The sequence below is a fragment of the Trachemys scripta genome, chromosome 2 (assembly GCF_013100865.1).
Source record: "Trachemys scripta elegans isolate TJP31775 chromosome 2, CAS_Tse_1.0, whole genome shotgun sequence".
NCBI lineage: Eukaryota > Metazoa > Chordata > Testudines > Emydidae > Trachemys > Trachemys scripta.
Window position 1 is genome coordinate 208,131,089 of NC_048299.1, and position 144,179 is coordinate 208,275,267.

The window sequence follows — 144,179 nt, forward strand, 5'->3', positions numbered from 1 at the left end:
TTGGTTTTAGTTCTTCCTTTTCCTCTGCTCAAAACTCTTTCCTCCTCTCCTTCCAAATTGTGGAAAGCTTTCAAAGTGGCCCTACAACCACTTGCTGTGCACATGCTCCCCCCTATGTACATTTATGAGGGCAGGATGCTCCTCCATCATTTCTAGAGACTAGGCCAGGAGCCCTCCATTCCTTTGTATTCAGTGGGATGGGATGGAAATGGTTTCCTCTTTCAGGTGTTTTTTAAAAAAAGGAAACTGATCCTTTGTGCATGATCTATCCATCTTCCCAGCTGATGAGGACAAATAGAAGAGCTACTTCAACTGTAAATCCATGTGCTTGGGATATGCTTAATACAGCTGAGAGAAATCTGATTGCAAATGTAGGCATTTGAAAAGTTGACTGGCTTCCTTTTGCTTTCTTAACACTCTCCATACAGGGAGGAGAACCATGCTAGCTACTACCATATAGATATGTCACTTTCTTCCTCAGCTGTTTCCTAAATCCTTTAATACCAGTAGTGTCAGTTTGAGACACTGCCTTTCTTTTAGCTTTTCTGGCAGCTGTTTAGAAAAGGGAGATTTGATTATTTTATAAACTGTATGTTTTCTCTATCAGTGGTTCTCAAACTTATTTGATCGCACCCCCCCTTCTTTGAATATGTAGTAGTTTGCACCCCCTCTGACCAGGACCGGTTCCAGGCCCCAGCGCAGCAAGCAGGTGCTTGGGGTGGCCAACGGAAAGGGGCAGCACATCTGGCTCTTTGGCAGCAATTCGGCGGCCGGTCGCTCAGTTCCTCTCGGAGGGAAGTACCTGCCGCCAAATTGCTGCTAAAGAATGAAGCGGCGGCGGTAGAGCTGCCGCTGAAGTGCCGCTGATCGCAGCTTTTTTTTTTTCTGGCCCGCTTGGGCGGCAAAAACGCTGGAGCCGGCCCTGCCTCTCACTCTGCCACCTAAATACATATACTGATATGTATACCACTTTGCCTTCAGAGCTGGGTGGCTGGAGAGCAGCTGCTGGCCAGGTGCCCAGCTCTGAAAGCAGTACCACCATCACCAACAACGCAGAAGTAACGGTGGCTATACCATACCATGCCACCCTTACTTCTACGCTGCAGCTGGTGACAGCGCTGCCTTTAAAGCTGGGCACTTTGCCAGTAGTTGCCATTCTCCACTCTGCCTTCAGAGCTGGGCAGCTGCTTCTCATGCCCTCCCCCAGAAGACATTCCACACATCCCAGTTTAAGAACTTCTGTTCTACAGAAAGAACCAATAATATTACCAGCAATGGTAGTTCACATCTGTCTTTTAATCTTATTTCAAAACACCCGAATTCCCAGGCTTGACCCCTAACTATATTCAGCATCTCATTTAGTGTTCTTTATTTTTGATTTGAACACTTCTAAACCATCAGAACAATTCAACTACAATTTTTGCCAGCTGCGCCTGCATTAATTTTATGGCAGAAAAGTGTCTCACTTGAAGAAAACAGATGTATTCTCTTCTGGGAAACCCTTTAAATTTTTTAAATCAAGATGAGATGTTTCTCAAGAATGTCAAGCAGGAATTAGTTGAGGGAAGTTCTATGGCCTGTATTATACAAGAGGTCAGAGTAGATGATTCCTTCTGGCCTTAGAATCTATAAATCTATGAAGCCTAGATAATGACAGGTTCTCTGCCCAAACAGCTTTCCACTGACTAATGAAAGATATGCACAATATTACACACAGAACCACAGTTCAGAGGAGTTAGGGTAAAGGGATTATTGATCTGTGTATTCTTAGACTTCATAGGGGACTGCCTGGGGAGCCAATGGGGAAGGTTACTAACTAAATGTGTAATTTTACTGAACAACCAAATGAATCTCAGTGCTTGACAGAAATGTTCTTATGGTTTGTACAAGGTAATTTTGAAATCACCTTGTCAGATTTTCGGTTTCCATGCATGCTACTGCAACAGTCAGAGAAGCGTCCTGGTGGCTAGCCTGGGTTTCTGCTTATCACTTTGTGTGTGTGAAGTACAGAAACTGTTTATCGGTTTCCTAGGTGGCTGCATGTTTTCTTGGGCGTGACTCAATACTCAGTGTGCTGTAAAGCTACACCTCTGAGTTCTCATTGCTTTCATTCGTTTATGCTGTTCACAGAATAATTATATGCACGCTATCATATCCTTGAGAAACTGGCAGCTGGTAACTAACTAAGGCAGTGACAGTTCTTTCTCTTGATTCATCCATTTATGTTTAACAATAAAAAGGACTTTTTGTGTTTTCTAGTCTTTGTTTTTATACCGCTTCATTGTGTACATTATACTCACTGAGTCAAAGGGAGTCTAGGTGAGGGTTTTCTAAATTACCAATAAATTTTGATAATAAAATTTGGGCATTTATCCCTGATGGGTTATTTTCTCTCATATCTCTGTCTGAACTTATCTTGACCTTTCAAAATGTTTGGGTTTGTTTCACACACATGGAGATGAAGATGGAAATTTGGGCTGGTGCCAGTTTTTCTGTTTATTATTAGAAGAAAAGCAACCAACTCATTCTCAAAGTCCAATTTCAATTTTTGACAGCAATGGGAGTTGATTGATGAATATAATTAGGCTGGGAAGGACTAGATTTTTATGGGTAAATGTCGATTTCACGATACAAACACAAACAGACTAAAATATTTCCATCAATAATAATTTAAATTTATTGATAGGCAGAGTTTTTTAAAAATGGCTGTTTGATAACTTTAGAGTTGGATTTTGGAATATTTACTTTGTATATTTTGACTTTTAATGTTAACATTTTGTATGTTAATGGTTATAAAGCTTTAATTTTTTGAATCTCAATGTCTGTCATTAAGTTATTATTGTCTAATCACCTCATAATTTCCCATAACTATGACAATTTTAATAGATAAAAATAGAAAAAAATTTTGTCCAAAATATCATACAAACATAAAGAAAATAATATGAGTAAGTGTTTTCCCAAAGGCAGTTTCCTTAGTTAAACTACATCAAGAACAATAAGCGAGAGCATAATTAATGGAATAATATATACTTTGAATAAAGTGAAAATTATTCTAGATTTTTATACTTGTCATATGTCATGAGAATAAATTACAGAAATAGTATAATCCATAATGTACATTAAATACAGTATATTGTTTTTAGAACATTTTTTCTTGATTAAAATATACAGGACAAGCCACTCATCTGGCATATATTTTTGTAGTTCCATTGACTTCTGTAGAGTTATGACATTTTACACTTGCTGAGGATCTTGCCACAGCATTTAGAACCAGCCTGTTCTGGTAGGGAATGGGCTAGATGCCATAATATGTCTTTTCTATAGCTATCTTTCTTCTGTGATTCAGTGTTACATGGGACAAATGTATTTGCCAACCCATTGCAGAAAAAGACCCATTAATCAAACTGTTATGTTGAAGTGTCTCCACTATACTGGTAATTATATTAGACTCCTGGGATGGAAAAAAGGCAGCAAGAGAGAATACACATGGTTATCTTTCATTTTAAGGACAGGTAATTTTTCAATTAATTAATAAATTAACAATAAATTATATAATTAAATATCAAATATTTTTATCTGAAAGGAATAGTGACAATCATTTTGTGAATAATCAACAGTCTTTGTAAATTGACATCAGGTAATGTCACTAAGGTCTTTATTCCAAAAAGCTCCCAGGTCTCTTGTCCATAAAAACAGTCTTATCTCAAGACCTCTGAAGATGTCCAACCAACTTTAATCCAGATGTAATGATGAAAAGAACTTAAGTCCCTATAAAATATAAATATATTTTAATATTCACAGCAAGGAACAAAGATTTTAAGACAGATGGCAGAAGAAGCTTTAAATAAAATGAATAGTAATAGAAATAGAAACTTTGTAGGGGGAAGATAAGTTTCTCTCCACCACAATCAAGTGCAATTAGAAGATCATTAGAATCTTGAAAATTCAAAGTACAAAGACCCAAACACAAATGGCCTGATTTTCCAAAGGTTAGGCTCATACACAAATAATGTGAACACAATTATGTCCATAATGGTGTGTGCATAATTAATGTATATACAAAATGTATGTTTATAGAAGTGTAATTAAATACCTAACTGGCCATTTGCTTGCACAAATTCTTGGTTTCCATATGTAGTTCCAGTAATTGCTTCCTATTAAATAAGCACCCAACCCAATCTAAGTATTCTCCAAGAGCTTGTCTCTGATGTCTCTTGGCCAGACTGCTTACACAAGTGCACTGGGGTAACACACGGTGAGCATCCTCCCCTGTGTGACCAGTGCAAGGACCTGTCACGTTTGCAGTCCATGCACACGTGGGAACTTACAGTCTGCTTCTGCAGGGCACCACAACAGTGCATCGTGCACCAAGTGGAATGGAGCAGAACAAGGAAGAGGTGAGGCTTCAACCCCATCTTATCTTCATATTGACCCACAGAGGGGTCCTGCTGCAGAAGGGAGGACAGGGTGCATCATTCCAAAAGACCACTGTAACCCCTACTCCAGCCGGCGGTTAAGTGACCGATATTGGCCTGGTACATTTAGGAGTGTGAGAAATCCCCACAGTCAATTATTCAGAGAACAGAACTTCAGCTGCAACAGGAAGTCTGAAAGTCTCTGAGAGGATGACTCCTGCTGGGATGCTGGCAGGATGTTCAGGTAGATCTGAGAAAGCCTAGGAGGGTAGACTAGAAAAAGTACTCATACCCAAGGAAATGGAAAAAGGTCAGATATCCTATGAAGCAGCAGTAATCTCTGCCTCTAGTAGTACTCCATATTTATCCATCATGGAACTGTCCTTCCAGAGGAAGGTGGAGTCTTGGACAAAAGAGATGCACAGTAGTCATCCATACAGACAGCTGCTCCCCAATCTTGCTGTGTAAGTCAGTGAGGAGACACTACCATTCTGTGGGAGGCCAATGTGATCTTCAGCAGCCTGCATTATAGAAGAGACAATTGTGCTTTGTCAGACTTCATCTGTATAAAATATTCTGCTTCATTTTAGTCTCTGACTATTCATTTTACCTCGTCAAATAATACACATGTAAATTGAAATATGAGTATTAACCATCCAATTGAGGGATATAACAATACCTATCACTGACAGAACAAGTGTTAGACAAGCTCAGCTAATTGGCCAGCAGTAGGAAAGTAAATAAAAATATAAATGAAAAGCTTTCTGAGCTCTCTGTTTTTTAGAAACTTTTCATTACAATAATGTTTCTGCCAGCAGGTAATCGGACTGGTCATCTGAGAACTGATAGGCAGGGTTTTGCTGATCCTCCAAAGCATCAGTGTTGGTTTACAGTAGCTTCTGGGGTCTTATCTTGGTGTCTGCTCCCAACACCTCTGTTCAGCATTGATTGTTTCACTTTTCCCTGCAGTAAGTGGGGTCACTGTGCCTTGGTTTCCCCAAGTTTGCAGGGTTCACTTTATGACAGCTCCTCTTGAGTAGAGAATGCTGCTCCTCTTGAGTACGTTTCTACTGACTTTGGATCTCTGAATGCCAGGTACCCTGGCCTGTCTCCTTGTACTTCCTAAGGCTGGGTTATTCAATCCTAGGAGTACGTAAGCAGCAGCTTTTATCCTTGGATCAACAGATAGATACTGATTATAGCTGCATTTAAACAGCATACTGTTCATTTAAAAAAGAGAGCACAGAAACAGACAAAACAAGAGAAAAGCATTTACTCTTCTCTTCCTATAGATGCATATCACAGGAAACCTGCCCATGGCTATTCTCCAGATGCGGGGTGGGGTGTGGGGTATTTGAAAGCAGGCATCCCTGGAGGATTAGCCTATAGTCTACTGGGAACTTAAAGCAAAATGGAGTCCCTGTCACCCACCTACTACCTGAATGTGGGTTTGATATATAAAGAGTGCTAAATATCATAGAGAAATGAAAAGGTGTGTGTGTGTGTGAGAGAGAGAGAGATGGGAAGAGTCTGTCTGAAGATGGTAAAATATGTAGTGCTTTGAAACTAGTTTCACACTCTTTCTTTGTGGCTTCAGGTTGATGGCACAAGTGAAATTAGATTGGGAGAGGCCTTTTGTAAAGACTTAGAATATTTTTGTGGTTTTAGTCCAACAATTCACACAACAGTTACTGAGTGAGCACCGCCAGATTAGGCAAGAAACTGCATGCAGCGCCTTGGTTGCTGTCCAACTACCTGGTAGGCACTATATTTAAAAGAAGGGATTATATTCCCAGTAGTACATGGACATCAGGGCTCATTGCTGCCGCCATGATACTCTACTCTACTCGTGCTCATTGAGCCTCAGTGAGGATAACAGACTAACACAACTGTTTCACTAGTGCTCTAATACATTTGGTCATTGCTATGCAAGGCCAGTGTAGAGGTTTCCCTAACCCACTCCAAGCAATGACATAGATTGAGCCATTGGAGCCATCTTAGTGCTGCAGTACAGTGGATTCAAATGGAATGAGCTGGGTGAATCTTTCTTTCTTTCTTTAATTCTCCCCAAAACAAGAGAGGCAGTTAGGGAACTAGTGACCTTCCCCATCAACTCAGGAGGCATTTGTGGAGACATGTCCTCTTCTGGACTAAACCTGTAGTTAGAGTTCTGCCGAATCCCACAGAGACAGCTAGGAAGAAGGTGTGCCCCTCTCTCACCAGACAGGCAGCGAGAGGTGGGAGGCCAGAGAACCAGTCGGGCTCAGAGAAGGGACTAGGCAGTCTCCTCCAAAACAGATGTACAGGCAGGTGGAGGCGGGGACATGTCATGGAAGCCAGCCTTGCTAAATGCTTACTGGTAATCTCACAAATGGCTCAGTGAACATGTATGAAGTACCATGGTAACACGGACACTCATTATTGATACAGTACCTATGTGCTAATCGGCACAGGGTATTTAAACAGAACCGAATCGCAAAAGTGCCTTGCTTCTTTAAATCATGAACATAAAGAGAGATGACTTCTTCTCTCAGCTATCATCCAAAGCATGGAGTAAGTCATCCATCCTGGCTGCCTAACATCAGTGCCACATCTAGGGTGCAACCCTTCTCAGATCAGATGCCTTCTGCCAATGCAGCTGATTACCATTCCTGCACTGAACACCTGCCCATCCTTGTTCACAGACTACAGGTCAACTGGCTCTCCAACGGCTTTTAACTGCATTCTTTTCAAAAGGAGCAGAAAATGTTTTAAAATAAATGGGGATTTGAGTGCCATGCTCCAAATGCTTACATACATTTTTGCACTGAATTTAATAAGTCTGGCTAACAACTGTGATCACCTACCACACCCGCATATTTAGGCACTGCAATCTTTTCAATTAAAAATCTATAGTCATGCAAATAGGGTGAAGTTGTTCCCTTAAACTTCTGTGAGTTTAGACATGCATTTGCTGGCCACATTTTCCCTTTAAGATCGGTGGAAAGTCCAGCAAGTTAAACGTTTGAGGTTTATTATGGGCTCCCATGTAAAAGAAGTGATCCAATAATATCCTGCTAGTTTCATAAAGTTTTGAATGTTCAGATCTGCAAGATAGATCCTGCCCTAGATCTTGCTGCTTACATGTATAGACCTAGGGCAGCATGTGTGTCTGCTTGTCTTCTGCCCATTGTGGCAGAACTCCAGAGGGGTGTGTGAAGTAGCAAAACCTTAAGACAATCATACGTTACCACTGAAAGAGGTAGAACTTGGCTTGAGCCAGTATAGTAAATTTAAGTTATAATTGATGTTGGAAGGAAAATATATACTCTTTGGTCCACACAGGTTTGTGTTGCTGCCCTAAGCATTGTAGGCTTGAAGCTTTTGGTTTTTTTGTTGAATTTTTTTATTATTATTTATATTTTAAACATAGCTCCAAAGCTTCTACCGCCGCCGCGAAAGTCTGAAGAAAACAGAAAGGTGGTGACCTCTTTCCTGAAGCCTAGAGAGAGTTCTCTTCTCCATTTGCAAAGCTTAGAGAGTGAGTTGAGAGAGGCAGTGGTCTGGAAATAGAAGGGAACTGGATAGTTGGATAGCTTTGCACGTAGCTGGGGTTCCTGCTCGTGGAGAGGGATTGACCATTGTCCCCCATGTTAGGACATTGTTCTGCCTAGACAGTGTAATATACTGGCACTTGTATATGTGTGTGTGTGTTTCTCTTCTATGTGCTAGATGGAAGGAACTTCATTTTAGAGATAGGTCAAAAGACTTTTAAAAGCTTTGGGTAATATATTATCACCCTGCAGCAGGAAAGGAGTTATGGCTCCATGAGACACGGTTCCTACCCTACACTGCCCCTAAGTATGGACTCAGGGCCGGCTCCAGGGTCTTGGCCGCCCCAAGCAGCCAAAACAAAACAAACAAACAAACAAAAAAAAGCCGCGATCGCGATCTGCGGCGGCAATTCGGCGGGAGGTCCTTCACTCCCAGGCGGAGTGAGGGACCGTCCGCCGAATTGCCGCCGAATACCTGGACATGCCGCCCCTCTCCGTAGTGGCCGCCCCAAGCACCTGCTTGAGAAGCTGGTGCCTGGAGCCGGCCCTGTATGGACTAAATCCCTGGGACATAATCATAGAATTGTAGGACTGGAAGGGACCTCGAGTGGTCATCTTGTCCAGTGCCCTGCACTCATGGCAGGACTAAGTATTATTTAGATCAGTGCTTCTCAAAGTCGGGCCGCCGCTTGTTCAAGGAAAGCCCTTGGCGGTCTAGGCCAGTTTGTTTACCTGCCGCATCCGTAGGTTCAGCCGATCGCGGCTCCCACTGGCTGCGGTTCACTGTCCCAGGCCAAGGGGCGCTGCAGGAAGCGGCGTGGGCCAAGAGACGTACTGGCCTCCCTTCCCTTAGCCCCCATTGGCCTGGAGCAGCGAACCGCGGCCAGTGGGAGCCGCGATCGGCCGAACCTGCGGACGCGGCAGGTAAACAAACCAGCCCAGACCGCCAGGGGCTTTCCCTGAACAAGTGGTGGACAGGCTTTGAGAAGCACTGATCTAGATCATCCCTGACAGGTATTTGCCTAACCTGATCTTAAAAATCACCACTGATGGAGATTCCACAACCATAATCTTGACCAAGTAATTGTGGATATGGTTTAGATTATTAATATATCTGTGTACCTGATTTCTAGGCACATAGCAGTACTATCCAGAGATATACAGATGACCTAAAGTGTGTCCACAAATTGTGGGAGCAAAAAGGGAAGACACGTTTGGAAACTCTCATTTGTTTTTTTTTGTTTGTTTGTTTGTTTGTTTGTTTGTTTTTGTTTCTTTGGCTTTATTTTGTATGAAAAAATGTTGACTTTAGATTGTAAAAGCCTTTCTAAAACTGCAAATTCCTTTTCTCCATTGTAAACTCCTCAGGGCAGGGACTGTTCGTTAATACATGGTTTTACAGCACTTAGCGTAATGGGGCCTGATTCTGATGGTGGCCTCCAGGTGCTAATGCAACGTAAATGTGTATGAATAATAATAATAACAATCTCAATTTGCTTTTAATGCTCATTATAATATTCAAATAATAATAATATTTATTTATTATAATACTAAAACAATAGAAGTATTTATTACAAGGCAGCTTTCAGAGCTCCTGATGCTCCCACTGACAATTTTGCCTCTGTAATCCTGGCATTATTAATCTGCACCTTAGTTCTTACTTTTTGGGCATAAACCTTACAAAGACTAACTCTCTGAAAGCCTCTGCTAAAAGCAATTGTTGAATTAATACTGTCAAGGACGACTAGTGCTTCTAATACCATTGTTTTTATTTTCACAAAGACTCCTTTTCATCTTTTCTCAAATTTTAAGGTCTAATCCTATGAGATGCAGAGTTTTCTCAACTCCTGTTGAAGTTAGACAAATGGGAGAGGTCCTTAAACCACAAACCCACTCACTAGTATCCAATACAATGGCTCAACTGCATCCCTGGTATGACTCTGTCTTTTGAGGGGTTTATGGCAGGGATTGATTTGGCCCGTTGTCTCCAGCTATATATAAGAGTGGTAGCCCTGGCTGGATCACAACCAGAAGATTTCAAAGTACTGACAGAGACTGCTGTGGAGATAATACAACATACCTACCTCACCACACCCCAGAGCCGGTCAGGTAAGTTATGACAGTTTATCAAATGTCTTGATCCTTCAGCATAATATTGGAATCGGTGTAGCTGGCGTAACATATATTATCTGAATAAGCAGGGTATACACTGAAAAACCATGAAAAAAACCTGCATTTATTTTGCACTCATATGTCCTCTGTCCACTAGTCTAAATGTACCATGTCTGTTTTTCAGATTCCATCAGAACAGCTACTCTTTTTGTTAATAGAAAGGAAAACCAGTAACATGAGACAGTTGATCTGCTGAAGACAAAAGTTCTTTCAGCCGCTGCAGAAGCAATAGGATCAAAGAGGAGTGCAGACAAATACCAATAGCTCCCAGATAGCTGGGGGTACCCAGGATTAAGATTCCCAAACTCCAAGTTCTTATGAGTGGTTGTGAGTCAGGAATGTCACCTATAACATTCCTGGATACCAACCAACCAGAGTGGAAACAGATAGGCCATTCTGAACTGAGGAGATCTCAGTTCAGATGCCTGGTTTAATAGATAATGACAGTGCCTGTAAAGCGGCCTAGTTTCCCCACCCCCATGCCTCATAAACTGACCAACCACTGACAGTTATTTTGGGGAGTGTGTCTCAACCACCCTTTGCCGTTGGATTTAAGGGGGATGCAACCACTCTTTCTATGTCCATCTCTTGTTATGGAGATCTTGGTTCAAATCCCAGCTTCACCTGCTGTTAGAATTTGAAGCTCCAGCTGTCTCTTCCCTACAGATCTTGCTTCTCTTTGCAGAACTTCAGCATTCAGCAATTGATCTGCCTTCTGATGCCACTCCTCTGCTGCTGCCACCATGGGGGAATTCCAAGGGGCTTGCCCTCATGTGTCAGCAGCAGCTGTTTTGTAGCTATGGATATGGGTGAAGTCCTGGCTATTGAAGTTAATGAGAGCTTTGTCAGTGACTTCAGTAGGGCCAGGGCCAGGATTTCATGCCTGGGCATTATCTACAGTGAGTCATGGCAGGAGCATCTAATATATCTGTACACTATGCTGGAGAAAATCTGAACAGCTGGCTAGACGGTAAAGCCTTGAGTTAGCAAGCGAGGCTTCACCAAAGGGTAAAGTACCTTACCTATATATAATAGGGAAAGGGAAAGTTGTAATGCATGTGGAAAAGGTCAAGGACATTCAGGAGACACTGTCCCAGAGGAAGAAGTAGCAGGCCATAGCTTCCTAGGGACTTGTGGGCTGATATCAAACATATCTTACTTATTTTTCCTCCATCATTGCTTACTTCAGAGATCTGACAGTGAAGTAGGCGTCCTAAAGTGAGTAACTGTGCGATCATATTGCTGTAACCCTTCTAATGCCTCACCCCTCCCTTTTGTTCATCACCTCCCACACATTATGTCATGTTTGATTTCTGCAAGCTCTTTGGGGCGGGGACTGTGCCTTTCACTGTCTACTCAGAAACGCCTAACGCACCTTTAGGAGATGAAAAATTATTATTAATAATAATAATTATAATCAGCTGGAATGGAATGAGGCCTGAAAAGAATGTCTAGAAATTGAAAAACTGCCTGTGTGATGGTCCAGGCTTGAAAAACTCCATCAATAGTAGGATATAGGGTGTTTTTAACCCCAGGGGATATGAAGAAAAAAACGTCCTTTGCTTGAAGCTGTTTTGGTGGGCGGTAAATTGTGCTAAGGTTGAAAAGACTGACAACAAAATGGACACTTGACAGCCTGAACTATTGTCAGTTGGACTAACTGTTCACCCAAGAGAGAGATTATTGGGCACAGCGCAGCTTTATTGAAACAAAAGTGAGATTCACAACAACAAGGCAAAACATACCATGAACCATGTACCTCAAGCACTGCAAACTTTCCATGTGCCATAATGGTTAAATAATACTGAAGAGACCTCTAACTCCAGAGATGTAAAATAATGTGTACCAGAGGCCACTATAATGGCAGATGTGATAGTTGCCATATCCTTAAATGCAACAGAAAACTACAGTGAGGTGGTATGGCCTAGTAGTTAGAGCATGGGATTGGGACTCAAGAGCCTGGATTCTATTCCCTGGCTCTGCCACTGGTTTGCTTGGTGCCCTTAAGCAAGTCACTTCAGCTCCCTGTGCCTCAGTTTCCCCATCTGCAAAGTGGGGATGCAGATGCTGATCTTTGTAAAGTGCTTTGAGAACTACGGATGAAAAGTGCTATATAAGAGCTAGGTGGCATTAGTGTTATTATTAATCTGTCATATAGTTATGGTGTTTGTCATTTACCATATATAGGGTTCCCTCAGACATGGCATTCACCATGGGTAACAGACACTTTCCTCTGAGGCACTCTCATCAAACAGTGATTAAGTTATTTTCATCTGTGTTTCTGAGTACCTCCCTGCTGAAAGGTGATGCTTTAGGAATTTCTAAGGGTGGGATCTTGCACCACTATGCTTTCCCATTGACTTGAGTGAGAGGAGAACCAGGCCCTAAGTGCTGGTATGAGACATTTCCTGTCATCTAGAATGAGACATGAGAGCTGGTATACATCTTTCACAAATGGAAAGCCTGATTTTTATGGTGTCATATAAGACATGTCCTCCAGGGAGGACCCACAATCTGTTTGAAATTCTTCATCAGTACTGTTGGTTTGACCTTTACAATGATAGAACAATACATGAGTAGGCTGTAGATATGGTCAATCAACTTCCTCATGTGTCTACATCCCCTGAGCTCTCTGAGTTAATCCACCTAAAATGAGAAGAATTTGTTTTCAATAAGACCTGGGAGTCATTTTTACAAATTTGGAGACCTTATAATGCATTCATTTTGCATTGAGCTACAGACGCCCCTCTTCATCCATCCCACATGCCCTTCCTAGAGACACATTGGGGGCATTTGGATGTGTTACACAGATTATAGAATTGCCCATCTGGAGACAAAAGTTTATGGAGAAACCATGATTCTGCATTGCAATCACAATAAGTCTGCTGCTTCAATAACACCCACTCAAAAAATTTCTTGCAAGGTGATAGCCATAAGCTGAAGAATTCATAGTATGTCCAGCTGGCCAGAAGAATAAGTCACCACTTCATGGAGTCACAGAGTTAACTACATCTATAGCCTGCTAGAATAATTAAAGATGAGACCATATTTATCCCTGATAGCAATACAAAATACTAACCAAAAATAAATCCTGAAGGTGATATGGTGATATACTGGGCTAGTTTTTCAAACACTGAACTCATATTTCCCCACCTAACATTTTCAGAGTGAGTTAGATCATTTAGATGTAAGTTCTCGTACCCACAAATCTGGTATTTAGATGTCTAAAGAGCCTAAATTGTGGATGCAAAGAATTGTGAGTGCAAAATTGTGCCAGGATGAATCCAGGCTGCACATCTGTCTCTTTAAGTACAAGTATTCAGACTATTTTGTTTTAGAGGGCTGTGAATTGGATCTCATTCTAAAATCCAATTATATTAAACAGATTATATAATGCTGATTTATACTGTGCTAGCAGATAGCCTTTGGTGCTTTCAAAAATGTTATGTCTACACTACAGAGCCTACGCTGGCATAGCTCCTTAGTGTACACACAGCCGGAGATTTTCTGATATGATAGGAACACCACCTTCCCGACTGGTGCCAGCTATGTCAACAGAAGCACTCTTCTGCAGTGGGGGATGAGCTTGGCACGGCTATGTCAATCTGAGGGATGGGTTCTTTCACACCCTTGATCGACGTAGCTATGCCAATATAATTTTAAAACGTAGTCCAAGCCTAAATAATTTAGGAGCTTAAAATCCTATTGGAAGTCAACATGACTTAGGAACATTGAAACATTAACTTTAGTGGTGGGAAAGACCTACAACACTGGTTCTCAAAGTATGGGCCATAAACCACCAGTGCTCTGCATAGCCCTTTCTGGTGATAAACAGAAATGAATATTTTGAGATTCAAGGGTGGGATTTGGAAGAGAGGTGCTCCCTGAGAACTGTACAGCCTTTCCTTATTACATGCTCTGCAAAACAACTAAACAGATAGAGATTCATTGAACCACAGTAGCAGGTTACCCAGTCTGCCAACCTCAACTGGGCTTCCCTACATTTTGTTCTCTAGTGCTTTTTCCAGTCTAGTGTTAAATTTCTCTTGTGTTGGGACTTCCATTACCTTCCTTGGAGCCTCACTGCAGTTTTTAATAGTCCTCATGATTAGGAATTGTCTCCTGATATTCAGCACACATCTTCCTGTTCCTAAATTTAGTCCATTACTTCTGGTTATGCTGTCCCTCTTGGAACACCTTACACAATTCCGCTACCTCCTGGCAGATGGTTTTCATACCCCAGCCCCATCTTCATCATTTATTGATATTTAGTTCCTTTAATTTCTCCTCTTAAACGAGTCTGGCCACAACTGTATTTAGGGGCACAAGAATATTTGGGTAAACCCACAAGCACAAACACCATTACTGAGTCCCCCAGTTACTGCATTGGATGGTGGCTGGCAAATGAGGCAGCCACTACTGTCCTTGCTGAGCAGGTGGCTTTCTCCCCACGTCTATCACATCTGGATGCTACTGAGACATGGGGCTCACCAGGCAGACAGATGAAGGTGTGACTTGAAAAGAGTTGCCATCTTCTTATCTGCGCTCCTGGGCAGAAGCAGGAGTGTCCTGCTTTGAAATGGAAATTTAGCATCTTTCTTCCACCTCATCCTGGCCCTCCTGGCTTCCACTCAGCTTTCTGTTTCTTCCCTGCCCAGTCAATTAGCCTGGGTTGAGGGAGACCTTGGAACCTGCTTATTCCTTTTGCAGCAGCGGGACCTCCCTGTACTCATCAGCCCCCAAGCAAAACAGTGGCTGCTAGGGTAGGATTGCTAGTGGCAATAGTCTAATACTATTCAGTCAGCTCTCCCCAAACAGTAACTGTCTTCCTGGTCTGTGTTGTGATGCCACTGTGTGTTTGAACAAAAATCACACTTCTGCCTTTTTAAAAGTCATATATCCCATTACAGGGTCATTTTTAAGTTTGCTGTCCAATCTGTAAGAAGAAGGACAGGCTTATCACATTTCTGTCACAAAGTACCCTTGTGATTTGGGTCAATTTGCTTAGGATTGCATTTTCAAAGGGCCAACCTCTGTTTTGCAGGTGCAATTGGCCACAAAATTTTGCCTGAATTTGTGCACCTGCTATTGACATGAAGATGCAAATCTAAGTACCTGTGCCTCTAATTACATGATTGATCGTACAAATTGGGTAGTGAGAAGCTCAAGCACTCAGATTTGTGCCTGCAATGTGCTGCTTCAAATATGAAGGCACAAACTTTGTGGATGCCACAAATGGGAAGACCAGTCCTTGCCCATAACTGGCCCCTTAATCTGCGAGATGTGGACAATTAGACTTACCCACTTATAAAGTGCTTTCAGAACATGGGTTGAAAAGAGCCAAATAAGTGCAATGTTTTATTATAATATTATTATTATCAGTCATATGTGTCTTTCAGCATTAATGCTTTCCAAGTGTCTCCCTGTCACTGCATTTCTGTGCCATAGATTCTGCTCCAGTAGAGTTGTACCTCCTTAGGCCAGGGCTGTATTGACCCAATGTTTCAATATTTTCCCCAATATTGAAATGTATTCACTAACTTTTCCATGTTGAATGTAATCTAATTTTGGTATTCCTTGCTCATATTTCTAGCATTTCTGGGTCCCTTTGTAGTACTTTGTTGTCCTACAAGTATGGTACTATACACTGGTATATAACATAGACATCTGAAAAAGAATATATCTCCCCCATGTCTTTAAGTATTATAATAAATCATATTTGGATTTGAAAGAAAATCTGAGTTAATTTCCTCTTCCGTCTACAGAACTGGCTCCTTTAATGCCAAAAAAAATTTAGTAAGCACTAAATTGTCTCTTAGTTGAAACAAGTTCTTTTTTTTTCAAGATTGCTGAACTGTGAAAACTAGCCACTATTAGAGATAAGTTAGTTGTTCATGACATTGGGTACTTCTCCCAACTTCTTGCTGTATGAAATCAGTTGTGATCTTTAAAGTGAGCATAGTAGGTAAAAATTTCAAAAGCATCTAAGTGGCTGAGAACCCTAAATTTCATTTTCAAAAGTCACTTAGGTCAGATTAAGAGGCAGATAGATGCCTATTGGGACTTTCAAAAGCATCTAAGCAGGTTAGGCTTCAAACTCTCCTTGAAATCAATAAGACTTAGGCTGCATAGAATCATAGAATCATAGGACTGGAAGGGACTTCGAGAGGCTTCGAGAGGTTGTCTAGTCCAGTCCCCTGCACTCATGGCAGGACTAAGTATTCTAGACCATCCATGACCAGGTGTTTGACTAACCTGCTCTGAAAAATCTCCAATGAAGCAGATTCCACAGCCTCCATAGGCAATTTATTGTACTGCTTCACCAACCTGACAGTTAGGAAATTTTTCCTAATGTCCAACCTAAACTGCCCTTGCTGCAATTTAAGCCCATTGCTTCTTGTTCTATTCTCAGAGGTCATGTTTTCTCAACCTTTAATCATTTTTGTTGTTCTTCTCTGGATTTTCTCCAATTTGTCCACATCTTTCCTGAAATGTGATGTCCAGAACTGGAGACAGGACTCCAGCTGAGGCCTAATCAATGTGGAGTACAATGGAAGAATTATTTCTCGTGTCTTGCTTACAACACTCCTGCTAATACATCCCAGAATGATGTTTGGGTTTTTTTTGCAACAGTGTTACACTGTTGACTCATATTTAACTTGTGTTCCACTATGACCCCCAGATCCCTCAAGTTTCAGAGTAACAGCCGTGTTAGTCTGTATCCGCAAAAAGAAGAACAGGAGTACTTGTGGCACCTTAGAGACTAACAAATTTATTAGAGCATAAGCTTTCGTGGACTACAGCCCACTTCTTCGGATGCATATAGAATGGAACATATAATGAGGAGATATATATACACACATACAGAGAGCATAAACAGGTGGGAGTTGTCTTACCAACTCTGAGAGGCCAATTAATTAAGAGAAAAAAAACTTTTGAAGTGATAATCAAGCTAGCCGAGTACAGACAGTGTGATAAGAAGTGTGAGAGTACTTACAAGGGGAGATAGAGTCAACGTTTGTAATGGCTCAGCCATTCCCAGTCCTTATTCAAACCGGAGTTGATTGTGTCTAGTTTGCATATTTTTACAGATTCAGACTAACACGACTACCCCTCTGATACCTGAATATCTTTGTAAATCTGGCCCTAAGTCACTTTTAAAAATGAGACTTAGGCTTCTAAAACACTACTAAAATTTGACCCAATGGGCATAATTCACTCATCAGCAAATATTCTGAGTTGCTATTGGTATAAAAATATATATGGCTAGTAAAACAATGGATTGATTACTGTTTTCTCGAATTAGAAATACAGTAACTCCTCACTTAAAGTCATCCCGGTTAACATTGTTTCGTTGTTACGTTGCTGATCAATTAGGGAATGTGCTCGTTTAAAGCTGTGCAATGCTCCCTTCTAACGTCGTTTGGCAGCCGCCTGCTTTGTCTGCTTCCAGGAAGAGCAGCCCATTGCAGCTAGCTGGTGGGGGCTTGTAAGGAGGGTGGACCCCCAGCCCCCCTATCAGCTCCCCACTCCCCTAAGTTCCCTGTGCTGCAGCCGCCCAGCAGGCTATCAATTGCTGGGCAGTTCAGCTGTCCCTCCTCCCACTGCCATGTCCTGCTCCTGCCCTCTGCCTTGGAGCTGCTCCCAGAGACTCCTGCTTGCTGTGCCGGGGGGGATGGGGAGGGGCTACTGTCAGGGTGTCCCCCACCCCCCTGCTCCTGCACCCCGCTTACTCCTTCGCCATATAGATCAAGGAGGGGATACGGATGGAGAGAGACAGAGAGAGCTTGGGGCAGCAGCTGCTGTCTCAATTTCCTGATCCACTTAAAAAGACAATGCACTTAAGAGTGGGTCAGCTTACTTAAAGGGGCAGTGTGCATATCTCTCTCTCTCTCTCTCTCTCTCTCTCTCTCATACACAAGGTGTGTGTCTGTCTCTGTCAGGGCCGGCTCCAGGGTTTTGGCCGCCCCAAGCAGCCAAAAAAAAAAAAAAAAAAGCCGCGATCGCCATCGCGATCTGCGGCGGCAATTCGGCGGGAGGTCCTTCGCTCCCAGCAGGAGTGAGGGACCGTCTGAACAGCTGGACTTGCCACCCCTCTCAGAAGTGGCCGCCCCAAGCACCTGCTTGGTAAGCTGGTGCCTGGAGCTGGCCCTGGTCTCTGCTATGCTGTCTCCCCTCCCTCATGTTTGTGCTGCCTTGTGTGAGAGACTACATTAACAATGATGTGTTAACCCTTGAGGGCTCAGCCGAGTGCTAGTTCATCATTTAGCAGTAAGGCACTCCCTGGGAAATATCCCTCCCTCTTCCACCCTCTAACTTCACCACCTCAATCAAGCTTCACAATCATCATAGCTGTGAACAGTATTAAATTGATTGTTTAAAACGTATACTGTGTGTATATCTATATAATTTATAGTTTTTTGTCTGGAGAAAAAAATTTCCCTGGAACCTAACCCCCCCCCCCATTTACATTAATTCTTATGGGGAAATTGCATTCGCTTAACATCATTTCGCTTAAAGTCGCATTTTTCAGGAACATAACTACAACGTTAAGCGAGGAGTTACTGTAAACCTAACAAGGAATCCCATGCAAGTTTGTCTTCAGTGAAAACACTCCACAAAGAGACAGGAGGGACTTTTTTTTTTTTACAGCATGTTAGTTTATATAAAAGTATTTGTATAGCATTATATTGGGGTCATTCCTATGCTGGTGCACAAAGGACTGAGGCAGAAAGCATATGAAGCCTCTATTCCCTATGCACTGAACAGGATTAAATCCCTTTAAAGTGGTGGGCAATCTGAAGAAAATCTGGGGCCTGCGGGCTGCACATGGCACATCAGGGTAATCTGCTGGCAGGCCGCGAGACCGTATTTACATTGACCGTCCACAGGCATGGCTGCCCGCAGCTCCCAGTGGCCTTGGTTTGTCATTTCCAGCCAATGGGAGCTGTGGGAATCAGCCTGTGGGCCCCAGGTAGCTCACCACTGCTCTATAGCATAAATAAGAGCACTAAGAAATGAGCCTGACTAAATACATCAGCCTGTGCAACATGTCCCGAGGGGGTAATGGTCAGTGAATTACGGGTATGTCTATCCCAGCCCCTATCCCTCAGTGGATAGCAGGTATGTTGCAGTCAATAGCAAATGCTGGTTGACAGCAAGTAGGAGCATAATTTGCTTCTGCTCTCAGGACTTGTTTACATTACCACTTAAGTCGATGTAACTTAAGTTGCTCAGGACAAAGGGACACGGATTGACCCTTTTAGATACGGCCTACGTAGGGGGCAGTGTGGAGCTGCAGAGCCAGCATATAGTCCAAGCTATAGATTATGTAGTAATTATATTGATTACTTAAGAATTCCCAGTTATCACTTTGAGTGTTGATAGGTTCTTGTCCCAAGATTAGGCCCAGTATTATGTGCACAGTTGCAACACTCACACTACAGGAACCCTTCTATATTACTGTAGTTTATTCATACATTTAGCAAAGTCACAAACACTCTAACTCAGTAAGGTAGATAGAGATAATACAGAATGAACATCTGAACATCTATATACTCACATGCAAATGTTAGCCACTGAAACCTGAAATGGTAACCACTGTCTTCCTCATCACCATCACCTTCCTCCTCATCACCAGTGGCCATCATTCTAGCACCTGCCGGGGGCTACATCTCTCTACTCCCACAGCCAGGTTGGGATACAACTTTTATAATGTTACACTGATGCTGCTATGTATAATGCATATTCAGTAGAGGTTTCTCCCCCCACTTCCTTATTTGTATTTCCTCACCCTAATAATGTTGGGTTGCCCTTTTCCTATAGGTTAGTATATGAATTCTCAACTTCTTATCATATACGTCAATTCGTTGCCATGGCACTCTTGTGATCAGATATCTGCAGATGTTAGCTCATGTTCCTGGGGTTGGCTGGTGTCATTATAGTAAATTCCAACAAAAATCCCCCTTATATCCTCTATTCTCAGTTCCCCAAAACTTGAAAGTTTCTGTTGGGCTGTTTGTCTGTGCCAGAGTTCACAGGCTTCAAGCCTTATGCTAGCTGCTGAAGCTAATGTCTTATAGGGTACAGGCCTGTAGGTTCCTTGCATTACTGCTGAATATAATAAAGGCAGAATATAATGAAGGCAAGACAGTGAATATAATAAAGGCAAGCTAGCCCTATGAGCTACAAGCAAGAGCATTCAGTGGCACTGGGAATGACTTCTACTGGTGCTGAGCAATTCCTGAGTGCAGAGTACTCTCAGCTCCCATTGAACTCATCTCAAGAGATTCTTAGCACGTTGCAAATCAGGCCCATTGTGCCTCAGGGAGGCAGACTGCTCCCAGAATTCCCCAATTGCACAGGGGCACACCCATTGTACCTCCATTTAGAAAACTGGCTGGTTTGGAGAGAAGGTGGGGCTATTACCCCACCTTCTTTCTGTTCATTTTGGGGTGGCTTGTGCACCTGGGGGTGAAGTCTCTTCATTTGCTGTATTCTCAAGTGCAATTTTGGCCCACCCTAAATTGGGTGTAAAGAGAGGAAAGCTCCTTGAGACCTTCTTCTCTCATACACTTGTGCAAGGGCCATTCAGAGTCTGGCCCCAACTGAGTTCCACACCACATCTCCTTGGCCTGCCATGAGAGATCTAATCATGGTCAGCAGGATTCCTGTTTCAGAGGATGTACTCTGCAGCATCTCTGCTTCCAGTTGGTAGCACCAAGGAGGAGTTGGCCCATAGCAGGAAAAAAGATAGTGTCAAAGCACAGCAGTTAATAGGATCATAAGGGCTTGGTTTCTTATCCTAGATACTTCTGATGTTTTTATAACCCAAAAAATAAAGCTTTTTTTATCAAAATATTGTATGATCTTCCTTGTGACAAGTTAGTTTATTCTTCCTAATCGCCCACATAGTGTAGATGGGCCTGGGCTACGTTTGGCCCAGAAGACAGATACTGGTTTTACTCTTCTATAGGAAATGGATATGTATTTTCAGATGCACTAGTCAGTTGTTAAAGTTCATACTCTTTACAAAAATATTCCTAAATTTCATTATGTGCCTTTAGTCTACTGGCAGTAAGGAAAAGTCTTCTAACATTTTAATTATTTATCATGCTGTAACTTATAATGCACTCGGAATCTTCCCGGTAAAGCTTGTCTTCTCTCTTTAAAATGGTCTCTTTGGTATCCAGCAAAGGGTTTTGTTGCAATAAGAATTAAGGTGTGTCTCTAAGCTTTTACCTGGGAGCAATAATGATGTTGTCAAGCGTTTCAGTTGAGACCAACCCAGGATTTTTGGGTGGGGAAACAGACTCTGTTATACACCATCTTCAGTGCTTCCTTCAGAGGGAAGCAGAACGCCTCCAGAGCTAGGGTGTAAGAACATCTAGTGAGTGTCTTTTTACACTGACACTAAAGTGAGGGGGGAAAGGGAACAGCAGGGTAACCATAACTCACTTGGACTTGTATCGAAGAGTAATCAGATGCAATGGATTGGCTCCCCTTCAGAACAACTGCTGTTCTATTCATTTTAATGGTAAGTAGAATTTTAAAACAATATTTGTAAGCTCTCTTTTAATGTCTGTCAAAGTACTTTTCTACAGATGATTACATTTACTGCTGCCTCCACTTTTAACTACATTGAAACTCATATTAATCAATAAGGCAATTTTAAACATTGTGCATTAGAAACTAACCATTTCTCGTTTTCAAATGAATCTTTTAAAAAGCTTCTGCAAAAACAGCCCATCTTTAATTTTAATGTTATCAGAATTATTTCTTTTGAGTATAACTGTCCCCATTGTACCATTCTGATTATTAATGCATTACATATTTATAATAATAAATACTTCTTAACAAGCTGCTTTCTTTATTATTATTTTTATTATTTTATTTTTATTATTTAGTTGTATGTTTGTCTTCATTTGTCCAGTGTATCGAGGGGGGGAAATCCAGCATTCTTTAAAAAATAATGGCTAAGATTACTTCACAATAGATCAAACCCTATAGTCTATTCAGGTAACATCCCCACCTCCCATTTCATTGAACTCAGTGGAGGTTTTGATTGAGTAACAATTACAGGATTTGGCCCATTAGTTAATATTGCAAGGAACCATCACTGCTTGGTACATTAACATAGTAGCATTAGTGTATAAAAGTAGAGAATAAACAAATCCTTATCTTGGGGGTGTTATTCTCTTACTGTGTTTGTTTATATTATTGCAAAAAAAGAAAGTGGTGTTTGTTGTAAGGCAGAATAGTTGTGTAAGGTGTAGGCATCAGGAAGCTGAAATTCACTAAAACCAGAGAGATATAAAAGAGGATCCCAGAGGATATTGTGACGATCTGTTCTGGCATCATATTCTGTTTTATTGGGTTTGGATTTGTTTTCCATAGTTTATCTTGCTTTTCTAGAATTAAGGACAATTATAAGGCCCTAAAAACTAAAAAAGAGTAGATTCCCTGTACAATGGTTTGTTTTGTGGCGTTTGTTTCACACAATCTATACAACGAAGTGTACACCTATATTAACTTTTTAAAATAATACTACTGTACTAACAATATCTAAAGGATTATTGACATCGAATAAAAAATACTGGGGCTTATTTTGGAAAGATTAAGCAAACCTTAGCTCTTAGATTTGCATTCAGTAAAGTAGAACTAATCAACATGGGCAGAGGCCAAGTAAATAATTTTAAGGCTTGGCAAAAAAGGTTATGATTCAGATTAGTTTCTGCTTGTTTAAGGCAACATACAGGACTCTTCCAGGTCTGGAATAGTGTGTGACAAAATAACAATTTTAGCCTTTTATTCAACATTATCAGCATTAGGTAAGATGAGATTTATTAAATCACATAGTAATAGGTATTTTTCATGTTTGGAACTTCAGTGAAAATAAACTATAACTGTACTATAAATTACCATCCATTCGAGTGCACATTTTACTGTAGAAAAATAATCTCTTTCAACACTGCAGCACTTTAATTTTTTTAAAAAAATACATAAATGTTACCATAGTTTTGTGACTGAGTCAGGATTTCAGTTTCAACCAGGAGAAGTGAAAGTTTATGTAAACACTAACCACATTTTGGCAGGTGTTAGCTGTATGAATGGTCATTATGCAGAGATATCAAGTAAAGCCATTGGAATATGTCTTTCTCTTGTCACAGAAGGACTGGTCAAATGTTCATAGCTGGAATTTACAGGGATCTTATTTTAATTCAGTCTCAGTCCAAATGGATAAGAAAAAGAGGCTTTTTTGTACATATAGAAGTAGAGAGATTACCGTATATACTTGTTCATAAGCCAAATATTTCTGGTAAAAAAGTGACGCATCAAAGAGCGGGGGTTGGCTTATAAATGGGTCTTCACCAAAATTTGATTATTTTAAACTCTATGGAATCATTTAATTGAATATCTAATACATTGTTGTTTTGTTTACCTGGAGCGTCTGCAGGCACGGAGTCCCTCAGCTCTCAGTGTCCACGGTTTGTCGTTCCCAGCCAATGCGCCACTTCCCGCAGCTCCCATTGGCTGGGAATGGCAAACCACAGACACCGAGAGCTGAGGGGTTCCGTGCTTGTGAACACTCCAGGTAAACAAAACGTCCAGGACTGCTAGTGGCTTACCCTAACAGGCCAGGAGCCAAAGTTTGCCAACCCCTGAAATATAGGGTTGGCTTATGAAAGGGTCATATAGTTTTTGCTATTTTTACTTAACCATCTTGGGGGTTGGCTTATAAACAAATGGGCTAATGAAAGAGTATATACGGTAAATAAATTATGAAAGAATTCAGTTTTAAAAAATGACACGAGGCCTAACCTTGTACTCCCAATTCACCCAAAACTCACATTGATTTAGAGGTTAGGTTTTCCATCTTTTTTTTCTTTTTTTAATGAAAGACACCTATGTGAGTGGTATATTTGATGATGGATTAGCATATTATTAACAAATTAAGCTAAATAAAATTGTTATAGAAATATACACCCTGTAGTATTCTGAATGCATTCTGAAATGAAAACCTTATTTTACCAGAAACAGACTGTGCTCTGCAACTATTAAATTTTTAGTACACATTTCCCTATTCGTGGGCCTGATTCTGCAACCCTTACTCATATGACTTCAAAGGCATTACTTGCATGAGTAGAGGGTGTAGAACTGGATTTTGTTTGTTGTACTTGCCCAGGCATGTTTTGTGGAAATTGTATGTTTGATTCAGTATGACTCATCTCCTTCCAGATACCATGTGATGGTTAGTTTATAGCAATCTTAAATTCACCACCTGTCTTGCTTGGCTGCTTTTCTTCCATATATTTTCTTCACTTTCTCTTCTAATTGCAAAGATATGGGTTGCATTGTCCACTCATAATTTGGATGGATAATTATAGTATGCTGCGGGGGCCAAACCTTCCCTTTGGATATGCCTGTAGAACAATGGAAGCTGCAACATGTATCTAAGGGAAGACTTTGGCTTTAGGAACTTAGGCCAAAGTTTTCAAAGTGTCTAAAGTTAAGTACTTAAATCAATATTTAGTCTCCTAAATAAAAGTGGACTGATTTTCAGAGATGCAGAATGGAAGCTGTGGGTTGTAAGCACCACTGGAAATCTGGAAAATTTTATTTAGGAGCCTAAATATGGATTTAAGTACCTAACTTATGAAATTCAAGTTTGAAAAACAATTGTTCTTAGAGCCTTTACTCGGGTTAGTTCTCCATTCATTTTTTGGATGGTTAATGTTAGTTAAGAAATGGAACCCCACAGAATTTCTATGGGATTTGGCCTGTATTATTTATCAGATAGAGGAGAACAAATCCTGATGACAAACTTGTTAAAGTGTTTAGTTCCCTGAATACAAATGTTTAAAAGTGAATGAAGCTTTGGGCCTTATTCTGCTCTCATTGCAGTGGGGAGTGTAACTTTCATTAATGCCAGTGGGAGCAGGGTTGGGAAAACATAGCATGTAAAAGTGTTGCCTTAAGCTTCCAATATATCACAGAAAGCATCTGGCCATTTTAAAGTTAACATCATCAACAACAACAACCAGAAAAGTCATCGTACAAAGTTTCCCCTTAAAAATGAAACTATTTGTTAATTAGAGGACAACGAGTAAGCTAACGGCAATGGGAAATATGCTTTTCTGTTTTGATTTAGAAGATACTACGTGGGTTGTTTAAATATGTAGGGGGAAAGATCAGTTCTAAGCTTCAGTATTTAGCATACAGTGGTTTGGTTTGGTTTTGGGTTTTTTATGGTTGAGTTACAGACTCTGGAAATAGACATTCATGAAAGGAAGGGTTTGTTCTCATAGGCCTTTACCCAGTGAGAGTTTTGGCTGAGTAAGGAGTGCAGTATATGACCTAAAGTGCTGACACAAACATAACCACAGTGGCACAAGGATGACTAATATATTGAGTGTGAGTGCCCAATACTCCTCCCAACGAGATCAACAAATATTCCCCTTGACTTCAAAGAGAATAGAATCAGGCCCTTTAGGAATAATGTTGGGAAACAGGGCAAAAAAGGAGTTATGGGCATGTTCAGTCATTTGGATGTGAATAGGTGGAGCAGGGAGGATTCCATAATTGCATATTATAATATTGCTTGGCAGTCAGCTAGCAATTAGTTAATGTCTGTACATTGCTTTGAAGATGCAAAGCACTATATAAATGCTAAGGGCCAAATTCTGCTCCCAGTTACGTCAGTATAAATCTGGAGTAGCTCCAGTGACTTTAATGGTGTTATTGCAGATTTTTCTCCAGTGCCAGTGGCACAGGTCTTTCATATTATCCAACTGAATTGCAAAGCTTTGAGACAGACTAAACATAAACATGTTTAAGATTGTCCCAATAAAGATGATTTTTTTCAGCCTCGTATCCCCCACCCCAATCTAGCAAGTACCTCCCTCAAGTGCCTACTTGCTCTTCTATGGACTTCCCTTCAGCAGGAAGTCTCACACAGGCTAATGATCTGTGAAAGGACAAAAATCTTGATGGTACTCTGAAGGGAACCAAGGCTCAACCCCTGAGCCTTCCAGCAAAGCTATCAAGTTTTCCCCTTTAATCAACTTCCCACCTGCTCCAAAATTCCAACAGCGTACCCCACACCTTGTACCCTTTCAGTGGCGTCTGTTGCTGTACATGTAACAAAGCAATGGCTGCATAGATACTACAGCACTTAACTCTGTAGGTGTTTGGTGTAATAGACATACTTAATATTGATATATCACCACAGACTTCCCATGTGACCTTGGATAAGTCATTTAGCCTCTGTGCCTGAGGTCCCCATCTGTAAAATGGTAATAATAGCACTTCCCTACCTCCCAGGATAAATATACTAAAGGATAAATATACTGTGAGGATAAATATACTAAAGACTGTGAAGTACTTTGAGATATACTGATGAAAAGCGCTATATAAGAGAGCATCATTATTATTATACTGTATATAGACTTCACATTCATCAGCTCAATGTGTACTTGTAGCATGAGGACTCTTGACTCAAAAAATAAATGTCTCCTAAGTAGGAGATCCTCCATTACCCACAAGTAGTGTCAGGGCTTTTTTCTTCCGTAGAGCAGCCACTAGAGGACAGTGGTGAAGCTAATCTTCCCATTCACAACCAGTGAAATATGGCGTATAGTTGCATGAAATCCTTCTCTTCCCCCAACAGTTCTGAGCTGCACGTTCAGAACATTCCCAACTAGTGGGGGCCCAAGAGCAAAGGAAAAATCTCAAGTGTAAAACTTATATCTCTCATGGCTTGCCAGCTGTGTTATCTCCAGGTCAGGTGAGGCTGAAAATAAAGATTTTATGAATATTCATAACCTTAAAGATTAGTACTTAAGGTTTCTTTAGTAGCACAATTATTGTGCAGTGGTAATACTGTATCCTTAACACAACCATGCATTTTGAAGAAAGGAATTCTAGTGAATAGCTTAGAGTATGTGAACATATGGAATATAAGTTACAGTGTTGTGTCTTATAATATACACCAATTAATACAGACACTGGACAAGATTCACTAACTCTTGTACACCTTTCTGGGCCAACAAGGTTGCTTGCATGCCCGAGGGGATTTCATCCTAAGGAAGGGGGAGCAGTGAGGCTACCAGAACTGTCTCTTAGGGTTCCATTTTAATTCCCAAAGGGGCTGCACAGGAGCTCTGCCAAAGGAAGCAACTCCTAATAGGCACTGAATCAGTGTAATGTTTGGCAGGGTTTTTCCTCATGCCCTTTTCCTGGTGGTGAGTGTAATTTGCTTCAGACTCTCCCTGATTGGGTCAACTCTGCATTGCCATCAAAGCAGGCTTGTGCCTGTCAAGCAGACTGCAGCCCTTTGGGGGTAGAGTATCCTCTCCTTCTCTCTCTCATTGGGTAATAATTGTGCCTGAACTCAAATCCCATTCCATAGCTGAATGTTTAAATTGTCACCTAGTGTACATTTTTATATTAAAAGCGAGGCTAAAGCTACTAGCCCAACATGCCTATAGCTCTTTCTTTCTAAAGAGCCAATCCACATTTATAGTTATCCTTTCACGAGGAATACTTTTCTAGCCTATTTAGGTCTAGATTCTGCCCCCCAATCTCACAGTGAATAATACCTTATTCTGTGAGTAGTCTTAAATTCAGGTGGCAAAATCTGACCCATAATCAATTATCTTCATCTTGCACTAATAAATTGGGGCCAGACTGTCAAACCTTATTCAGTGGTACGCGGTCACACAGGCAGTCCCACTGATTTCAGTGGGATTACTTGCAGTCCCACTACTTTTGTAACTTGTCCCCAACATGCATAAATGGTTCACAATATGGCCAATTAGAGTCCAGAGGGCAAAATTGCCATTTGTGAACCTCATTGCCATTGGAGATACATGATTTAAAAAAAAAATAGAGCAAGCGGTATTAAGTGATCAGCTTCTGACAATACACTCATTCAGTAAATCGTCGGAGAAAAATGTTTACAGGAAGGATGCATGAGTTGGAATTACCATGGGCTACATAGTAACTTCTGTGACAACTACTGTTTTTTATCTTCCACAACGCTTGACATAAAATCCATTTGTTTAAAATGCAGAGCAAATGAAACTGTGGTGACTTACTGCACATATGTACACTGAGACATGGGCTTGGTAGCAGGGCTTCAGGGAAGAGAAGGCTATAAAAGATAGCCAAGGATGGTGAGAAAACTCCACAACTCCATTGAGCCACTCTCATTGGTGGGCCTTTTCAATGCCGAATGGAAATCAGGCTCTGATCCTGTAACACTCACATTAGAAGTCCTTTTTCATGAAAGAGATGCAGGATCAGGGCCTAAATCCATAGCTGACACTGTGAACTGATAATTTTACTGTACAAATTGCACTTGTATACTATATTTAAGTGTATAGTTAACTAAACTGAGTTGTATTTCAAATTTTATTTTAAAAAATGGCTCTTTCCTCCTGAGCTTTTTGTCATTTTAAAGCAACTTCACATTGGATCTGATCCTGCAATCTTTACTCACATGAGTATTTTCTTACTCGGTTAGGGCTTGATCTAAAGCCCACTAAACTCCAGGGGAATCTTTCCATTTACTTCCCTGGGCTTTCCATCCAGAACTTAATCTCTTTGACTTCAATGGAAACATCCATATAAGTAAGAATTTCTCATATGGTTGGATAGTAGAAAAAACTTTTTCATTAGGAGGGTGGTGAAGCACTGGAATGGGTTACCTAGGGAGGTGGTGGAATCTCCTTCCTTAGAGGTTTTTAAGGTCAGGCTTGACAAAGCCTTGGCTGGGAAGATTTAGTTGGGATTAGGTCCTGCTTTGAGCAGGGGATTGGACTAGATGACCTCCTGAGGTCCCTTCCAACCCTGATATTCTATGATTCTATGATATGCAGAGTGGCACAGAGTATATCCCCCTGTACTTAAACCAAGCCAGTATATTGGTCTAGGTATGAACTTTGGAATGAATCTAGTAAGAACAATTTCAGCCTTTATACCAATACATCTCCCTTATAATGAATTTGGGACCTTGTCTTATAATCCTTTCTTTGAGAAACCCACTCTGATAGAATCAGATCAGGCCAGATAATTTTTATTTAATTTTGTTTATGCACATTTAAAGAAGAGGTTTAAATTTTTAAATTTAAAAATACATTAGGATTCTAAATTATGAACAGACAATTATGAAATATGAATTATATTTTCTAACAAAATGTTTGAAAAATAGTTTATCCTTCACTTACCTGCCAAGGATAAAGCTTAGGATTCTGTGCCACAGCGTCAGGAGTTGAAGACATCAGTAATGCTAAAACAAAACACAATGCTCAGTTTTAGATGTTTGTTTTGTCATCAGTTCTTGCAAGGAAAACACTGATCCCTGAACTCAGGGTCTTAGAAGGTAAGTAGAGGGGGAACAGATTTTCATATTTTTTTCTAAATATAAAATTGTTGGCAGCCTTTAAAGGACTCGCTTTCACTTCCAGTGAAATCAATGGATGTCTCTGACTTCAGTGGAGGTAGGATCTGGCCCTAACAGCCCAGTTTTGTACTACTTGCCCAGCTAACTTCAATAGCAATCAGGCCCAGTATCCTTAGCAGCTCTCATGATGGCTCAGCACTTCTTTCTCACAACCTTAATGTGGACCCAGGCAAGATGGAGCCGTAAGTGACTTGTTCAAAGTCATACAAGACAGTAGTAATGCCAGGACTTAAACACGGGTCGCCATTACTCAGTCCTGCGTTTTTTACAAATACTGTAGTTCACACTGCCCCTGTTATGACAAACATCTAAAACATGATGAATTATTGAGAAAATTAAGATTGTCAGCTCCTTGTTTTATTGTAAACTAAAGTTTATTTATCATATTTCTTAGCAGCCCATTTTACCGAGTCTAGGTCACTAGACTGCTCCATTCGTGCCTATTTATAAGTCAGTTATTACAATGTTGAAAACTTTTTTTTATTTTAGATACTAAAAAGCTGGTATTGTCCTATTTCTAGAAGAAATGTTATGTCTAATCTACACAATGTGTAAAAAAGTATTTTGATATATATTTGACATTTGACAGAACAGTCATTGTTTAGGTTATATAACCCCCAAATTATTTTAATATATAAACATTGGTGACGTAAAGAAATGGAAAAGATTAACCATTGTGTTTTATATGTGTGGTGGATTTAAGGCTGGGGAATGCAAATTGATGCATCAGGAAGAGGGAGGCTTAGTATATCAGGCAAGTCCCATAATGATTTACCCCCTATATGATCCATAGATGTCAATGATGTTATAGAGGGTGTAAATCAGTGAAATGCTTGACCTTTGCTTTCTATTTTATCAGAACATCTTGCATAGTTAAGGGAAGAAAAGGAAGAACTTGTGCATTGCACTATCTTCCTCCTGTTCCCCCCCAAAACCACCATGATTTATTGAAATGATTTATTTCCCATAGAGGAAATAAGCCATACTTGATTCTTAATTTTTTACAGACAGAGCCTTTGCCGAGGAGTTCCCTCTCAAAGGATGGAATAAACTGTCCTTTGCTTTTTCTTATTATTCTCTGATGAGAAATGATGGCACTAGCACTCCTTCTTCAGATCAATTTAATTTCTTTCTTCCTCTTTGCTTTGCGTTCCTTTGATTATTTTTTTCAACAAAAAAACTAAGCCCAGAACATTGTTCGTAGCATTAGGACAAAATTCTGCTCACCTTATCCAGGCAAATAGCCCCACTGAAGTGCCTGTTCCAGCTGAAGTAAATGGCAAATCTCCCATTGACTGAAATGGGAGCAGTGTTGGGCCATTGGTTGTATAGCTTCTGTGGCTACATCACAGTTCTTAACTGGAGTGTTAACATTCTGAAAATATTACTATTTGTGATCAAACCATTTAACACATGCTCATAAATTATCTATTGTGAAATTGCTTCTTTAATCCAAACTTGAAAAGAAATCTGGGTAAAAGTCACACTGATGTGAGGACTAACACAAAGCCCTCCATACCATTTAAGCCCCACATTGAAGCTGTACAGAAAAGGCACAGAAAGCAGTGACGGTAGCAGGCTGGAGAGAGGGCATGTGTCAGGGGAATGCCCAAGCATTGAAAGCAATTCAGCAGCCTCCTCACAAAGTGTCATGGGTGTGCTAGGGAAGCACATGAGGGATGGGGCATTGCTGCAGCTCTGTGCCCTAATGGCATGTAGAGACTGGGTTTTGCTTTCTCAATCCCACATTTTACCCACTTAAAGCCAGATTACTCAGGCTTTTTATAGACAAAAGGAATTTCATTATCTGTGCACAGCTCTTTTCAGGATATATCTACTCATTTCACACACAGAACTCCTTGTGTGGAACACACAGATTGAGTGCCAAATATGGCTCAGTACATTTTTCTTAGATTTGTCAGTGAAAGATACCCAACCTTTGTATTTGACTAACTGTATTACTGTATTTGCAGGTATTCTTGGATTTCAGCATTGGATTTCATGTAGAGGTAATATATTTATAAAAATAGTTATTATTAAAGAGCAGATTTTCTGAGCAATGAAAATGTAACTATCATTAAAAATGAAATAAAGAATTGAAAGGGTTTTATAAGCTAAGATATAAAACCTGAAAAAAATACTTAAATGTTGACCTGCTAAGGAAAGAGATCTGGTCCTGCAAACTCCTAATTTTATTGACGTCAGCGGACTACTCACATGAGCAAGAACTTGCAAGAGTAAGGATGTGCAGGCTTAGGCTCTGGGACTATAAGTTTTATAAACAGATCATTAGTCTATACTAATGTTCATACTATTTACTATCTACTGTCTTCCATATTTTACACTGTTAAAATCCTACCAGTCTATATTGGTTTCAACTGTATTCAGACTGCTTGTCATAGTGACCCTGGAACTTTTTCTACCTAAGGTGAAAGAATGGAATGAAAATGGTGTGGCGCGATGGAAATCCTTCAGAAGACAAAAACGGGAATGGATTAAATTTGCTGCAAATTGTAGGGAAGGAGAAGATAATTCAAGGAAGAATCCAATTGCCAAAGTAAGTGTTGTTGATTGATTAGAAAGTATGTTGCAAAGAAAAACTGATAAAGCTAGAGACCTAACTGAGCTAACTGGTGGAGACCTTGAAATATAAATTTTGCCTAGCATGTCCAAAAGAAAAAAGGCAGAATAGGAGAGGGAAGGAGTTCTAGAGCTGCTGGTTCTACTGCGATTACCATACCCACATAAGATCAGAAAGTTGTGGACTAGATTGTGCTACTGAGTGTTCTTGGGTCAGTACGGAGGCCTCCTAGAGCACAAGTGGAGCATGAATGCTGCTGCATTTTTTGGGAAGTGCAGCATACATTCTGTCTGATAACAGCTACACCACCACTTCATAATGGCACTCTCTTTCCCCACCCACTTTGAGGAATCCCTGAGAGCAAGGATTGGGATGGTGTCTGACTAGTGTGCAGGGAGGTAATGGGGCAGAAGAGCAGGAGGGTCCCAGAGCCCAGGCTCCAGCCCAAGCCCAAACGTCTACACTGCACTTTTGTAGCCCCACAGCCCAAGCCCTGCAAGTCTGAGTCATCTGACACAGGTTAGCCATGGGTGTTTAATTGCAGTTTAGACATATCCTGAAAGAGCAGCACTGGAAAGCTCTCTAAGGGGCTACATCCAGCCCACCATGTTACAGAGAATTCTGGCATAATGCAGTCTCTGGGGCCCATGAGGAGAGTAACTGAGAATTCTGTAAGGCTTTGTGAGGGGAGAAGCCATCACTTGTGATCTCAGTAAACTGTGATAAACATAATATTTTCCATTTGTTTATTGTTGTAGATTCGATCAGATTGTGAAGAAAACCTTCCAATTATATACAGCATCTCTGGAATAGGGATTGATCAGCCACCTTATGGGATCTTTGTTATTAATTCAAAAACTGGAGAAATTAATATAACATCAATAGTTGATCGAGAGGTGACATCAGAATTTGTTGTAAGTATTGTACAATCCATTTATTAGCACAGTATATTCTCCTTTCTTTTTTACTTCATACCTTCTTTTGATGAATGCTGACAGAGAGGGAAGTGAAGTTTCAATTAATAATTATTTTCAAAATTTGAGTTTGTTTCGTCTTCTTTTAAATTATACATATTTGTAACCCTCTTTATCCAGATTCGCTGCTTTGCTAAACATGCACTTACTCATAGAGATTTAGAACCGCCTCTTGACCTTCGAGTCAGAGTTCTGGATATAAATGACAATGCGCCGATATTTTCACAAGCAACGTATATGGGATCTATTGAAGAATGCTCTATGGAGAGTAAGTAACTATTTTGTGCACATATTACAGCAATTGTCAGTAGCCATAGCAATAGTGGAGACTGCAAGACAATTACCACGCTTTTTTTCAGCTGCTCATAATGTTCTCAAACAAATTCTTTTCACATTTAGAAATGTTTAGGAAAATTGTTTTTTTTTTTTTTCTTTTTAAGTTTGGTTACTTGTTTGTGAGGGTAAATATAATTATAAATAATATAATTTTCCCCATGTGTCTTGATCTGAAAATATGTGTTTGTATAACTAAAAATGTGGCTGACGTTGGCAACTGCAAAGTAACATCCTAATACGGCAAACCCTTCCTAGTAAGTACAGGGCTTACTACCAAGAGAATTCGTCTGACCTTACTCATGTGAATAATCTTTGTACACATCAGTAGTATCATTGAACTGAATGGGACTATAAAGATTACTCACATGACTATACATTTGAAGGTTATAGCCTATAGTGTGGCTATATTAGGGGAGGGATAGCTCAGTGGTTTGAGCATTGGCCTGCTAAACCCAGGCTTGTGAGTTCAATCCCTGAGGGGGCCACTTAGGGATCTGGGGCAAAATCAGTACTTAGTCCTCCTAGTGAAGGCAGGGAGCTGGACTCAATGACCTTTTAAGGTCCTTTCCAGTTCTAGGAGATAGGATATCTCCATTAATTTATTTACTGTGACTTAAAACCAGTCTGATGAAAACCACTTACTGCTTTTTAAATTATGGACACTTATATTTGGCAGTGTCCAACTTTTAAATTAGAAGAATTCCAAAACTTTTTTTCTGTTAGACCCTAATCCTGCGTTACTTCACGTGCCCTTAATTTGTAATGCTTTTTTAAGAAAGCATTTTTAAAAAAGTAATTGATTACTGTGACCAGGTTTAGCCATAAGTAGCTGATAAAATGTTAACCACAACTTGTCCTTGTCTATATTGATCCCAATGTTATGGGAAGCATCATTTAGTTAGCTCAACTCTTCACAATTTATATTCTAACACAAGGCAATTTTGAAGTGAAGTCAAGCCCTGGAAGTCAATAAAAGAAAGAGGGAGAGTCTGCTTCTTTCAGCATTCTCTCCCCTCCTATGAAAAAAGGACATATTGCCATATCTGTATCATGCACCAAGCAGGAAACTAGGAGACACCTAATGGCTCTGTCAGTTCCCTTTCCCCTCCTGGCAATCCTTAAGTGGGTGGAGAGGATGGTTGAGAGCAAAGTGGTTGTTCCCCTTCACAGCTTCACACTATGTGCTATAGGCCTGACGTGAATTCCTTTCAAATGCCCCCATTCTTTTCCTCCTGCCTTGTCCCTTTGCACAAAATAATGCAATTTGTTTAACCATATGATATCAACATCCATGATAATATACAGCCACAAAATTAGTGAACTCCCCCTACTTATTGTCATGTATTCATATTTTTAAAGGCCCCAATGAACCATTGTGATCATTTAGTCTGACTTCCTGCATAACTCAGGTCATAGGATTTCAAAGTTCATCTACTTTAACCATTGAGACTAAAGGCAAAATTTTATCCCACGGAAACTTAAAACACAGCTGTCCAGTTTAAAGCCTTGTGAATAAAATTAACTCATTTGATAGATTCACATATGGAAGCATGTTTTGGTGTAATTAATACTGCAAAGTAAAATGAATATACAAAATTCCAGGAAGGCATCAACATAAACTACTGAATATGAAGACGTTCTCCAAAAAACCCCAGCATGAAGTCTGATTTTCATGATTTCATTAAAACAAACTTTGAATTTATTGTTACTATGTTATTCTAAACTTAAATGGATGTTTATGCATCCTACATATATATGTGAGATCAGAATACAATTTTAAAAATATAGTGTGATTATATGTGCAGTATATCATCTTTAACAAACAACACAATAGTTAATTTACTGTGAGATTATTTGCTGGCATTTCAAAATACTAGGGTTGCTAACATATCTCTTCATCTTTAAATAAAAACCACTTAATGTGGGAAAAATCATAAATAGTTACAATCCTGATTTTACATTTTAAAAAATTCACTGATATAGGTTTCCAAACCCCTGCTTATCACATTATGATAACCATTTCCATGGCATGTAAATGATGTTCATGATCACAAAACTACAGATTTCACTTGGAATAAGTACAGCCACCGTTTTACTAAATTAAGTACTTTCTATTATTTTCTTAGTAAATGAAATTAAACATAGCTCCTTATAGGTAATATAATTCTTGTATTTTGATGACTGCTTGTCTTGCTGAGTAGTTTAAATTAACAAAATTGGGCTCTTATGCCAATTTAAGTGATACTGTCTTAATTCCTAGATACTCTGGTGATGAAAATAGTTGCCACGGATGCAGATGAGCCAAATAACTTGAATTCCAAAATTGCCTACAAGATAGAGAGTCAGGAACCTGCAGGTGCATCAATGTTTATTCTAAATAAACATACTGGAGAAGTTCACATAGCAAATTTTCTTGACAGAGAGGTAAAAGCTTCGATATGTTAATATTCAGTCTGAAAGAATGCGTGTGTGTGAGAGAGGGGAAGAGAGAGAGAGTAATGTATTTAGTGTTACAAAAGTGAAATAGAAGATTGAAAAGGCTTTATTTTTTATATACATAGATACAGTAGGGGTTTTTTTATTGTATCATAGCAAATATTTGTATCTATAACAAATTGGTGTATTTGAAAAGAGCAGCAAGAAATTACTATTCATTACATTTTAACTTGTAAATAATGTGTTCATTTTTCTTTCCAATTTAGCAACATAGCAGCTATTCCCTTGTTGTGAAAGCCTCAGACCGCGATGGAGCTGCAGATGGAATCTCCTCCCTTTGTAGTTGTACTATTCAAGTTATTGATGTCAATGATAATTTCCCAGTTCTTTCACAGAGTTCAGTAAGTTTTTTTTCCCAGCAAAAGTAACACCCCTAACATTTCTATGCCCTAACATCACAGACATAACCAGTGGAGCCCTTACTCATTCTCAGGAGAACTTTCTCCTATGAATAGTCCTATCACAAAGGTACTATTCACATGAACAAGTTCTCACCAACATAGGTAAGCAAGCATTCCACAACCTGGCCCATGGTCTACAGCATAGGCACTGACTCTGTGGGTGCTCCGGGGTCAAGCATCCAGAGTAAAAAAATAATGGGTGCTCAGCACCCAGGAGTCAGAGCTTGAGTGTGGAATGTGATGAGTTCTGTGCTGCTAACAACTTCTGCCCTTTTGGCAAGGAGTTTGTTTATAAACAGAGGCAGGGTAAATAAGATAACAAAAGGCTTGTCATTAAATTAAATTAAATTAAGGATCGTTAGATGATCCTGAAAGCATTCCCAGGCACTCCAGTTAAAAAATGGGAAACAAAGGGTAGGAATAAATGGTCCATTTTCAGAATGGAGAGAAGTAAACCAAGGTATCCTTCCTCCCCCATCCCCCCGGGGCTTGTACTGGTCTGGGATCAGTGCTGTTCAACATAGTCATAAATGATCTGCAAAAAGGGGTAAACAGTGAGGTGGCAAAGTTTGCAGATGAATCAAAATTATTCAAGATAGTTAAGTCCAAAGCAGACTGCAAAGAGTTACAAACGAATCTCACAAAACTGGGTGACTTGGCAACAAAATGACAGATGAAATTCAATGATAGATGCAAAGTAATGCACATGGCAAAATATAATCCCAACTATACATACAAAAGGATGTTGCCTAAATTACCTGTTACCCATCAAGAAAGAGATCTTGGAGTCATTTGCAGTACTCTGGAAGCATTGCTTCCAGAGTACTGCAAATTCATAAGAATCCTTCTCACTGTGCCTGTATCATCCTGAACTGTGGAATGCTCATTCTCCTGCTTCAGAAGACTTAAAAATTATCTCCAGTCATCAATGAATCAGACACAACCGAATAATGTAGCTGTCCTTAACGTGTACCAGGGAACCTAGATGTAATTAAGATTGCTGACAGTTTCATCCAGAAAGCTATAGTGAGACATAATGTCTTTAAACTGTTAGTGAAGACAGCTTGTAGGTGATTGCAATGATCTTAATATACTGTAAGTCATGATAATGTAATTATGTAGTTCATAACAGTTGAATCATTATTAACATAGTAAAGATACCAATGATAGACACATTCAATAACTAGAATATGAAAGAAGTGTATAAATATGCTGAAAATAGCCCGCCCCAAAACTTGCAGAGTGCCCTCCCCAAACACACACACCTCTTCTAAAGCATCCACTGGCCAAAACAAAAGTCAGTGCCTCTGGTCTACACACACAATTCTGATTACAAATGCACAGGTTCCTTTTGCATCCCATGAAACCAGCTACAGTGGTTGTTCATGCATATGAAGTGGGGGACAAATTATGTAGTCCATCCGCAGGATTTTTTCAGTCCTTATTCATGGAAAACACCCACTGACTTTACCCAGGATGATTTCACAGACATCTGAGGCAATACACACATTTGAATAGCAATCAGAACCACACCCTATGTGGGGCACATGATATTTTCACAACTAGTATTGATTGTGAAGATAACATATTTCAGAAATGTAAAACCAACATATGCTTCTCTGTAGTGCTTCTTCATTACAAAATATCTTTTCAGTGCTTGTTAACAGAGTGTGCATCTGTCATTCCAGTATTCAGCAACTATTGTGGAAAATTCACTCAGTTCAGAACTGCTACGGATACAAGTTCTGGATGCTGATGAACAGTATTCGGACAATTGGTTGGCAGAATTTTTCTTTATATCTGGCAATGAAGACAACTGCTTTGAATTCGTAACAGATCCAGCAACTAATGAGGGTATTCTGAGGGTTATTAAGGTAAGGATGTATAAGTATTATAATTCACAGATTTTAAAATGACATTTCCATATCATTAAGGGCCAGATTCTGGTGTGTATAAAATGCAAGGGAATCCCAAATCATGCACTCCCCGTGTATAAGGTGTAAGAGAATCCTATGCTGAGAGTGGAGCTGAATACTTTCTTCCACCTAGCTGGGGAAGGGGCTATCACACTGACTGGCAACCCTTGGCAAGGGATGCACATATTATGCCTCCATGAGAGAGCCTCTCATCAGGACACTCCCTATAGTGCCAATGACTATGTTCTTCTTGTCTTTACACTGTGCAGGTAGTTTGCTTTTGATGCCCCTATTCATGTTCCTTACCAGAGCTGTGGTTTACATAGCCACTATATACTATTCATATAGCAATACAATATACATTGGCAAGAACAAAGAAAATAAAAGTTAAGGCTAACATTCCTTCCTGCCGCTGTGGCAAAAACAAAGTAAAAAAGGAATGTCAATTTTAACTTTATATTTCTTGGCTTTTTTCAGCTTACTGTAACTTTGATTAAGCATAGTATTTTGAATATGGATTTTTTTCTTTAGGTTCCCCCATTAATAGTTATGTGTGCTTTGTCTTAAAGCATATGATTTATCTATAGGAGCATAAATATTTTGTTAATTTGTTTTTAGAATTAGAAAACTAAATTTAGAGTGATACATAGAATAATAGTTTTCTGAGCAAAGCCCCATGTACTATGTGATTATGCAAATAGTCACATAATCCTCCCCTTTTGTAAAGCAGCCACATAAATCTCTCTTTTGTGGCACATAAAAGACCCACCAGAGGCTTGGAGGAGTAGGATAGAAGGAACTAGAATAGCGAGGAAGCTAAAGAAAAAATATCAGCTGCAGAAAGAGAGTTGAAGAGGGGTTCCTGCCACTGCCAAGTCTGCTGGATCAGAACCCCCAATCTCATAAAATGTAGGAGCTTTACAGGACAGGTATACTCCAACTCCCTCCTTCACTGTGTAAGAGTTCTACTGTAGTGGAGCTGGGGCAAGCTGGTAGCGATGAGGCAAGCAGCCTGGCTGCTCCTGTTGACAACTTTGGAGTGCTGCAGCTGGGATTGTGTCTACCCTGTTGGGTTCCTAAGCTTTACTATGGGCTGTGTTCTGGTGTAGTTTGAGTTCAGCAGGACAAGCATCTGGTCCTGGGATCCTGCTCAGCTTTAACTTTAATGGCTTCCTAGCTGTAGTCCCTTTCGCAGATCTCCCCCAGACAGCCCTGACTCTCAAAATACCTTCCCAGCTGGAGAGTAAGTGGCTTTCAAAAATCCTGGGCTTGCTTCAATAGACAAAAGATGCCACACAGCTGCCCCTAACCACCTTTGCAGACAACCAAAGGCAGGGGCAGCCCCCATCCCTGTCATGAATGTGTTTTGGACTTCTCTCGTTCCCTGCTGTCCAGTCAAAGGACATCCCTTTCTAACAGCAGTAAGAGAGAATCTACTGGAAATAGAGGGGTGTGTGTGTGTTCATTCATCTAAAATTAATGAATGAACTGAGAGTTTATGGATTTGACTAAGTTCTTATTTCTTTGTTTCTAACATTTTTAGCCGCTGAATTATGAATACTTGCAAAGTTATCCACTGAGTTTTGGTGTTAGAAACAAAGCTGCATTCCACCATTCAGTTGCTTCTCAGTATCAAATTAGTGGAACACCCCTAATGATAAATGTAAAAAATGTGGTCGAACCACCATACTTTAGTCCATCTTCAATGAGCTTTTTTCTGCCAAGAAGCTTATCAACAGCTGCCATGTTAAATTACATTATTGGAGCATATACAGCCACTGATGAGGAAACTAGAAAAATTGCAACAAATGTCAGGTAAGACTGTCTTTACTCTCTGTGAGTAACATCCTCTCCCCAGCATCCAGCCTGAACAATGATGTGAGCACCTGAGTACCCAGGGAGAGGAAGGAATCCTCTATTCCAGACCATGGGACAGAATCAGAGCCTGGGACGGATGCACATTTCAAAACAAGAAAGATTTCAAAAACTAAATAAATAAAGAAATAAATAACCATTTAAATAATTTGAAAATGTTTCATCCCAACAGGTAACAGATACATTTTAAACAAAGCATATAGGAAAGTCAGCAACAGTATTATCTCTTCATTTCTAAAAGACATTACACAGCAATGTATATTCCAAAGAGACAGTATTCATCACATCCCTGTATTGCCAAAGACAATTCAGATTGTTTCATGAGTATGGGACCTTGCCCAGCCAATATCTAGCTGGCTGGTCCTAATGAATATTAGCTGCTAGGAAAGCAATGGTGCTAAATCAGTTTTAGTCACATGAGATTATCTGGATGGTCAGATTGTTTGTCCTTTGAAGATTTATAATATATTACATTAAAAAAACTACATTAAAAGAACATACATTCTGCGAAGTCAAGCACTCGAAAGTTAGAAAATGTCAGTGTTATAGTCAACCAGGAATCCTTAATTCTAGTTCCTTGTGCATCCAGTCTATTCACTGAAGGAGGCTGGAGTCTTGTGGGAAAAAATAGTATGAGACCATGTCTTTAAAAACTATATCATAACACTTATGCACAAAGGGGTCAAAATAAGTTTGTACAGGTAACCATGAATCTGGCATCTCTTAATTTTTGAGTGTTTGATTTTGCAATCTAAATTACTCTCTTTTTAAAAAAGAGGCTTTTTTGTAATTTCCTTTTTAGAAAAATATAAAAACAAATTCTATTATTTGCAATTGCAACTGCCCACATCCCCTCAAGTATCATCAACAGGTGAACCTTGGATATTTATCTCTGCAGCACAGAATTCTACTACTTAAACTACAGAAGGAAAAGACTTTTCCCAAGAATGTACTGTTGATTATATGCCCTGGATCCCAAGGGTGGTAATGGGGAGCCCAGCCCAAATTTTTCTCTCACTTCCTGGAAAGTGAGGGGCACCTTCCCCTTTCTGTGCCACAAGAAGGGCTGCTATGGACCTGGGCTGGGTCTGGAGAATGCAGTGGGGGATTTGGTAGAGGGGAGCCTATGCCAGGTGTTCTCCCTACTTCCCTGTGCTTTGCGGCTGCCAGGCATTCCCAGTGCATGCTTTGGTGGCAGCAAGGGCCCAGATCTTTAGAATGTTCATGTTTAGCTACATGTTATTTTGCTAAGCTGCCCAAATTATCCTTAGACTTAAATGCAAGAGGGGGGAAATGCTAGTGCCTAACAGTTTATAACTGAGCTGAACCTGAATAGAAATTAATTAGACAATGAAAGTCTCTCATCTAGCCTGGGGCCTTTCTCCCTGCCAAATATGAAAGGTCTGCTGCAAACAATGTAGTTGTTAGTATCTCAGTAATAATAATAAGAGGGAAAAAATTTAAATCACAATATTTTTTCATAATGGAAAGTAAGAGTAGTTTAAATATAGAGGTCACTATCAGCTCATCCTATAATGTATTCCTATTGAAATAAGTGATAATTTTGCAATTTATTTCACTTTGTGTCTGTCTGTACATAGAGATTATCAACAGGATAATTTGCAGATGATTTCCATGGGAGCAGGATTAGTTCCTAGTGCATATATATTTACCTAAATACATACAAACTTACATATTTAGGAAGAGAGAGAGTTTGAAAATTTTCCATAGAGCAGACGATAACATAAAAAGGCATATAACTATATGATGTGATATCATACTGTACAAAGGGATTTCAGTGGTACTTACTGGTGTTAGGAAGGGTTTGCAGGATTAGGCCCTACATTATTATTAGAATGGGATGTCATGTTAACCACAGCGTGGATCTGGGGAAATATAGAACCAAATCCTTCAATCCATACTCAGGTATTATTCGGGCAAATCTCCTTTTGAAGCCAATGGTATATTTGCCTGATTAAGGACTATAGAACTCGGACTTTAGCGTACATGGAAGTATCTTAAAGTGACAAATATTATTTTAAAATTAACATGTAGAAGTATATAACAGTGTAATGAGCTTATACTAGGGGATTTTTATGACAAATTGTATGAGGTTTGCTTGCAAGGTTTAAAATGTCACCGGATCTCCTGAATAAAATTACCCTTGTATTACTTGGCTGATTTTCTATCATGCTAATTATACTGAATAGAGGAAAGGTAGTGTGCAGGCTACTGTAAGATATATTTTAAAGCTGTAATGAACATTGTACTCTTACAGGGAGAAGGGATAGCTCAGTAGTTTGAGCATTGGTCTGCTAAATCCAAGGTTGTGAGTTCAGTCCTTAAGGGGGCCATTTAGGGAAGTAGGGTAAAAATCTGTCTGGGGATTGGTCCTGCTTTCAGCAGGGTGTTGGACTAGCTGACCTCTTGAGGTCCCTTCCAACCCTGCTGTTCTATGACTCTATGCAATGTCATAGTTTGTAAAACATGTTAGTATATTTGTATTTCTCCAACACATTAAACTTTATTTCAATATAAATGTTAAATTAATAATTCTCATAAACAAAATTTGAGGCCACATCCTCAGCTGATGGAAATTGCTGTATCTTCATTGAAGCCAATGAAACTATGCTAATTTATACCAGCTGAGTAGTTGGGACTGTCATGTTTGTAATACTTTACATTAAACATAATCCTAAGCAGTTTTTGTAAACCAAAAACAGATATCGGATTGGACATGATCCAGCTGCCTGGTTCAGAGTCAGCCCCACAACTGGTGAAATCTTTTTGAACAAAATTATTGATCGGGAGTCATCCTATGTAGTCAATGGGTTATACAGAGCAAAGTTGCTGGCTATTACAAGAGGTAAGAAAATAGATTTACCCTTTGTCATTTTGTATTTATTTATAGAACTGTCCTGGCCCTATAATACTGGTCTCCTATCCTATTAAAGTGGCTATTTCTCTGAACAAAAAGTTTAAGATGGAGCTGGTCCAAACCCAAGTGTTTTCACATAGAAATCTTCAACAAAAAATGAAAAGAACTGTAATTTTCATCAAAAAGTTTCAAGAAAATTTTTGCTTTTTCAACGGAAACTGGAAAACCAAAATAATTCAGCCAAAAATGGGAGTTGAGATGAGGTTTGTTCCTTATGTCCCTTATTCCCCCTTATGGGCTGGGATCCCCAGCTGTACTACATCTCCCAAAATGCATCATACTTCCCTTGTTGGTGAGAAGCTGTCCATCATGGAGTCTCTGACTGACGCATTATGGGAGATGTCATCCAGCTGGGGATTCCCTCCCATAGAGAAGAATGGGGCATGAGGAGCAAACTACAACTCCTCCAAGGCACTGCAACTCTCATTTTCAGCCAAAAGTTTTCAGGTTTTGGCTGAAATATTTAATGAAAATTGAGATTTTTGCACAGAAAGCAGCCACTCTTTAGCTGAAAACCCAATTAGCCACTGAAAATCAGTTTAGATGGAAAAATTTTGACTAGCCCTAATATAGGTCTTATTCTGCAAACCATTATTCACTGGAGTATCTTCAATGGGATCACACATGAGTAAGATTAGCAAGCGTAGAATGTTCTAAAAATGATGTAACTAGTTTCCTTCCCTCCACTGTTAGTTGAGATCAAATATGACTAACACATATGAATCAATCGCTACCAGCCTTAAGTAATCCTGAGCTCAGGCCTTCTAAACTCAGCTAGTACTGCACCCAAAGGCTAGATTGCTATTTATTCTTATGGCTGCCAGCTTTGAAGACATGGAGGATTTGAGTGTTTTGATAGGTCTGAAATAATAAATGATAATCACCATCATTTAAAGATTTAGAACCAGCAAGGATTCTAATTACAAAACATTGCCATCAAAAATGGGGATGTCTTCCAAATATACTACTGAACAGTCCAAAGCTCTAGCTTCTGGAGCAAATATGTTGCAAAATAAGTTTGATCTGGGATATTAATGTGCCTGTGTTTGTCAGTTGTGAACAATGAGTTGGAAAAATGTTGAAAATTTCCGATAATTAAAAAAATAATTAGAAACAAATGCACATGCATTTTTTCCCCGTTATTCAACCACCTGTAGTTGTGAAGCCAAATTCTGTTTTCACTTACATCCGTGGAAGTCCAAAGTGACGTCTATTCCTGCAAATCTTTACTTATGCATGCAACTAGTCCCACTGATTTCATTGAGACTTTCATGGGCACTAAGTCGATTGAAGTCAATGGTGTTACTTTGGATTTACACCTGTGTAACTGAGAGCAGATTTGGACCCCTTCACTTTAATTAGCACGCCATCAATGTGTGAACAAATAAAGTTAGGCTTGGGTTGAGTTAGAAATTTAATTCTTGAATTGTAAGAAAATTTTAAGAAAATTGCTAGCATTATTTATCTGTATTACTGCATTAGTAATTTTAAGTAAATGCATTTTAGACAGTGATATAAAAGAGAAATAAATGTTGTGCATGTTTTGACAGGCATTTACAACCCCTTGAATACTTCTTTAACACCAATTATTGTTGACAGATGTTCCTGCAAAAACTTCCACTGGTACCATTGTGCTTGTAGTTGATGATTCCAATTATTACTGTCCAACTCTTAGTACTGAAATGAGAAAAGTATGTATGAGTTCTCCAAGAGTTATTATCACAGCAAAAGATCTGGATGGTGATACATATAGTCCTCCCTTTACATTTATCATAGCTAATCAGCCTGCAAGAAGTTCATGGAGTATTAGACCAATAGATGGTGAGTAAAGTTAAATTTTTATAACATAGTAAGTCATAGAAATAAAAACTCATTTAGGGTTTTCTTGCTTGCTTGTTTATGTGTAAGATTGACGACAATGAAAATCAAACATCTAATAGAAATTAAGATGAACAATACAGTTATTGGGCCTCATTGTGATATCACTTGCATAGTTTTTATATAGGTATAGTTCATTGACTAACTGGAGTTGCTCCTGATTTTCAACTGTGTAAGATGAGAAAGAGGCTCATTATTTGCATTTTATCTAAAATGTATTAGTTTTAAAATATAAACCTATATGAAGATTCCACGGGACAGCTATGCTTTTGATTTTATTTTGCTGCACTGTAATTGTGGTGTACAGGGTATATAGCTGAAGAGGGTCTAAAGCTAATCTTGTAATTATTTTGTTTGTTTTGTCAATTGCCCAAAGAGTTCTGAACATGTCATGAAAATCCCAAATGTATTAATTATATGTTATCCATGAATTTCTTGCTCAACAGAATACTTGATTTATGAAATGAGTATATTAGAATTGCAAATACAATTTGTATTACGATCTACAATCCTGAATCCATTGCAGTTTTTTGCCACTGACTTTAATGGAAGGAATGTCCCCTACATTAGTTTAATACATTAGTTACATAAATTACAATGTGCTTTTCAGATTCTATTTTATATTGTAATAGTCACTGATTACTCTTTCAGTTAGCTATGTAAGACATCCAACCAGGGATTGGAAACAATATCACATGACTTAAAGAGTGACTGTTAGCAAGCGGTGTTCCAACCATGCTGTAAATACAAGTCCACATATTTTGTATATGGTCAAATCACCCCCTTTCTGGGGAGCGGGGGAAGGGGCTATAAACAAGTCACTTCAAAATAATCTCCATACCCAACTCCCTAGATTTATCTTTCAGAGGAGTGCCCCTACCTCCTTGTATCCAGGGTGGAGTTAATAAACCACACTGGCAACACAGTCAAGGTTCACTAAGTATCTCCCAGAGTCAAAATCTGCCAAGAAGGTGGGTCCATAGGAGAACCTGCCACCATGTTACACCAAACAACACAGTGTACATTCTGAATTGAATATACATTATTTTATTTATATTACAATAGCACCCAGAACCCCAACTGGGATCTAGGACCCAATGTAATAGGAATTCCACAAATACATAGTAAGAGTAATCATTGTCCCAAAGAACTATTTTCGCTTCTATCCTTTGTCTGTCTTGTCCATTTAAACACAGACAAGTGAAGTGACTTGCCCAATATCACAGAGCAGGTCAGCAGCAGAGGCAGGGCAGAAACAGGTGCGTTCCGCATGAGAATATCATCTTTTATTCTTTTGTTTCCCCAAAGGTTACTCTGCAGAACTGAGCACTCAAAATATCGAGTTTTTCATTTATGAGGTCTATGTCCATATGATAGATAACCAAGGCAGAAGATGTCAACGACCACAGAGAATTCTTTTGCAAGCCTGTCTTTGTGATAGCCGCCTAATATGTACTAATGGTGCTACACAACGAAATGTTACCAATGACATGCCGGATGTGACGATTGATGATGATCTGATCACTGTTGTTAGTAGTACTGTTACACCTGTTGAACCTTATTCTGATTATACTGATGTTTATGGAGATCCTAATTTTGGAGTCCGGCAGGGTGGAATAACTACACTTGGTGGTGCTGCTATTGCTCTGATGTTTCTTGGAGGCTTAATATTTGTGTGTAAGTATTCAATAAGGTATGCTATTTAATGATCTCTCTATGCAAAGAGTACTGTTTTACTCTTCCAAAATATTTTTTTATTTTTTTTATTAAAACACAGAAGCACAGAGTATCTCTGTGGAAAAAAAAGAAGCATCCTTTAAATAATATGAATTTTTGCATGTAGTTTATTCAGAAATTATTTTTTCTGTCCTTTTATATATAGCTTTTTCCTAGAACACTGCCCTTATCAGAATAAGGATCTTACGCTGCTCCTACTGAAGTCAATGGGAGTTTAGGCAGGATCAGAAAGAAGTGTGGAGGTTAGGATCAAGAGTCAATAAAATCTGGGCAAAAGTAGGCTCTAAAACTTTACCACAACTTGCATTTATCTCAGTAACATAAATGAGCCTCCTTATTTCAAAACATTTCTAAAAAGAGCGGTTGATGCTAAACTGAAAATAAACCAAAAAATAATAAATAAGAACCCAATCCTGGTTTCAGTAAAGGCAGAACAAAAAATTTCATGGACTTCAATGATCAAGGCCCTAATGTAGAAGTCATTTCATTATGTTGATGAAAATTAATATTTTCTGTGAGAAAAACTAGAATACATCACTTATTTAAATATGTCCTCATTTTTCAAACAATGGAAGTTGTGGTCTGGGGAGGAAAAGAATGAATCCATCCACACTGTCGTGTTTCAGCAGTAGAAGTGGTATATGAACTTTAGAAATGACCTCCCATAATGCCAGAATCACAAATGGTGACAATTTTCAGCAGTATGACCGCTCTTAACATGCTGGTCATGTTATGAAATGAAGAGTATTCTGAATGTCCTTCTAACAACATTTTGAAATGGCCTGATTCACAAATATTGGCTACATTTACTGTAGGAATTTAATTTGTTTCCCATTTTAGAACTTTATTTTTAAATCTTTGATTACAATTGGTCAAATAAAAATAGGTGCAGATTTTCAAAGATAAAAATAGTTGTTAGGCACCCATTCACTTTCAGTGAAAGTTATGCGCCTAGCAGCCCCATTTTTGCCTTCAAAAACCACCTCCATAATCAATAGCTGTCAGGGTAAACCATGGCCTTAATCTTGTAATGTGATATGTATGGGCAGACTTTCATGCATCACCTGGCTGCATTGGCCCATTGTTGTAAGGCACTTTATATAACCCACTTTGTATAACCCACAGCCCTGCATTTTACTACTCCTCTGAAAGTCAGTAGAAATTACAGGTTATTTATTTGTAGGTCATGGCCAAAGAAATCCCCCATCCCTAACTTGTCTGTTCCTTGGCTTTAAACATTCAATTTTCCAAACAGGAAATGTATTTTCCTTGTTGTGGTTTTCAGTATAATCAATTTATTTATAAAGTGTTCTCTCACCAAGATTCTTGGAGTACAATAATTCAGTAAAGCACAATAAAAACATGTTGAAAACCATCCTATTCAAACATCAGGCCAACAGGACAAATCAATGGGAACCAAAAGTGGAAGAGAAGGTCATAAATGTGAGGCCAAATAGACTACATCTTATGTATCTTGGTCCCCAGGTTTTGAGAGTTTCATGTGTCTTCCCAAATGCCTAAATTTCACATACAAATCACTGATGAGGCTATTTATAATTATAAGAACCACCATAGAAACACCTATAGTTAAGGTAGTCTGACACTTTCCATTTTAAGACCCTGCTTATAATTTTGCCAAACTTAATCTGTTCAGGCTGAAATTTTCCATGCCAGGTTTCTACCTCAGGCTGATTTATTTTTGTTGTCATTGAAAGTTTCAGCTAAAACAATTCAGCTGTTTCTGAGAATTAGGTTAAGGGAAATACACTGTTGTGCAGATATTAAAATATTCTTATAACTATTTGATTGAGAAGCTCTAGCATTTCCATGCTTCGTTGTCCCCATGAAAACCAGACCAAATTTAGCCAAGTAATAAGCCTCTGAAAATCACAGTTCTCACTTGCTCAGTAGAGACTTGTAAGAGTTTGGTGGCTAAATTCTTCAGATTCCATCTCTGCTGGGCATGTTTCAGTCCAGGACTGCAGAGCCCATAGCAGAACTTTTCCTGCAGTTGCACCTCTTGGCAACTGAAGTCCACTATGTTCAGCTTCACGGGAACTCTCCTTTGCTCTCAATCATCCCACGCTAGTGCTCAGGGAACAAAGAGGAAAAGGAAGAAGCAACCTGACTGGAATGAGGCGCAATGAAGGGGAGAAAAGAAGAATAGGAGCAGTGGGAAAGAGAAAAGTGGGGAGGGGGGAAGGAACTGGAGTAGATGGGGGTAGGAGCTATTGGGTGGAGGTGGATATGTTCAGAAAGGGCTGAAGGAAGGAGGCATGGGGGCAGGGATGAACAGAGAGGGAGGGGGCAGGAGCCAGGGAGCTGGAGAGGAACAGAGTAGGAGAATATAGGAGCAGAGATTGACAGACATGTGCCAAATGAATTGGAGCAAGAGGGGGTCAGGTTGGAAGCACAGGGGCAGAAGGGTTTATAACCATTAGAGCACACTCCCCTCCAGAACCTGGAACTGAACCCATTATTCCTGAGTCTCAACATGGTGTCAAGCAAATAGATGTGAAACCCACTGGCAAGTATGTATGTCATCCCCTTCTAGTGGCTGGTCCACATAGAGGATAACCTACCACTGCAACCACTCACTGACTTTGTTATCTCAAGTGGTAGAGGTATGTGCTGTGGTCTGATGTGGTAGAGGTCTCTACCCTATTGGTGTCTCATGTTGGGATCCATATGGTTCCACATGATGGAAATTTTCAGTTTGCTTTTTTAAAAACCTAGGAAATAACATTTTTAAAACTGCATTAAAAGAATGTTAAGGTTGCAAAGTCAAACTCAGACTTTAGGAAATGCCAGAAGTAAATTTGCCTGTGAACATTTAATTTGGTCCTCTTGTTCATATGCATTATGCTACAATCTTTAATTACGTGATCACATACTATTTTATCCACTGGACTTCTGCCTTATTCATTGCACAGGATTGTCAGGGCTGTGTCATGAATGAGTCTCTTATCTGTAGAACTCTTGCCTCATGCATTTTAGAAGTTGGAAGGTATATAGTGAAGGAGGCAGGAGCTTTTAAGAAGAGAAGAGAGGGCCTCATGGTTAAGGCAGTTGAATGCTGCCTTGGAGAAGTGGATTATATCCCGGTCTCTGCCATGGAGTTCCTACAGGTTTCTGGAGTCAATTGGAGCTATACTTTGAACATATAAAATTGTTAAGTACTCTGAAAAATCAGGCCTGAGGGTCTTCAAATTGAGCACCCAAAAGCAGTGGATATTTTGACCTTAATCTCTCTCTCTCTCTCTCTCTCTGCCTTAGTATTTCCAGTTGTAAAGTGGTGATAATACTTCCACCTCCATAATCTTTGTGATGTATTCAGATAAACCCATTCGGTGAATAAGGCAGGGTCCTTTGGAAACTATAGCATGTGATCATGTAATTAACGATGGTCTCATAATGCATATACATAAGAGGGCTGAATTAACGTTGCCAGGGCAACCTTAATTTCTTTTTGCTTAGGCTCTGACAATGACTTCAGAGGAAAATGTCTGCTCATACGTGTAGATTCAAGTTACCCTGAACCTGAGTCTGCTTGGTTTTAAAGTGTTACTGATATAGCTGTATGGACCAAAATCTGTTCCCAGTTATACTGGAGTAAATCTGGATTAGTAACTCCACTCTGCTCCAGATTTACTCCATTGCAAGTGGGAGCAGAAGTTCTCCTGATGACAAAATAATATGTGCATTTTCAAAAAGTCACTAGTGATTCTGAGTGTCCCAGTTTTTGAGTTCTCAACTTGAAACATCTTAAGGGAGTCAGATTTTCAGAAAGTGCTGATCACCAGCCCTCTGAGGAAACAGACATCTGAAGAACTAGATCTAGATGTAGATATATATCAGAGATGGAAATACATTTAAAAAGATAATTGATTTACTTTTTTGTTTTTCTCCATTAGTGTTTCCAATTTTGATGGCAATGAGTGACTGTTGTGGTTATGGAGCCAGACCTGTAGGTGGCGTTGGGGCTGGATTTGAGCCTGTACCCGAATGCACAGAAGGAGCAATTCATTCATGGGGAATAGAAGGAGCACATCCTGAAGACATGGTCAGTCCATAGTTTGTAAAAACACAGTTATTTGTACTTAGAATTAATTCTATTGTAATGCCTAGAGTTGGGACAGTGATTGTGGTGCAGCGTCTTTTTTTAAATAAAGGAATTGATAGTGCAAACTATTACACATGCAAGTTTATTCATTGACTTACATAGGACTTAAGACGCCTGAGTGAATACCTGAGTAAAGTTGCAGGATCAGGCCCAGAATTTGTAAAGTATTACCGCTGACCTTTCCTTCTTGTAAATTACAAATTTAAAAAAATGAGCAAGGTAAAAAAAAGAGAAAAAATGGAAATTCACCCCAAATGGTGATCTTAGTGCATATTTAAATAGCTGAAATATTATTTTCCAGGCTATCACAGGCATCAGTGCATCAAAATCAGTTGCCACTGCAGGTGACTTTGTTGACCCCTCTGGTAAGTAGACACTGAATTTCTCTAAGTTTTGTAATGCAGAGAGCCATCTTTCAGCATGGAATGTCCTTTTGATATAAAAGGCCATTATCTGATTTAAAAGGTTTCCTTTTCCAAGCAAAGGCCCAATCCTGGAACATTTACTCATACAAATAGTCTCACTGAAGTCAGTGGGATTTGTCATGTGAGTAAAAGGCTACTTGCGTGAGTAAGGTTAAGTCTTAGATACAGGTAGATTTGGGCCTTAGCTATGTGTTTAAGAAATAATTGTTTTGAAATATTTGCCAATGCTTTCAAGCCCAAATACATCTTGCTTTAACATTCCAGTTAGCAAATTATTTTTTCCTCATCAAAATTAACTATTTCAGGTACAGCATAAGAAATATAAGCAAAAATCATTTTCAGTATTGGAATAATGTAATTCTCAGTAATAGCTAAAGAGTTCAGTTCTTCCTTGACTTTAAGCAATGTTTAGCACCGAGGAGGGTGGGGACTGCCAGGGAGCTAGTTTCTGTTCCCTGATCCTTTGTCAGCCCAGACACAACATCCGCTAGAGCAGCCATTGTGATGCTCTAATTTACACCTCTGCTATAAGGTCCCTTAGAGATCTTATGCCAGTGGAGAATCAATTTAACCATTGCTCTTCCTTCCCCCAGTACTCTCCCTATGCCAAAGCATGAGGTGAGGATGGCCGACACAGCAGCAACCTCCACTAGGTTGATGCCAGCAAGGAATTCCCTTCCACAAATCGTATTCTATGATGGCCATTTATAGACAAAAAATTTGTTACCCTCAAGATAAATCAAAAGATGAAATCTTATGGTTCTGAGAATGGGAACTTTTATTCATTGATGTCAAGGGGAGCTTTGCCAGAATAATGACTATAGGATTAAGACATTTGCAACTTCATTCCAATCCTTCTCTTCAGTCCTCTTGCAAGAGCCTATGGGCCAAACTCGAACATCAGTTAAGATCAACAAAGGTGACTGGGTATAAATTAGAGCAAAATTTGGCCTTTGGGTATAACTTACCACAGTCATAGTCAAGACAATAGTGACTGAGCAACTAATTGTTTTAGTACAAGTTGACATTTGAGACCAATTCATTGGTTGATCTCATATAAAGACTTCTGGAGAAAAGAAAATTCCACACAACATACAGAATTTTAAAAGGAATTTTTCATTCTGCATTAGGAATACTATATTTATATACTTTAGCTATTGCCTTTTATTTTCCCCCCAGAAACACTGCTTTTGAACAATTATGCACAGCAAAGGCAGAAGGGTCTTTCTATTCTTAACATCCAGTAAACATAGGGACTGATTTTCAGTAAGATTATAGGTGCACACTTATGCATGTCCATATATTAAAGTACAATATCAGACATACTCATGCAAGTCCCTGATATATGCACACACATGACTACATAGTCATCTATCATGTGCATATGCAAATCAAGGATTTTTTCAAGCATATTCTGTATTGTTTATGCAAATACAGGCCCAGAACTTTACAGAAAATCAGGAAGATTGTAAGTGTATATTTGCATGCATTTAATTTTTATTGCAATTCCACTATTTAGCACTATAGCACATGCTTGTGTGAATCTGTGAATGACACTAGCCCAAACTGCCCTTAATTGATGGTTTACTAGTTGTTGTTTTTTTTAATGTTTGTAGTAATCAAACGGTAAGCAATTAATTTCAGTGAAAGTTTTCCTCACAGTGTATTGTAGGATAATATTGTTTTCTATTTTCAGACATTTATACAAATACATATGGAGGAGGAGCAGTGGTAACTTCAGGACTTGAAGAAACTACAGGGCTCGGAACAGCTGTAGGTTATGGAACAACTAACAGCTATGGGGCAGCTACTGCCTATGGAACAATGGGGAAAAAAGAGTCAATTGGAGGGACATTAAGAGAGTATAGAGAAGGAGGAGTGAATATGGCTTTCTTAGACAGCTACTTCTCGGAGGTAATTTTTCTACCTGATTTTTAATATATTTGTCTATATAATGTCAGATTCTAATTGGATTTACACCTGTATAACTGACAAGTAACTTCAATGAAATCAAAAGAGTTACATAGTATAAAATGGTGTAACTGAGAGGACAATCAAGCCCATTGTGCACATTGATAAGAAAAAAAGGGAATGATAAATGAAATTGCTTTATGTGTTATTGATATAATAAATCTGAATGCTCAATAGCATTTTGCATTAAAGTCCCCTTGTTGAGGGATACAGTGAACATTTTCATTAATTGTCAAACTGGTTATTAATATGATTTATCAGTGCCTTGGTTAGGATTAGAGCTGGTAAATAACTCATAGCAACTCATGCATTTGATGAATGTCACCTTTTTTCTGTTTGTGAATTATTTATGAATAGATCATGAAATTCTTGAATATATATTTTATTCAAAATTTCTCATGAATTTCTTCATCAAATAATGCATGGTTAGTGCATAGTTCATGAATTGTGAATATTATCACTTCACACTGTCTTGTTCTTTTCTTATTGTCTCTGTTCCCTGAATGGATGACTAAGGTAACTAACCAACATGGTGTGAAATGCAAATTGTATATTCAAATGTAAAATTCAGTTTGCACCATGTTGATTAGTTACATAAGTCATTTAAATATGGAACAGAAACAATATCATGGGACTATGTTGTTAGCTAACAACATGACTTTTGAGTCTCAAATGTTATAACTAAATATGTTATCAAAATTCATTTCTGGTGGATATTTGAACTTAAATTTCATTCTTCATAAGTACTTGCCTTAGCAAAAGCTTGAGAGGTTAAATGTTCACAGAAAGCAAGCATAAAAGAGTGACAAATACTGATAAGTAGACATTTTATTAAAAATTCACACAAATATTAATGACTACATTTTCTCACTGCTTTTATCCACTTGTAGTTGTAGTCACCAGTATTATCACAGTAGGTCACATTCTGCCTGGGAATTCATGCATGCTAGAAATCTACAATTAGTAGATGAAGACCCACAGGGCACAAATCAGCTACCTCAGTTCTGGCCGACTTGAAACATTGCTCTTCTGCAAGAGGCACAATAGATGGAAGATAATGCACCATGACCAAAGGTTCAGGGGCCTACTTGTTAACAGGCGAATCACAATGATCCCTCCAATCATGCCTCAGATATTCAACATCTCTTCCTTCTGTTTTTGACACTAAACCATTAAATGCCTTGTGAAAATCACCAGTATAAAGATTGCTAATATTTGATCTCATCCGATCTAAAGAAAAAAGTCAGTCTAATTCTGTTTTCCCGTTTTCTCCTTCAGAAAGCATTTGCCTATGCAGATGAAGATGAAGGCCGACCAGCAAATGATTGTCTACTAATATATGATCATGAAGGAATAGGTACTCCTGTTGGTTCCATTGGCTGCTGCAGTTTTATTGGAGAAGATATCGATGACACCTATTTAGATACGTTAGGACCAAAATTTAAGACCTTGGCAGAAATCTGTTTAGGCAAAGTCATCGAACCCATTCCAGGTGTTAGTGCTACCTTTCCCAATATCGAAAGTGATCTAAAGCTGCCACCACCTGGAACTACGATCATCGTTAATGAATCTTCATCTATGCCTCCCCCTGTTGGTAGTACAACAATTGTTACCGAAAACACTTACACATCTGGTTCTACCCTACAGCCTGCAAGGCCTATACCTGATCCTTTGCTCCATGGTAATGTAATGGTGACTGAGACCTACACATCCGGCTCAACTTTTCAACCACCCACACTTAGTGTCGATCCTCTCCGTGCATCAAATGTTGTTGTAACAGAAAGGGTGCTTGCTCCTGCCTCTGATTTGCGTGGCATTCTAGATATTCCTGATCTAACAGATGGGGCAAATGTTGTAGTCACAGAAAGGGTAATTGCACCTGGTTCAAGGCTACCCCCTTCTTTGAGTATTCCTGATCTAGCAGATGCATCAAATGTAGTGGTGACAGAACGGGTGATTAGACCTGCCTCCGGTCTGCCAGGCAATTTAACTATTCCTTCTGAGCTATCAAATGCACATAATGTAGTTGTTACAGAGAGAGTAGTGTCTGGCCCTGGAATGGGGGGAATGGGTGGCATGGGGGGCGTGAGCAGCATGGGGGGCGTGAGCGGCATGGGGGGCATGAGTGGCATGGGGGGCATGAGCAGCATGACTGGTCAAATGCTTAGCGCTGACACTCATCTTAGCCAGACAGTTGGGTCCGTCTCCCCTGGTACATCTCGAAGACGGGTAACAAAATACAGCACAATACAGTATGCTAATCAGTAAGGCTTCTATCAGTACATTTTTCTGCAGAGATCATGATTTACATTGAAATTTTTAACTCTTACTAAATATACCAAAGTATATTTTTATTATTTATAACTAGCAAATAGTACTAAAATTCCTGTGATTCTTGTCTGAGTAAGAATCTCGTAAAGTTATCCAGTTTCAAAGTGAAACACAGAAACATTGTCAATGGGGGAAAGTTCAGGTAAGCAACTTTAAATATTTTCTTTTATTATTACAAATGCAGTGCTAAAAACAGATGGTGATTCCTCTTCCATAACGTGGCTTTTTGCATATTGCCAGTGTTAAGAGTGAGAGCATTGTTCATTCAAAATATTACCCTCCTAATATACATTAGTCAGCTTGCTCTCTGTTTCTCTGCCATATTTCTCAGGCAATATGAAAATGGAACAGCACTGGAGCGGTGTTGAAATATTTAGGATCAATTTGAACAGTTCATTTGGCTCAGGACTAACCGACTTACGCAGAGTCTATCCAGAGCAAAAATTTCATTTTGGAAATCCATTTCCAATACTTACTCTGGTAAGGTAAAATGAGCTTAAAATTGGTCCAGGAGAAAGAGCTTAGTATCAGAATGTGTCAGTGAGAAGGGTTGACTGTATGTGTATAGTATTGAGCTGCATGAATTTCACATGGTGCCCATGCTGAGATATTTTATCCTATTATGACCTGTCGTGATATCGTTGGCCTTTATTTAAATTGGGATTAAAGGCCTTTGACTGATTAACTGTCCCCCTTCCGCTTCCAAATGTGGTGTGGCAATAGTGCAGTGCTGTCTCGGGAAAGGGTCATTGTTATGAGTTGTCAACACAATGTTTAACTAATCACTTTCAAATGCATCGAATTTACATTGCATGTTGTCACTATATGTTTTACAAAAAGTTACTTATCAAAAGTTATTCCCTTGCCACTAACATAATACAATGTATAGAAACAGTTACAAGCATAAAAATACAGTATATTCTCATTACTCACCACACGTCTCAGTAAATGCCAAGGCTTCCATCCCGAAGGGTTTGACTCAAAACACACCACATCTAGTCCATCTGATCTGGTAAGGGTATGAAACTATTAGTCACGTCTGTGGCTCCACTAAACTTACTACCATAGTCTAATCAGCCATGACTGCTATCCTCAGTGACTCGGAGGTTCTTAGTCAGGCTTGTTGCCATCTACTAACCAGAAGATAATCTCCAATTACTGAGTATATTCTGAGTATTATATTATATCTTACTAGTTCTCTGCACTAAACAAATCACAAGAAAATATCATCTTAGCTTCGTGTTCTGTGGGTACAATTGCAGTTTAGTCCAAGTGTTATAATTCTGATCTTGGCCATAGAAGTCTTTCAGGAGAAGAAAAGACTACTTGGGAAAACATAGCTTTGCTAGCACACAGTACAGAGACTAGATATTTCATATCATGTCTGTACTTTGCATTGTATTTCGAAAGTGAATTTGAATATGTTAAATGGGAAAACTACATGGAAGTCCTTATGGATTTTATCATCTAAATTAAATTGGGTGTTTAGTTCCTATTTTTCCACAAGACACCAGCTCAGCCAGAATCTCTATTTGTTTGATTCTAAATAAATACAAACAGTAAAAATCTGGCCCCAAATTTCAGCTGATACTTAACAAAAAGTTGGAAATCTTTTATCCATTGCTTAGTGCCTCTGTGGATAGTTTACTAATTGCATATATACATCATCGAATACATGAAGCTGAATGAACAAAATACTGAAATATAGTAGCTACCTTGTTTCAATTCTGTACCATATGTAAAGTATAGTAACTGTAGTGTACACAACAATACTTTAGTGTAAATACAATAAAATTATTAATGGGGCTTGTTTTGTCACTAAACTACAAAATCTGAATTTCTTTTCCCTCTTGCTTTGCTCCTTCAATGCTGATGGGTAAGTTATTGAGGAGTTTACGAGAGTTGTATTAGAATAATCACTTGATCTCTGACATCACTTCCCATGGGTTAAAAGGGAGGAGACTTAGTCACCTACCTAGATTGATTTATCTCATAAGATCTGGACAAAGAGTTTCTGAGCCTGATGTCATTTAAAGGCTTTTCTAAAATATGCTTTCTGAAATGCAAATTGGCCCATTGTCAAAGACAATGTGCAGTGCCTTCTGCACTGACATTACAGCTACAGATATCAATGGCTTCCTGAAGTTTATCATAAAGCCCAAGGCTGCCTCACAAAACAGTTCTCCCATGGTATTGTATCCAGCTTCAAACCTCTTATAAAGCCACTTGTTATGCTACATATTCTACACATTAATGCTGGTGTAAAGTCTCTTATGGCCTGATTCTGCAATCCTCACTCAAGTTGGGTATCACTTAGATTTTATTGACTTAAATGAATTTTTTCTCAACAGTAAGTCCTACGTAGTGTGAGTAAGGATTGCAGGATTGTTCACTGAAGAAGGAAAACAAGTTACTACTGTACACAGGCTTATGGTTTCATGACTGAGTATTGCAAACTATAAAGTTCAGTACAAAAATCAAATGTTGTCTTTTTCACTAATCAAAAAGCTTTTATTAACAAAAATGATTTTGATGTAAAAAAGGATTTTTTGCAAAATATCAGTGTTGTGTAAGTATTTCTCTAATCATCTTATGCAAATCAAAAATATTCTTCCCCCCATGATATTCACTAGTTGTAAAATTAGGTTTCAGAAACATTTGCTGTATTCTTTCTTTACCCTGTTGAACAGGAATGTTATATGATGTATCAGTTTTTGAACTAGCTATAGTCTCTTGCATGTCTAGGAATAGAAATGGTTTTAAAAAAAGGAAAAAATGTTAAAAAATCTGGATCTATTTTGATTATATGGTAGTTGCCTTTCTTTGTTCTTAATAATTTCTGCCAACTCTTTCTGAAGAACAGTAGTTTGATGTTTAGTGAAGTATCATGAAAGAATATTCTAGTGTACTTTTTTAACACTTGATTTCTCATGGATCAAGTAGCAACAACATTATTCTCTTTCAAACTGGACTACCAATGCATTTCTGAATATTAATTTCTCTTGCTGTGTAATTTCAGCTTTTTAAAAAAGTTTTGTTAGTAAGATATGGAAGTCTTTAGGTTACTACAAATTGTTGAATAAAAATGCATTTGGAAATGTAAGAAATTATTCAGTTTATTAAAAATTCTGTACAAACACTTTTGCTAGACTTATTATTGCTGGAAATGGCATATAGTTTAATCCTCATTAAGAGATATTTAGTTTAATTTTGCTTTCCTTCAATTATTGTATAAAAGTGTGGTTTCTGCCTTGGTTGTTTAATAATGTTGTTTTATATGCAACATAAGTGCTGTTCAAGTTAGAAGGGCAAAACTGAATGCGAATATATAGATTTCAATCCTGCTGCAAGCCTTTCCCACAAAGTATTCCCATTAAAGTGTGAAGGGCTTGGAGAAGCAGGTCCACAGCTTTTATATTTGAGCCTGATCCTGCAATTTTACACAGGATGAGCTAAATCCTCAACTGGTATAAATGGTGTAATGCCATTAAAGTCACTGGAGCTATGCAAATTTACACCAGCAGAGGATCTGGCCTGGTTACTTCAATTGGAGCACTACCTGACTTGGAACTGCAGGATTTAACTCTTTGGTTTCATTCCTGCTTCTTTTGGAATAAATAGAATTTTTAATATTGGGAGTAGGATAGGGCCCATTATTTGTAACTCAAGAAGACTCATGCTTACAGTTTAAAAATGAAGCATATCATTAGAGAGTCTTCCGTTTTGTCTGAGATAGTATAACCATACTCTTGAAATACTTTCTGCTAATGAATTCCCAAACAGCATAATTTCTCTCATATGTTTAAACTAAATTTGATTTGTAATAGCCAACGAATGGCACAGAAATAATAAGATAGAGACAAATATCCATTTGCAATATGTCATGCTTTTTTAAGAAGTGCTGGTCAGGAATTTTCAGTCAAAATGTCTTTTGACAAAAAACGCAGCTTGAGCAAAATTTTCTACAAGAAAATTTCAATTATGCCAAAATGTTTGGATTTTCAGTCAGAAAAATTGAAATGACATATTTTATTTGGGGTCAGGTCAACCTGAATCAAAACATTTTGGTTTGTGTCAGTTCAACATTAATCTGCCTCGCATGCCCTCATTTGCCTTTATGAGCCAAGCTCCCTTTCTGGATGATATTTCCTATGATGCCCCACAGTCTCCCTTCTGGCTGAACCATTAGATTGCATCTTGGGAGATACAGGCCATGTAGACCAGCCCATAAAAAAGAATAGGGGCATGAGGCACTACAACTCCCATGAGCAGCAACTCAGAAAGACACAGTTTAGTGTTGAATCAAGTCAAAATAAAACAATTCAGTTTGACAAGTGAAACAAAACATTCTGACATTTCTGAATCAATCATTTTCTGAAATTTCCATTCTATGAAAAATTTTGATATTTCAACTTTTCAACTCAATTTGTGACAAAAACAAATTTTGAAACATTGGAATTTTCCTTGAGACACAAATTCTGAATTTCAACCAGCACTACTTTTAAAATGTTTTATTTGAAAGTAGTATGGTATTTTTTTTTTGTTAGAAAAGTACATTTTTAATTTTTAAAAATCTAATTTATCACTATATTTTGCTGTTAAATCTTGACATTCTTTCCTTCAGTATTTTATACAACATTGCAAACAATTGATTTAAATATCTGGGCATCAAGTTCTATCTTTTATTCGTCACTAATCATTTTCAACTATATATTGATAATATAGTGACTTCCCTGGGAAGACTGTAATTTAATAAAAAGAGAAGTACTGGCAACATTTCCCCTTAATTTTCAGTGTACTGAGAAGCCTCCCGTTACTTTTCAGTGTAGAAACAAAACAGAGGCAGAATAAAGGATCAGATATGCCCCTTTTCTGCACAAGCAACCCCCATGCAAATCTATGCGAGTTATGTGTACAGGTCAAGGATAGCCTATGGCCCTAAATAATAACACCATATTCCAATTGCACTGAAAACTTATGTAAAAGGAAACAATGACAAAAACATACTTGTGATATTTTCAAAAAACAATCATATGACCATAAAAAAGTCACTTTCTTGTTGCCGTTGATATTTAAAAGGCCATCAGAGGTATTCTTTGGAAGGAATAGGTATTTCAAGATGCAGTTAAATAAAGTATAAAATGAAATAGTTTATCTAAGAAGCTAAATAAGAACTCTGAAGCTGTTTAACTGACATTTACTACGTAGATTGACTTTTGATATTGATTATGCATTAGCAGATTTATTTGCAAGTAAGTTTGTTTAGCTGATTTTATATGTATTGTCTATTGATTGGCTATATTTTTGTACTTTCTCAAAAGCCCTAATAAAGTGATATTAAATACACTGTATTTATTGCAGATTTCTTTTCAGCTTGTTCATTAAAGGTTTATTTAAAGTCATTCAAACCCTAGGTGTAACGGATGATAATTTTACTCCCATAGTTCCCAATCCTACAATGAGTCCATGTGTATGGAGCCCTCTAGGCTTCAATGTAGCTCTGCACCTGTGCATGGATCTGTTTGTGTGGAGTTCATGGCTGGATCAGTGCTTTAGAAAGAAAGGCTGGTCTTGTGACCCTGGCCTGGGACTCAAGAGACTTGGCTATGCAATAGACTTCTTGTGGGACTTTGGCAAATCACTTAATTTCTCAGAACTCTCAGTACCTTGTCTGTAAAATGGGGAGAAAATTAATTCCTGGCCACTTAGGTTATGACTACGCTGCACTAAAAGGCCCGTGGCACTGAGTCTCAGAGCCCAGGGTACTTGATTCAGGCTTGTGATGCTCAGGATGAAGGGCTAAAAATATCATAAAATAATAAATATGCAACAAAGTGCATGTTATCACTGATATTAACCAGAATAGCTTGCACTCTACAGCATACAAAGCTGTGAAATCCTGAGAGTCTAGTGACTATGGTCCATGGTTCTGATCCTATTCCCACTGAAAACACTGAAAGCTTTGCTACTAACTTCAGTGGGAACAGAGTGGAAGCCATTTTGGGTTTTTTGGTTTTGGGTTTTGTTGTTTTCTTTATATTTACCATTTAAACCAGAATTTATTGTGCATTTCCATAAACCAATAAACAGATTGTGAGAGAATGTATCCTGTAATCATTCCACACAGAAAATCTGGCATAAAAATATATGGCATGTAATGTCTGGCAGAACTGTCAGCTTGCGACAGATATTATCTTGCTTCATAACTGTTCCTGGTATGTAAAAGAAAACTAACCATTTTCATCAGTACAGTAATGTGATATTTCAAAAGGAAATGACACTTCTAAGTATACATATGAATTATATATGTTACACATACATAGAATTAATTTGGTATCTTTTAAAATATCATACCTCTGAGAAAAGTATTTGGGGTGAGGGTTTTTTTTTTTTACTGGTTTGATAAAGCCATGTGTAACCAAAAATAGCAGGTTCAGTGTGAGATGGGGGTTGCAGCATTTTATGGTATATAACAGTGGTTCCCAAACTTGTTCCGACGCTTGTGCAGGGATAGCCCCTGGCGGGCCGGGCCAGTTTGTTTACTTGCCGCGTCCACAGGTTCAGCCGATCGCGGCTTCTAGTAGCCGTGGGTCACTGCTCCATGGCCAATGGGAGCTGCTGGAATAGGCGGCCAGTACGTCCCTCAGCCCGTGCCACTTCCAGCAGCTCCCATTGGCATATAGTCTTCCACACGCATGCTTTTCAGCTGTGATATGACACAGGCTATGCCATACCACAGACTAGCAGTATCATGGAAAAGACCCAGTAAATCCTTCAAGCTTGAAAGTCCCCTTGATTTCATTAGGCATTCTATGAAATCAGGGTTGCACCACAGTCAGCATATTCAGCAAAGTGCATGGCTGTTACAGGCCTCTCATTTTCCCGTCATGCATTACATAAAAAAACAATTTTTTTTGCATAATGTTGTAATAATGTTGTAATCTGTAGCAATGTTGATTATTTATGGGGCAAGACTCTTTTTCCCCAACGCATATTGTCTCCAAACCATACAGCTGCTGTTGAGCGTCTCACCAGTTTTCCTTCTCAAACAATTGGGCCTTTTTGGTGAGATAAATTGTAGATGAATCCGACATAATGGATTTCAGGCCCTATACAGAGTGATTTAGGTTTCCTCTTATGTATCCTTAAAAGGATCTATTTGTTCTTGTATTTAATTCCAATCCAACTAAGAATAAGTTCTGCTACATAGGGCACAACACTGACCCCCCCTCCAATACCCTTAAAGGCTTCTGTAGCATCATGGTATTCTCCTTCTACACGATAAGAGTTAAGGCTCTTTTCAGAGTGCTATTTTCGTTCTTCTCAGTTTACTATTTCTCTGATCTAAATCCCTCTTTCTGGAGTGCAGAGTCAGCCACATGAAGCTCCCAACTACTGCTAGCATGAGAAATGTGGAATAAAGCTGAAACCCACCAATCACCAAATCATACTGAAACCCATCAACAATGTGGTAAAGAACTAACAGTGAAGCACAAAGATGTAGGTGACTATTCTTTCTGTGAATATCTGTTTTTTGTTTCAGGTTTTAACTTCATGGAAGGAGAGAGAAACATGGGGCCTGATCCTAAGAAGTACTGAGTACCCTGAGGTCCTCTCGACTGCAGCTCAGCATCCTGTATGGGTAGGCTTAAGCAAAATTTCAGTGCACATAAAGTAATACTTTCTAGGGGTCAGAATGAGTAGCACCTTACTGTATGTGTAGCTCCACTGAAGTAAATGAGATTTCTTAAGGAGAAAGATGCTACTTAAAGAGTAAAGAAATCTGGCCCTAGAGTAACAATAATATTGTGGTTTACCAGTACCTGTAGTTTAAAGTTATTTTGTAGAAAAACCTGAAAAACTTAGCAAGAGAGGAGTCTGGATATTTTATATTTACTTTTAGCTGACCATTAGACATTACAGAACCCAACATCATGATGTCTTTACCTACAATTTCTTTGAAATCTACTGGTAGTCATGAACTCATTGTTCTAATGTTCATTCAGGGTCCATCATGCCACCCTTACTCTCACTGGGTAAGATTTTTCAAAAGCACTCAAGTGATTTAGGAGCATGACTCCCCTTGAAAATTAATGGAACATGTGCTCCAAAGTAACTTGGACTCTCGAAAAGCCCAACCACTGAGTAGGATGTTACTCACATGAGTAATCCCATCAAAGTTCACAGGAATACCCAGGGTGAGAAAGATTACTGAAAAAGACTATGTAACTGTGCATCTGAAGAAGTGAGGTTTTTACCCACGAAAGCTTATGCTTAAAATCTGTTAGTCTTTAAGGTGCCACCAGACTCCTTGTTGTTTGTGTAACTGGGTATTCAATGAATCTTTCACCTAGGAAGTCTTGGCTATTCTATACCATTCTTGCAGTTTTTTCTTCTTAACATATTTTATCTTTCATGTGTTATCTTTTCTAGCTCACTTCCACTCAATATTTGCCCAACTAGAGCAAACAGATCACTTTGTGTTATAAATATGGCGAGAAAGAAAAGCATGTTGGACAGATGACAACAAAGGAATAATGCTGGACTCTCTGGTTTCACACATCACTGGATGTAAGTTAACATTTCATTTCAAAGGCTGCACTGCTGTAAAATGTGAAAAACAATAATGTTTAAAAGTAAAATTCCAACTGTAACAACTGATAGAATGAAATGCTGAGGTTTATGTAGATTTTGATTAGAGAGCATCTCCAGTACACAAAGCTGTCTGATGGCAAATACCCTTTGATCAGTACAGGAATAAGAACCTCCCCACAATAACAGTTTTTCTCTCTCCTATCTAGATAATGACAGTATCTTTTTCCTTCATTCTCTAGTAGGACTCCAAAACTTGAAGCCCTAATTGTGCCTTCATATATGCAGTTCTTATTTTAACTGGTATTTCTAAGCACACAAATTGGTCAAATTGTATTTCTTATTCAAATTGCAGTGTAATCAAGTTCTCTCAGATGAACTAGTGGGCCAAATCATCCCATGGTTAAAAGTGCAGAAGGAAATCTCTTAATGGGTCACATCATGAAGATCCACCATGTCACTCTGTCAGGGTACTGGGAAGAGATCCCACTAGAAAAAGCCATGGAGTCTGCTGGCAAACCTGGCTGATCCCCAAAGATCTGCAAGGATTCTGACCTCCCAGTGGCTTTCATTGAAAACACACTATTAGGGACCCCTTCCAGCCACAGCTGTCCCACTGGGGTGGGGAATGTAGAAAAGATAAAACAAACTTGAGCTGTATCTACTTTCCCTATAAATCTCTACAGGTTTGAAGGGAGGATAATGTGTGTGTTACTCCAGCCCCTCTGTTCTCCCTCACTTTCCCCAAGGGTGGACTCAGACCCACAGAGGACATTCTATATGATCCAGAAAGTGGGTGGAAAGTTGCCCTGGAGATAGATTAATTCCCTCTTTTGCTTGGAAAAAATAGATCCACGTGTGGCGGCAATCCAGGCCATTATGGGGGATTTGGGTAAGAAAAAAGAATAAATTCAGATTACCACAAGGGGTACAAATTTCCTATTCTCCCAGAAAATATTCAAATAAAGGTCCAAATTCTAACCTAAAATTTTCACCACAGAATCTAGGCAAGAGGATAATTTGGGGTGATTTTGCAGCTCAGAATAGTCTCTAGCAAAATCTTGATATGGCCACATTCTACCTGGCTGAAAGATAATGGATCTCTCTGCCCTCCACATTTGTACTCTCCTATCCTTAAAAGAAGATAGGATTTCAGACTAACTGCACAACTTCCAATGCTATCCACTTTCAAACACTGTTCTTTGCCTACTATTCAAATATGCCTTTTGGAATGGACAACTTAGTTTCTGTAGTCCCTTCTGATGTGGAGCTACTGGGATATCTGAAGTTAGTAATGAAAAGCTTACCATGCAAGTATCGGTATTTAATAGCTTTGGCATGGGACATTACAGGGATTTTTGCTTCATCAACTAAATGCTAGCTATTATGTACTGCAGAGGAAAAGGGTGATCAACACTGTGCTCCTGTCTTCTCTTCAGACCACTTTCATTTCCTATTGATGGCTGTGTTCCCTAAGGAATAGCTTCCCTGTAGAGTTAACTCAGGTGATTGGCACCCAAGTCTGAGCACCTGAGTTAGCTTAGCCCAGGTGTGAGCAGCCACACTGCAAAGCCCTACCTGAGTTACTGTCTCCTCGCTGGTGGTGCATTCAATCATGTGTGTCACTAGGACTTTTGGGGGGCATATCCTGTGTTTCTTTTGTGCTGCAGTACGCTGAGTCATTCTATATTTTTTCCCAGTGAATTGTGGGAGAACTTGTCTGACTTTCGTGGCACACGGGGAGGAATTTGGAGAAAGTACTAGAAGACTATCAGCACCTGAGTGGTTTAGTGTGCCTCTTCACTGCCAGATGGACAGGTTACCAGCCCAACTGAAAGTGGAACCCAGTTCTTGCCTTCATCCTCAGCCACGTAAGTTAGGCTGTGTTGCAAGCACCACTTACCTTGAGTGAGACATTTTTGAGTGTGGAACAGATGGGAGATAGGACCAACACCTGAGTAAGAACCTCGGCTAACTGCAGTTAAGACATACCCTAAGAGTTCAAGCAACTCCCAGGCTAATTAACTTGACACTATATGATATGCCCTCTCAAAATCTATGCAACACTTACACAGATCTCATCCTTGACCAAAGCACTTCCTGGTCTGTTGTCTCAGAGTGAAGAAGTAATCAGCACTTCTATGTCTCATTCAGAAGTAGACATGATTTTCATGTCGTCTTTCACCAGGTGTCTTTCCCTTTTTCCTCTGCTCTGCAAGAACACCAGCTCTCTAACCTCTTGATTACTAATACTTTTGTCTGTCTCTTCATCCCCTTTTCCAAACTTACTATACAGTGAAAATATTATTGCTTGTTTTCAAGCCTTAGGCATTTTTTCCTGATCTCTAGGTACAGTTTTTTCAAGTCCCATGCCTTTGGCTAGGAATAGACTAGAAAAGGATTTCTGATAAATCTATACTGGTATAACTACTAGCAAACACTCTGAGTGTAAAGCAGTTTATACTGGTAAAAAGTGATTTAGGTAGTACAGCTTATACAGGTTCAGTGACCGTAATAAGGAATACCAAGAATTTTATATCAGTATAATTGAGCCTATACTAGGGTGTTTGCCAGTGTAGAAATGTCACAAAATAATCACCCCCTCACCCAATCAACATTGCTATACTGGCAAAAGTTTCTAGCATAGACATGGCCTTTAACGCTAAGGGGGAAATCCTGCTTCAACTGGAGTCAATAGCAAAATTCTTACTGACTTCAATGCGAGCAGTAGTAATTTCCTCCCCTATTCAGGCTGCAATATGTTTGCAGAAGCTGTTTACTGAATAACTACAAAGAGTGAACTGATTTGTAAATATCAAAGTCTGTTTGTGAACGATTCACAAATAGAATAAAGGGATTGATTCACAACATATATGTCTATCAATAGCTTTAATTTAGCTTACTCCTTGCAATGTCTGGCTACCCTACCTGAGCTTGCCCAGAAAGAGCATCACTGTGGCCTTTAATAAAAGACGTTTTAGATAACATACAAATCCATATCAAATGAGCTGCGTTGCTGCGCAGCTTGAAACAACAAATTAATTGTTCTGCCACTCCCTTTTCTGTACAGTGTAAGGGCCTTTCTTTTTCAGACTTTGATATGATGTCAGAAACCTGTGTTAAAGACAGGAATTTTGTCAGGTTTTAACAGCTTTGCCAAGCAAACAGGTCAACATGTTCAACACTGTTCAACATGCCAACTAAAATGTGTAATTAGAACTCACATAATTTAAATGAATTACAGTTAAGCAACTTTGCTGTACAAGGGAACAATCAGTTATCTATTAACACTCCTGCAGAGGGACTGAACACTGCCTTTCCTATATCCATGCTGCCCAAGCAAAAGCCCGATTCAAAATTCATTAAAATCAATGGGAATCTTTCCAGTGGGCTTTGGATCATGCCATGAAAGCCAAGTTCTGCATTTGGCACCCTGTCCCGTAGTATCTCCCTACAGCTTCTCCCTGAATTAGAGGTAAAATTTTCTAGAATCATCAGTAGCATTCCCTTTGCAGCCTGCCGTAATCACTGAGCCCAAAGGATCAGAGTATGGCGCAGCTGCTGACATCTAGCTACTCCACTCTATCCATCGGTGCCACAAAATACAAGGGTGACAAAGAAAAGGGTGAGGAAACGGACCGTAATTATGACAGAGAGAACATAAAATAGGAATGGGAAGAAAGATAAGTGGGAGAGAAAAGAGACAGAGATTGAGTTTGAGAAGAGGTAGAACAGGAGGAGGAGGGAAATTATTTCAGCCAGTGAAAGAGAAATAAATACCCTGAATTTATAAAAAAGATCTGAACAGAGGAGAGACAGACAGGATCAATCAAATACAGTTTACGAACACAGAAGAATCAGAAGCATTTCTGTATGTGTCCAACTATAATCTGTTTAGTAGAAAGTAATGACAGTGAACCACTCTTCCCTGTCTGTACTTTATACTTCTCGACCAACATTCTCACATGGGCCCCAACACACAGGTATAACTTTGTAATTAATGGGATTACGCCTGCTTAAAGTTAAACATGCTTAATGGATCAGGGCCTTAATATGAAAAGTTTTTCTCCTAATCCTTGATATCAATTATACCTTTAAAAACTGATAATAATAATAAGAATTAATTTTATACTTAGCCCTTATATACCATTTTCTATTAGTAACTCTCAAAGCACTTTACAAAGGAGATCAGTATCATTATCCCATTTTACAGCTGGGGAATCTGAGGCACAGAGATGTAATATTTAAACTCGATAGGTGTTAAAATTAGTGGCAGTTAGAAGCGAATTCTTGTGCAACCCGGTGAAATCTGGCCAATATCCTTTAATTGCAAATTCTTGGACAGATCATTGACAATAGTTACAAGAATAGTGCGGTAAGAATTTTAAAACAATGGAAGTGGAGTGTGATTTTAAGACAATGAAAAATATTCTCATATTACCTTAATATGACATACAATGAGCTTGGAGCATTTCATCACAGCTACACACTGGATTTTCTGCTGCAGCAGCCCTTGTTAAATACTGTATCTGTTCCATTTAATTTCTTGATTTTAAAAAAATCACAGATGATTGTCGAGTCTTTGGTTTCAACACTTTAAAGGCATTATAACAAATTTTCATTGATTTCATAAGGAAGTGGGTTGGACCCGGGATGTTTTAATCTACCCCACCCTCCCTTATCCCCATCGCCAAAAAAGAAATTAATCATATAATAGAATTGTTACTGTAGCTTTACTCAGCATAAAATGGGAGAGGCACTTATGGGTGATCACATGAGAATGTTTCACTGGAAGTACACAGGTCTCATTACTGTCACTCATAAGATGGCAGTGGATGTGCTCATAATAAATAATACTGTGACTTATTACAAAAATAATTTTTTTAATGAAATTGTGTATTTGTTGTTAAATCCGTATCAGGAAAATTATATGGATGTTTAAACTTTTAGAAAAGAATAGCAATCTAGGGCCTGCTCCCATGCTCATTGAAGTAAATTAGAACCTCAGCGTTATGAACACCTCGGAAATGGAAGCTGTTCGTAATTGAAATGTTCATAACCCTGAACAAAACGTTATGGGTGTTCTTTCAAAAGTTTACAACTGAACATTGACTTAATACAGCTTTGAAACTTTACTATGCAGATGAAAAATGCTGCTTTTAACCACATTAAATTAAATGGAACAAGCACAGAAACATTCCTTACCTTGCAAATCTTTTTTTTTTTCCTCAACTTTCCCTTTATCTTTTTAGTAGTTTGTTTAACAAGGTACTGTACAGTATTTCCTTTTTTAATTTTAATTTTATTGTTATTTTTGTCTGAGCTGCTGCTTGATTGTGTACTTACAGTTCCAAATGACTGGTCTGTTTGTTACTCTGCAGTTCTACTGTAATTGGAAAGACTTTCACTGGCTTCCATGGGCTGTGGATGGGGCTTGGTCATTTATAGATTTCAATAATGAACAGGGTGTTATGCAAAGGAACTCAGCCTGAGCTGAGCTCAGCTTTGGAGCTATTTCCTTATTGTTTTTTCAGCATGTTTGAACTTTGAGCTTATACCAGATAGCGGAAGGATACAAACACCTGTATCCTTGTATAGTTTACCTGTATCATGTATAAACTGATTTCCTGGGCCATAATTGCAGACCAGTTTTAGGGCTAATGTTAGTAAAAGTGCTGAGATCCTATTGTAAACATTTGTCATTCTTGAATGGAAGAAGCAAAATAAGTGCAAATTATTATATTTTTTAAGGTGTATACCATGTCTTGGAGAACAGGACTGAAGCCCTTAATATTATCTGTATTTTTAATTGGGTGAGTTAAAGGTAGATTCAAAGCTCTGGGTATATTATGATTGACAGCCTAAGAGCTCCAGCATCATTACAATGTAGATGAAAGTATCTCATTATGTCAAAGATATGTATGGAAAGCTGGGAGAGCGAGTTTACAGCTTTCAGAGTAGCAGCCGTGTTAGTCTGTATCCGCAAAAAGCACAGGAGTACTAGTGGCACCTTAGAGACTAACAAATTTATTAGAGCATAAGCTTTCGTGGACTACAGCCCACTTCTTCGGATGCAGCATAAATCAGTGAAATTGAGTGGATGGTCATGTGGTGAAGGGACTAGGTTGGAAACAGATAAATGTGGATTCAGCTCCTTGATCTGCCAGATATCAAATGTGAACTTGGGCAAGTTACCTCCATACAATAGGGATAATATTTCCCTATCTTAAAAGGAAGTTGCTATACAGTTAAATTCATAAACATGTTTAGGTATGTCAATAATGAATGCTATAAAAATGATAAACAAGAAATCAGGAAGTTCAGCGTTAGTAGTAACTGGAAGTATTTGCAGGAGCTTTGACTGACCTATGTGAATGTTCTAAGCATCACAAGGGCAGGTTCAGCAGAGGGAAGTTTCCGGGAGCACAGCTTCTGCATGCTCCCCGGCTCTAGCGGCTGATCTTTCTCTGGCTGGACTCAGGGGGACAAGAGTTACTGCTGCTCCCTGGCACCTCACTATTCCTGCATCTGGCCCTACTCCTACAAACACTCATGTATGTGAAGTCAGTGAGATTACGCAAATGAATAAAGTTACACACTTGCCCTAAGTGTTTGTAGGATTGGGGCCTCAATACTATACATGGAACTATTATTTTTAAATGATTTTAAATGGAAATGAAAAGGTTTCACTTTATTTTAACTTAGAAATTATTTTGATTAGTTGTAGAAATGTATTCCACTAACAAATGTCCCTAACAAATAATTAGCAGTTGCATCAAGGTTCCACTTGGCTACATTAGAGAGCACAAAAAAAAAATCACCAAAACATTTTGTAATAGTCTATTATTCAGCAAATGAAAAAGCTTTCCTTACAGATCTTTGACATGAGACATATTCATTTACATTGTAATGATGCTGGAACTCTTAGGCCATCAGTCATAATATACCCAGAGCTTTAAATCTTGGTATAACTCACCCAATTAAAAACACTGTATATAGATCATATTAAGGACTTCAGTCCTATTCTCCACTGCAAATCTTAAAAATTATAAGAATTTCCACTTATATTGCTTCTTTCATTCAAGAATTACAAAACTTTAAAATAGGATCTCAGCCCTTTACTAACATTAGGTAAGCCTCAAAGCACATTTTTGAGGAACAAAACTATTAATACACCCATTCACAAGTAGCTACACTTTGGCATAGAGAAGTTATGTTCCTTGACAAGTGAGACTGTTACTCAGTGGCAGAGCAAGGAATATAACACTGCATCCACTGCTCTTGGACAGGTGGTATCACTGATTTTTTTTTAAGTAGCAAAATGATGTGCATAGAAAGGCAGCAGTAATTTCTATAGCACTATTTCCTAAATCAACAAAAGTAAAGACATTCTGAGATAATGCTGGTTCTCCGGCCTCAATTTATCATTTTGTGTCTAGCTATTGCCGTTGTTTCAAATGGAGTTATTTAGGAGATGCTGCATGTATAATGGAAAATGCTCCTGGGTGGCTATTCCTCGGAAAGAGTCCTAATTCTGTTCATGATATTACAATTGGTTGCTTCAGAAATGATGTGAAAAGATATTTACCACAGTTGAATCTGACCTGATCAACACTAATTAATCACCATCTATTCACATAAAGGTGTTCCAATCCTTGTAAAAGTAGGAAGCATGCTTACCTTAATCTTTCCCCCTCATTGGGTATCATTAGGTTCTGGACTGGTCAGTGCTAATTAATCAGGTGGTATTGAGCAGACAGCAGTATCCGAAATGGATACAAAGGAAATGGCTTTCAGGTTATGGAACATAGATTAGGAGTATCAACACTGGCAGGTTGTGTTGGAGCAATTCTTTCTACTTTCCCACGAGTCCATATTTTTCCTGGGAAGCCACATTACTCATTAATGAAGGCTGCCTCTTTGTGAAAGGATTATCTGTAAAGCATACTCTGCTTGCTATGACTTGTGGTGCTCTTTCAATGGAAGGAGTCTTCCTTATATTTGAAATCCTCATACAAACACATGTTCAGCCAAAAGCTGCCCAGGGACAAAAGCATGACTCTGTATGAAGAATCCTTTATGAAAGATACCCTGCAGCGAGTGGGCAAAAGACTTGTGGTGTAAGAAGCAGATACACGAAACAATCAAAAAGATCAACATAGAAAACAAGTAACATGGCCAGTTTTATTAGAGAAACTCAGTACTGACGATGGTGGGGATTTTTTTTTTTCCCCTAATACTTGGGAAAAAAAAAAGCTGCCACAAATATTAAAAAAATAAAAAAAAAAAAAAGAAAAGTTCTCGTCCTAGAAAATCCCAGGAGCGACCAGACCTAGAGGATAAACAACTCCCTGATCCCTGTAAGTGGTCCCTCCAGGACGGGACGGAGGTATTGCCCCTGCCAGTGCTGTTGCTGTTGGGTGAAGGAACAGAGTCGGTCAGTGTCCAGGGCTGGCCAAGGCTATTCCCTTCCACGAGCTCCGCTGTGTGTGTTGTAATAAACCGAGGAGCATCCCTGGAAACGAGCCCGGGCTTGCTGGGACAGCAGGGCCTTCCCAGGTAAGTGGCTGCGTTGTATATGGCTGGCGCTTCCACCCAGGCACAAAACATCCCCTTCATTCTTCGCTTCGTGTCTCGCTGTAGGGAACAAGGGGCAGCTGTGGCACAGCCAGTGTTTGAGTTCACAGGTGTATCGCCGGCAGCTTGGACTTTGTCTCCCCTCCCCTATTTGTGTCTTCCCCCGACAGAAGCCCGAGCGAGGAGCGATCCCACCAGGCTCAGCCGCGCCACGCGGGGGAGGGAAACACGTTCCCACACCACGCTGCTGTCTCTGGAAGGCTCTGGTTAGCTCGCGGCCAGGAGGGAAGCAGGGCGGCCTCTGCCCCTCCCCTTTCCTGAAGGGCCCTGGGAGATATCACCCCCCCCCCCTTCTTCCAGTCCTGCCTCGGAGGAAGGCGGGATTCACCTGCCCCCTCCCCCCCAGGTGTACAAATATCAGGCCAGCCTTCCGGCGCGGCACACTCCACCCCTCCAGGCTGTCTCCCTCGGCACACCGCGGCCCCAGTGTCTCAGCTGCCACAGTTGACGGGGGAAGGAATCCCACCCCGGACTGAGTCTCGCCCGGGGGCGGCTGCTTTGGGCACAGGACAGCCGGGAAGAGGGCGCCGGGGGAAAGCGGGCGAGCGACTCGGCCATGGCGCGGGTCCCGGGAGGGCTGGCGGCGCTGCTGCTCGTCACGGTGAGTCCCGGGGAGGCGGAGCGGGAGCCTGCTGCCGGAGCGGCTCGGCGGGGGCAGAGGGAAGTGTAGCTCCCGTGGGATCAGAGCCTCGCAGGATTGCACGGGGCCGAGCGGGACTTGGATCGCTTCCCTCCCGCCACGCCCGGCCCGCAGCCGCACCTCGCCCCGGCGGGCTGTTCCTGCCTTCAGCCAGCAGCGATGGGAATGGTGGGCTGGGAACAGCCGGGCGTGAGCCCCGCTGCGTGTGGGGCGTTTTCAGTACTTCGTTCCTGGCGGGTTTGCACTGGTGCTGAACTGCGTTGAAACAAAAATAGTTGCCGAGCGGCCTGGGGTGCGTCTAGGAATGTGCCTGGTTGGCCGGAGCGGTTATTTTACTCCCGTCTTCCAGCTGGTAAATGTGACCATTCCCACCAGTCCGAACACCTCACCCTGGCTGCTCTGCCTTCAGTGTTTGGACAGGACTCTTAACCCACTGAGGCTTCCGTAACCTTGCCAGTCCTGGTGGTTTTGTTTTCACTTATCTTGAAGGGATACTGCTACGTTAAACAAAACTTTCCAAAGAAAGAACTCCTTTTAGTGACGTTATTAATAGCTTAGGGTTTTTTAAAATCTCTTTTAATAAGCTAATTTACTTTTCAGTGGTTTTGCTGGCTGTTTATAGTCAGAGCTGGTTAGAAACATAATTTCCATCCTATGGAACCTTTTGGGGAGGGGAAGATGGGGGGGGGAGAGAGAGGAGGATTTCGAAAATAATCCTGAATTGGGATGAAAAGTCAAAATTTCAAACAATGTCATGGGACTGCGCAGCCGATCAGGTGCAGAACTGGGTCAACTGGCCTGCCTGCCTGCCTTCCATTGAAAGTTTTGATGAAATTGACACATTCCCATGGAAGATTTTGCTTCCACTGAAATCTCCATTTTCAAATGGAAAACTGTTCAGCTGAAATTTTTTTGTGCCACTCCATTTATAGTTTCCTAAGCTTCAGACAGTAACAGCAAACTATAGGGATATCGTCAACTTAAAAGTCACCTTTGTTGGAAAACGTTTTACTCATTGTATTACGAGTTACAATGGGTGAGCTTACAAATTTTAACTGGTTTGAAGTTTTCACTAGTTTTACCATTATTCCTGATCCTGCAGGACAGACCATTGGCCTTTGCTAGACTAGGAAAAAGGTGCCTTTTCTCAGTTGTTCGCTCAAGCCATAGTCTATAACTAGGGTGACCAGATGTCCCGATTTTGGGGACTTTTTCTTATATGGGTGCCTATAGCCCCATCCCGATTATTTTACACTTGCTATCTGGTCACCCTAGCTATAATCCAACTTGTTAAAATCAAGCTAATGGTGTTAAACTGTGCCTACATTAGTGTCAGATGGGATATTCCATCAAATAAAGCTAGCTCGATTGAAAAAAAGCACCTTTTTTCCTAGTGGTCCATCTGAGCAAGTCAGATTGGAAGATCAGGGTCATTTTATAATATTACATAAAATTTATTATGTATCAAGAAGGCATTGAAAGGTTTAGAAACAATAATATATATTTAAATTCTACATGTCCTCTACCTTAGAAATATCAGGAATGTGATCTCTTCTCTTCCCTGTGTTTGCTGAAGGTATCTTTGGAAAACTTGGCGCTTAGTGGAAGGGGCTGGGTGTGTTGAATCTGTAACAAAGAAATCTCTTCTTTTCTTTCGACATTTTGTCTCTCATCTGAGTCAGTGAGGACTAAACAAAAATAAAAGTTTTAAGGAGTGGCTAAATTATGTTCCCAAAACATTTTGTTCAAGTTTCACTTCCTTGATACCTGTGATGTCATGATTGTAAGAGACATCCAGGTATCCATAGAGGGGGTTTGTTTTGTTTGTTTACAAAAAAACAGGATCATAAGATGTGACTCTCCAATGTGAAAACATTTGGTGGGGCAAACTTTCAGGCTTTCTTCATACATCCCAAGGAAGCAAATATGAGCTTTTTCCTTCCACGCCTTTTGTTTTTGTTTGTTATAATTTGCAGGGAGAAAAGATAGTTTTTACAGATTTTAAATTTGGCCCCATGCTGTCTCTTTAATAATATTAGTTCCTGTCACAGTGACTTGTAATGGGAATAAAACATGGTGACTAGGTTGTCCCCTTCTGTGTTGAAAGCCATGAGAGGAAACTATTTGCAAAGAAATCCTTGTGGTGATTTTTCTAACAGCATCCTGTCAGGAGGGCAGTGTTTTCTCCCCAAACCCAGAGAAAAGCATCACACAGCCTGATGGATTTCCCCAAGTTTTTTCCAGTTGTAGAGTGATATGTGTAGTGGAGTGTAAGCAGAGCCAAGGCTTCACACACTAGTCAGCAGAGTGTGCTAGCTATGCAGCAGGGAGAGGAGTTCTCTAAACCCACACAAGAATGTAGCAAAGAGAACATTCCACTTATATGGCATAGATCTTGCTCTGGTTTGCTCTGCATCATCTCATCCCCAATAAAGGGCTGCACCTAGCTGGCCCTTTGTATGTCGAAAGTTGAGGCTAGATTCTGATCTTACAAACATCAGTGTGAATGGGGAGTAACTTCACCACAGTTAAGTATATTGGCACTTCCACCCAAGTAACTTTGGAGGAGTTAGTCTGTATTCACACCAGTGTAAGTGTATCTCTACACTCGAGCTAGAGGTGTAATTTCCAGCTCAGGTAGATTTATGCACACTAGCTTTGATTGAGCTAGCATGCTAAAACTAGAAGTGTAGATGCAGAGAGGTGTGCGGTTAGCCCATGTCTTCGCCCACAAGTAAGTACCTAGGGTTCCATGCAGGATTGTACTCAGGGCAGCTAGTCACCTGCACTGCTATGGCCACACTTCTGTTTTAAGTGTACTAGCTGGATCAAAGCTAGTGTGCGTATTTCCACCCAAGCTATAAATCACACTTTCAGCTCCAGACATACAGTAAATGAGATCAGACTCTGATTCACGGTGTTTAAATAGAGGGCTTTGTTACAAGGGTGGAGTGTACTCATTCTCATCCTCCTGAATAGGTAATTTTTCTGTTAGCAATTCCCCGGAAAATAATTCTGAGCTTCTGAGTCGTTTAAGTGAAAGGCCTTCAGGGGTTTCCCTAGAAAATATGCTTCTGTTAAAGAAATCTTAAATTAACACTGAAGAGGCCTGTGTACTGTGATTTTAATTTTAGATGCTTATGTGAAAACAGAGCAGTACATTACAATTTTTACTACTGAAAAATCTTTATGCTCTACCTTGTGATGTATACAGTTTCCTAATCCTCTGAATGCCTTTAATGCAAAGCAATACATTGATGTGAAAACAGAAATTCAGAAGTCCATACCTATTTGGAAACATCACTCTTCACTAACAAAGGAAGTGCCAATATTAAATCAACAGCCCTTTAAAAGTTTCTACCAATAAAAAACAAACAACAAAACAACAAAATATCAGTCAATCGGATCAAATCTGTGCTTTCGGCTCTTTAAATGAAAAGATGTCAATCCCACTTAGCATATTTAACTGTCTGGTGTTTTGTTTCTATTTTACTGCAATCCATTGTTTTAAAAGTATCAAGAGAGGTTATTTATACACTTCAGACATTTTATATAATACAATGGTTTGCAAAGGTTCCCTATCAGGGCACACCCTGCCCTGAGCTTCCAATCTAGTCAAAATCGACGCAGGACTCCTCTCACCTCCCACTTAAAAATATGGGTAAGAGCAGGGTAATTTCCCTCTTGACACCTATTTGTGATTTCCCTGGTAGGTTGCAACCTCCACGGGGAAAACCAATGGCCAGGTTCTGTTCTCAGTGCATCCGTGCTGTGTCACTGATTTATAAATAAACTTGTTCAGCGAAGATGCAAAAAGTTTAAGGAAGCAAATTGTCATACAGTTTAAGATTCTGTAGCTTCCATAATATGCATCCTTCATAGAACTTGTTCTCTCACTGCGCGTAACTCCATTGGCATGAACGGTAGTTACGCTGGCCTGTCAAATTTCAGAATATACTTTTTAAATATGTTAATATAAATGAGCCATGACAGTTCACCTGAAATCAGAGTGACTAGTTCATTTGTGAACTCAAAGCTGTGATTCTCTGGAGGAGCCCCTGGGGGTCTTCGTTAAAAGTTTGCTACCAAATGGAAGAGATTCTTTGGTTGAGTTTCCTACCTTTTAATGAAGTTCATTCACCTTGTCTTTAGTTACAGCAAAATTACTCCTGCCATAGATGTTGCCCACTTACTTGAGTGCGGTTCTGAGAAAGTGATATTGTTTAAATGGAAATTAATAGTTTCTTCAGTCCTGCATTGCTGGGAAATAGTTAATCACAGGGAAATTTTGTGGGAGTCCTACATTAAAATATTGTTGTATCACTAACTCAATGGAAATAACACAGGTATTTTAATCTGATATGATAGATAATGTCCGCATTAGCAAACAAGAATATGCAATGTATTTGGCTAGATTTCTAGCAAGATATTTCATATTATCACTACCTATAATATGACATGTTGCCTTTTGCTTTGAGTTCTGTTACAAACATTACCATTCAGACTATTAGGTACTGTATGTCATTCAAAGTAATAGTGTGAATAATAAGTTACAAACTAGGGCTCCAATCCAGCATCAGGCTTCATGCAGGCAGACCTCCTGAACCCATGTGGATGCCCACAGGCATAGAACTCCATTTGTATAGAACAAACTTCAGGATTGGGGCTTAGAATGGTCAGTATGTTGATTAAAAATTGTAATTGTAACAATTACAAGAATATTGAGAATTCTGGGGATGAATTTCAAATATAGAATCTGGTTTCATTTATTTTTGATAAAAGTTGGCTTAATATTCGTATCAGAGGGGTAGCCGTGTTAGTCTGAATCTGTAAAAAGCAACAGAGGGTCCTGTGGCACCTTTGAGACTAACAGAAGTATTGGGAGCATAAGCTTTCGTGGGTAAGAACCTCACTTCATCTGAAGAAGTGAGGTTCTTACCCACGAAAGCTTATGCTCCCAATACTTCTGTTAGGGTCCTGTGGCACCTTTGAGACTCTGTTGCTTAATATTAGTGTTACTTGAAACAACACTTTTCTGTTTGTGATTGTGAAATAGGCAAATGGTGTCTGTGGAGGATTGTTTCCTGTAAAAACAAAGATCCATCCTGGAACAGACACTTCCTTGGGGTGGATACGCATCTTTCTTCAAACATGCTGGGGCTTGAGAGAGACAATGGGTCCATGGACCCACTGGCCATGGTGCTAAGCGCAGGGAGACCACAACGGAAAGTGCTTTTAGGTAATGTCAGTTTCCTTAAACAATAGCCTGTAACTAAGTCTTGGCCATTTAGGGTATATGTACCCTGCATGTCCGCAGACTCATGCTAGTGGAGCTCTCACTAGTGTGCTAGAAATAGGTGAGTAGATGACCCTTTGACATTGTGGCTTGGGTTCTGAAGGCCTCCCCCACCCAGTCTTCAGAGCCCAAGCTCTAGTCCGAGCCGCAATGTCTAAACAGCTATTTTTAGCATATTAGCTGAAGCCCTGCTAATACGAGTCTGTGAACTGGGCTGGGAGGCTCACTCCCAGATGCAGTATAGACCTACCCATAGGGGCATTTTTTGTAGTGACCTGCCAGATTTGATTTTAATTCTAATTTAATAAAAATATTTTGTTTAACCAGCTTTGATTTTCTTTTGTCTTTTTTTCCTCTATGCTGCCAATAAAACCTGATCTAATTTGTAATGACTGGAATTGGGTGTGGTGACAAATTCAAGACAGTGCCAGGTGGAGCACCTCAGAGATAGAACGTGAAGTCTGACTACCAGGGAGGCCGAAGGCTTATCTACATTTGAAGCGCAGCGTCTATATGAGCATTATCTACGCCAATAGGAGGGTTCTTGCATCAGCATAGGTAATCCACCTCCCGAGAGGCGGTAGCTAGGTTGACAAGAGTTCTTTTGTTGACCTAGCGTATCTATATGGGGACATAGGTCAGCTTTACTATATCGCTCAGGGTTGTGGATTTTTCACACCTCTGAGCAATGTAGTTGGGTCGGTCTAATTTTCTAGTGCAGACCAGCCCTGGGTCAGGAGTAGCATAACAATGTATGCACCTACTCGAAAGTAACAGAGGTTGTGATCTCCGTCACCCAACAGTGCCAAAAAGGGGCTTGTGTAAACCATCAGATTCACATGGAGAACTAAAACTCTCTCTACACTCAGAAAACCTCACCAAAACTTTTAAAATGGTAACAAAAATGAAAAGGTGTATGCTTTAAAAGGTTTATTAATGAAGAAATACATAAACAAGTTAAGATTCTTAATCATTATTGGCTTGATTCACCTAGGTAGCAAGTGGCTTCAACTCTTCTACTGGTTTCAGTGGAAACTGAGTATGCAGCAATTCTCAGAATCCATCCTTACACACACACATGTGGGTAGATCTAAACTTCACATTGACTTAAATGCAGTTTTAAAACTATCTGTGCTCATTGGTATGAGAACTTAGCACATTGGTGTTTGTTTTTTTGTTTTGTTTTGTTTATTTATTTATTTATTTTTACTTAGTCTTTAAAATGTATTGATTTAAAAAAAAATCCTGTGGTGGGGATATTCTCAACCCTTCCCCCATTCCAAAAACATAAAGGCCAAATTTCAAAAAAATAAGACATCTGAGGCAAACCTATGGTTATATACATGGGTTGAGTTTCACTTTACTTGCACAAAGCCCAAGCATTCAGGCTCTATGGAAATAGAATATAGAGCAGTTAAGGAGGAAAAAATCACATGAAGAGCACAGTGTGGATGATCTGCTGCTGATGTGGCAGCTATTCCATGTGGCTGCAGCCACTTTGTATCAGTTTTGCAGAGTACTGGGGCTACTGGAACACTGCAAGCTCACCTCTCTCATTCATTCACATTATAGCCAATGCAGAGACTCTGTCTACAGGGTGTAGGAGATGCCCTCAACCTGAGGAGTTCTCATTCAGCCCTTTGGGGCGCGGCTGTAGATTTTAGAAGGCCTGGCACTGGCCCCAAATCCAGATTTCTCAAACTGGGGGTCAGGATCCCTCAGGGGCTCATGAGGTTATTATGTGGGGGGTTGCAAGCTGTCAGCCTCCACTCCAAACCCCACTTTGCCTCCAGCATTTATAATGGTGTTAAATATATTTAAAAAGTGTTTTTAATTTATAAGGGGAGGTCGCACTCAGAGGCTTGCTGTGTGAAAGGGGTCAACCCTACAAAAGTTTGAGAATCCCTGCCCTAAGTTGTACTTGTCAATTTCGTTATTAGTTGTCGTGCTAGTGAAAGCATCGGCAAATGGCTAGCTAGGCAGCTGATCTGGAAATGCCTGCAAAATCTTATATGTGGACCTCAAGCCTTCTTAAAAATAAAAAGTGGATCCAAAAGATTTTTTTTCTGTTTGTTATGCAATGGACAAGAAGAAGGTTAAATTTCTCATTTTAGTTCTTGGATAATCTCTCTATCAAAGGATTTTTACAGCCCCCTCTTGGCACTATCCAATACACTGACACATGGAGCACAGATTTCACAGCACTAAGTAAAATCCTGTAAACACTTATGCATATGCATATCTTTATATGGCTAAATAGTCCCTTTGACTCTGATCCTGAGCCCAAGCCCAGCGAAAGCAAGCCCTCCATGCACAAAGTTAAGAACATGTGTATGTGTTTAGCATTATAGTCAAAAATTTGGACACATAAGAAAGAATTTTTGTGTTTGGAAAGGTCTCTAATCACAATGAGACTTAACTTCATTATGTCACAAGCTTAATTTTTTCTCAGTGATACTTGTAACACAAAGCAAATATGAAATATCTAAGTTTTAGAAATGCTGGAATTCTAGATTAATTTAATCCCTTTAGGAAAGCGCATAGGACTAATCTTAGTTTGATAAAACTCAATAGGAATTTTGCCTTTGAGATCAATGGGACTAGGTTCTCCCCCATAAAGCAGTCATATTCTTCCCTTCAAACTGCTTCCTTGACAAAAAGCCAGTGATACGGCTTTTGATAATGGATGCTATTTGTACTGGAGGTAGTCTAAAGGCTCCAGTTGAAGATCAAGATCCCATGGTGCTAGGCATTCTGCATATATAAAGTAAAAATACAGTTTCTAACTCAAAAAGTTTACAATCTAAACTTATGAGACAGATTTTTGGAGGCTTTGTATGCATTTTTAATGAAAGAAAATACAGTCATGATTGAGGCATGCATTTAATTTTACTTTGTAACAGCCTACTCATGTATCCTTCCAAGTGTACATTTTCTACTCATTGGGTGAAATTGTGACCTTACTGAAACCCGTGGAAAAACTCCTATTGACTTCACTGAGGCTAGGATTTCATCCATCAAGTTTGTTTGTATGTTTCATATTCTGTCAGTGAAGTGTGATTTCCATGGGCTGCATGCTCATTTGTGCAGCAGCAGATTCTTTTCTTTGCAAACTAAACTGATATTAGCAGAGGGGGTAAAAGTTTTTGCTCTACTAAACATTGTCTTGGGTTGCTGATCAAGCTCCCGTTGAACACATTGGAAAGACTTCAGAATAACCAGATCAGGGCCTTATGGCTCCAATCCGCAGCCCTCTACATAACCAGAATGCTTTTGTTTGCTGTGTGTCGTGACCAAGGAGCAAGGAAGTTACACAAAGGGGAACTCTGCATCTCCATCCCTGTCACAGAGCTGAGGCTCCACACCAATCTCTCCGTTGCAGTATGGGATTAGTTGGGAGGGTAGTAACATAGCCAATGTGTCCACAAGATGATTGGATATGCTAGACGATATGTAGGGTGAGTTACAGCAGGCCTTTGTAGGCTACTCTAGTGCTATGGGCACTGCCTTCCAATCATGGGAGAGAATGCCATTTCCTGACTCAGCTGCATAGTTCCCAACTTTTATTCACTTCCAGTCTTTTGTTCCTGTATTTAAAGTTTTTGTGGGGTTTTAAAGCGTAGGGAGATGTTCAGCTCTCTCTGTAGGTCCTGCCAGCATTTTTGTCACTGTTCAGGTATTGCGATTGCATCTTCTGTTACCCTTTAGTAAATGCATTGGTTGTTGCACCTCTCCCAATATCAGACTTCAGGTTCTTTCTTGGGGTGGCCACCCTGAATTTATACCCAATTTATGTTTCTGCATCCAGTTCCAGTTTGCACAAATTAAACCAGCTTTTACTGGCAGAATTATCCTTCAGGATACATATGCCAGAAAAGCCCTCTTCAGAAACAGATTTTTGGTTCTTAACCTGAGACAACATTCAGTCCAATCTCCCAACAGCACCCACTAAATAGTGTGGGAAAAGAAATAAAGCTTCTTACAGAAGTTGAAAGAATAGTTGTAGAGAAACCGAGAGCAACTAATTCTGAATCAGAGGCGAAATGAACTTGCAGAGCTCAGTCACAGTCTAGATCCCAGTTGAAGAGAAGACCAAGAACTCACTGAATGACTTGAATCTGAAATCATGCCTGAGATTGTCATATCATGGGTACTAACAAAGCCAAAAATTATTCCAGGGTGCCAAATCTAGGGGGCTAGAGGAAAAGAGTTAATCTAATCGCCCTCTTTATAAAAAAAAAAAAAAAAAAACCTCAAATTTTCAGGGTCCAAAATCTAAATAATCTCACTGTCTCCAACAATTTAACTCCTTTGCCCTTAATTTCCAAATATCTAATATTGTTGCACCTTTTTGAGGACTTTTGATGTCAAAATCTTTGGGACAGTGAGATAAATCTGGAAAAAAGGGTCAGGTGAACATAAGATCAGTGGTCTTTTTGACTTAATCTATTAACACCAGAAAAATACTCGGCTGTCTTCAGAAATGGAAGAAAAAAGTTCTCTAAAGTGTCAGTTTAAACATGAGGGGCCACATCCACAGCTGGTAAAACAGTGTAGCTCCATTCCCTTCAGTAACTCCTCACTTCGTCATCCCAGTTAACGTTGCTGATCAATTAGGGAACATGCTCGTTTAAAGTTGCGCAATGCTCCCTTCTAACGTTGTTTGGCAGTCGCCTGCTTTGTCCACTGCTTGCAGGAAGAGCAGTCTGTTGGAGCTAGCCTGTAATCAGGGTGGACCGGCAGCCCCGCATCAGCTCCATGCTCCCCTAAGTTCCCTGTGTGGCAGCTGCCCAGCAGGCTATCAACTGCCGGGCAGTTCAGCTGTCCCTCCCCCCACTGCCATGTGCTGCTCCTGCCCTCTGCCTTGGAACTGTTCCCAGGATCCTTCTGTGTGGGAGGTGGCGGCGATTGGGGAGGGGGGCTAATGTCAGGGTGTCTCCCTCCCTCTGCTCTTGCTCCCCACTCCTGCCCTCCCTCTCCACAGAGCAGGGGGGGGGATACACGACAGGGCTCAGAATGGAGGGAGCTTGCTGGCAGCAGCTGCTGTCTCAACTTGCTGATCTACTTAAAAAGGCAGTGTACTTAGAGTGGAGTCCGTGTACTTAAAGGGACAATGCGCATCTCTCTCTCTCTCACACGGTATGTGTCTCTGTCTGCCATGCTGTCTCCCCTCCCTCCATTTCTGCTGCCTTGTAGAGTGTGAGGCTACATTAACAACGATGTGTTAACCCTTGAGGGCTCAGCTGAGTGCTAGTTCATCATTTAGCAGTAAGGCATTCCCTGGGAAATATCCCACCCCCTTCCACCCTCTGACTTCACCACCTCAACCAAGCTTCACAATCACCATTGCTGTGTACAGTATTAAATTGTTTGATTAAAACTTATAGTGTCTGTGTAGCCTTTTGTCTGGTAAAAACATTTTCCCTGGACCCTAACCCCGCCTATTTACATTAATTCTTATGGGGAAATTGGATTTGCTTAACATCGTTTCACTTAAAGTAGCATTTTTCAGGAACATAACTACAACGTTAAGCGAGGAGTTACAGTACAATAGCTCTTAAATAACACCCTACACCCACTTGAAATCCATTATGTCTATGTAGACAAGTATGTAAGGTGGATTTAAAACCAGAAGAGAAACTACATTATATCACTATTGGAAAAACATAATTTCAGAGATACTTAAGACCCTAGAATCTGTTGAATAATTGAAAGGGAAGAATATGTGTGGACATCATTGATCTTTCCATGTCTTTTGGGTAAACTTGATCTTTGGGTAAACTGTGACAGCTATAGTAGTTTCCTGCAACTATCCTTGAAAAATCTTATTGTATTAAGTGCAAAGTTTGTGTTATTTTGGGCCAGGATTGTTTGTAACCCGGAAGATGTAATATGAGGCCTGAGAGTTCAAAGGAATTTTGAAAATGTGCCAGATAATAATGGACACTGGGACAATAAGTGTAAAGTGAATTTCTTGAGAAATACCTAGGAAGAGATTAATGCAAATTTCCCCCACCTCTGGTAATGCAAAAATGCCATCTTTTGAAGCTTCACCCTGAGGAGTGAGTCGTTGTCTGCTGATTACCTGTTTCCAGAGGCAAGATCAAAGGCTCAAGCTGTGTAAAGAACAGCTGAACTTCCTGGCCTGGCTTCTCATTCTAAATCTGAGACAGTTATGAACTTGCCAGAGGAAGATGTGAAGGCCAAGACTATAACAGAGTTCAAAAAAGAACTCAAATTCATGGAGAGGTCTGTGAGTGGGGTGCCACCTGGAACTGGGTTTACCACTGAGCCCCCTGACCCACTAGCCTGGGCTGCATTTAACACTGTACTGCTGTGACAAGCTACAAAGTCTTCCAGCCTGCACTTTCACCAGCATACATACAGGTAGGCATACACCCAGGTGCAGTTACATGCAGATGCTATGACCAGCCCCTGCATGGGAGGGCTTCAGCTAGAGTACCTCCCAGATCCTCAGGCACTTACCATCTCTGGAGTATGAACCCAAAATTATACCGTCTTGCACTGCACAGGGAACTGTACAGCCTAAGCTTATAAAATTCGCCCCCTCCCTCAATGTGGAGAGGCATACGCAACAAGCTTTCTGCCCCCCCAGTTATGATTCCCCCCACACTGGTTTAGATAAAACAAAAACAAGTTATTCACTACAAAGATAGATATTAAGTGATTATAAGGGATAGAAAACAGATCAAAGTAGATAAAAAAGGCAAACTAAGCTTAATATACTAAATAGATAGCATATTCTCACCCTATTCATAACCAAAGAGATGATACAGGCATGATGCAGCTTCTTAAGGGGCAAGCTGCACTTGCTTATAGTTTGGAATCCCTAGGGTGTTCCATTTTCAGGCTAAAAATCACTTTAGCCTGGGTCCAGCACTTCCCCCAGTTCAGTCTTTGTTCCTCAGGTGTTTCCAGGAGTCTTCTTGGGTGGGGAGTCAATGAAGAACCCAGATGATGTCACTCTATTGCTCTGTATAGTTTTTGCATATGGTGGGAACCCTTTGTTTTAAAGCTTGGTTCCCATGCCAGTCAGTGGAAAAATGGAGTCCAAGCACCAGGTGACCTGGTCATGTGTCCCTGTAGAGTCACAGCAGCCATCCCCGATGGGCTGTTTTGGAGTGTTCACAGGAAGGCACACCAGGTGGGAGCTAAGTTTCTCCTACCACCTGTTATTTCTTCCTAATGGCTCATTAACCTAAATGGACCCTTCCCAGCCAACCATCTAGACTGAGAGCATTTTGCCTAATGTTCACAGGAATAGCTACATGTGAAAAAGATACATAGTCAATATTCATAACTTTGGATACAAATATGATACATGTGTACTGTGATGGGTTCCCTCCGGGGTGCCACATGGAACTGGGGTACCACTGAGCCCCCCCGACCCACCAGCCTGGGCTCCCTTTACATTGTACTGCTGTGACAAACTGCCTATCCCACATGTAGCTAGGGACACACCCAGTTGCAGTTACATGCAGATGCTGTGACCAGCCCTGCAATGGGAAGGCTCCAGCTAGGGAACTTCCCAGCTCCTCAGGCACTCACCCCCTCTGGAGTGTAAACCCAAAATTATACTGTCTTGTGTTGCACAGGGAACTGTACAGTGTAAGCTCATGAAATTTGCCCCCGCCCTCAATGAGGAGAGGAATACATAACTGCTTTCTACTCAGAGTTATGACTCCCACACACTGGTTTTAAACAAAGGAAAAACAAATGTATTAACTACAAAAGATAGATTTTAAGTGATAGCAAACAGATCAAAGCAGATTACCTAGCAAATAAACAAAAACACAATCTAAGCTTAATATACTACAGATCGGATATGAATAGCAAACCTTCACCCTAATTGATGATACAAGCAGGCTGCAGCTTCTTAAGGGGCAAGCTGCACTTGCTTATAGCTTGGAATCCCTAGGGTGTTCCATTTTCAGGCTAAAAATCCTTTTAGCCTGGGTCCAGCACTTCCTCCCAGTTCAGTCTTTGTTCCTCAGGTGTTTCCAGGAGTGTCTTTGGGTGGGGAGTTAGTGAAGACCCATGATGATGTTGCTCCCCTCCCTTGTATAGCTTTTGCATGGGATGGGAACCCTTTGTTTTAAAGCTTGGTTCCCACGCCAGCCAGTGGAAGAATACTAATATCCCAAGATGGAGTCTAGCACAAGGTGACCTAGTCACATGTCCCTGTAGTGTCATAGCACCCATTACTTGGAGGTTGTCTGCAGCATCCTCAGGAAGGCCCCCAGGTGGTAGATAAGCTTCTTCTAAGGCCTATTGTTCTCCCTAATGGTTCATTAACTTGAATGGGCCCTTCCCAGCCAGCCATCTAGACTGAGAGCCTTTTGTCTAGTGGGCATTCCCTAGTATAAACACATTCATAATACAGATACATAGTCAATATTCCTAACTTCACATACAAAAATGATACATGCATACAAATAGGATAATCATATTCAGCAAACCATAACCTTTCCGATGACACTTCATGTGCGTTATGTTGCATAAAATATATCATATGAAGAATATGGGGTGCAGTGTCACAAGGTCGTCAATGGCTCTTAGCCAGGATAGGCAGGGATGGTTTCCCTATCCTCCGTTTGCCAGAAGCTGGGAGTGGGCGACAGGGAATGGATCACTTGATTACCTGTTCTGTTCATTCCCTCTGAAGCACCTGGCATTGGCCACTGTTGGAAGACAGATACTGAGCTAGATGGACCTTTGGTCTGACCCAGTATGGCTGTTCTTATGTTCTCACAGGCAAAACCCAGTTGTGGGTTTTGGAGAACTGACATCTACCACATCCTGAAGTTTGAGATGGGGTGACCTCTGATAAGCTTTTTAGCATGTATGTAGTTTCTTTATTGTTTTTAAGATGTTTTCTCGTCAATGCTTTCCTTTTAAGAATAAATGTTTTTGCTTAGAAAGAGTTGTGTGGTGACTTGTAACTGTGTGCAATTATACTGTTCACAGCCTTCAGAAGGAAAGCAAAGATGCTGGCCTGTTTAGGCAGTCTGACTTTCTGGGATTATCACAATGTAATGCAGGGAGCTGCCTTAAAAAAAAACAGGAGGGGGAGAGATGGGGTCTTAGCCCAAGAGAGGAGCTGGGAGTCTTCAGTGGGTGCCCTTAAGGGACCACAGAGGGGGAATGCAGGTGCAGTTCCCCTGAACTGTGCACACACTATTGACATATGTGTTTGGAAAAACTATCTAATACATTTTAGGGTATAGGATTTGGAGTTGAAGGCTATTATTGTAAAGGTTTCTAGGCACAGAATTACCTCTTTCACTTCATAAGTATAAATGAAGAAGTTATTTTGATATATCCTTACCTTAAGACATTACTTGAAACCTTTTTGATGCTCCTACGTGATCCCTGGCCTAACAGGGCAGAGGTACTCCAGAAGAGACAAAGGTTCACCCTAATACTGCTGGCTTCAGCATTATGGCCCTGATCCTACACCCTTCTGAGTCAATGAAAGGCTCCCATTGACTTATTGTTGAACCAAGAGGTGATCACTTATACATAAGAAGAAGAGAATTAATGAATTCTTGCTTGCTTCCTGCTTCTCTTAAAAGAGAAACTTGCAAAGATCCTAACCTTATTTAATTTTCTAATTATAAAATATTTGTATACTTTATAGACTGTGGGTAAAATTTTCAAAAGCATCTACATGACTTGCAATCAGGATGGATAAAAATCCATTATTTTTTTAAAAAATCATTTTTTTTTTTATTTAAATAGGATCTTTTATATTTAAATTGGATTTTTTTGATAAAATGCTTTTTGAGGAAAAAACCTATCTAAAGATAGATACATTATAGCTCAAAGATATCTCAACATGGAATAGGGATTATAAATTCTAATTATAATTAATGGAGATATCCCATCTCCTAGAACTGGAAGGGACCTTGAAAGGTCATCGAGTCCAGCCCCCTGCCTTCACTAGCAGGACCAAGTACTGATTTTGCCCTAAGTGGCCCCCTCAAGGATTGAGCTCACAACCCTGGGTTTAGCAGGCCAATGCTCAAACCACTGAGCTATCCCTCCCCCCATATAACATAATTCTATAGTGTGAGACAATATATTCATGTAATGTTTAAGAAAAGTTTTGTAAAGGAGTTCCAATAGTTCATGGATTAGGGATCCAATCTTATGGGGCTCCAAAGGCTTCTGTATAGATGACTTAGGTTAATCTTTCTATCTACCCAATGGGTCTGTCTAGAAGATACCATCAGAGATGCTTAGTTTTGCAGTTCTCAAACTGTGGATTTGTGTCTCCAGAGATAACATGCTTGTTAACAGCAAAAATGTTTTTAAATCAATAAATAATGTATAGAGGTGAGAAATGACAGATATCAACCCTATTGTCCCTATGCAAATTTATGTACACAGAGTCAATCCCTTACCTCTCTCTAAAAGTACAAAGTTTCAAAAAGTTCAGTGAATAGAAGATTGTTGGGGGCGGAATAGATCTGGACAAGGAGAAGAAGTCTGGAGATAAATGTGAGAAGCGTGGGATAGGCAGTAGAAACAAAAGTGAAACTGTTTGAGCAGCATATTCCAGAAGTCTTGAGGTCTTTCTGAGTGTAGCCTTCATTGATTTGAGATCTACCATACCATTCTCTCGCTAGAAGGGAAAACCTGTAATGGCAGCAGGCAGGGTAAAAGAGACCCTCTACCTGTGGGTAAGACAGGCATGTGTGCAAAATGCAAACAGTGCAACAAAGAAATGCAAGGCCTGGTTGCCTGAATGAAACAACATCATGAGAAGTGTTCCTTCTCAGGAAGAAGCTGCGTTGAAGATGATGAAAGGAACATGTCTGAACATGCAGGATCTTCAGGTTGGTAAACTTTTTTTATTTCATACTTCTTTCTTAACGACTGCCTGTCTTCCTTCTGGACTATTCTTGAATTCTCATGTTTGAGCAAAAAATATAGTTGTTACTCTATGGTACTATCATTTTAGATGCAGTTGTGATAAAAAAATAAATAGCTGAAATAGGCAGATCTTCCTTTTACAATTTCACCTTTAAAGTAGTACTGTCAGTGAATGCAATGAGTAATACTAAATGAGCAGTATATTAATAATAATTAAATAACTGCATTGCTTTATTTTGTTTAGGAGACTCCATCCTCAACATACAGGATTCTGAAGACAATCTACCTTCAAGATCACCATCATTTTCTATAGTTTCAGAGTTATCTGCCAATGATAGTGTTTCAGTCACATCATGTATATCACATAGCCACAGTATATCAGCTGTAGCAAAAAGAAGAAAAAAACATAGATAAGTTTGTGATAAGAACCAGCAGATTACAAAAAAAGATAATTGATGAAAAAATTGCCCGGTTTGTTTATGCAACAAAGTCTCCTTTCTGTATGATTGAGAACCCACACCTCATTTAACATGGTTCAGTCATTAAGACCAGGATATAGTCCACCCAACAGAGCAGATGTCACAGGCAAATTGCTGGATAAAGTGTATGAAAGAGAAATTGAACAGTGTGCCAAAGGTCTAGAGGGTAAAATTGTTAACCTGAGTCTTGGTGGGTGGAGCAATGTCCACAATGATCCTGTTGTTTGTGCTTGTGTGACAATAGAAGAGGGAATGTCTTCCTTACAGAAACAATTGATACATCAGGAAATACACAGCAGAATACTTACAAAAAGTAGCAGTAAAAGCTATAACAAACTGAAAAAAAATTCAAATGTCTAGTACGCAGCTTGGTCACAGACAATGCTGCAAATGTATCCAAGATAAGAAGAAATTATTTAGAAGAGAGTGAAGAGAGTTCCAAGCTAATAACATACGGTTGCAGTGTTCATTTGATGCATCTCCTAGCCAAAGACTTCAGTGTTCCCTAAATAAAGGCTAATGTTGTTGAAATTGCAAAATACTTCCATAACAACCACTTTGCAGCAGCAGCTGCTCTGAAAAAAGTGAGAGGAACCAAGCTAACTCTCCCACAAGACGTGCGCTGGAACTCAGTAGTGGACTGTTTTGAGCACTATGTCAATAACTAGCCTAATCTGATAACAGTTTGTGAACAAAATCGTGAAAAAATAGATTGCACTGTCACAGCCAAAGTTCTCAAAATTGGGCTTAAGAGAAATGTTGAACACTTGCTGAGTACCCTGAAGCCTTGAACAAAATGCAGGGAAATAGCTGTTTTATTGCTGATGCTGTTGAAATTTGGAAGGAACTGAGTGAGATCTTAAAAAGAGAAATCTGCAATGACTGAGTTTAAACTACAAGCATTAAAAAAACGAATGGGACAAGCACTATATCTAGCTCATTTTCTTGCAAATATTCTCAATACTCGATCCCAGTGTCAAACTGAAGAAAAGGAGTTGGCTATGACATGGACATCCAGCAATCATCCCTCCATAATGCTGTCACGTTATTGATTTGAACTGGGACCATATATAAAATGGTTGCAACCAAAGTCCTGTAGTGGCACCAAATCTTGTATAAAGGGGGTCAAATTAGGTGTCTTAAGACAAGGTTATGGTTTGCTGGTTATGATTATGCTGTCTATATGTGTGTATCAATTTTGTAGTTGAAGTTATGAATATTGGCTTTATACTGTCTCTATTTCAAACTTATGCTATGCTTCTGGGAAACTTCCCAGACAAGATGGTGTTAGCGCTGTCTAGCCTGCTTGTTGGCTCATTAAGGACCATCAGCTATACAATTAATCCATTGAGACAAGGCAAATACACCTTGCAACTCAGCAAAGTATGCAGGGACTGGCCCATGTGACTCCAGACTCCATTTTGCTGTAATTTTCCACAGTAAGGACAAGGAGGTGTTCTTACACCTGGAAAAGACCAGAAAAGGCTGATGCCTCTCCTCCATCTTGTCTTCAATCCTGCTTCTTACCTCTGGAGGGACTTTGCTACAAACAGAAGCTCTACACAAAGGACTGATGACCCATCCCAGCTGGGGATGTATTCCAGAGACTTGATTTTGAACTTGCAGTTTATTTCATCACTGTTACAAGCCTGAACCAAGAACTTTGCCATTACTGTATGTAATTGATTCCATTTAACCAAGTCTAGCTCTCCTCTCTATCTTTTTCCTTTTGTGAATAAACCTTTAGATTTTAGATTCTAAAGGATTGGCAACAGCGTGATTTGTGGGTAAGATCTAATTTGTATATTGACCTGGGTCTGGGGCTTGGTCCTCTGGGATCAGGAGAACCTTTTTCTTTTATTGGGGTATTTGGTTTTCATAACCATTTGTCCCCATAACAAGTGGCACTGGTGGTGATACTGGAAAACTGGAGTGTCTAAGGGAATTGCTTGTGTGACTTGTGGTTAGCCAGTGAGGTGAGACCAAAGTCCTCTTTGTCTGGCTGGTTTGGTTTGCCTTAGAAGTGGAAAAACCCCAGCCTTGGGCTGTAATTGCCCTGTTTAAGCAATTTGTCCTGAATTGGCACTTTCAGTTGGGTCCCGCCAGAACCAGCATCGTTACAAATGCCAACTATAATAAACTTCAGAGCTAAGGGTGAAGCATTCAAGAAATATGTTTGATGATGATCTTTTTAAAGAAAGTCACACCAGTGAATTGGTGGAAGTCACTTAAGCACTTGGATTCAGACACTGTTAAAGCTATAATCTTACTTTTAACAGCAGTAGCTTCTTCTGTTGGTGTAGAAAGAATATTTTCTTCCTTTGGACTAATTCATTCCAAATTGAGAAATTGTTTGGGACCTGAAAAAGCAGGAAAGCTTGTTTTTCTATTCCAAATTATGAACAAACAGGAAAATGAAGGTGAAGATGACTGAGTTAGCTGCAGAAGCCAACATTTTAAGTTTCTCATGTTGACCTGGCTGACATAGTCGATGTAATTTTTTTAAAATTTCATTTAACTATTTTAGTTAAAAACAATTTTTACAAAAACGAACCTGATAATAAAAAAAAACTTGAATGTTTAACTAAGTTCAAAAATTCATGTGCTTGTTTTGTTAAAATATTATATGTTTGCCGTTGAAGAAAAAAATCCAGAATACATAATGTTGTTTTAGTTAAATAAAACTATTTAAATGTCTGTCTGGTGATGTTCTCCTCCTAATACAGCATGGCAAGAAAATCCTCCAAATATTAATGATTAACCTGTTGAATTGGAAATAGTTCACCTCCCAATGACTTCATAAATATCTGCTTCAATTACCTTTTGGTAAATGAAATTACCAAACAATCATTCAATTTCTGATATAGCTGTAAAACGAATCTGAAAAGTTTTCAGAATAAATCACTTAAAAATGTATAGTGTGTACCTTCTAAAAATGAAACCCACATCTATCTCTGAATTGTGAAAAACGTAGTAAGGTAATAACAACCAACAAGAATGCACTTTTATGTAGAAATCCATGATTAAATCCATGATTAGTCTTTCCGGACTAGTGATTTAAATCCTGATTTAAATCAAATCCACCCTGCCTTGCAATATCAGATACTTACTTGTTTTTATATTTTGAAGTTTGTTTTGGGTGCAGTTGTATAAGCTGTACCTTAATGCCATTAAATGAATGCAGAATGAATAACGTTTACTATGTCATTTATTTGACAGATCTGTTTGAACTTTGGAAATGGACTTCACGTAGAGGTAGGCAATGGCTGAGAAATAAATACAATGTCCATGTGTAGAAAAGGTTTTCTGAGCAAACAGTAAACAAGAAAAAAACACTTTACTTATAACTAGTAAATAGCTTGAGTTGCTTTGATGTAGACACAACACAAAAGTCAGTATATCTACTGCTTACTGCGGAAATATAGTTGAATAGGCCCAGTCCTAAACCCATCAACATTAATGCTATTTTCCATTGGGAGAAAACTTCCCTAGAATATTATGGTTGAGATTAATCAACTGAGAGATTCTCTGAGTTAATGGTATTAAGGTGGCTGGTATCAAGGTGAGATTCACAAGGGGACTTAGGCACTTCACCACCACCATCTTTTGTGCAGTTTTAGTTATGCATAGAGCATTCCTACTGCACTGGGCCCTGAAAGCATGGGTGAATACCTAGTCTGAGAGTCCCACTGGGGCTTAGGCACGAGTAAGAAACCAAACTGCTCAGCAGTGTCAAGTTAGGGAGCTGCCTTCATGCTCAGCAACCAAAATTTAGGCACCTCTGGGATTTTAATGGAGGAAACTTGGGTGCCATGGGAGTTTAAGCACCTCCAGGAATAGGCAGTAGCTAAGCAGTGGTTTTGTGAATGCCAGTGGTGTCTGTATGTTGAATTTAGGCATCGAGCTGCCATTTTAGGACCTAAGACTCCGTCATGAATCCCACCCCAGATCTGAATCTGGATACTGAGAGCCACTGCACTGAGTAAGCCAAGCAGTGGGACAAAACAGGTGGGTCTCCATGGGAAAGAGGATAAGGTAGTGGAAGCAAGTAGTTCACAAGTCTCTGAGTTTGACAAGATTATGGCATACAGGTGACAAAGAGCGAGTGGGAGGATGAATGTGGAGGGCTCTGGCTCTATGGACAAGGTGGAAGGAGCAGCAAAAGAGAAGATGGAGGTTGTTTGATGGGGGTGAGGGAGGTTTGAGAGGAAGGTAAACAGGAAAATGTGAGAGGACTCTGAGATCTTTAAAATAGACTGCATAGATAACTTTCTCCTCTGGTCTGATAGCCACCACTTTAATTCACAACCATTCTGAGAGATTTGACTAATTCCCAGTGATCTCATAATTTATATTTATTTATTTTAAACCTGGCCTTTTTAAGTGAGCCTTTAAAAGAAAAAGACATATTTCTTTCTTACGTGGGTTTTCAGGGAAGAGTCTGACCCTTATGATTAAAATAAACCATACTTATTAGGAAAAACAATCTAGGGTAGAAACAGAGTGTAAATTTAAACAATCAGCCTGTTTAATTAAAATTACATGCAGAAAATGACATCCAGAAGTTCTGGACACAGTAGTGGTCAATTGAGAAAAGTATTAGTGTTTAATGGCTAAAATGTAATGTTGGAATTTAAACCTGCTTTTTTCATAGGTTTTTAATCAAGCTGCCAAAAATGACCATCTGTCTAATCAGAATAGTAAAATCAGACAAAAGCGGGAATGGATTGTTCCACCTGCTAGGGTTTTGGAAGAGGATGACAGTGTGACGAGAAAACCAATTGCTAAAGTAAGTCAGAGAACAGCTGAAACACAGTAAGATGGGGAACATTATTGAAAGTACATTGTTGCATGTAAAATATGACTGGGGCCTACTCTAAACACACAAACCATTAAGAACACCCTCCAATTCTTTAAGCCAGCAATTTAAAGAAAATGTTACCTTGGCAATGATCTCAACAATGGTATTTTGAGCGTGAATGCTTTGCAAGATTAGGCCAACAGTAACTGTTGCTCTTATTATGCCTTACAAAATTGGGGTTTTCTTCACCAATGTATCTGTTCAACAATGAATAATATGTAATAAATAACTAAAAATCAAACAAATGTAACAGTTGCTGTAAGTTCTACACAACATATGAACAACTTTATTTGTGCAGTACTTAGTATATGTGTCAAGTTCCTGTATTTTACAGTGTTTCTTTGAATGTTTTTTTTTTGTTTGTTTGTTTGTTTTTAGAAAAGGTGTCTGTGGACACTGCTTAATGTTGGTTGGCCTTAATTTGCCCCTCCTGCCTTCTGTGTATGCATTATGATACAGTATTTAATTAAATGATCAAATAGTATGTTTTTCCACATGACCCCGCCTCATTCGGTGCACAGGAAGGATGGTGCTTTATTAATGAACTGTGTGTGTGTGTGTGTGTCTCCATTATTAAATATGTGGCCTCAGGTCTTATTTACTGCACATTGTTCAAACTCTGTTCTGAAGAAGGAATTTTTAATTTTCCTTTCGACTTTTATATGGTGCTCATCACTAGAGTATCTGAGAGCTTCACAAACATTAATCTATCTTCATAACACTCTGTGTGGAGGAGTGATATCCCCATTTTACAGATGGGCTGCAGAGGCACAGAGAGATTAAAATCAAAAGTATTCATTATTTTGGGTGCTCCACTTAAGAACATAAGAATGACCATACTGGGTCAGACCAAAGGTCCATCCAGCCCAGTATCCTGTCTGCTGACAGTGGCCAATGCCAGGTGCCCCAGAGGGAGTAAACCTAACAGGTAATGATCAAGTGATCTCTCTCCTGCTATCCATCTCCATCCTCTGACAAACAGAGGCTAGGGACACCATTCCTTACCCATCCTGGCTAATAGCCATTAATGGACTTAACCTCCATGAATTTATCTAGTTCTCTTTTAAACCCTGATAGTCCTAGCCTTCACAACCTCCTCAGGCAAGGAGTTCCACAGGTTGACTGTGTGCTGTGTGAAGAAGAACTTCCTTTTATTTGTTTTAAACCTGCTGCCCATTAATTTCATTTGGTGGCCCCTAGTTCTTATAGTATGGGAACAAATAAATAACTTTTCCTTATTCACTTTCTCCACACCACTCATGATGAATAAGATGTGTAAGACCTAATTTTTCAGAGTACTTAGTATTATATAGCAACCAACTTCTATTGACTTCAGTTACAGCTGTCAGTGCTCAGCACTACTGCAAATCAGAACCCACAGTGTCAAGTTGGGCACCCAGAAAATGAGGAATGCACAGTTAGTGACCACGAGTGAAAAACTTGTTTTAAGTGGCCCGGTGGAAAAAATATCATGTAATTAAATACTGTCATAATGCATACACTCGGGGACCATTTCCTGACTTCTGAGTGCTTGACTTTGCAGCCTTAACATGTAATTTCTTAGGTTTTTAAAAAAGCAAACATCAGAAACAGAAATTCCATCATGTGGTATAATGACAACCGCAGGATTGGAATCTTTAGATTCACTGTGCAGTTCTCTGGCACTTGATCTAAAGGAGTAACTGATAGCAATAATAGTTTTTCATCCTTTGTGTGGATCAGAACTACAAGGGAATGAAACGCACATTTGACAGTGGCATTCACAGATATTTGCTGACAGCAGAGGACTGGTGAGATTCATCAATCTTGGATTCCATTTTGGTCTCTCAAGGGAGGTGTGCTGTGGTGAATGTAGACCCTTCTTGTTTCCTTCCCTCCCCACTTCTGTCCTGTCTAATCAAACTTGTCTCTCTTTCCCACCCCAACCATGTTCTTATCCCAGTCTCCACTTATCAGGTTTCGCATCCCAATCTCTTTGCTCAATCACTTTTGTCTCCCACTCCAGGCTCCCCATCTGAGTCCCAGGCTCAACCTCTCCTCCCAGTCTCAGTCATCTTGCCCAGCCAGTCCTAGACCTTCCCCAGTTTCCTAGTTTTTCATCTGATCTTAGTGTTCCCCCCCCCCCCCCATGCACGCCAACTGGCTTCCAGTCATCCCCTCACCAGCTCTGTCTCCTTGACCAAGCAGGCCCAGTCCCCCTGCCTCCTCCCCCCACACCCAGGCTCCCTGTCTAGCCAGTCCCCAGCCTCTCCTTCCCCACAACTTCTAGTCAGAGTTTCATTCCCTCACCCATGCCAGTCTCATCAGTTCCTTGTTCTGATCTACTCCATTCCCTCTCCATTGGGTCTGGCTCTTGTCCCCTCTGCATTTGAATTAGGCAGCTTCCTCCATCATGCTTCCTCAGTGCCAGCAGGGGACGGTCATTGACAGCCAGGTTCTCTTCTCTCAGTTACAGTGCCCAGCATGATCCCAGCCCAGAGTATTAATTACAAGGGAAGTCTGACTTTGCCCTTTTAGCGCTGGGCTACCAGAGCATGCTCAGTCATTCTGTGGTGATGACACATGATAATACTCCACCATACATAGGAACCATGAGGGGATGAAGCATGCTCATTAAGTCTGGAATCTTGAGAAGATTCAGCTACTAAACTCTAAGAAATGTCTACTAAGCATGGGCATGAACTGATATTTTTCAAAGGCTTTTCACTTGGCCAAATTTGGACAGTTTTTCATAAGAACTGAAAAAGGCATATTCTTGACATAAAAACAACCCTTCATACCAAATTTTATGCCCCTGGTCCCTAGCACGAGGGCACGAGATCCATTCAAAAATAGATCCTTAGAACATTTTAAATATTGCAAAATATTTTTCCCAACCATGTTCTCAGAAATGGCTGAACTGTTTTGGCTGAAACTTTAAAAAAAAATTCAACCTGATGAAAACACCCAACATGGAGAATTTTAGCCAAATGGTTTAAGTTTGGCAAAGCTATAAGCAACTGAAAAGAGGATCTTATAATAGGAAGTGTTGGGCAATCTTAATAATAGACAATGATGGCAATTAATTTTAAAAGTTGTCAGCCCTGCCTATAATGACATAAAGCAAAAGTTTTAGGACCAGATTGTATAATTTGCATTGTAGGTACAGCTCTGAGAAGGATTATGTCTCAGGCCTGGTCTACACTGGGGGGCAAGCGAGCTAAGTCGGTCTAAGTTACGCAACTTCAGCTACGAAAATAACGTAGCTGAAATCGACATACTTACAGCTACTTACTGCGGTGTCTTCACTGCGGTAAGTCAACTGCTGACGCTCCCCAGTTGACTCCGCCTGCACTTCTCAGGAGTTGACAGGAGTGCGCTTGGCGGTCGATTTATTGCGTCTTCACTAGATGCGATAAATCGACCCCCTGCTGGGCCAGTCGCTCGGAAGGTAAGGGTAGACATGCCCTCAGGAGGCTCCCAGAGACACAGCAAAGTGCACAAAATTGCTACGTTCCTAATGATGGTACAGAACATTCACTGTGGCATACCCAGTTAGTTCTGAGAGTCACTACAGAGTGGTGGGAGAGGCCGTGATTCTCCTCTTCCACGCCCCTTTTGGAGTGGTTTGTGCTTCTCAGGTTTTGTTGGAAGGAATAGTACCTGCACTCTGTCCTTGCACAGGACATGTGGGGTTCCAGCTCCTTGCATCCTTCACTGCCTCTTTGCACCCAAAGAAAGGCCAGGCAAAAGCTAGACCTTAATTTTGTAGTTGCTCATATTTTTACAATAAATAACTAGCATCTTTTCTTGTCCTTTTTAAACATTTTTTTTTCCTGAAAATTAAAGAGAATGCACCATAGCTTCCTTTACATAGTTGGGGCATGTACTATAACTTGCTTGTTGTCCATAGTATGTTTATATATGTTTTTTAAAGAACTTCCATTTACTGAGTGCAATTAACTCTGTTAATTCCTGTTGTGTTCCTGTTAGATAACTTCTGATCATGAATACGAGCCAGAGGTGGTAATTACTTACACAATTTCTGGCCAGGGAGTGACAGAACCACCTTATGGATTGTTTGTTATCAATGGAAAAACTGGAGAACTGAGCATAACAAAAAGAGTTGACCGAGAAAAAACTCCAATGTTCTTGGTAAGTTGAATTAGTGGGCTATAACTTTCTTTTTTCTATATGTGCTCTCTTTTTAACTTTTCAAATTAATTGCCATCTCTTTGTTTTAATGTCTCTTGACTTTTTCTCCAATGCAAAGTGATAATTTAACAATTTATATCAATGGGGATATTCCTATTTTCCTGTTATTTATTTGTCTATTTCAGGTTAGAGGTCATGCACTTGATCAGAATGGGAGAAAAATGGAAGAGCCAATAGACCTGACAATTCAAGTTGATGATATAAATGACAATTACCCAGTGTTTTCAGAGAAAGTTTTTACTGGCTCTGTTGAAGAGTTAAGTGAATCAGGTAAAATACTATTTTTCTAATTGTATTAACATATTAAATAATGGTGCTATGTGGTCACTTAACCCCTCCTGCCATTACTTTTTTTATAACAGTCCTGTATGGTATGCTTTTCACCACTTCCTAACTAGAGCAGTATATTTGGTTTTACTTATTCTCTCAGGAAAAAGACTCTTGAAAGTAAACAGACACAAACTTTTTAGTGACAGTTAGGGTTGCATCAGGACACACCTCATCAACTCAAAACCTGAAAAGCATGGAAATAATTTAAAGGAAAAGTCTCCTGCATTCCTTATCATTTCATATAGCCCATAGCACTCTTAACACTACATAAGGCTTTCATGTCCACCTCCAACAGATACTGAAAAGCAATAGGGACTTTTGCTTCATTAGGCCTGCAGTATGATACAAAATCTTTATCCTGACCCCAGACACTTTTGTATCAGCAGATACAAGCACTGTCACGATGTCTGGAGTGGTTCACGATTCTGAGTGCCAATCTCAGGGCAGACTGTCAAAAAGCAGGCAGACACCCCAAAGGGGTTGTATGTTCTATAATTAGATTTCACCAGCTCAGTAACAGATGTGAACTCCTGAAACACTGTAACAGCCTTACCATAGAGTTACAGACACTCCAGTCTATCTTGCCATCCAGGCAAGCTGGATGGATTGATACTTTGTTGCTATACTCCAAAGATCACAAAAGATTCAGGTTGCTTCCAGTCCTAAGAGACCAGTCACTTATTCCAGGTCAATTTGTACCTTAGATCTCACACTAAAGACAATGTTTGTAGCTGATCCTATAGTAAACTAACTAAGGATTTATTAACTAGGAAAAAAGAAATGGGAGAGTTATTTACAGGTTAAAGCAGGCAACATGTATACACAAATGAGTTACAGTCTATGGTTCCAATAGGTGACAGAGTTGTAATCTGTTAGCACTGAATGTCTTTTAGGGCTAATCCAGGTTAGCCCTAGAGATCTCTGCTTTTGTTTCCTAGCTCCAGCCCTGTGAGAGTCCAAACAGCAAAGAGATGAAGATTTTTTTTATGTCAAATATGTTTATTTCCTTCTTCCAAAATTCAAGGTGATGGGATGATTTTTCTTGCACGTAGCACCTTCATGGGTGTAAGAGTGCCATTAGCCCTGTCTTTGTATCACAATATTCTACAATAGCACACTTAGTTTTGATAGTCCTTCTCGATGGGCAGGGAACCCCCTCCTTCTGCCTGGGTTCACAAGTTCAGAGCAAGCATTTTTACAGTTATAAAGTAAAAATTACATATTAACGTATAGCATGGGATAAAGATGTTACAAGTAAAATTAATAATGCATGCTGCAACTTACAAGTATTTTATAGAGTCTAAATGCTAAACACATCCTTAAAAGTCTAGCATCTATCTTGAACAATACTAACATACAGGTGAGCGGTATGGTGTGCAGGGATTGCAGCCCCATTCCAATTCAGCTTTCAGGAGTGGATCACATATCCTCATTCCCATTTCAGTTCATCAGGCAAAGCATATTCACTTGCATGTTTAACTGCAGGTTAGAGAGGAATATTTCACCCCTACCAATTGCTGGCCTCATCCAAAGCCCATTGAAGTCAATTACAGTCTGTCTGTTGACTTCAGTGTTTTCAGATCAGGCTTCTGGGAGGTGAAAACATCGTGTTGTCAGTAGTTAAGAAAAGAGTGTTTTGGGAAAACAGTTTGATAAATCCTTTACACTGTATCCTTTTCAGCCTGATGGTGATCATAAGGAAGAGGTTATTGAGGGTCTGCTCTTGTGAGGTGCTGAGCTCCCTCAATTCAAATGGGAGCTGTTTAGTGATCAGCTTTGAAAATCAGGTAGGATTCAGGCAAAATTAGATATAGACTTAAGTGTCTAACTGGATACCCCAGTTTGAACTAAGATCCGCCTTCTTCAAAAGCACAGACTCCTGACACTTGAGCTAAAAGAGACTTTCCATCATATGCTAGCAGTATAAAGCCTATGATATATAAATGAGTAGTTCTGACTATGTATGTGTGCCACTGACATCGGAGGGCAGTGGCACACATATATAATGGTCAAAGGACTGTTTTCAACAGGCAACCTGTTTTAGAGAGTCAGGCATGGGAGATAGGGCAGATGATTTAAACAGACTTTTTTGTCTCTGTTTTCTGTTTGTATTAAATTATACCCATGCAGTTTCTATCATTTTTTAAAAACTTTTAGTTAAAGGCCACCCATATTAGGCCATTTGTCTCTTCTGATCTACTGAGGCTTTAGTACAGAGGTGGGCAAACTACAGCCCGCGGGCTACATCTGTCCCGCGGGACCCTCATGCCTGGCCCCTGAGCTCCTGGCCCGGAAGGCTACTCTGGCCCCTCCCCTGCTGTCCTCCCTCCCCCGCAGCCTCAGTGCGCCGCACTGCCAGCGCAACACTCTAGGCTGCCAGGCAGCACAGTTGCAGAGCCGCAGCCTGCGGTTCTCTGTGCTGCATGGTAAGGGGGCAGGGAGCAGGGGGGGTTGGATAGAGATCAGGGGAGTTCGGGGTGGTGGTCAGGGGGTGGGGATGTGGATAGGGGTTGGGGTGGGTCAGAGGGCAGGGAACAGGGGTCAGATGGGGCAGGGGTCCCAGAGGGGCAATCAGGAATGGGGAGGGGGGTTGGATGGGGTGGCAGGGTGCAGTCACGGATGGAGGGGCCGGGGGTGGTCGGGGAGCAGGGGGTGGTGGATGGGGCAGGAGTCCTGGGAGGGATGACCGGGAACAGGGGGATTGGATGGGGCAGGAGTCCCAGGGGAGCCGTCAGGGGGTGAGAAGCTGGGGGGTCGGATAGGAGGCAGGGACCGGGCCACGCCTGGCTGTCTGGGGAGACACAGCCTCCCCTAACCGGCCCTCCATACAATTTTGGAAACCCACTGTGGCCCTCAGGCCAAAAAGTTTGTCTGCCCCTGTTTTAGTATGTATATCCATGATGTGCATTTGTTTGCTTGTACACACTATCTAATGACATTGTTGAAAGTGTTAAATAAGACATTTCTCCAACTCTTAATAAAAGCAGTAATTAGAAGTACAACACAAAACAGTTAAGTGGTTCTGAAAACTCTCCATTTTGTATTCTATAAATGATACTTGCCAATACATAAACAAGGGCAATATAAATCTATTTGGGTTTTTTGTTTTGTTTTGTTTTTTAATTCTCAGGTACACTTGTGATGAGGATAAATGCAACCGATGCAGATGAGCCGAATAATCTAAATTCCAAAATTGCTTTCAAGATTCTTGAAAATTCTAATTCATTCAGTATTCTAAAAAACACCGGTGAGATTATAACATCAACATTATACCTTGACAGAGAGGTAAACTACACTTTTATATTGGCTCTTTCCCAGAGTTTTAACAACACTATATCAGCCCTCTTCCCTCATTGCTGCTTCGTCCTGTTTACTAGATGAGGACTGGATACATAGAGCTTCTGACCCACAACCTCCATCTCCATGGCCCTCCTGGAAGTGAAGGCATAGCCCTTTTCCTAGATTGGCTTTCTCCCTCTGTGTCTGCTCAGCTGTGCTGGCTGGTGCATTTTTTTGGGTTAAGAGTTAAGGCTCTGCTCACCCAGTCATACTCAACTGCACAGGAGGGGAGTATTGGCCCAATAACAGCTTGTCTGTCCCCACTACATTGTTGCCCACAGTATGAGTAGCAATCAAAGGGGGGCGCAAGGGGGTCTCCTTATTCCATCATGTGAGCAAACTGCAAGGATCACGATCTGATTCTGTAAGACTGCTGGTACATAGAGCTGGCCCTAGATTTTGTGGGTTTATATTACAAATTAAGACATGGATTGCCACAGGCAGACTTCTGTAACCCATTGTTAACATGCAGTTTTTAAGTGTTAGCAACAACTTTATTGAACCTACTAACTTGTACGTAATGCTACATATTCTTATTGGCCAATAGGTGGTGCTCCTTCCATTAGCTATCTACATGTATACAAACCTGCTGTCTTTATAGAGCACTCTCATCACACCCACATTAGCATTCTGGTGGTGGGAGGATATGGCAGGAAAGTTTGTCATTAAGGGGATACACCTGTTGAAATGTTTTCAGCAGTTACAGAGGTGCTTATTGTTACTTGGCAGGAGTGTCAACAGAGGGTTCTTCAGCTATGAGGGATGGAGGACCTGTGAAATTTAGCCCCTCAGTTCATCTTTCAGGATACATTGAGGGGGTGATGGTGGTGGGTCAGTTGGTAGAAGTAGTCCTGGGTGATATTGGGAATTGATGCTGACAGAGTGACATTACCACCTACACCACAGGAAATGTTTTTGTCACCCAGTCTGCAACTCCACATGCCCTCCACGGGTGATAGAAAGCATGAGTGTACTAGCCATTTGCACTTGCTTTCACAGTGAATATGTTCTTATTACAAAAACATAGTAAGTACAGCATGGTACAGTTGTGTGGGCCCAGATCCATAAAATAGACATAGGCATTGTGATGCTGAGCATCACGGTGCCTAATTTTTAGGCATCTAGAAAATCACAGGGACAGTAGTGAGATGCACAAAGCTAAGTGTCTAGACTCCTACACAATAAATAGGGAGAGAGAGAGGAATCTTAGAATGTGATCCATAAAGCCAGCATGGGAAGTGGGCAGCCACTTAAGCTAGCCAATATAAGATGCTAAGCCCCTCCCCTCTCTGAGTTCAGTACCCAAGTCCAGACTGTAGAGAGATATCTAGCTTTGCTTGTGATTCACAAACCAGGGGCAGATTGGCATTCAACTGCCTACATCACGGGTATGGGCACCTCCCATATAACCTTTAACCCAGTGGTTAGGGTACTCACTCGGGCTGTGAGAGACCCCCAGTCAAGTCCCCCCCACTGCCTGATGAGGAGAAGGGATTTGAACAGGGATCTGCCATGTCTCTTAAGTGCCCTAATCACTAGGCTATAACGTGATTCCAATTCTCTCTGGCTCATTTAATGTTTAATTACTCAATTATTTAATCTCTCTTATTGAAGTTCCACTTTGAGGAAGCCCCACATCAGAATATTCTGTAGGCCAGTGGTTAGAGAGCTCCCCTAAGAGGTGGGAGACCCCTGTTCAATTCCCTTCACCTCATCAGGCAGAAGGGGGCTTGAATAGAGGGCCTCTCACATCCTGGATGAGTACCCTAACCACTGGACTAACGGTTATAAAGGAGGTTCTCCTCTTTTCCTTCCCCCATCTGTTTTGTGTGGAGTTAAGCGGGCTTTCTGCATGCCTACTGGATTGGGCCAAACGTACAATTCAGGCAGGAGAACATATGTATTTCCCCTCATCTGTGGATCACTTTGGGGCATAGGGGGGAGACAGGCGCCTGGGTGCCTAGAATGAGGCAGCAGTGCACATGCCCAGAGGGAAATAACTAAACTATTAGTATAAATCTTTACTAATTATTTCTGTAATCTGTGTATAATAATGTAACAATAATTATTTTATCATATATAGTATACACTATAACTTTCCCTTTCCTCCAGCTATGGAGTGACCATTTTCTAGCCCCAGTTAAAGGACAATGATAAAATTCCCAAAGCCCTTTGTGCTGGAGTTGTTACTCTTGTTTCTTTTATGTTTCTCACATTCTTTCCATCCTTCATTTACTAAGTTATTTGGAAAAATGCTAAGGGGATTCCTGAGCTCAGGACTCTGGTGGAACAACTCAGTTATCAGGATGGTTATGATGAATGGAATTTAATATTAATTAAACATACTGCCATAGTCAGCCATTCCATATCAAAGAAATAATAGAGATAATGTACCAGAGCAAAAAATGTTTTATATAATTTTGTAATTGATTTCTGTATAGATTTAAACACTTATTTTTGAATGTAACACAGAAACAAAGTAGCTACACTTTGACTGTAGAAGCAAGAGACAGAGGTGGAAGCGAAATTGGGCTAGCTACAACCAGTACTGTAAAAATCGAGATTTTGGATGTCAACGACAATATGCCTGTTCTTGAAAGGGAGACAGTAAGTATGTTTGTTTGTTAACAGCCTCTGTGTGTTCCTATGTCTGGTAATAACAGATAATTTACTATCACCAGGCGCGCACAAAGGACTCATTTTGCCATAATGAAATACAGCAGACTTAACATTTTTTAAAAGGTCTATTGTTTGATTGCAGTATGAAGGCAGTGTTGAGGAAAACAGAGCAAATGTGGAAATTATGCGACTGCAAGTATCTGACAAAGATGAAAAATTCTCTGATAATTGGCTGGCAAACTTTACAATTGTCTCTGGGAATGAAGGGGGTTATTTCCGTATAGAGACAGATGCTCAAACAAATGAAGGAGTTTTGACTCTTGTGAAGGTAAGTGTATACTGTAGAGTGTCTTTTTTTTTTTTAATCATAAGACTTTTAAATATTAAAATTAATATCCTATGTAATTTATTCTAACAAAAACTATTTACATTTTACCAGCGTGTGAATAGCAAATAATTTACATGTGGAACACTCCTCCACTCCTCTATATTTTACCTAGATGTACTGAGTATGTACGTAATATAAAAACAAAGGAAAGCATGTTTCCCTTCCGTTTAGGAGACCAGGGTCCCATTCTTGACTCTGCCATTGATTCTGTGTGTGACATCAGGTAAATCATTTAGAGCCTGATTTTGCAGGCTGCTGAGCATCCCCCGTCTCCCCTAAAGTCAACATGAGTTGAGGATGCTCAGCAACTCTCAGCATATCTCTGTGCTTTGGTTTCCCTTTCTTTAATTTGTGGGTAACAATGCTTAACTACGTTTATCAAGTGATTTAAGCCCTACAGATGAAACAAACTTTCAGTGCTAAATATGATAATGATTAGAGGGCAAAAGCTAGAATATACGACAGCTAGTATGGAACTGATTCATTCTACTTCCTTTTTCCAATTGTGACGCCTGGAGTGAGAGTCCATCCCCAAGGCCAGAAGATAGGGTTGTCTCCAAAGTCAGCGACCTGAAGCTATTACTTTGAATTTATCCATACAAATGACAAGATATTGTATTCTTATTCTGTATACTATTTTACGACATTATATATTAAAACGAGACTTGACAAGTTTAAATAACACTTATTTTTTCTGGTGCTGTCAATCGGGCACCTTTAGCTAGCCTTAATCCCTTCATTTTTTTTAAACAAAGAAAATTTTTTTAAAGATTGAACTTTTAAACATTATTTGGGTGTCAAATTCTGTGTTTACTTTTTGAGTGAAGTTTCGGTTTTTGTGTGTGTGTGTGTGTGTGTCCTTTTTGCAGGAGCTCAATTATGAGGAAATGCAAACCATGAACTTGAGTGTTATCGTTACAAATAAAGCAGCATTTCACAAATCAATTAGTAATAGTTACAAAGTAAAACCAATTCCAGTCACAATTAAGGTGAAAAATGTGCTAGAGGGCCCTGTATTCAAACCCAACACAAAGGTGATTGAAACAAGTGAGACTATGACGATAAACCAGATTATTGGGAGATATCAAGCCTTTGATGAAGACACTTCAAAAGTACCAGAACATATTACGTAAGCATCATATTTTTATTAATTAGCAACATTGCCATTTATAGAATGTCACATTAAATCTTTGTATCAAACAAACACTAGGTTGAAATTACTTCATAGTCACGCTGTTTGATAGATGTGTCTAATTATTACAGTATAAATGAGATGGGTATTCTATAGGGTTTTATGTAGAATGTATGGGCTTTTTATTTTTTAAATAATTTTGCTTTTGTGTTAGTTCATATGATGAGAAGTGCATCTCCCTACAGAAACAATCTGTATTGACGTATCCATTTAGTAAATCTACAAGTATATCAATGCATGACACTTTTGGTTTCAGTCTGTGGACTGAGGTTTAGGATGAAACCTGTAGAAATCCCATGAAAATGGAGATATAGTGGTATAGAGCAAATATTCGACGTGTGTGTGCGTGCAAAGCAGCTTCAACCCCCGTGGTTGTCTTGCTCATTATAATTTGATTATTTTTTTTTAATTTCTAACAGATATGTCAAAAAAAATGATAAAGATAATTGGATCATGATAGATTCTACTACAGCTGAAATCAAGCTAATAAAAACACCTGATTATGAGTCCTCTTATGTAATTAATGGTACCTACACTGCCACCATTCTGGCCATAACTAAGGGTAAGTTGTGAGGCATTAGGTTTCTTCATGTCATATGCATTCATAAGCCTTTCTTTACAAACTTTCTGTATTGCTGAGGCCTGAACCTAATGTTGCACTGCAAGAGAGCAGTCTTACCATCTGATCAATACCCATTTAGGGCTAAATATTACCGCCTTCTGTTGATGAGCACTCCTATCAAAATGAAAGCAAGTGCTCACCAACATAAGCTGTATAGTCTAATCCTTAACAGTGTAAAAGTCAGGTTCTCTAGCATAAGCAGGCAGGGCTCCTTTGGCTGCATTGTCTATATATATATTATGGTCACTTCCTTGTTTAGTTTGAAGTCCTTATGCTATCTGGAAGACGTTTTTGCTGTCATTTTTAAAACCACATATAAATATAAAAAGGTTTCTAAATTCTGTACTTTGTTTTATTTCAAAATTTTGATTGTTTCCTTTTTGTAGTTGTTTTGCAAGATGATTAGATTAAAGCGTAAGATTCCCACTCAACTCTGACCCTTGTATGCTAGGTAAAAGCTAGGAACAGCGAAAAGGAGCTCGGAAAGTCACAGCTCCAACTGGGGAGAATTCTCCTGGCACAAAAACTGCAGAAGACCCCCTTGCAAGTACTGGCCTGAGGTGACGGTGGGGCTACAGCCCATATCACTGCGAAGATTCTACACCTGTAGACAGCCAGGGACAGGTTGCCATAACACAGACAGTTCCCCAAGACTGTCTAAATTATGCTGGGGTCTGTTCTGGAAGGGGCTTAAAGCCAAATAACGCTTCCTCCCTCTGGGCTGCAAGTTATGTGCTGTGCCTCTGAAAGGTGTGGTTAACCACAAATGATAGCATGATTGTAGCACAGGTAGGCCATACATGCACCAGTTTTTAATCTAGTTAGCACAGATAACAATAGCAGTGAACATAGGGCAGTATGAACCCTGGCTCAGGCCAGCAACAGAAGTACCTAACCAGGCAGGCTTCTTTCTGGGAGACTAGCCCCTGCCAAAGCTCATGCCACCACATCCTCACTACCACTGTTACCTGTGCCCGCTAGATTAAAGATAGCGGAGGCATGCCTACTGGGCTGCATTCATACCTTCATTTGCGATACAGACATATCCAAAGAGATGCCTCTCAGAATCTGACCTAAAGGCTTCCTTGACAGGGAAAAAATTTAGTCTGGTTGGTTTTTGTTGTTGTTGTTTTGGGTTTTTTTGTTGTTGTGTGTTTGTTTTTAATCAGTCTATTGATCCTAAACTCTTTTTGCTTAGGGACTATTACCAATTTATTGATAGGACTACATTGCAAGAAATGTTTGTGTCCAGAACAGGCTTAATTGAAATACTGCCTATCAAAATGGAAGTGTTGAAATCTCTCAGTAATATGAGTAGAAGATTTGAAAAATCTCAATAGTCCTATGCTGTTTGAATACAATGCAAAAAGAACTCTCAAATACATGGTCTTTCTCATTTGTTGTTTGTAATGGTACTTTTGAACTATAGTTTTCTTTTACTTAGTTTTTAAAATGTATTATATTTAGAAAGTATAACCTTGCAGATATTTCTGTAAATATTAAGAGTTAAATCCTGACCCCATTAAAATCAAAAGCAAAACTACTGACTTCAATAGAAGCAGGATCGGATCCTAAATTCATATTACTGCTTTTTATAATCTTGAAAAAAATATGAAATATTATTTTTTTAAAAGCAAAATTTTTTGCACACACAAGAATTTAAGCTTTCACGTTTATATTTGCAGATTATTCTAAGAAAACAGCCACTGGTACCATTGTAATTCAGGTTGTGGATGCCAATGATAATTGTCCAATCATTGTGACTCCAACACAGACTGTGTGTTCAGATGCAAAGTTCTTCAGTTTTACAGCTGAGGATCGAGATGCTTATCCAAATAGTGCTCCCTTCACTTTTACTGTCATTGATGAGCCTGAAGGGATGACAAAGAAATGGGTAATTGGAGAGACAAATGGTAAGAAAGTATCAATTTGACTTATAATAAACATTTTAGTAAAATCTTTTTCGGTTCTTTGCAGTTCTGCATTTATGTCACATTTTGTTAACTCTGGTCAAATCAGAATTTTAGGGCTTGATCCAGCCAAAAAGGATGTGCACATCTGTGCCACACCAGGAGAAGCATCAAGCGTTTGAAGTTTGCCTCCTCCCCCTTTCATTTCTAATGGCCATAGAATACAGAATTATGTATTTTGGAGTTGAAGTGGTTCTGTGTAACCTGATCACCTGTATATTGTAATTGGGCTCTTGCGAATGATGTTGGGACTAAGACCCCTTCCCTCCCCCTGTCCCCACAGCATTCAGGTGACAGATGTTCCTTTCTGCGTGACTGAATTTGCAGCCATATAGCTGCAGTCAGCTGCAGGGCTCACATTCCTGAATGGCAGTTCAGGAGCTGAGCTATGGAGAAATAGGAAACTGCCATGCACCCTGCACATCAACTAGATCCTTAATCAGTTGTCCAAGATACTCCAGTACTTTAGGGGGAGGAAGAGGACCCTCACAACGATGTCCATCCGGGTGGGGAGTCCTACTTTGCAAGAATATATTTGCAATATGAAGTTGTGTCTGTACTCGGATTTGGGTGAGGCAGGAGCTCCCCCATTCACAGTCTATTTTCTTTAACCACATCACAATGTGATGAGCAAGGCAGCCTCTCTCTGCATGCTGCCACACCCAAATACCCGTGCAGGTACTTAGAAGAAGTGCTCCAAGTAAATCAAAGAGCTCTTTTGCTCAACTGCTGATCCTCCACTTCCTAGGCAGCTTTACAATTCACCACTACAGAGCTTTGCCAGAGGGCTGCCAGAGCAGAGTAACACCTCTCCAGAACAGATTAGCTTGCCTGCTGCCTAACTAGCATTTACAGTTGCTGTAGCCCTGATAGCGGCAGCTACATTGTTTTGGATGGTATTTAAACATGTCCGTATTATCCAGAATCAGCCCCGCAGTGCCAAGCCCAAATAATACACGATCTCCATGAGGGCCTGACTGGGGAGAGATCCTGCAAGCACTTGTGCTCACATCTAATCAGGAAATGAGGGCGAATCCTTTGATTCCCATACCCACTTCAAAAAATCAATGCATACAGACATGTTGCAGAGCTGTTCTTCATTATACCTATAGGGATACTCCTAGGAACCTGCTCCCACCTTCTCAGCACAATTGCAGTGTTTCCATTATGTCAGGACCCTTCTTACCTTCTGAAAGTGGGAGAGGACTAGACAACTGTAACTTGTTATAAAGACAAATGGTATTTTGTGGGGGTTCATACAGACAATTCAACTTTTAACCAGGCTTTTCCACAATCTATAGAAATTTAGAAATAAACATTGGTTATATTTTGCCAGAGTGTGAATTATATGATGAAAATAGCAATTGGTTGTGAATTAAAGTCAATTCTATTGCATTGGTAGAATTCTTTTTTGTTTTTCTTTAGTAAGAGACTGTGATTTCTAACTTTCTCTCTCTACCCAGTTCTTGTTTCACTGATTATGTTTTTCCTTTACCATGATCTTGTCCCCACAAAGCAACAAGCATGCAGCTGTTACTACCACAAGATGTAAAGCCCAGCACAAATCAAGTTCAAATTTTAGTGAAAGATATGCTAGGTTTAAGCTGTCCTGAAAAGCAGATCCTTACACTGACAGTTTGTACGTGTGTGAACGGGCATTCCTGCCAGGACAGACAAATCGGCTCTTCAGTTGGGCTGGGAGCTGGAGCAATTGCACTAATTATCTTGGCAATTTTATTATTGCTACGTAAGTAACCGTTTTATGTTATTTCTTAAGCACTGCATGTTCTATTGGTACAATACAAAACACCAAAGAAGAAATGGTCCCTACCCCAAGGGGTTTATAATCTGAGTATACTTTGTGGGTGAAATCCTGAGTCCACTGGAGTCAATGGCACCATTCCCATTGACTTTCAGTGGGGCCAAGATTTCACCCTGGAAGTATTAGAACTAGTATGTGGCAACAGGAAACTGTTTCAGTCTTTCCAGTGGCTTTTAAACAAACAATTAACATTTGCTTATGATATACTAAAGGACAGATGATAAAGCACTGAGAAATCCTTTTGGTTTTTCTTAGGGCTCCTCTTCTGGTCCAATGAATCACCACCAGGCCCTTTCTATTCCCTTCAGATAACGTCACCAGGGCTGCCCCTCTCCACTATTCTGGCCCCTTTTCAAAGTGTCAACTCTTTCCTTACTCCAGTAACACAGCTGAAAACACTTGCTGAATGGGGTGGAATCCTCTACTTTGGAAGTGGCAAGATGTTGTGTATATCAAGTCAGCTATTTATAGCAAAAAAAAAACTGGAGGAGGTGGACTTAATGGTATTTATGGCTCAGTGTGGCAAGGTGGTGACTTTAGTGGGACTACTTATATGTACATAGTTAAGCAAATGCATGAGTATTTGCAGAATCAGACCATAGTACACATTCATTATCTATTGACCATAACTAAATAAACCCTGTATTCTATTCCTGAATTTCTAGAAAACTTGCATCTACCCTGTGTGCATGTTCACATAGTCCAAATGTTTATTACCTAACTACAGACAGTTACCTAAACATGATTTGAGTTCTAGTTATCAGACATTTAATGATACATTGTGGTTCCCCTACAGTTGTGCCACTCTTATTGCTGTTTTGCCATTGGGGATCTGGTGCTAAAGGATTCACAGCAATACCTGACAGTAATGAAGAGATGTTACATAAATGGAACAGTGAAGGGGCAGCACCCGAAGACAAGGCAAGTGTACCTTAGCCCAATATCATCTTTGTTTTCTTTTAATTTAACTATTTCAGTTTCCCGCTTGGTGTCAGTTTTAGATTGTGGGTTGAGATTTCAAAGCAGTGCAGGAGATTTAGCTACACGTTAACATTAATTACTTAAAAAAATTGTGTGGCTAAATTCCATACACCGCTCTAGAAATATCAACCAAAGTGTCTAAATTGCAAAGGAAAAGAAGAGTGAAATAATCAAGCAAATAGTGAGTCTCACAGTTCACGACAATTGCACCTGTATTTCCTCCTCGTGGTCTATCAGTGGCACCTGCTCTTGGGCTTCTGGCTCCCCATCCATCACGTCTCCTGGGTAGAGACCTGCGTCTCCCTCCCTCCTAAGGGTTTTTTTTTCCCCAAGCTGCGTAGTTCCCTGCCTACACTGTGAGTTCTCCAGCAAGCCAGACTGTCTAACAGGCTATGACCAGTTGCAATGGCCCAGTTATAAGTTACCACAAGCTTTTCCTAAGCATGCACGTGTATTCTTAAGGTGAAAGCATTCCGGGTGCTTTTATTGTTTTTACTAATATGTTTACCAGAGTTCACCACCCCCTGTCCCCAACAACTCCAGTAGTAGCTCTGGTAAATGTCACTCCTTCAAACCCGTCCACAATGATTGGGCGCCCTCTCCCTCCTACCTAACCACCTTGGACAAAAGGTCATGTCTGTTTGCTGGATCAGAAAGAGGGCCCTGAGAGTCAGTGTAAACTCAGGTTATTTATTCAAAAGACCTTTGTTGTCCTTTGGAAAATCCAGTTTGAACCAGTATATGTGAGCCTTTGCAGATGTTGGTACTTCTAGGGAGGTGTTACAACCTGAGTGAATTTGCCGAATCATCCCTCGCTGTTCTTAATTCCTGGAAGAGCTGTGGTCATCCTATCCCATGGAATTGCATACAATCCTGGGCCCACAATGACACCTGTGGGGGATTTAAATTTATGTATTGCAGGAAATTGTCACATCTGCCATGGTGATACTATTTTTCTGAGTGGAAAGTGAGGAAGGGGAGTGTGGGAGAAATACTGGTGCGCCCAGTACCTGAACCACAAAAGAGTTAAATATTTGCATTCACTAGGGGAAGTGTCAATTCCAATCAGTGGGTGTATTAATTCAGCAGAAAAATGGTGTAATGGGAAGCTTCACAGCCTCTTAGTTTGGATACAGCCCTCAGACTTTAAATTAAGTGCCCAGTGCTCCCTTTCAGTGAGGTATGGAGGAGAGCAAATATGATTTAACTAGATCAGAAATGGCTGCAAGGAGGAGAAACTGAGGAGAATAGTGAATACTTGGCATGCTGGCTGCCCCGCAAAGCCCCAGTGTGTCTACTGCATAAGGCTGAGGCTCAGGTGGGGTCTGTGGAGGACGGGTGAGTAATTACTAACATTAGCATCCTCTCTCCTGACTCTGGTAAATATCCAGGTGGAATCAGTGGGGCATTAGCTTTTCCTTAGCGACTGCATTCCCCTTGGAAAAGCTGCTGTTGAAAGAGAAAGTGGCAATATGGGCAAGCTGCCATGAGAGAGAAGAAGAGCAGGTAGCATCACAGAAGGGCCAGCAGACCCTGCAGAGGCTCTAGGATCTGAGGGTTTAAGGTGCGGCATGCGATCACGTGCCTTTCTCACTGAAAGGAGCATTTGGAAAAATTTTGCCAGGTGAACTCGCTGGAGTTTCCTGCTGTTTCTTACTTCCCCTCTCATTGGTTTTAACAGGGGATGATACAATGTTGCCCTAAAATGGATTTTTTGAGCTTCCTTGGCTCAATCATTTTCAGGGCACGCTTTGCCCTTTGTAACAGCGCGTCTAACGCCAAATCAAACAATCATGCCAACCACCTTCCTTCTGGACTCCACTCAGCCCAACTGCTTAGAGAATTCCACGTGCAGCACAGAGCACATTTCATGTTGTATTTTAATTATTGTTTTAGGCAGTGCTAACCCTCATCGCTCCCACTGCATTGGACTACTCAGCAGGAAATGTGCGTAGTGGAGCAGCAGCAGCGATTGGTGCAGGGGCAGTTGGTATAGGAGGAGGCAGTTCTCAATTCCATATTGAAGAACGCTATGGTAATGCTAACATGAGCAATGGGAGATGGGAAGAACAAAGACATCTTTTTTCTGGTGCAAAATATGGAGCCATGGCAGCTGGTGGGGCCATGGCAGCTGGGGAGGCCATGGCAGCTGGCGGGGCCATGGCAGCTGGCGGGGCCACGGCAGTTGGGGAGGCCATGGCAGCTGGCAGGGCCACAGCAGCTGGGGAGGCCATGGCAGCCGGCGGGGCCATGACGATGGGAGCTGGAGGGACCATGACGATGGGAGCTGGAGGGACCATGACGATGGGAGCTGGAGGGACCATGACAATGGGAGCTGGACGGACCATGATGATAGGAGCTGGACGGACCATGACTACGGGAGCTGAAGTGGGCATAGATGAAGAATTTTTGAGAGGCTACTTCAATGAGGTAAGAATCCTGCTTGAGAATATCAATATATTAATGTTATTTTTTTTAAAGTAAGTAAATCTTGTGGAAACAAGTTGTTAAAGGCCATTAATTCTATTTCAAACCTAAAAATATTTTATCAGGATTTTTTGATATGCATTTTGTTTTAAAAGACGATTAGTCTTCACAATCTGCCATGTTTTCCTTAGGCCCAATCTGGCAAAAGACATAACCATGTGCCTAGCTTTATTTTGGCTTCAATAGGATGATTGCCATGAGTAAAGTTACACACATTAAGTCTTCGCAGTATCAGGGCTTTAGTGTTACACAAATGCTACACATTTAAAACAGAATGCACTGTTTTCCAGTTTGAGCTATTACACCTTGTATAAACTGAATGATTTGAATACATCATAGAAATTATTGATGAAAAGCATCAATTAAGTTTTCTAGCTCATCTCCAAAAGAATTAAGGGATATATTTTTGGGGAGATGAGGGAAGGAAGAGCATAAATGGACACCAGTGTAATAATAGTGATTTGCTCCAAAAAAGTGACACATTTTTAAGGGCACTGAAAATTTTAAATCACTCTCTAGTGAGTGCAAACTGGTTTTAGCTACGGTCTCTGAATCTTGCTGATCATTTTAGGGGATTTAGTCAAATTTTCCCATTTGCTTTACATTTTTTCCTCCACACCATCAATTGCTCTGTGAAATATTCACTTACAAAGAGGAATCAGCAAACTGACTGTCACCAACTGCTGCCACCTACACAAACTGAAAGAAATCTTCTTTTCTTCGGTTATAGTATGTTGAGGGTAAGTCTGTACTACAAGATAGGGCTATGATTCCCCTGCTCATGCACACATACTTGTACTAGCTCTCCCCAAGGTAGGATGAAAATAAATAGCAGTGTAGCCAGGGTTGTATGGGTAGCAGCAATGGAGGCAAGTATAAACCCACCAGTTTCAGGTGGGTTTGTAATCAGTACAGCTTGTGACTCTGCTGTCACTACCTGTGCTACCATGGCTACACTGCGATTTATACTCCTCCTAGAACACTGAGAGCTAGTGCAAATACGTGTATGTTAGCAGGGCAGTCACACCCCTAGCTCATCGTTTAAACGTGGCCTTAGATGTTACTTATAACAATCGTGAGTAAAAAATGTTCCAACAAAAATGCAGTTGTTTTTTAAAAGTTGGTAAATGACCCTTTAAAGTTTTGAAACAATATTTGTTAAACAGTTTTTGTTTGCTTTTGTTTCCTTTATTTTAGAAAGCTGCCACTTTTGCTGATGAAGATGAAGCTCAACTAGCAAAAGACTGTCTCTTGCTTTACTGTCAGGAAGAAGCAGGCTCCTCACATGGTTCCATTGGCTGCTGCAGCTTTATTGAAGATGACTTGGATGACCGTTTTCTAGATGATTTAGGAGATAAATTTAAGACCCTAGCAGAGATCTGTCTGGGCAAACATGCAGAAGTGGAAACCAGCCAGCATAGTTCTCATGGGCTGCAGGCCAGTTACACAACTCTGGCTGAGGTTTCAGGGATGCAAAGCATAAGAGGGCAGACCACCATTTCTGGACCTGGAAGGCAGGAGCGTATACTAATCACAGACCCCCTCTTTAACCAAACAGGCTTAGGTTTGGAAGAGTCTTCTACCATAAGTAAATCTTCAAACGTCACAAAATACAGCACTGTGCAGTATACTCGCTCATAAAATATATATCCCTCAGACAGCTCTGTTAGGCATCATTTATATCTCTACCAGCAACACTGGCAACTTTTTAGTATCTCAAGATCTCCATTTTCTTGTGCTTTTAAAAATAGACTGCATTTTCTTACAGTAGTTTCTGTAAATAAGAAATATGACCAGGGAAAAAAGCAGCTGACTTTACAGTGTTTTATAGCAATGCTTTCAAGGTGGACAATTAATAGGAATAATGTTTCCTTGTTTTTTCCTTCTACTACTGTATAATTTATCACATGTAAGATAATGATGGTGAAGGCTAAACCCATCACCCACATGCAGAGAATGATATAATTAGAAAGCCAGAAAAGTCTTGAAAAAAATTGTAATGACCAACTAAAAATGTTGTTAAACTAAATTTCTATGAACTGTTTGTCTCCTGTGTTCTAAAGTGTCTTGCAGGCACTCTGGAACTTAGTCATCAATTTCATTCCCTCTCATCTAAAAGGGCCAGAAACAACTTTTCTCCACAGAGATGGGGACTGTCTGTATATGCAATATCCCAGGCTCCAGCAGATTTACAAATGGAAGAATTTGTCAGAATTTCAGAAATAATTTGAGTCAGATAATGATCTCTAGCTGTGAGGTGCACACTGCCTCAGAGCTAGGAAAACCTGTTCCTGGGAATTCACCCCAAAGAGCAGTAGGTTTGCTGGTGTTCGACACATGTTCACCTCACATAGGAGGACCAGAACTTTCGACTTCTAATCTGAATTTTGATTTCTGTCCCATCTTTCCATTACATAGTTACCTTTTTAAGGAACATTTAATACCATGGCCTTGAAAATAACTAAACTTGAAAAAGATAAAACTGTTTAACATGTTACCTTGAAAAATTAATTTCCATTGGGTAGGGATGATGTCCTTAGCCTCTGTTTGCCAGAAGCTGGGAATAGGTAAAATTCCTGCTGACTTTACTGCTTCATGCCTGGGGCCTTGCTTATATTTGGTGAGAAATGAGGGAGCTCACTACAGTTTGTACAGAACTTTCAGTTAGTCATTTCATTTTTTTCTTGATATTTAAATGTGGGAAAAAGGGAAACACATTTACTCAGAAAAAGGAGGGGAAAGTAATGTAGTATGTATATATCTGAATGTAAATGCTTATTTTTATGAAATTTGGGAAAACCCAAGTGAATTTTGTTTAAAATCTAAGCTGGAAGGTACTATGAATAGGAGAAGCCACCTTAATGCTTTTTGGAACAGATATGGTACAGTAAAAATATTACAAGGGTTGTTAATTACCATTTAATTTTGCATGTGAAAGATATGGGACTGGTTAAGTGAAGCAGATGTATAAGTATGTGAAGAACTGGGGTCTTCGATTGCAGAGATAGAACTTCAGTGGTTCTGATTATTACTTTCAGTTTCATTTCAGTTTCCATTTCTATCAAATTTTCATCCAATTGCATTGTTGTGTATTGCCATATTATTTTCTGCCTGAATTTTTTTTAAACAAAGATATATTTGAAACAGGGAAAAGTGTGTAGAAAGCAATTTAAAACAGAAACTTGTATTATATTTAAATAAGAGAAATATGAAAATGAGAACTATAGTCTTTGTTCATCACGGGTAGGTAAGCACTTGCCTAATTTAAGCACATGAGTAGTTCCATATAAGTCAGTGAAAATACTCATGTGCTTAAATTTGGCACATGCTTAAGCACCTTGCTGAATTGGAATCTATATCTCTGGTTTTATGTGGCATAAACTTGTATTTCATTCCAAGCATGAATTTTGAATGGATAACTGCTCTTTTTTCCTACAAGTAGAGGAAATGGATTTATGCTGGTTTTATATGTGACCTTTTTTAGGGTGACTTCTATATTTTTATGGAACTTCAAATAAAGGAAGATGCTGATATTGTCTTTTTCATTATTTATTTAGTTTAAAATACAGCCACTCAAAACAAAAATAGTGACCTTTTTATTAACCTGTTTTTTTAAAATTCCTTCAGTTTATAGTAATGAACGCTGGGTTTTTCAAAGGTGAAAAGTGGCCAGTGCCCAAGTCTCAGTGAAACTCAATAGGAGCTGCGTCTCCTACACACATGCTTTTGAAAATCTCACTCTACCTAGTTGTTGATAATATTACTTAGCACTGATCTAGAGCCCACTGAAGGCACCAGAATGCTGCATATTGACTTTCATGGTGTTTGGCTCACAACCATATAGGAGTTTTACATTTTCAGCACACTTTACAAACATTAACTTTTCATCACAACACCTGCTGAACTGGTCATTATCTTCCAGTTTACAGCTAGGGAAATTAAGGCACAAAGACTTGAAGTAACAGGATGATAACACAGAAGATCCTGATTCCGTGTGTGTGTGTGTGTGTGTGTGTGTGTGTGTATAATATATATATATATTCTGAATTGCAGTTTGTCAACAATCATTGTACAGGATCTTGTGACGAATGCTGTGAATAGCTCGTTTACTTTTAATTTAAAAATCAACTTGTTTCTCACATTGGTTTAGGCAATCAGAAATTAGGGATTAAAAAGGACTGCTGATATAACTAACTTCCAGAAGTTCACAATCACAACATCTAACCAAAAATTCTTTTTTTTTTCTTTCTTCAGAGTTCTATGGGGAATTATTAACTTACTCCATTTTCTCTTAAAGTTTATTGACTTTACATAACAAATGCACAGATGTCTGAAGTGCAGAAAAGCAGATATTCAGAGCTAATCGGTATTGAAAGACTGGTGGTTCATAAATTTAATCAAAGTTCTGTATAATCAAATAAAGATATTTGCCATTTCTATATTGCATTTCATTCAAGGATCCCTCATTCACAAAGAAGTTCAGAGAGTTTTTCCAGTAATTACCTTCAGTACAGAGTGTGTGAGTTGCCTACCACTTCTGCTACTCTTTTTGAACGAGAGACATTTTAGCCAACATTTTATATAATCTCTGCAAACTTTATTGCAAGCAGAACATCTACTAGATTTGACATTTTGATTCGGATAGATCTTTGTGTATCTGATTATACTGTGGGAAGAATTTACAAATTTAGATGAATGGAAACATATGGTCAGTGTTCAGCCACTTGTTAACTCTGTATCTGGGACCACATACGCATGTATCTTTATTCAAGATCCCTCATTCTGTCTTTAAAGATAATACAAGAGCTCTAATTTTGTTATCTAAAACTAACCAGATAGTCTTCAGAACACAATTATATTGATGAAATATCAGTGGCAGGAGCTATAATCCAAATTATTGTTCAATGATTTCGTTTTCTGGACAGTATTGACGAAGCACATCGTAGTTCACAAATGTAACAGGAAATCTACTCTAATACAGCAAATTAGCCGTGTGCGCTTAGCAATGCAAGAAGCTTGAATATACTGTGTTCAGAAGGCAGACATCTTTAAGTAAACCTGTGTTCAAAGAGAGCTCACACTTAACACGTCAGGAGCTGACATCTTTCCTTCTCAAATGTCCTTTATTTATCAATAATGGGGTGTCTATTCTAGTCCTTGTTTTTTAGACTCACAACTTTGGTATCATTCTCAATAGCTCTCTTATCCACACTGCTGTCATTTTCTTCCACAGTACTGACATTGTCACTAAATCCTTCTGGTTATCCCTGTCCAACATCTCCACAATCTATCTCTTTTTCTGTTTCCATTGCAAAAACTCAGATCCAGGCCCTGTTTATTTCTCTTGTTGGCCACGACAACCTACTCACTCTGATCTTGTTGCCTTCTTTCTTCAAGCCATTCAAAATAGAGCTGCAAAAATCAACTGCTTCATTTGCTTCTATGACTAGAAGATCATCCTATCCTGCCCCTTTTCAAGGACCTCCTCTGGCTTAGTTACCCTCATTAAATTTGGACTCCTTTGGTGAAATCTGGGCCCCACTGAAGTCAATGGCAAAACTGCCATTGCCTTTAGTAGGGCTGGGATTTTATCCCTTGACTCACCATTAAAGCGCTACACACATCTTGACATTAAGGTACTATAGTAATGGCAGAGGGTGAGGTGGTGTATAAGTATGCATATTTGCTAACTGTGTTGGTGTTCAGTATATGTGATGCAGGATTTTTGAACAGTTATCTCTTGATCTATAGTACAGTTAGTGAAGCCCAGCAAAATGGAATTTTGCTGTGTGTGTGTGTGTGTGTGTCGGTGTGTGTGTATATAATGTCATCCTAGTTGTTTTAGCATTTTTTTCTTTAATTATTGGAACAAATGTGGAGTATAATTTTATTACCCTTTAAATCAATGATCTCATTTTAAAATATATATGTTGCTTGAAACTTGCAAGAAAAAGCTTCTTCATACGAATGGTAAGGTGGCACTAGACTGTACTACAATAGACAGTGTACGATTTGGAAAAAGTAGCTGAGAAATAGTTAGTTTCTTGTGCAGTGTGCTCTCTTGGCCTTTTATAATCCCCATAATTTAGCTGTGACATAGTATTTAATCAGTCCCTCTTTTTATTTATTTATTTTTTTAAAAAATCTATTATCTTGAGTAAACAAAACCCAAAGTTAAGCTATGAAATATCCTGGTGGTGAAGCAATTGAAAGAACTGATTCCTTGGTTAATTATTCATAAAAGGTGTTTGGACCATGGATGAAGTTTAAACAATCTGGGAATAATAGAATGTTAGAGGACATTCTATATCTACTTAAAGGGCCCTTATCACTGTTGTATTTGAGCACCTCACCAACATTAAATGAATTCATCCTTACTCCCCTCCTTTGAAAGTATTATTAACCTCCATTGACCGATATTTTTACATTGGTACCTCTCAGCAAGTATTGCCAACTATTTTTTTTAACCATTTCATCCAAAGTTTTAATGAAAAGTAAAATTAGATCTACAAAACATACTGAATTACATTGTCATGGCTTTATCTTTCAGACAAAGCCAAATTATGCCTCCCAGATAACACTTTATGTCAGATGGAAATTTGAAAGGAAAATTTTCTACCTTTAGACGTGTGGACCGCAATGATTATTGGCATGCGGGAGAGTTTTTCTCTGTGTGCACTGGCACTCAGAAGGAGTCTGCTCAATAATTTTCCCAGTGTTGCCATTTATCACCTGAGAAACACTCAACATTTTGTCCTGCAGCCAAGAAGTTTAACTTTCTCCTAAAAGACAGATGCACCGAAATATTGATGCAGAAGGTCAAAAAGTATCTCAGCCACCTCCTTAAGACAGTATCCCTGACCGATCCTGCCAGGACAATATGAGTGTGAAATGTGCTTACTTGCTGCCTGTACTACCTTTTCTTCGGTTCCTATAAGAACGACAAGGGAGCGTTCATAGAGACCTCTGAAGACTGTTCTAAAAGAAGATAGAGGAAAGGTACTATTGTTGCATGCATAGCTAGAAGAGGGGCATGGGATTAGAGCCTCATGCAATTGGGATTTTTTTATTAACTAGATGTTTTCCATTGAAAGTTTCACTTTTAAACATTATTATTTTATACTCTTATGAGAAGGCTCAATGCTCTAGCGGAGTTTTCTGGCAGGTGAGACAGGGCAAAATATTGTGATTTGAGATAACATGGCCGAATGAAGTGGAGTTTATAAAAAGTTGTTTCCACAGTGTATATGCTGAATGTCCCTCTTTGCCTGAGTTGCTATAGTTTATTTTATAAGTAATGTGGAAAAACCAGCTGCTGGGAAGGTTTCCAGCACTGCCAGTTCAGTTTGTGAACGCACTGGAATTAGGCCTTATCACAAATGAAGCACTATCCAGTGCCATGACTATCCAATTCCTCTCTTTCCAATAAAAAGCTCTCTCTTTCTTAAGAACAGGTTTCAGAGTAGCAGCCGTGTTAGTCTGTATCCGCAAAAAGAACAGGAGTACTTGTGGCACCTTAGTCTCTAAGGTGCCACAAGTACTCCTGTTCTTTCTTAAGAAAGTTCTCTTAGGGTATGTCTACACTACGAGAGTAGTTCAATTGTACTTAAATCGAATATGTGGAATCGATATTACAAAGTCGAACGTGTGTATCCACACTAAGGACAGTAATTCGACTTTGTGAGTCCACACTAACGGGGCAAGCGTCGACATTGGAAGCAGTGCACTGTGGGCAGCTATCCCACAGTTCCCACAGTCCCCGCTGCCCATTGGAATTCTGGGTCGAGCCCCCAATGCCTGCTGGGGAAAAAAATGTGTCGAGGGTGGTTTTGGGTAACTGTTGTCATCCAACCGTCACTCCCGCCCTCCCTCCCTGAAAGCACTGGCGGGCAATCAGTTCACGCACTTTTCTGCTGAGTGACATCGCGGACGCCACAGCACTGCGAGCACGGAGCCCGCTGCGACCATCGCTGGAGTTATGGCCGTTGTCAACACCTCACACCTTATCAGCCACCTTTTCCAGAGGCAGATGTTGAGTAATCGGGCGAGGAGGCTACGGCAGCGTGATGAGGACATGAAGTCTGATAGTGGCACAGACCTGTCACAAAGCACGGGACCCCGCGCCGTGGACATCATGGTGGCAATGGGTCATGTTGATGCCATGGAATGGCGATTCTGGGCACATGAAACAAGCACTGACTGGTGGGACCGCATAGTGCTGCAAGTCTGGGATGAATCCCAGTGGCTGAGAAACTTTGTGAGTTGCTGTCCCCTGCCCTGAAGCGCAAGGACACCCGGATGCGAGCAGCCCTGACTGTCCAGAAGCGAGTGGCCATAGCCCTCTGGAAAATTGCCACGCCAGACAGCTACCGGTCAGTCGCGAACCACTTTGGCGTGGGCAAATCTACCGTGGGGGTTGTTGTGATGCAAGTAGCCAAGGCAATCGTTGATGTACTGCTGTCAAAGGTAGGGGTGGGAGGTTGAGGCAAATTGCCTGGCTGATGATTACGCCCAGCCAGACAGCCGTGCGATTAGAAGAGCCCAGCGGGACGCGCTGTGCATCTGGGCGGCTTTGAAAGCTAGGTTCCTGAGTGAGCAGGGTAACTTGTGACAATTTTGTTGGTTTACAGAGAAGCTGAACCTGCCCCCGTTTCTTTACCCAGTCACTGTTCACAATCCTCTCCAGTTTCATACCCCGTTCACCCCCTTCCAACCCACATTTAAAAATAAAGTCACTGAAAATTTGTTAATGAACAACGTTTTATTTATTACTGTTTTCGCGGGAAAGTGTTGAAACTGGGACGCAGACTGCGGTGGGGAGCGGGTGTAGTGTACTCATGCAAAGGACGCTTCTAAACTGGAGGAATGCCAGGCTCCTGCTTCTACAGTGGTCCGCACTGGCGGACTGATTGTTTGAATGGAGCCTGACACCCCTCCTGTTCGGGACTCTGTGTGTGGGGGCTATGTGACTTTGTGGCAGGGGGAGGACGGTTACAGATTCCCTGCTGCGTGGCTCTGTGATCCAGGATAAGGACTGCTGCATAAGATCTGTAACCGCCCTCCCACCGCAAAAAAATCTCATAGCCCCCCGCCCCCAACAGACAAAGAAAACCACCTCCTAGACTGACCAGGGTGCCTAGTGACTGCACTGTGTGTGTGACCTGCTGCTGAACCTGCCCCTGTGTCTGTACCAACCACCTTTCCCCCCCTTAAAACAGACTGACATCTTAAAAAAAACATGATGGAAACAGCAATTAACAGAAACGTATTTTTTATTAGCAAATGGACAGTTAGGGGATGAAACTGGGATGGGGGATTGGGTGATGCGGGAAGGAAAGGACTTATCAAATTTTGGGGAATGACAGTCTCCTGCCACTTGAGCAGTCTGCAGGGGTAGAGTGACAGTTTTCACGGGCTCTGCAGCCCCTCCTTCTTGGTACTTTCGGTGAGGGGGGTATGGGACTTTGTGGCAGGGGACGGTGGTTACACATAGACTGCAGCGGGGCTCTGTCCTCCTGCCTCCGGTCCTGCAGAACATCCACAAGGCGCCGGAGCGTGTCCGTTTGCTCCCTCATTAGTCCAAGCAGTGTTTGAGTCGCCTGCTGGTCTTCCTGCCGCCACCTCTCCTCCCGTTCGCTGTGTGCTCGCTGGTATTGGAACATGTTCTCCCTCCACTGACTCTGCAGAGTTGCCTCGGCTCGGGAGCAGCCCATAAGTTCTGAGAACATGTCATCCCGTGTCCTTTTACGTCTACGCCTAATCTGCGCCAGCCTCTGGGAGTCTGATGACAGGGTAGGTCGGGAGACAGCCACAGCTGTGGGATGGGAAAAAGGGAGTGAATTCCTCAGAAAGATACATTTTTGGGTGAACAAAGAAAATAGTCTTTCTCTGTGGAAAAAGACCATTCACAGCACCTATCACATGCGCACTCAGGACAAGGTCGAATTTTCGGCCTTCACATTCAGTCCCTGGGTCCTGCAGTGCAGATCACAGAATCGGAACAGCACAGCAGAATTTGGGTAGCGGGCTGACATGGTAAGCCGTAGACTTGTGGCAGCTTAAAACTTTAATAATAGCACTGCCCTACTTTCACGTTCAAAGCAATGCTCCTAGCGTTGGCCAGTTCCTGCTGCCAGCAATCCGGCAAGCATGAACTCTGCCCCTGTCCCACCCCCTCGTGGCTGTCCCCGGGAAAGATCCCTCTATGCTGCCCCTCTCCCGCCTCCACTGCATGGCTGTAAACCGGGGGTTACAGTTCTGTAAAGGAACAGGGAAGCAGTCCCAATACTAACATTGCCCTAATTCAAAGCAGGTGACCACGAGCGACATCACTCTGATGCGTATTTCTGACAGCGACAAAGAACGCATGCTTCGGGAAAGCCTCCAAAGACCAGGGCCGTATGCCGCCTTGCTGTGCAAGGCAATGATCCCGGAGTACTTGATGGTAGCCTGGCACGGAAACGTTTCCTACTACGGAGGACACAACAAGGCCGCTCTCCCAAGGAACCTCATGCAAAGGCTTTCCAATTACCTCCAGGAGAGCTTCATGGAGATGTCTCATGAGGATTTCTGCTCTATCCCCGGATATATTGACCGAATTTTACTGTAGCTGCACTGGCAAGGGCTAAACAGTAGAGCGCCTAGGGCAAACCAATCAAGATTTACCGGACATTGTTAGATTTTTTTGCAGCAGTTGCACTGCCAAAGACTAGAATTTTAAGTGCCTAGGACAATCTAATCATGAAAAAGCCACAGTTAATATTAATATTCTTTTATAAATAAATGTTTACATGTTTAAACCACTTACCGGCTGATCCTTCCCCTGATTCTGGGTCCGGGTTAACGCCTGGGGACGGTTGGTACGGGATCTCTGTGAGGGTGATGAAGAGATCCTGGCTGTCTGGGAAATCAGCGTTGTAAGCGCTGTCGACTGCCTCGTCCTCCTCATCTCCTTCCTCTTCTTCCCCGTCCACTACCATCTCAGAGGAAGCGGGCGTGGACAATATCCCATCCTCGGAGTCCATGGTCAGTGGTGGGGTAGTGATGGCGGCCGCACGTAGGATGGAATGCAGTGCCTCGTAGAAACGGCATGTCTGCGGCTGGGATCCGGAGTGTCCGTTTGCCTCTTTGGTCTTCTGGTAGCCTTGTCTCAACTCCTTGATTTTCACGCGGCACTGCATTGCATCCCGGCTGTATCCTCTCTCTGACATGTCTTTAGAGATCTTCTCGTAGATCTTGCATTCCGTCTTTTGGAGCGCAGCTCGGAAAGCACGGACTCATCGCCCCACACAGCGATCAGATCCAAGACTTCCCGATCAGTCCATGCCGGGGCCCTCTTTCTATTCTGAGATTGCATGGCCATCTCTGCTGGAGAGCTCTGCATCGTTGCCAGTGCTGCTGAGCTCGCCACGATGTCCAAACAGGAAATGGGATTCAAACTGCCCAGACAGGAAAAGGAATTCAAATTTTCCCGGGGCTTTTCCTGAGGGCTGGTCAGAGCATCTGAGCTCTGACTGCTGTCCAGAGCGTCAACAGAGTGGTGCACTGTGGGATAGCTCCCGGAGCTATTAGCGTCGATTTCCATCCACACCTACCCTAATTCGACATGGCCATGTCGAATTTAGCGCTACTCCCCTCGTTGGGGAGGAGTACAGAAGTCGAATTTAGGAGACCTCTATGTCGAACTAAATAGCTTTGTTGTGTGGACAGGTGCAGAGTTAATTCGATTTAGCGCTGCTAAATTTGACATAACCTGCTAGTGTAGACCAGGCCTTACCTTCTTTTCCCACCCACCCACTTTGCTGTCATGCTTTAAGGCTAGCACCAGAGAACGAGCCCCCAGCCTCTGTGGCATGCCTTGTGTATTTTCCATTCTGATGTTTAGGTTTTTACTCCACACCTAGCTGTGTGCGCTTGGTTTCTCTAGGGCTAGTGGGCCATAAGAAAAAATATCCGACATTCCAGTCCTGCAGACAGGATGTAGAGCTATTCTGTAAATAGATTTCCACTTCAGTGCCACAAAGAGCCCTCTCTGATTATAATGTGCTGCCATAGTGGGCTTCTGGGCTTCTGGAGGCTCGCAAAATACAAATGCTTCATAATTAAAGGGTTAAGGCAGTGTTGCACTGATGGAACCGAAAGCCAAATTTGACCTATCATGTCTATTATCAACAGATGACTGGCTACTTTCCTGTAGACACCAATGCTTTAGCATGTTTTGTGAAATACACAGTCATTCAGAGCAGTTATGCCTTCTTGTATAGGAAAAGATTTTAGGTCAAACCATATTTTCTTTAAGTTTGAGAATGTCACTGTAGCACCACTAACATAAACAGCTGCTCCCAGTGGCATTGGAAAGACCACTATTTTTCTTCCACCTGCAGTTAGTAAATACCTGCAGCATTTCTGTGTTGTAACTATTGGTAAAGGCTTGACTGATACTCATCTCAGTCCTGCACTATGGTAGCCAATGGAAGTTTTGCTATTGATTTCAATGGGAGCAGGCCACCTATACTCTCAAAAGCAGAGGTTATACGGTATCCGGCCGTGCTGGTTTTGTAACATGAACAAATAGTCAACCTCTGGCTGGACTGGTTCAGGGAATGCTGCCAAATCTGCAGCCCCGCAGGCCATCGGGATACCTTCCTGTCTCACACCAGCAGCAGTTTGAAATGTTCCCATTGTGTCCTACTCATGCTCCAGGGGTACATGGTGTGGCATACAGACTCCTTTGCGCTGAATGAGAGCTTTGGGGTTTTCGTAATTTGAGGCATTGGTGGAAATCAGGCCATCTCATCTTGTAGCTCAACCCTTTCTGCTCCCCTCAGCAAGCATGGCACAGCAGTTTGGGGCAGATGGGAGGCAGACAGCTCATCACTGAATCTTGGGGCACTGTAGCTGAGTGCCCCCATTGAATGGCTTTGCAGATTGTCCCAGATCTGTTAGAAACAGCCTTGCCCACTGAAGACAACCCTTTGTATTTTCAGATTCTGATTTACATCACCACTAGTAATGTAAATCAAAATTTAAACTCAAGTCATCTCCTGAACTGAAAAGCAAATATTTGAGATAAGTGCATAGTGACTTAATACCACTAGATGGCGCCCAGTTATTGCACTGACAGAAGAAAAGACATCCTGTAACTGCAAATAATTGTCAACAGAAGTAAATCAGATACAGGCTTGTGCATATTACTGAAGGGAACAAGCCTGTAGCAGTTTGTATCGCATGCAGCTACATGTACATAAAGTCACTCAAAAATACTAGCAAAGGATAGTGACATAAAGCAACTGAAAAAATCCACCCTGAACCAACACTACAGTATGAGGAGGTAAACATTAGCAAAGACAATCCAGCAAATTCTCTCCACTGTGATGACACCAGCAGAGCTTTTTGACCCAATTTCTTAGACTTTCCTTACTGATACTAAACCACACAATTTACATAAAAAATGACAAACTGCGGACAAGCAACACCCACACCGAAAGTAAAGTCTGGACCTGCTATGCCACCTCCCACTGAGCTCATGTATCTCTCACCTGCAGAGCTAGTGTCATTCATGTAAGTCATAAATTCCTCCCACGTCCCACTACATTTTTCACTGTGGCCATTAACTCTTTAAATAAGATGCCCAAATGTCCCTAGCCTTTCTTTTGGTGTCCCTAGCTTCTGTTTACCAGAATCTGGGAATGGGTGACAGGGGATGGATCACTTGACCTGGTCTGTTCATTCCCGCTGCATCACCTGACATTGGCCACTGTTGGAAGACAGGATGCTGGGCTAGATGGACCCTTGATTTGACCAAGTATGGCCATTCTTATGATGCAACAACTTCTGCTACTGTCAAAGGAAGAGTCCCTTGGCATAACCTAGGGCAGTGGTTCCCAACCTTTTCCGTGGGGCAGGTGCCGGACGACTAGCCGCCGAGGACCGTGGCCGCCGGACAAGCAGCCACCAAAATGCCGCCATGAAGCGGCAACATCAAGAGGCATCGCCGCCGAAATGCCGCTGAAATTTGGTGGCATTTCGGCGGTAGTGCTTCTTGACATTGCCGCTTCCCACAGGCATTTCAGCGGCTGCTTTTCTGGCGGCCAGTAGGCGGGCACCATGGCACCCGCAGGCACTGCATTGGGGACCTCTGACCTAGGGCAATGCTGAACCTTTTTATAAAAGACTTTGTGTGCCTCCCCCCAAATAATGAAGAAAAAATCTCATATAATTCCAGCTTGGCTGGTTATTGATGAATCCTCACTTTGTTAAGAGAATGATTTTAATATTGTGCCTGCTGGCTAGTCATGCAGGTGATAATGTCACTACTAGTTACCAAAAAGCTACTACGCGCATGTTCTTTTCATCACTCATGCCTTTAGTCTGCTTTCTACTTTGTGTTCCCTTATTATCTGGCTGGCACCATCAGCATATGCAGCAATGTACCAGAGGTGAAATGAGCCAAACAAACGAGTCCCAGTCACAAATTGCTTACAAGACAGCACCAAACGACACCAGAAGTTCTTTAACTCTTTTGATCTCTAGCTCTTCTTCCCACTCTGCTGTTTCTGGGAAATGCTGTTTCTTCTCTACCTTTGCCACTTCCCTCTCCTGTTGGCTTTGCTTCCTTTGCCTTTCCATTAGCTCTGGATAGTTAATGGGCCATATAGTTGTATATGTCCAGTACAAGTACACATTCCTCCATTGGGCTACACATCAATCAAGTGGTCACTTGGTTCTGGCTAGACCAGCTATCTGGCACCCATGCCTGGTGTTCTGTTAACACTCCATTTTCACCCCATACTCTGAGCAGATGGGAGGAGAGCATGTGTCAGTTCTAATCAGAATTACTTACACACCTCTAAGCATGGGAAACATATGTAATTATGCAGTCAGGGTCAAATTAGTTACCCAGTCGCAACTGTGCTATTCTGCCAATAGCCATATTGCTATAGTCCTGTCATGTGTAGGGTGACCAGACGACCCATTTTCAAAGGGACAGTCCTGTATTTAAATCCTCCTGCAGGTGTCCCAACTTTTTCTTAAAACCTGGCAAATTATCCCATATTTTCTGTCTCCCCCTTAGCAGTAGTGGCAGGTCTGTCTGCTGGCTGGATCCCTGCTCGCCAGCTGCCTCCCCACTAGTGGTGATTGGGGGAGTCCAGTGACTAACGATTGGGTGTGCAATGCTGATGGCAGGGCGAAGATTCAGTGTGCCAGCCACTTCCCCACTCGTCCATCAGCGCAGCCTCCGCTGCCTCCGGCTCTCGGTCAGCAGGGCCCTGCTCCCCATCCCATTTCTAGCTGGCAGTGGCTGTGCACTGCGAGTTGCGGAGGTTGGTGTGTGCGGGCAGGCACCAGGCAACGGCCGGTTACATGTCACCTGTGCTGCCCATCTATTGCCTCTTTACATGCGCCCCCTCTCGCTGTCCTCTCCCTGCTTTGCCTCTTCACCCTCCCACCCACCCCAGCCCTGCTGCTCCTCCATATTCCCCTTGGCAAGGCGTGTCCCGCTCCCAGTACTGTGCAGAGAACCAGCCCCTGGTTGGAGCGCTCAGCTCACCTGCAGCCTGGCCAGCAGGCTCCTTCCCCCCACTGCCTCTGGCTGGGTCAGCGCCCCAGGCAAGCCCAAAACCCACTGGCCCAGGGTGCTGGCCAGGAGAAGCCGAGCCCTACACATGCCAAAGCCCCGCACAGCACTGGCACGGGGCAGCCTCTCTGCCCCTCAGCTAAACTCTGGAGTGTGAGGGAGAAGCGATTTCCAGCCTGTTCCCACCCCGAATCTGCAGGGCACTACAAAAGCCCCCCACCCCTGGACAGGGCTTAGCACCCGCTTCACCTCTCTTCCCCAACCGTGCCCTGGGACCTTCCCCCAGGGAGTGCCGGGCTGCTGAGCCACCTATTTGACCAGGTTCACCGAAGCCCCTGCAGTCAGGTTCCCTGGGCCCTGATGCGCAAGGCATCCTTAAGACTTAACCCCTTCCTGCCTGCACTGGAACCAGGGAACAGGAGGCGGCTGGGTTATGTCGGTGGCCAGAAGCAGCCTGGAGATTTTAGCTGCCTTTCGACACTGTGCGGGCAGGAAGGGACAAGCTGCTTTGAGCCACAGAGAGAGAGGGTGGGAGAGATGACCTCCGCAAAGACACGCACCAGGTCATCCCTTCCCTCCCGCACAGTGCCGAAAGGCTGCTGCTGGCCACATTCTGGTGTGAACTCTGAAATCTGGGGAGGGCATGTGATCCTGCATGCTCCTCCATGTGTTGCCTCAGGAAGATGCGGCACCAGGTATCAGTAGAGGCGGGTCCATCCCAGAGACCCAGCTAGAGGGGTACGGGTGTGTGTGTGTGTGTGTGTGTGTGAAACCTCTCCCTATGTGTGGGTGTAGAGGGGTAGGAGTATGTGTATCACCCCTCCCTGTGTGAACCCTAAAACCTTAAAGATAAATAAAAAGAATCCAACTACGCCGTATTTCTTTTTAAGAGGGGCTCAGTCAACTTGATGGTAATTTGAACATTTGTACTGCATAGTTCTGGTTGATTGCTGTTGAACTCACCTGAATATGAGTAATTTTACCAGATGTCCTGTATTCAGCATAGGGAAATATGGTCACCCTAGTCATGTGATTTTAATGGGTTTCATTACTCTCGAGTGCTGTCTGGCCTTGCAGCAGATGCAGCTAAGGCCTCTCGTGACTAATCAGCAACAACAACTTCCTATCTATGACTAGGACTCCATTCCTTCTCCAGTGGCCACCACTACATCAGAGCACCAGAAATAGTCCCTTGTCTTAGGCAGGCAAATTACCTTTTCAAAAGCAAGGTTTCCCTTGGAGGCAGCCTCTAAAGGGCAGTGGCTGTGAATATAACCAGCTAGAGGCACAAACTGGAGCCTGGGCCCCTGCTCTTCACAGATCTCAGCTCTCCATCTTCTATATCTTTCAAAAAAAGCAAACATGATTCTGGGATGTATTAACAGGTGTGTTGCGAGCAAGACACGAGAAGTCATTCTTCCGCTCTACTCTGCTCTGGTTAGGCCTCAGCTGGAGTATTGTGTCCAGTTCTGGGCACCGCATTTTAAAAAAGATGTGGAGAAATTGGAGCGGGTCCAGAGAAGAGCAACAAGAATGATTAAAGGTCTTGAGAACATGACCTATGAAGGAAGGCTGAAAGAATTGGGTTTGTTTAGTTTGGAAAAGAGAAGACTGAGAGGGGACATGATAGCAGTTTTCAGGTATTTAAAAGGGTGTCATAAGGAGGAGGGAGAAAACTTGTTCACCTTAGCCTCTAAGGATAGAACCAGAAGCAATGGGTTTAAACTGCAGCAAGGGAGGTCTAGGTTGGACATTAGGAAAAAGTTCCTAACTGTCAGGGTGGTTAAACACTGGAATAAATTGCCTAGGGAGGTTGTGGAATCTCCATCTCTGGAGATATTTAAGAGTAGGTTAGATAAATGTCTATCAGGGATGGTCTAGACAGTATTTGGTCCTGCCATGCGGGCAGGGGACTGGACTCGATGACCTCTCGAGGTCCCTTCCAGTCCTAGAATCTATGAATCTATGAATCTATATACAGTCTATGGTCCCCCAAATCTTTGCAGTACATTGATTTTGTGATTTCGAACTGCCTCAGCATGCCCTAGGACATTGTCATGCTGTCAAAACACTGTTAAGGCTAAAGGTCCAGAAATCTGGATATTTTATGCAAGTCATGTAACCCCTTCATTTGTATATGCAGCTGAGGTAATGCATACTCATTTAGTATGTCTTTAAAAAAAAATCAGTTGCTTTTATTTTCTACTTCTACTTCCACTTCTCAACACAGGAAGAGAAGAAGTGATTGGCATGCTCTTACAGTCAGTGGAAAATGTTACTGGACATTTAGGTCCCAAAACAACTGAAGCATAATTACAAATTGAAGCTAAATACCTGAGCCCAGACTCCAGCATGGAAAATGCCACACCAATTCACTCATTTAATGCTACACACAACTCACCAGCTCCAGGCAGCAGGAGACCTGACACTCCTGCTTCCTTTGGGACAGGACACTGTCTCACTCCTCCTTAGAAGTAAATGCATTTATACAACACTCCTTGCTGTCCCACCCCTCCATGCATTCCCTTTCCCCTCCCACCACACACACACACACACACACACACACACACTCTCTCTCTCTCTCTCTCCCCCCCATAAATCATGTCTCCCACAACTTAGAGCGACTGTGTTTTCTCTTTCTCCAACATTTGGGGTATTTCCACACCTTCCCCCACTTTGAGGGAAATATTCCTCTCCCCCTTCTCCCTTGAGGAAATTCCTTCCTGCCTCCCATTTTAGTGTATTTCCGTTCTGGAAGGATAATGTAGAGAAGGACACACTCCATTTAGCCCATGGGCTGGGGAAGAGGGGAGCTCAGAAGTAGAAAGGGAAGAAGGAAAGAGAAGGAGCCACCATCCTTATCTCAGGGTGCTCAGCAGAGGCAGGAAAGTGGATGGAGTAGTCACTTGGGCTCCCTCTGAGCCTGGTGCTGGGGAAGGTGGGAAAGGAACCTCCTCTTCAGACTCCAGTGCGGGCACTGTGGAGGTGGTGGTGGAGGAAAGCTGTTGCACGGTAGGGGGAGCAGAGTGCTCATTTGCCTATGTATAGTTAGGCATATGCTACCTCATTAGCTCCTAGTCCCTATGGTCTCAACTAAGTGGCTAAAGTCAAGGACTGTGGCAACTTAGCTGAAACCACAGAGATTAGGAAGCTAGATAGTCCCAACCTTACTTCTTGTTGAGTCTCCCTGGGAGCTCCAGGCACCTGCTCAGGAGTCGAGAAGAAGACCCCTGAAACCATGAGTCTCCAGCCAAAACAGCAGACGAACCAAGTTCTGAGTGCTGATGGCCACTGCTCTTCTCCCTGACTTTTTTTTCCCCACACAGCATTAGCCTGCTGTTGCCTTTTAGCCTGTTTTCATATCCTGAGTGCCACATTCTCCCTGTTCCCCTTCCTGCCTCCTCCTATTGCTTTGACGAACCCATGTCCTCCACATGCCCTGCTGCTGCTTCTGCTGCCTTCACTCGCTTATCCCCGCTTTGTCTGCAGCTTGTCTTCTCCCAGCTCCATGTCCTGGTCTATTCACACCCACTCTATCTGTTCTGCTCACTTCAGCCAACCTCCTCTCCTCCCTGCTTCTCTGCCCTTAGTAAGTCAGCTGCTCCCATTTGCTTCCTTCCCCTGACTCCTAGTGACATGTCCTAAGGCAGCCCTGTCCCATTGTCTCTTCTTCCGGTGATTCTCCCCAACACTGCCTTTCTGCTCTAAACCTGCTCATCTCGTTTCTCACTACTGTTCTGTCCCTTCCTTCCTTACCTTCAGCTCAGTGGGGAGCTTTAAACACCCTCTCCCACAACACTTTTCATGATCCCTTTTCATTCCGCTTCACTGACATGCCTAATCCTCTGCCCTCTCTCTCCCCATTCACCTACTCTCACTCCTCTGCTCCTTAGGCCATTGAGCTGCTGTGCTGTTTCTCCTCTACTCTTCCTGCTGCTCATCACTTCCTGCTTCCTCATCCAGCATGATCTCCTCTCCACTCTATCTAATATTTCTTTATGGATCTGATGGTTTCCTTGGGAAGAAGAGCTGGTTGAGTGAGTCTGTTGGATTGCTTCTCTAGTGAGGGCCGGCTCTAGGTTTTTTGCTGCCCCAAGCAAAAAAACGTTTGGCTGCACCCCCACCAGTCCTGAGCTCCCCCTCCCTACCCCCCCAGTACCACCCCCCACCTGCACCCCCTGCCGCCCCAGCACTGGGCTTCCCCCCAAAGTGGGATCTGCTACCAGTACACGGCGGCCGAGCCCTGGCCCCACCACGACTCTGTCCCCATGCGGGTGGAGCTGCTGGGTGGCACAGAGTGGGAGTACTTCCAGGTGGCGGTGCAGCTGCGGGGCAGCACGGAGAACTCGGCCCCCTCCCTGGGCTTCGTGGCGCTGCTGGTGGCCAAGGTGGATCAGTTCGTGCTCACCACCCTCACCCCCGACATGCTCTTGGCTGAGGACCTGGAGAGCCCCCCGGACCTGCTGCTCTTCAGCCTCACCGTGACCTTTTCCAGCCCCAGCGGACGGGAAGGCAAGGATCTCCGGCTGCAGGGCTACCTCCTCAGCACCAATGAGCCCAGCCGGCCACTCACCTCCTCACACACTCCGGGAGCCCCTCTCGCCGCCGCCGCAGCCCTGGCTCAGCTCCAGGGGACCCCACTTCCCTCCCTCCCCGGCTCCTCACACACTCTGGGCAGGGCTGCCCAGAGAATTCAGGGGGCCTGGGGTAAAGCAATTTCGGGGGGCCCCTTCCATAAAAAAAAGTTGCGATACTATAGTAACATATTTGGAAATGTAAAAAATAACTAGTGAAATACATTCAAAAATTAATTTGTAATAATTTGAAAATACACTAAATACATTATTTAAAAACATTAAATGCTTTAATGGTATGTATACTGAGTTACATAATGGGCTGTTGCTGGGTGATGGTTGGTGCCAATGGGCTGTCACTGCCTGGGGATGATGCTGCTGTTGCCCAGGACTGGGTGGGGAGCTGGGCTCTGGGTTGGGGGGTGTCCGGCTCGGAGGGGCTGGGCTCGGAGCTGGGGGTCAGGGCTGTGGGGAGGATGGGGTTGGGGGGTGTCTGGCTCAGAGGGGCTGGCTCGGAGCTGGGGGTCAGGGCTGTGGGGAGGATGGGGTCAGGGGGCATCCAGCTCAGAGGGGCTGGGCTTGGAGCTGGGGGTCAGGGCTGTGGGGGATGGCATCGGGTGGGGGGTGCCCAGCCTCGGCCCCTTACCATGCCGCTTACCCCCTCTCTCAGACAGCGCTGCAGCGGTGTGGTGTCTCCAGCGGGGCCTGAGTTCCTGCCACTCAGCCGCAGCTCGCAGCCCCGCCCCCTTACCAGCTGAGACGCCGGGGGATGGGGGAAGACTGAGGCGGGGGGGAGTCTCCGACACACTCGTGGAGGCCCCTGCAATTGTCCCACTTGCCGCCCCCCACCCCCGGGTGGCCCTGACTGTAGGAGCCCCTCTCGCCGCCACTGCAGCCCAGGCTCGGCTCCAGGGGGCCCCGCTTCCCTCCCTCCCTGGCTCCTCACACACTCTGGGAGCCCTTCTAACTGCCGCTGCAGCCTGGGCGGTGGCGGCGAGAGGAGCTCCCGGAGTGTGTGAGGAGCTGGGGAAGGAGGGAAGCAGGGTCCGGGATGCAGGGAGAGAGGAGGGGTCCTGCTGCTGCTGCCACTCCAAGTCTTCCCAGGGTGGTGAGGCGTTTCCCTGAGTGGGCTGTGCAGGGTGCCGCCGGGCTGGGCAGGGGGCGCGGATCCAGGCTCGCACACTGACAGGGCAAGTGGCTGGGCCAGGGCCAGCTCTCGGCAATGCCACCCCAAGCAAAAAAAATTAAAAATAAAAATAAAATAAGCGGGGGGGGGGGGGGGGGGGCTGCCCCTTAAAAAGTGCCGCCCCAAGCACATGCTTGGAGGGCTGGTGCCTAGAGCTGGCCCTGCCTCTAGCTTATTGGGAAAACTGAAGTGGGGAATTTGCTGATGGAGAGAGCACCTGTTGGGACCTCAGAAGAGCTGAACGTCCTATAACATTTTCCCAGGGGACTATCGTCCTCACAAAATAAACAGCTCAACAAACCTAAAGTTGATCATGTATTAAGTGCCAGAGGACCTAAAAGCATAAACACGCTATGTACTTCTATCAGAGAGGTTTGTAGTTGGAGTCTAGAGGTGACAGTGAACAGTAAAGGCAGAATGAATGACAGGTGACTGGGGTAACTAATCAATCCCAGTGGCTAATGGCGGGATTTATCCCAGGAGGGAAAATAACTGAAAGTATTAATCATTTTCCAAATAAAATAAAATGTAAAATTATACAAAAGTTCTGAATAGAGATTATGACCCATTAATCTTCTTTAGCTGTCACTTAGCAACAGAATCACAAATTAAGGTCAGCAAACCGGGAATTCTTTTTGGTGGGGTGGAAAGTGCTAAAACCCACATTGTTCTTTCAAGTGATTACTGAATGCCCTTTGCTGCTAAGTCTGACTTGAAAAATATTGAAGTGTAAGTGCAAATTCATGATAAAATTCTCTGTACAACGAATACAGTATTACACAGTGCAGCTACTTATATAGAAAGCTCGTTCAAAAATTGATGCCAATTTACGCTCTTACAATGCTCTTACTTATAAGAGCTATAATTTCCAATTATGTGCCACACTGTGCTTTTTAGCACAGACCTGACAAGAGGAAGTGCAAAGGTGCATTACCCTAGCAGGAACACTGGAAGGACAAGGCCTCTCTGAGCAACTTGGTTTCAGTACATAGTGGTAGCATGCCATCCCACAGCCTGTCCTTAGGAGGCTGTACTGTACAGACCCTGCATGGTGCTGACTAGTGTGAAGGGGGTGTATGCAGTCCATGGCCTGCCTCCTCACCACTACTTTTGGGGTGCCTTGTGCCTGAAAAGTTAGCAAAAAGCAGAGTTCAGGGCCTGCAATGGTAGGCAGCCCGTGCATGGTGAGGAAAGGGGGGGCTAAAGCTCCTTGTGACTGCCATTTATTCATAACAAATGCACCAGCCACAACCAACCTTATATTCATAAAATCATAGGACTGGAAGGGTCCTCGAGAGGTCATCTAGTCCAGTCCCCTGCACTCATGGCAGGACTAAATATTATCTAGACCATCCCTGACAGGTGTTAGTCTAACCTGCTCTTAAAAATCTTAAAAATCTCCAATGACAAAAATTCCATAACCTCCTTAGGCAATTTATTCCAGTGTTTAACTACCCCAAGAGGAAGTATTTCCTAATGCCCAACTTAAACCACCCTTGCTGCAATTTAAGCCCATTGCTTCTTGGCCTATACTCAGATGTTAAGGAGAACAATTTTTCCTCTTTCTAACAATGTTTTCATAGAATATCAAGGTTGGAAGGGACCTCAGAAGGTCATCTAGTCCAACTCACTCCTGCTCAAAGCAGGACTAATCCCCAGATTTTTGTCCCAGATCCCTAAACGGCCCCCTCAAGGATTAAACTCACAACTCTAGCTTTAGCAGGGCAATGCTCAAACCACTGAGCTATTCCTCCCTCCCCTGTAATTTTATGTACTTGAAAACTGTTATCACGTCCCCTCTCAGTCTTCTCTTCTCCAGACTAACCAAACCCAATTTTTTCAATCTTCCCTCAGAGGCCATGTTTTCTTTAATCATTTTTGTTCCTCTTCTCTGGATTTTCTCCAATTTGTCCACATCTTTCCTGAAATGTGGCACCCAGAACTGGGCACAATATTCCAGTTGAGGCCTCATCAGTGCAGAGTAGAGCAGAAGAATTACTTCTTGTGTCTTGCTCACAACACTCCTAATACATAACAGAATGTTGTTTGCTTTTTTTGCAACCGTGTTGCACTGTTGACTAATATTTAGCTTGTAATCCACTATGATCCTCAGATCCCTTTCCACAGTACTCCTGCCTAGGCAGTCATTTCCCAAGTAGAGTACATTGCATTTCTCCATATTGAATTTCATCCTATTTACTTCAGACCATTTTTCCAGTTTGTCCAGCTCATTTTGAATTTTAACCCTGTCCTCCAGGAGGATGGGTCTGTATGTGCAAAAAATATAGTTGGCCTCATTTTCATAGGCATAACACTATCCTAGGCCACAATGGCGAGTTAAACTCCTGCTAGCTCTGTTAGTTAGCACAAAACTAGCTTGCTTTCCCTCATTTGCAGGAAACAATGCGAGTTGCAAAGCCTAGTGCCCTAAGCAGGCGCCATGGCCCCTGCATTTTCTACCTGTACGGAAAGAGTTTGGGATGTTGCTGCTGAAATGTTTCACTGCTGAGATTCCCTGGAGTCAATTACTGAGTAAGCCCCTGGCTTTCACCACCTCTGTTTTGGCAAAGCCTGATGGCATTTAAGTGGAGGCTTTTGGTTTAGCTGCTCTAAACTAAGAATTGTGGCTGCTCAACCATATACTTTGCAGCTACTTACTTTATTATCTGCTGCTACGTGCTGTCTCTCTGCAGGGTCTGTAGTCTATAACAGTGATCTGTTTCTATACCATACTGAACACTGGGCAGACCCCAAAAACAGAAAGAGAAAAATCCTGAAGATTTTATTGAATTCTAAATCAAGATACATTCAACCATATGCAGCTCCCTTTGCTTTGCATGCATGAGCAAGGTTTTGATCAAGCTCACATTTATGTGCATGCACAAATACACTTACCTACGTGGGCTCAGGAAATTCAGTTAATGAATTTGGAGCCTGATCCAAAATCCACTGAAGTCCATGGTCAGGCCCTTGTACCTATTGGAAACGGTGTATATGAGACAGAATGCTTAGCACAGCATTTCCTAAAAATCCTTGGCCAGAAGCTGGCATTGGGGCAAATAATAAAAAGAGAAAAACAAAGATGTGTGACCACATTCTTCACGTGTGTATATGCATGACCCATAATTACTAAACTGTATGACAGTAACTGTAGTGACTGGGGCTGGGAGACAGAAAATGGAAGCCAGTTAATTCAAACAATGTACTTGATGACATCTTGCTGTATAGGAGCTGAGACACTGTACTTACTAATGCAGAGGTGAGATAGAATTCCAGAAACCCGTGGCCAGAAGCACTGAGGCAATTAATGAAACAAGACCAACAATGGTCTGTGTTTTATCATCACGGCTCAAAGTAAGCAGTGAGCGAACACATACATAGCATTACGAAATGACTGACATTCATTTATAAATGGCTGACATGATACTCCACTAAAACATCCTCATGGTGTGCAGCTCCTGAGCAAGATGATACCTCAGACACATGGAAACCATCTCAATCCAGCAGCCTCTTAGGGAGGATGACCATTCAAACAGGTTCTCCACCTAGATAAGAGTGGGGATGGGCTCTACCTCGTCTTGCAGGAAGTGATGATCTCCCCAAGTATAAGGCCTCATCTTCATGTACCAATCTTGATTCCCTCCCAGAAGATAAGATCCAGTGTAAGCTCACCTGAATGAGTTGAACCCCAAATACCTGAAGTACAGTAATTCCATGATTATGACAGGCCATGCTATCCCAAGAACACATGCAAGAATGGTCACTGACATGCACAAGGAAGTCACCTAGAATACTGAGGACTCCAGTGCAACTCCCAACAACAATTCATTGAGACAGGAGTCTAGGAGAGTAGCAGGGGGTCTGTAGACTAATAACTCCCAAATTTATTTTATTGCCAGGACTCTCAGGCCAGGAAGACACACTGAGATGAATCCAAATAGTAACATATAATATACTGAACCCACTCAAATGAGAGGTGTAAATATCATTTCATAGATTCCTAGATTCTAAGGCCAGAAGGGACCATTCTGATCATCTAGTCTGACCTCTTGTATAGCACGGACATAGAATTTTCCCCAAATAATTCCTTTCGAACTAGAACATATAATCTTTTTTTTTTTTTAAGTGCAATCTTGATTTAAAAATTACAGTTTTTCAACAGCATGTTTTATGCAAGGTAGAAGAAACTTCCAAGCACATTACGGTACAATGCTGGAACTGAGTACTAGGGCCGAAAAAAGTATTTCCACATGTCTATTTGTATTAGGTACCAGAATAAAGTGCCTGTGATCATTTGACTAAGCATTTAACAATCTGAAACAACAAGATACTGAGCAAAGTACACATCTGTGATAGCTGACACAGGATTCACAGCAAACATATGCACAACCTAAAAAGATCATAATCTGGCCCTACAGACTTGAGTTAATGATAATAGTGGCTAGGGATAGGTATTTAGTGACAACACCACCAATATAAGTAAAGGTCATATTAGATAATATAATTAGATCAAAATCAAACCAAACAAACATATTTCAATGAAAATATACTAGTTTTTCTGCAGTTTATGAAACATTTTGTTCTTTTTATAAAGCAGTGCATCACACTGTCTCTTTCAAGTTTCTATCTTGCACCCTGTGAAATCTGTGAGTTCTGTTTTTTTCCTGAAGAAAAACTTTCCATCATGTTGCAGGATTTTATATCACCCACTACCACAGCAAGTAGCACAAAATAATTTCATAACTTAAACCCTCTAGTCATCATGCTAAGAAAAGTTGACCTTTAAAAATACCGATCTTCTTGACAGCACAAGCCGATTCTCAGTAATATGGAGAGGTTAAGAGCGGTTAAGAGAGATTTCATCTCTGTCTCCGTGTGATTCAATTAGAGTTGTGTATAAACTGATTGTTGTTTTTTTGACAATCATTTGTCTAGGCTGATGGATTAGTCTCTTGGTTCGAATATATATTAAAGTAAAACAGAAGTTTTGTTCTAATGGGATTGCAGGAACTGCACAGGCAGCTAACGAAATAGTATCTCAGAAACTATCATGCTCATTTACCCAGTGACCTCGGAGTTTAAACTCTTCAAAGTGAGAGCTTACTCAGATGAATAGGTACCAAGTGCATTCATCAATTACAAAAGCATCACATCAAAAATTCACTATCTGGATGTTCCTTTTATAGGGTTTGGGTTCCATCCCAGAAACTTATAGACATGAGTAAATAATTTGAATTTGACTTTATGCTTGTTAAAGGGAATACAACTTAAATGTTTTCATTAGTTCTAAATCCTTCTGGTAGCACTTTTAACCTTCTGTCTTTTTCAAGCTCACTTAATACACAAGATAAATATGTATTTATTAACTACATGCAAACCACAGAAGTATTTCTCTCCCCCTCACTCAATCAAAATATTAAATTTAAGAAAAATGTCTGAACGATAATTAAAATTGTAAATATATTTATGCTCATTAACCCAGAGCTAAGTGTCCCATAGCAGATTAGTATTTAACATTTAAACAGTGCTTTACATATTTAAAGCACTGTGCAAATATTAACCCTCGACACCCCTCAAAGGAAGGAAAATAATATCCCCAGTTATACAGATGTGGCAACTGTGGCACAGACATTAAAAACCAATTCAACACTCACCGAAGTCAATGGAAACACTCTCGTTGACTTCACTGGACATTGGATCGGGTTCTCACTGATTTACCAAAGGCCACATAGCAAGTCAGTGTCAAAGCTGTATTTAGAACACAAGAGCTCTTGACACCCAATGTCGATGTTCATTCTCCTTGGGCTGGTCTACATGGGGGGGGCGGGTTTGATGTAAGATACGCAACTTCAGCTACAGGAATAGCGTAGCTGAAGTCGACATATTTTATTTCGACTTACCTCCCGTCCTCACGGCACGGGATCGACGGTCAAGGCTTCCCCGTCGATTCCGCTACCGCTGCTCACCCTGGTGGAGTTCTGGAATTGATGGGAGCACGTTCAGGGATCGATATATCGCATCTAGACGAGACGCGATATATCGATCCCCGATAGATTGATTGCTACCCGCCGTCTGGGCGTACCCCTAGATTTCAAGGGAACTAAACTGTCCATCTCCCCACCCTTCCTTAAAGCTGTAGGCATACTAGTCTGAGAAGTAAACCATAGATTATCCCCCAAATACAGTTCACTGTGATGTTATTCCATAGTAACAAAACAGAATCCATCCATGCCTTTCAGAATAGATAAATGATTAAAATTTTTATAAAGCCTACAAATTCATGAACTCTTTGGGAAATTCATTGTGGAAAGCTATTCAGATTACTACACGACAAATTCTAATGTCTATTTTCCCTCAGATAATAGATGATCAATCATACCAGCAGAAGGTTACAGTTTTGTGGTGGCCAAAGTCAAATGTTAAAATACAGTAATTGTAATGGTCATTCCAATCAATTATTCATGTAAAAGTACTTGGATTCCTAATTAAATACAAAATACATGTAAATACAACAGAAAACAAAGAGGTTACTAGTGAAGTGGGGGGTGAGAGAGAAAGAGAGAGAGGCGTATAGTATAGCGTCTGGAAAACTGCTTTGACGTAAACAAGAGAATTAACAGGACATGTTTGTTCTTGATCTGAACACTAATTGTTCCAAATAGGTAGCATGTTTTCATTAAAAATATGTATTAATTTTAACTAGGAGCTGGTGAACTTCAAACAATTTGGCATTCAGCTAAGCCCTAAAGGGTTGGCATATTTGCGGATTATCCACGTTTCCATAACCACCTCCTTCTGTATCCAACCTAGTCTCTTGCTGAGCCAGCCAGAACCCCCTACCTTTATCTAACCCCTATCAAGTCTCCTGACTCCAAACAGACCTCTTTTGTCTAGTGCTCCAATTCCAACAGGCCCCTAGCCACTTATTTTCTGTTCCCTGATCCTTTCTATACCTTTTATCTTCAGTGGAGGAACAGCCCTTGTCTGGCAATGCCTGCAGTGGGATCTGGTCATTCTATTTAAATTTCATATGCTCCAAAGTTCCCCAGGATAGAAGAGCCCCAGAGCTCATTACCTTCCTCCTGATTCCAGAGATGCCCTAGGACTCACAAAATTGAAGATATAATTCAGACCATCTTCAAAAAATCAAAAGGAAAGAGAAGGAGAGATTGGTTTGATATTTAGGCTGAGAGGCATAATATTTCCATATCTTTGTACCCATCCCTACTGACAGCCCTGCCAAAAGGACAATGTTATTTTGAATGAAAATAAAGTACATAATACTAGATACTGAAATATGCTATTCCTATAGATAATTTTGCGAAGCTGAAATCTTGCAAAGAAGTCAAGAAAGTCTGCTTCTTCCAAATTCAGTGTCCAACCACTGAAAGCTAAATGTACTGCCTCCTCAAAATTCATGCCTCCTTTTTAGATAGATTTTGAAAATGAGGCAAGAACTATACGACTCACATTTTCAGTTAAGATAGAAACCACTCTGCCATGCCAAGACAAAAAGCAAATAGTGACAGGTGCACAGATAAAACAAAAATCATTTGTTATTAGCACTGTCATTTGCCATTTCTTGTGTGAGTTAAGTTCACAAAGATATGCCATTAAATAACTAGGGGTGAAATCCTGGTCCCATTAAAGTCAACAGGAACTTGGCCATTGCCTTCAATGGGACCAGGATTTCACCATAGTATTTTTTATGTATTGTGCAGCGTTTTATCATATTACACCTATACCGTGTCATGAAAGGCAATATCACTCTGATTGGACAGCTGGTCCTCAAAAACATTACACATAAGAGGAAACCTACATGGGAGTAGACAAGGAATAAGACTGAATATATGAGAAATTCTCCCAATAAGTCAGCAAGGGTAGTAGGGCCTGCTATAACCAGTTACATAGCCAGAGAAAAACAAAT

At 40.9% G+C, this 144,179-nt stretch overlaps 2 protein-coding genes and 1 long non-coding RNA gene across 6 annotated transcripts; 2 read left to right on the top strand and 1 right to left on the bottom strand.

Moving 5' to 3' along the window:
- Nucleotides 1–4,728: 4,728 nt before the first annotated feature.
- Nucleotides 4,729–72,380, bottom strand: LOC117873443. Of its 3 annotated transcripts, none has more exons than XR_004644733.1 (4): nt 71,840–72,380; nt 56,501–56,576; nt 29,350–29,411; nt 4,729–4,936 (listed from the first exon to the last, which is right to left on the bottom strand). It is a non-coding gene; the product is annotated as an uncharacterized LOC117873443 (long non-coding RNA). The 3 variants fall into 3 exon arrangements; XR_004644732.1 differs by lacking the exon at nt 4,729–4,936 and adding an exon at nt 26,586–26,912; XR_004644734.1 differs by lacking the exons at nt 4,729–4,936; nt 29,350–29,411 and adding an exon at nt 44,643–44,779.
- On the top strand, nt 21,453–56,506 carry LOC117873442 (desmoglein-1-gamma-like). The gene is made up of 16 exons (XM_034762817.1): nt 21,453–21,656; nt 31,559–31,594; nt 32,014–32,142; nt 32,925–33,080; nt 33,261–33,408; nt 35,737–35,900; nt 36,179–36,313; nt 38,062–38,247; nt 39,833–40,104; nt 42,888–43,030; nt 44,702–44,923; nt 46,289–46,657; nt 50,632–50,780; nt 51,142–51,205; nt 52,962–53,179; nt 54,515–56,506. Exons 1-16 carry the CDS (start codon nt 21,609–21,611, stop codon nt 55,502–55,504), a joined length of 3,429 nt encoding a protein of 1,142 aa, XP_034618708.1. The 5' UTR covers nt 21,453–21,608; the 3' UTR covers nt 55,505–56,506.
- Nucleotides 72,381–73,137: 757 nt separating the features above from the next.
- DSG2 (desmoglein 2) lies at nt 73,138–118,446 on the top strand. Of its 2 annotated transcripts, none has more exons than XM_034762818.1 (15): nt 73,138–73,397; nt 93,330–93,365; nt 94,765–94,899; nt 98,944–99,105; nt 99,291–99,435; nt 102,626–102,780; nt 105,307–105,441; nt 105,596–105,781; nt 106,711–106,970; nt 107,453–107,595; nt 109,341–109,568; nt 111,142–111,372; nt 112,244–112,368; nt 114,325–114,858; nt 116,113–118,446. In XM_034762818.1, exons 1-15 carry the CDS (start codon nt 73,353–73,355, stop codon nt 116,554–116,556), a joined length of 2,964 nt encoding a protein of 987 aa, XP_034618709.1. In that variant the 5' UTR covers nt 73,138–73,352; the 3' UTR covers nt 116,557–118,446. The 2 variants fall into 2 exon arrangements, with proteins under 2 accessions (XP_034618709.1, XP_034618710.1); XM_034762819.1 differs by having other exon boundaries at nt 73,139–73,397; nt 109,344–109,568.
- The last annotated feature ends 25,733 nt before the right edge of the window (nt 118,447–144,179 follow it).

Bases quoted from the DNA above. Each gene is read 5' to 3' on its own strand.
- LOC117873442 (XM_034762817.1), top strand. From the start codon at position 21,609: ATGGATTGGCTCCCCTTCAGAACAACTGCTGTTCTATTCATTTTAATG. The intron at 35,901-36,178 runs GTAAAAGCTTCG...TTTCCAATTTAG, and splicing joins CAAATTTTCTTGACAGAGAG to CAACATAGCAGCTATTCCCT. The intron at 36,314-38,061 runs GTAAGTTTTTTT...CTGTCATTCCAG, and splicing joins CAGTTCTTTCACAGAGTTCA to TATTCAGCAACTATTGTGGA.
- DSG2 (XM_034762818.1), top strand. From the start codon at position 73,353: ATGGCGCGGGTCCCGGGAGGGCTGGCGGCGCTGCTGCTCGTCACG. The intron at 99,106-99,290 runs GTAAGTTGAATT...TGTCTATTTCAG, and splicing joins AAAAAACTCCAATGTTCTTG to GTTAGAGGTCATGCACTTGA. The intron at 109,569-111,141 runs GTAAGAAAGTAT...GTCCCCACAAAG, and splicing joins GGTAATTGGAGAGACAAATG to CAACAAGCATGCAGCTGTTA.